The sequence below is a fragment of the Microcaecilia unicolor genome, chromosome 5 (genome assembly GCF_901765095.1).
Source record: "Microcaecilia unicolor chromosome 5, aMicUni1.1, whole genome shotgun sequence".
NCBI lineage: Eukaryota > Metazoa > Chordata > Amphibia > Gymnophiona > Siphonopidae > Microcaecilia > Microcaecilia unicolor.
This window is the reverse complement of record NC_044035.1, coordinates 296548858-296653104: the sequence shown is the minus strand read 5'-3', so window position 1 is coordinate 296653104 and position 104247 is coordinate 296548858. Positions and strand designations below refer to the sequence as shown.

Below are 104247 nucleotides of genomic sequence, written 5' to 3'. Positions count from 1 at the left end.
TAGGTAGCAATTTATGCCATAACCAGTGCTGCACTGCTGATCCTTCAGGTCCCTATTGATCAAATTGTGATGCCCTAGATTTTATAAAGTGACCTATGTGATATAGACCAAAGATTAGAATCCCCTGTATCTCCATACCTAACCTCCTTCCTGCTTCAGCAATGACTGTTTTCAGTTTCCAGCGTGGTAAACACACGAATTATCAGTACATAAATGCCTGGCACACGGCAGCAGAGACAAAGCATGACACAGAGAGAAAGCTCTTTCTTGGTCAGTTTTCAAGAAGAATTTCAGTGGAAGTAAGAGCAATATCTCCTTACTGATTAGCCAGCAAACCAGCTTTAGTTGAAAGCACTTGGTATGACCAATGTCAGCAGGAGAAACCACTCCTTATTTGTCAGTCTGCAATTATTGTAGCCCATAATGGCACAGGTTTGTGAGCAGGTAAAGAAATCATGGGATTAAGTATAACGGGGTTCCCAAACATTTCATCAAAGAGCCACATAGGGCTTTTCAAATCACAGAGGACCATATAGAGGAAGGTCACCCTTGGAGAAGAGTTTGCAAGGCTGGGGGAGGGGGGGAAGAGGGACCTTATCTGACTAAGAGGAGTAGCCTAGTGGTTAGTGCAGGGGACCTTGATCCTAGGAAATTGGTTTGATTCCCACTGCAACTCCTTGTGACTCTGGGTAAGTCACTTAACCCTCCATTGCCCTAGGTACAAAATAAACACCTGTATATTATATGTAAACCACTTTCATGTAGTTGCAAAAAAACACAGAAAGTCAGTACATCAAGTCCTATTTCCTTTCTCCCTTTTCAATTTCAAATATTGGAGAGGAAGGGAGGCAGGGGGCATGGCTCTTACGGAAGGGCAGATAACCTTACCCCCTGCTTCACCTCTTTCCCCAGCATCTGTTCTTAAGGGAAACAAGAGATGGGTAGATGGGAGGGGAGGTGAAGTAAGTATGGCACAGTCTCTTCCTCTCACCCTCCTCCAATATACTCTCCTTTCCTGTTTCTCCCCCTCTCCTCTCACTCTCATTTTACCCCTCTCCTTTGCTCTTATTCCCCTCTTATCGTCTTGTCCTCTCATTCCACTCTTGGCCCTTCTCCTTCCCTTCATCTGTCTCCTCTCATTCCTCTTCCATGTGTCACCTCACCCCTAAGCAATACATCACAGAAAGAAGGGAGCAACCTGCACACACTTCTGGTGCGGCAACTCTGGAGCAGGAAAAGAAACACAGAACCCCTGTCCTGCATCACCAACAGTAGGGACTTTGCTGCTACATCCCATTTAGCATCTTTTATTCAAAAGCACATGGCACATTAGATGCTCAAGGGTCAGTGAGCTCCATCCCTTGGAGAAGAGACGGCTGAGGGGAGATATGATAGACGTCTATAAAATAATGAGTGGAATGGAACGGGTAGAAGTGAATCGATTGTTTACTCTTTCCAAAAATACTAGGACTAGGGGGCACACAATGAAGCAAGTGGTAAATTCAAAACGAATCGGAGAAAATATTTTTTCACTCAATGTGTAATTAAACTCTGGAATTTGTTGCCAGAAAATGTAGTAAAAGCAGCTTAGCAGTGTTTAAAAAATTATTGGATAGCTTCCTAAAAGAAAAGTCCATAAGCCATTGTTAAAATGGACTTGAGGAAAATCCATTGCTATTTTCTAGGATAAGCAGCATAAAATGTATTTATATTTCCTGCTGTTAGTTCCCCATTTCGCAGACAGCCTGCTCTTGCTGCTTTTCTTTGTTTAGGGTTACCATATTTGCAGACACAAAAAATAAAACTGGTTGCTACCTTTGCTAAAGAAATGTTTAATCATGGCAAATGTGTAAATGGTTTTTAGTTAATGAACACACATCAAGCAGTGTACAGCAGAAGACAATCTACTTTTCAAAAATTTCTGGATTTGAGTTTGTACTGTTTTAGGATCTTGCCAGGTACTTGTGACCTGGATTGGCCACTGTTGGAAACAGGATGCTGGGCTTGATGGACCTTCGGTCTGTCCCAGTGTGGCAATACTTATATACTTATAAGAGCATAAGTATTGCCACACTGGGACTTATATACTTATAAGAGCAAGCACAAGGGTTTTAATTGCTTATAAGTCATTGCCACTGCAGAAGAAAAGAAGGATTTGTGCTCATATTAGTGGACTTAGCTGCTACATCCTTTGTACCTGTTATGAAAGTTGGTGAATTTCAACTCTAAAGCCATCACTAGCAAGGTCTTTAAATTATTTCTTTATTTATTAGGATTTATTAACCACTTTATGAATAGATTCATTCAAGGCGGTGCACAGTAGGTACGTTTAACATCAAACTTACAATTTTGTTGACAGCATAACAATAGTAAAATGAACAAGTATAAACATAAATACAATGAAAGAGGAAAACTCAAAAACAGCAAATTGAAACCTAATAGGACTACCTTGAAACACGATCAAAAACATACACATTTGACAACACTGAAATTCAAATAATAGAGATATAATACGGTCAACATAATACTAATGAAATATCTAATAAGCACACATTAGAACATTCAAATGATTTGAAAGATATAATATCAATGCTTTTCTACAATACAGCTTACTGTATAGCTAAGATGCCAAATGAAGATATATATAGATGGGGACAAGATGCGGGGTACAGAGTCAGTTGGGATAAATAAATGGGTGACTAAACTACAGGTAAGTTCTTTGTACAGTTAATTGAGATATAAGGAACTAGTCTAAGTCCAGGCACAGAATGGGTGTAAAGCCAGTCATCCTATGTATTAAAGGCTTGGGAGATGAGCCGATCTTTTACCTCCTTCCTGAAGCAAAGGTAGTCTCAAGTTAAACATAGCCCCTCTGGGACTAAATTCCAGAGAGTGGGTGCTACTCCTGAAAAGGCTCGCTGGCGGGTATCACATTGTACAATTTCTTTTGATGAGGGGACAGATAGTGATGATCCTTGAGAGGATCATAGAGGTATCAAAAGTGTGTAAAAAGCGAACTTAAAGTACTCTAGCCCATTTTGTCTGAGGGCCTTGAAAATCAAACATAGAGTTTTAAATTTAGCTCTGTAAGGTACTGGTAGCTAGTGTAGTTTTTGCAGGAAGGGTGTGATGTGGTCACGCCACTTGCAGCCTTCTATCAATTGGTGCTGCAGCACTCTGAATTAGTTGGAGCTGATACAAACTCTTTTGGGTTTGACCAGTGTACAGGGCATTACAATAGTCTAGGCGTGATGTTATCATGGCATGGACCACTGTGATCAGACTCGTTTTTCCAACATATGGAGAAAGGTTTCATAGCTGCCATAGGTGATAAAGATAATTTTTAAGAGGTTGTTTGAATTTGTGGGATCAGAGTGAGTAATGAGTCTAGCAATATCCCAAGGTGTCACGCTTCACACGAAACACTGGATAGTGAGCCCTTGGGCTACTGTCGAGGACGGCAGAGGCAGGAGGAACACCCACCGGAACAGAAGCCACAGCAGAGAACAGGAAGATAGTCCACAAACCCAGCAGAACCGGGGCCAGGCAAATAAAGTCAAGGTCCAGCTCCAGGCACAGGTTCCAAGGCAGGCGGCAAACAAAGTCCGAGTCCAGGTCCAGGCAAAGGTTCAAAGGCAAGCGGCAAGTAAAGTCCGAGTCCAGGTCCAGGCAAAGGTTCAAAGGCAGGCGGCAAGCAAAGTCAAAGTCCAGGTCCAGGCAAAGGTTCAAAGGTAGAAACTGAAAGTAGCAAAAGCACAGCAACAAACAACCACAGAAGACACACCTCTGAGGACCTCTGTTGCAAGGTAAACTAGAAACACTTTCATGTGGTTAATAAAGGCCAACAGCCAGGGAGTTCACCAGGTATGGAAAACAACTTAGTTCCAAAAAGTCTCGAGACCAACTGGCAGGCTAGAAAATCCGGACCGGACCGGCATGACTTCTGGAACCGGGAAAACCATCAACAGACAGTCCATTGCGACCACCAGGTCTGACCACCAGGGGGCGAGATGAATGAGAGCATGATACCGGGGCAGAGTCATAACACAAGGTTCCTGACCTGGGATTTTAGGGGGAGTTCATACTTCCCAAAAGGAAACTTGAAGTGAAGTATTTGTCCACTTGTATTAGGTACCCAAAGAATCTCTGTTTTGCTTGGGTTCAGGGAGAGTTTGTTGTTGTTTGCCCATTCCTGAGTTGCGGTTAGGCAGGCAGTCAGTTTACTCAGAGCTGTGGGTAGATCTTGTTCAATGGGTATGAGTAGTTGTACATCATCATCAGTATAGATGTAGAATTTTGTGTCCAGAGCTTTGAAGTAGATATTAAATAAAATGTGAGACTGCATGGATCCCTGTGGCACTCCACAGTTTAGTACCCATGGTAATGATGTGCTGTTGCTGAAATGAACTGATTGTTGTCTGTCTGACAAATAGGACTTGAACCATGTAAGTACTGTGTCACTGTTACCTGTTTCTGGCAGTCTTGTAAGCATGATATTATAATCCACAGTGTCAAAGGCAGCTGAGAAATCCAGTAACACTAGTATCAAGGCAGATCCCCTGTCACGATTTCTGTCCATATCATCAAGAAGGGACACATGAACTGTCTCTGTTCTGTACTCTGGTCTGAAGCCAGATTGACATGGGTCTAGCCAAGTACTTTAAATTAGTCAGTCATTGAGTTGAATGCAGACTGTCGTTTCTATAAGTTTTGCTAGGAAAAGAATGTTAGAGCCTTGTCGATAGTTTCGAACATGCCCTGGTCGAGTAAGCTCTAAGTCATTGCTTCTGCAGTGTTGCTTTGTGTGGTGCAAATTTGGTTGGAATTTGGGAGGCAGTCTTTTTTTGGTATTTAGAAAATGTTGTTAAGTCAGGGCTGCTGGTAGGAGATTGTTGTTTTATTATTCTGCCATGTTGTTTTCATTAGCGTTGGTTATTGGACATTTTGGGCTAGATTCTATATATCACGCCTAAAAAATTGGCACTGAAACAAAATACATCTAGGAATAAGCTTAAATTCCCACACAGTTTATAAAAAATATGCCAAGTGCCCATCCACACACATGCCAAGTAAATGCCAATGCCTAAATTAGGTGCAGACCAGTTGCATTCTATAACAAAAAAACAAAGACATCCCTGACGACCACTTGGACGTTTTCACCCGGACGTGTTTTTATTTTGAATAAGGCACAAAAAGGTGCCCAAAATGACCATATGACCACCGGGTGAATCGGGGATGATCTCCCATTACTCCCCCAGTGGTCACTAACCCCCTCCCACCATCAAAAAACATCTTTAAAAATATGTCGTGCCAGTCTCAGATGTCATACTCAGGTCCATGACAGCGCATGCAGGTCCCTGGAGCAGTTTTAGTGGGTGCAGTGCACTTCAGACAGGTGGACCCAGCCCCAGCCCCATCCCCCTCTACCTGTTATGTTTGTGGAGGAAACAGCGAGCCCTCCAAAACCCACCACAAATCCACTGTACCCACATGGAGGTGCCCCCCTTCATCCGTAAGGGCTATGGTAGTGGTGTACAGGATTGGGGGGGCTCAGCACACAAGGTAAGGGAGCTAAGTACCTGGGAGCAATTTATAAAGTCCACTGCAATGCCCCCTAGGGTGCCTGGTTGGTGTCCTGGCATGTCAGGGGAACCAGTGCACTACAAATGCTGGCTCCTCCCACGACCACGACATGGACGTCTTTGGTTTTGAAAATCGCTGAAAGTCAGAAACGTCCATGTCTAGGGACGTCCATTTCTAGAGACATCCAAATTTAAGGATTTGGACATCTCTGATGGTATTTTCGAAATGAAAGGTGAACGTTCATCTTGTTTCGAAAATACGTGTTTCCCCGCCCCTGGATTTTGCCGTTTTGTAAGAACATCCAAATTGCAACTTGGACGTCCCTTTCAAAAATGCCCCTCCATGTGACTTAGAATTTATGCAATCACATTATAGAAAACACTTAGACAGTGCCGGGTGTAAAATCTAATTAATACCAATTAGTGTCAATAATTGTTAAGTGGCAATTATCAGCACTGATTGGCTTGTTAAGTAATTAAGTTGTGTGCACAAATCCAGAATATGGCGTTTTAAGAATTTAGGAAGTCAATAGTGATATTTGAATAGATATGGGTCAGTATGAATGGAGAACGGAGTGGAATAATTCACATTTTTGAGGGCGGGGTCAATGGAGGGAAGACAAAATAGGAACACCATGATATTTGCTTATGATCACCATGATGTCTGCACACCAAACTATAAACTTGCATCCTAATTCATTACATGTGGGACTTCTCAACGGTATGAAAATAATTTGCAAAACCATTTTGGTGAGAGATGGCATCCCCATTTTAGAGCGGTCATAGAAGTAGGAACTGAGATGTGCAGGTCAGTGTTTCTCAAGTTTCACCAGTATTTTAGAACAGAATCTGCCAGCATATAGCCTGTTCTAAGACAAAAAAAATGGATGTTAATGCATGTAGCATTAATCCATGTAGCATAAACATCGCTTTTAGACAAATAAAGGTATATAATATTGACGAGTTCAAAGCCAGCACATAACCAGTTATATGCTGGAAAATAGCAAACAAAAAAGCACAAGGAGCCTTCAAGAGTGGGGGTGTTGAATTAGTACTTTATTAATCAGATATGACACAGTCCGTGTTTCAGCGAAACTGCCTGTGTCAGGGGTCTGGATATAAAAATATTCAAATTATAAATGATTAAAAACATACAGTTAAAACATAAAAACAGTAGCACCTTTTAAAACTAGGATAACAAAGATATGGATAAGTGTATGAAAATATAAATAATTAAATTATAAAAAAGTGAAATGATAAATGAAGGTGGATTTAAAAAAAAAAAAACATAAAATTAAATCCAAGTGATAATGATGTAAGAATGCAAGTGGAAGCTGTATATAATTCATACCTTGTTAAAGATATCCTCAAATCCTATATAATAATTTGCACCTCCAACGTTCCATCGCTGTCTGGCTGCCTGGGTTCATAACATCTCATGTCGTCAGCCAGCCTCCAGCGTTCCATTCCCCCTCACTGCCCCGCCCTCGCGTCATAACGTAATGACATCAGAGGGCGGAACAGTGAGAGGGAAGGGAAGGGAACGCTGGAGGCGAGCTAACGTCAGGATGTTACCAACGGAAGGGAAGCCAGCCAGGCCAGCCAGAAAACGATGAGGTACAAAGGAAGAGAGAATTGCAGCACATCGAGGGCAGGGCAAGGCAGGGCAGAGCAGGATTGATGGACATGGATGGGATGAGAGGAGAGGACAGGAGAGAAGAGAATCGTGGGGCAGGCAAGAGGAGAATCGCTGGACATGGAGGGGAGGGCAGGGCAGGGCAGGGGAGAGACAAAAAATCGCTTACAAGAGAGCCTTTCTAGGGCCCATTTCATTGTTGAAGAAACGGGCTGGGTTCCACTAGTGTATTACTAAAAGAGTCAGAAAAAAAACCACACAATCTGGGGATAAAAAATAACAACAAATCCGTTTGGAAAATAAGGGTAGGAGAAACCACCACAAACGGGAGGACCCCACAACTGCCATAAATAATCTGAATATGTTCAACTTATCAAAACATTCTTTATCGCCACATGAGATATCAGTGCTGCAGTGTGGTATGTCTTTTGTTCCTTATTCTAAATATGATGCATTTGATACACGAATAAGTCTCTATAAGTTTATTCAAAAGTGCAAATTGGCACTTATTTCAAGGATAATTGTGGACATACATATTGACCTGTTCAAGAAAAAATCTTCCTGGACTCCACCTGCCCAGTGGACGCTCATATTCAAGTGTTTGAAAATCTGTGATTAATATGATACAGCAATTGGAGGGTTTGTCCTTTAAGTGGAAGGATAATTTATCTCTTGCAGAAGGACAAGCACTTTGCTCGTTAAGCACTGAATCCACTACAGTTATCCACCAGACTGATAAGGGTGGTGCTATAGTGGTTTTAGGAAAAGGAAGCTTATATACAGGAAGCTTTTTGCCAACTGTTGAATGAGCAATATTATAGGGAATTGAATCAAGATCCGACTGCAGCATTGAAAGAGTATATATAACACATTTTATTGGAAGCACTTGAATCACAGATCATCACTGAAAATGAATTTAAATTTCTGTTTCAAATGCATCCAGTTATACCATGATCTATTTTGTGCCAAAAATTCATAGAACAGTCTCCTCTCAAGAGTCTCCTCTCGTCTCAAGATTAGGTTCCATTTTGGAACCATTATCAGACTTTGTGGCCTCCAGTTTTGAAGTCAGAAGTTTCAAAAAGTAGATCATATGTGAAAGACACCACTGGGATTTTTTAAAGTTTTACAATCTAGTCCCCCTGTGCCACGGGGGCTCTTTTGGTCACTCTTGATATCACAGCTTTATATACTAACATCCCTCAAGAAGATGCTATAGAAGTGATATGATATTATTTATAATCCTTATCGCTACCAAGGTCCAAAATTGAGGTTTTGATTACTATAACCCAAATAGCTTTGAAGAAAAAGTATTTTCAATTTGGGGATAAACTTTTTCTGTGTATGACTGGTAGCGCTATAGAAATGATTTATGGTAGTAAGTAGTAGTATGCAGACAAAAGGTATAGCGATGGGTGCCATGATGGTCCTTACTTTGGCTTGTCTTTATATTACTTGATTTGAAGACGTACATCTGTATAACTCCAGCTTTTTTCAATTTGGACGGACATGGAAGTTAGTTTCCAATCATTTTTACATTGGTTATAAGAAATGCAATATGCATCTTCCCTTTACAGCTACTGCAAATCTTTGTTATTTTTAGACATTTTGATTTATTTAAAAGATGATCAGTTCGTCACTACATTATACAGAAAGAGCACAGCAGGAACATTCTTCTGCATTATTCTAGTCATCATCGAACCATTTATGAGATAACTTTCCTGTTGGACAGTTTCTTAGATCACAACATTTATACACAGATGCTTTAGAATTTAAATGGAAGGCAGAAGAAATGATAATATGCTTTAAGGAGCAGAGTTATCCTTCTAAAGTGATCTGAAAAGCCTATAAAAGAGCTTTATATGTTATTAGGGCTCTATTGATGGAACCTTCTTGTAAAAAAAAGGGATCAGAGACTGGTGTGTGTCCTCTCATACTCAGATCTAGCATTTAAAATTAAATGCATTATTAAAGATCATTGGTATGTATTACAACAGCACCAAGGGTTTTGCAACAGTCCTCAGTTCACATTTTCAAAAGGCAAGAACTTGAGAGAACATCTGACAAGATATCAGTTTACTGAGAGGACTTCAAGTGAGATTGCAGACAGGACCATACCCAGATCTGCCATTTCAGGTGGGCCCAGAGTTACCCTGGGTGGGTTCTTACCACCTCCGTACATACATACAGGGTTTTTTTTACCTTTTACTACACCCCCTGCATCCATCTCACCCTCTTTCTTCCCATCTATCCTCTACATAATCTTTCTCCCCTTCTGCCCACAGCCCAGTATCTGCCCCTCTCTCTCCCCCCCCCCCAACCCAGCATCTTCCTGTCTCTCTCTGAAAACCCTCCTCCCCATTCTACCTTCAAGCTGTCACTGGCAACAATTCTTGTTAGCAACCTGCGCCGGCCCTACAGGCTTCTTTCTACTGTATCTCCATCAGTGAAGAAACAGGAAGTGATGTCAATGAGGGCGAGATTGCTGCCGGCAACAGCTTGGAGGTAGATCGGGGAGGGGGGGGGGTTCAGAGAGAAACTGGAAGATTCCAGGCCACCAGTGGAGAAGAGAGAGAGAGGAGTGGGGGCCACTAGACTGAGTGGGCCTGAGTCAAGAATGGGTGAGCCTGTGTCCACCGAGACTCACCATAGCTACACTACTGGTTGAAGAGGGTGGCCATATTAGTTGTGGCCACTGTAATGTTTGTCCAAGTGTGTTGAATATTTCTGTGGTAACACATAAAATTCAATATAAAACGCGTTATCTTAAAGTACAGGCCAACTGTTCTACAGCAAGGGTGGTATATATGATCATCTGCCCATGTCCCAGAATATATATTGGTCAAACTTTAAGAGCTATCAGGGTTCGTATTACTGACCATCTAAGTTGGATACAAACTGGAGTTACAGATGCACCTTTAGTAAAGCAATGGACAGCACTAAAGCATGACTTGACTGACCTTAAATTTGTGGTGTTAGAAATTTTCGGCAAAATATCTTTGGATTTACAATGGAACCAGAAGGGCTCAACCAGGAAGTAGCGTGGTGGGCATTCTTATAATGAGATATCATAAGAACATAAGGACATAAGAACATAAGCATTGCTATACTGGGTCAGAGAAGGTCCATCAAGCCCAGCATCCTGTTTCCAACAGTGGCCAATCCAGGTTACAAGAACCTGAAAAGATCCCAAAACATTACAATACAATACATTTTATGCTGCTTATCCTAGAAATAAACCGTGGATTTTCTCCAAGTCCATTTTAATAATGGCTTATCAACTTTTCTTTTAGGAAGTTATCCAAACCTTTTTTAAAACAGTCGTAATTGTTTCAGTGATTTTCATTCCTACAGAATCTAAAATTTAGGTACATAGGTTCTTTAAATGTTTCTCTGAGGTGGGCAAGTGACCCCGCAGTTTTTTTAAAAGTGGGGACTTTCCCACTTCCGGGTTGCTCTGGTATCTCTTTCACATTGAAAAGTACATTATGAGGTACTGTTTTGTTCCTACCATTTCTAACTAATAGATTTTATAACTATATATTGTAGGACATTTTATAAAGATGTATATACTATTTGAATTTTCATATGTTTTCAGGGACTCTTAACAGCCAGTTTGAAGTACCGAGTTGGGCTCCTTGAAACAGCATGATCCCGAAATATGGTCCATGTCAGGACCCAAGAGTTGTACTTTAAAATTAAGTGTAAAGTCATATATGTTTATTTAGCATGTTATGGCACAAAAAAAATATTTATGAAAAAAATGTGTGATGATTATATTTTTATGGACATAGAAACATAGATTCATCGAATCATGACAGCAGATAACGGCCAAATGGTCCATCCTGTCTGCCTTTCCTCAATAACCACTAGCTCCTCCTTTTCCTAAGGGATCCCACACACCTGTCTCACGTTTTCTTAAATTCCGACAAAGTCCTCGTCTCCACAACCTCCATCGGGAGACCATTCCATGCATCCACCACCCTTTCCGTGACATAGTATTTTCTTAGATTCTTACTAAGCCTATTTCCTCTTAACTTAATCCTATGCCTTCTTATTCCAGAGTTTTCCTTCATTTGGAAAAGACACACCTCCTGTGTATTAACGCTGTGTATTAACGCCACAGAGGTATTTAAACGTCTCTATCATAGTCCCTCTCTCTCAGAGTATACATGTTGAGGTCTATGAGCCTGTCCCCATATGTTTTATGATAGAGACCATTTACCAATTTGGTAGCCGGCCTCTGGACTGACTCCATCTTGTTTATATTTTCTGTAGATGCGGTCTCCAGAATTGCACGCAGTACTCCAAATGGTGCCTCACCAGAGACTTATACAAGGGCTCTATCACCTCTTTTTTCCTACTAGTCATCCCTCTCCTTATGCACCCAAGCATTCTTCTAGCTTTGACCGTTGCTTTTTCTACCTGTTTGGCCACCTTAAGGTCTTCGGACACAATCACCCCCAAGTCCCGCTATTCTTCCATACACAGAAGTACTTCACCCTCTATACTGTACCATTCCCTTGGATTATTGTAACCCAAGTGCATGACCCTACATTTCTTAGCATTACATTTTAGTTGCCAATTTTCAGACCAGTCTTCAAGCTTCACTGGATCCTTCCTCATGCCATCCACACCCTCCAGGGGTCTGCCCTACTACAGAGTTTGATATCATCTGCAAAGAGACAAAACTTACCAGACAGCCCTTCCGCAATATCACTCACACAGATGTTAAAAATGGCCGGCCCAAGTCCCGATCTCTGCAGCACACCACTGATAACATCCCTTTCCTCAGTGCAAGCTCCATTTACCACTACCCTCTGTCTCCTCCTATTTAACCAGTGTTTAACCCAGTCAGTCACTTTAGGCCCCGTACCAAGGGCACTCAGTTTATTTATCAGTCGCCTGTGTGGAACTGTGTCAAATGTTTCGACCAGTCAGTCTGTGAAAGTCCGCTTAAAAAACGAATGAGTATATTATAACAACATTTCTAATTGAGTGGTATTTAAATTAATTGACAAGTAGTTTATGTGAATTTTCAATAGAACATTGGAAAATAAGGGTGGCAGTGATTGGGAAAATCACAATAAAAGCTATAGGAAGAGGATACTGTATACAATTTAAAAATGGAAAAGCAAAAAAAAAAAACCCCCATTTAAAAGGTACTGAAGCATGAATGTGCATTGTAGCATGTGCTGTGAAAACACATGCAGAAAGGTATTCAAGTAGTGCAATGAACTAGTGACAAAATGGGATAAAGCTAATGATATCAGGAAGATCCATTTTAAAAGCAAGTGTAAACATGAAAATGTTAGGGAAACTAGTTGGTCATAACATTGTGTTTGTTTTTCATAGGTTTGTGCCAGTTGTTTGTATCATTGGCACTGGAGGTATGCTGCCGCCATCTTTTCCTGTCTCTATGATCCCGTACACAATTTTTCTTAAAATTTTTAACCACAAATGGCATTTCAATCACTTTATATCTCAAAATTTTTCACAAACATCTTGCATTTTTAGCGTGAGTGCTTTTCAGCTTGGAGAAGAGACGGCTGAGGGGAGACATGATAGAGGTATATAAAATAATGAGTGCAGTGGAACAGGTGGATGTGAAGCGTCTGTTCACGCTTTCCAAAAATACTAGGACTAGGGGGCATGCGATGAAACTACAGTGTAGAAATTTTAAAACAAATCGGAGAAAAGTTTTCTTCACCCAACGCATAATTAAACTCTGGAATTCGTTGCCAGAGAATGTGGTGAAGGCGGTTAGCTTGACAGAGTTTTAAAAGGGGTTAGACGGTTTCCTAAAGGACAAGTCCATAAACCACTACTAAATGGACTTGGGAAAAATCCACAATTCCAGGAATAACATGTATAGAATGTTTGTACGTTTGGGAAGGTTGCCAGGTGCCCTTGGCCTGGATTGGCCGCTGTCGTGGACAGGATGCTGGGCTTGATGGACCCTTGGTCTTTTCCCAGTGTGGCATTGCTTATGTACTTATATGTACTTATGTCATTAGGAAGGATTTCCTTGAACTCACCTAATTTGAACTAGTGTGTTCATATTGATTGATTCTCCTGCCCCTGAATATTGTTTGTAGTTAAGTGTATAACTGTACAAACCCATTTGGAGATGCTGCCCCTAAAGTAGCTACTCTGAACATTTCAAAACCCTTGAAGAACTAGATAGAACAATGATTTCCAAAGCTCTCCTATTGACACCACAGGCAGTCAAGGTTTCAGGATATCTACAATGCATATGCATCGGATAAATTTGTACACACCAAGTTTTGCGTGTATGGAAATCAGACATGGAGACTTTTGGTGGATGTCTTGAAAACCTGACTGGTTGCATAGTCAGAAAGACAGGTTTGGAAACCACTGACAAAGAAATGTGAAAGGAGATTGAGAATTCTAATGAATTTCGTTTGTAACTATGCTGACAGAATTACAGCAAACTGTAGGTGGTACTGCTGCTTTAAGAGAGGGGAGGAGGGGAGCTGATAAGAGGCAAGTCTGCCTCTGAGGCAAGCTGTGAGAGCAGAGCTCAGTCACAGCAACTAAAGCGACCCTGATTGAACAAAATCCTTGACTGAATACCAGTTGAATGCAGATAGGAAAGCACAGCCAAGCACACTGTACCTGAAGCAATTCATGGATCACCATCAAACCAATGTTTTTGATTTCACCTGCAACTGTTGATCTATTAGTTTGCTTCCTGTCTATCCTACACAGCAAGTCCTGTATAGCTTTTGTCTTGCAAGATTAGGGAAAGCTGCACAATCACCAATGGATGAGGAGGATAACGATTATTTTAATAAAAATGAGACATACTGTGGAAATGTGAACAATAGTTGCTTCCAGTCAGGAAAGGATGGGGGCCCAGAGGTGGTGATTGTCCCTGTTCTCTTTGGAGTGATATTTCTCCTTGGCATCACTGGAAATACCTTGGTTATGATAGTCATTGGGAGAATCAAGTCCAGAAGATCCCGTAGCACTACCAATACCTTCATCTTGAACCTCAGCATAGCTGATCTTTCTTTTCTCTTCTTCTGTGTTCCATTTCAAGCTACTATCTATTCCTTGTCAGAGTGGGTCTTTGGAGCTTTCCTCTGCAAATTTGTGCATTACTTTGTGATGGTGAGCATGCTGGTCAGTATCTTCACCTTGGTGGCTATGTCTGTGGACAGGTACATTGCAGTTGTCCATGCCAAGAGGTCTACATGCATCAGGAGCAAGAAGAATGCCTCCATTGGTGTGACTGTGATCTGGATCCTATCTTGTGTCATTGCTATCCCCGTGGCTCAGCATCAGTCCCTGACAGGGCACAAACAGGCTCCAAATAGCACTTTCTGCTGGGAACAGTGGCCAGAGGATATAGCAGCCAAACAGACCTACAAAGTTTCCATTATCATCATTGGCTACCTGCTGCCTCTGGTACTTATAACTTGCTGCTATGCTAAGGTGAGACAAGTCCTAGAAAAATAAATTGAGCATTAACAGATGTAACGTTTCCTAGATTGGTAGGAAAACTGTGTTTTAGTTCTTAATCAATTCTAATGACTTTTGATCTGCCAACATAGTAGAAGTGCACTTGCAAGTATTAATTTAGGAATACATTCTTAAATATATATATGCATGTATTCAAAAGAAGGACTTTTTATGAGAATGAACGTAAATATTTTTAAATAGCTATGTTTAGCTAAAAATCATTCAATTATGTATTAAAACAAACACCAAGATCCAGGTACATGAAAGTGTAACTTCTAAGGCGTGACAAATGTTCATTACTTGCTTCTCAAGGTTCTGAACAAATTACACTAACTCTATGGGGAAGAAAGCACTGATAATCATGCACCTGAAAAATTCAATGCCACCATGAATAAAGCTGTAAGAAGAGATTATAACTTGTGTTTGTTTTCTTACTAAGAGATCTCTAATTATTCTTATATCTGCCAAAACAAATCTAGCACATTAGTTTTGTACCTTTATAATGTGGTGAACATGTACATGTAGGTTAATGTTTTCAGGATGAAGATTTACTTCTAGTTCACTGAATAAACTGCCATTACATGGCATGAGGAATGCATTTAATAGATGGATTTCCTTGTAATTAATTGGTTTAGATTGTTTGGTTTCCTAGCTGTTATGCTCAGGTTAGCCTAATTGCTTAGTTACAAAATTGTCGTAATGTAAAAATGTATGCTCAGAGCACCAGATACAAAATCAGCTCTTAATTATATTTCCCAGGCTTCCATCTGGTTGCAACAGTTTGGTTTCAGAAATTTCATTTTTCTTTAAAAAAAAAAAAAAAATATATATATATATATATATATATATAGAAATAGATAATTTAGAGGCCGATTCGCAATGATACATTAAGTTTTTAATGTGGAAAACATGTTATTTACAATAGGGGTTATTTAATAATAATGCACATTTTCTGCTTTAAGACTTTACCACTCCTTAGTGAATCAGCATCTGAGAGTTAACAGGCAATAGATTAGCATACAGCAGATGTCTGATATAACTTCTTTTTGTAAATGGTATTATGCAAAACTGGAATGATTGTACTGTTGCACATCAGTGCAGTTATATTAAATCTGTACTGGAAAATAATCATTCCAACTCCAAACCTTCAATCTGTAGAGAATGCATAATCCTAAGCAATAGAATAATAATAATAATACCATGCCCACACAACACACTTGAAATCCAAGTCTCAAGCTTTTTGAGTAGCACTGAAGGAAAATCAAGCATCCTAACATTCCCAGTGGGTCTCTCCACCCTTGACTCCAGAAAACCTGTGGAAGTACTTTTAGCCCTGTTTAACGGACAACATTTCATAAAATACCTTGTTGTTGACCAGTGCCTTCAGGACCAAGGTTCTGCTCCCTTGACCTGGGAATATTCACTCTCCTTCAACACTTCTCCAAAAGAATCCTCATCAGGACTCTTCCAACTAGCAAGAAAGCCTACCCACTCTCTCCATAGGAAGGAAGACCTACTGCTGGCCCCTTCCTTGGAACTCTGGACAGTGCAGCCTCCTGCTGCTTTCTACCTGTTCCCTGGTTGATGACACTGCTCGGGGCTCTGAGAGCTTCCTTTATACTACTACCCACCCTTAGAGATAGGCTACACCTCCCTCTATCTTGCATCACCATATAGGGATCCTCCTCTGGAAAGTTCCTCTTTCCAAACACATAGTACAGAAATCACCCTCACAGTGCCCTGTGGTTCTCCGTAGTCTCTGCTGGCAGAAATAAAGGTAAACAGCACAGCAAACACATGTTTTAAATAACAGCATACAAAACAATATTACAACAATAAGGTGGCTATCTTAGGACCATAATTACTAAGGAGGGTATTTATTAAGGTGTGGTAAAAGTTGGGCTTTTACCGCACCCTACTTTCCTGCTGTAGTTACTAACCTGTTGTAGCTCAGTACCGCAAGTTAGTCACTCCTGTGGTATATGAATACTACTACTTGTAATCAGCCTCACAAGCTGTGCTATTCTTATTGCCCAGGAGCATCAGGCACTAAGCCATGGCCTGATGCCCCAGGTACTTCTTAAAGGGGCCAGTGCTAATTCAGCAGCTGCCCCCTCTCTTTTCCCCTAATAGCCCCCCCATGGACCCTTGGACATCCCTCTCCCCATGCCCCTACCCCAAAGACCCCTTCAATCACCAAAAGCATCCCCCTTCCCTCCTGTAGCTGCCCCTCCCCCTGGCCTACATTTAATAATCCCTAGTGTCTAGTGGGTTAAAGGCAGGAGCAATGCCCATTGCCAACATCAGGTTCAAAATGGTAGCAGTATTTTGCTGATGCTATTTTTTCTAGGAATAATGAAATTTGCAGTGTTCATCACTAGATGCATTATTCAATTTACTTAGTAATACGCTGTTTTGCATGCATTTGAATGCTTTGCATCTCATTACTGTGTATCCTATGGTACCTAATATTAACATGCATTATGATAATATAACAGGTGTTACTGCCCTTTAGCATGCATAAAGCAGCAAACAACACATGTTAGGGCTGTTGAATTTGCCCTCCAAGTAAGTGGCCTTGAGGAGCATCCCATGTTAGTGTGCCCAATGCCACATTTAGTTGACCTCCTGACACATAGGGTGTGATCCAATGCCAACCTGCTTGTTTGTGTAATACATGGCAACCTGATTATTTGAATGAGTACAATTTGGTTGTTCAGCCAATCCCTGAAAGCTTTTAGAGTGTTCCAGATCACCTAGAGCTCCAGATGGTTGATTTAGAGATCTGTTTCCTGGGCTGACCAAGCACCTTGAGTGTGAAACCCATCTAAGTGAGCTCCCCATTCTAGATGGAATGCATCTGTCGTCAGCACCTTCATGGGCTGTGGAATTTGGAATGGGAGTCCCAGAGTCAAACTGGATCAAATTGTCCATGAGAGTAGGGACTGAACCAGCTCTGGCGGAACTCAGATGACATCCTGTAGGTTCCCCGTGGGCTGACATCACTGGGAAGCTAGGGTCCACTGGCCAGTTTGTCATGTGAAGATGTGCCATGGGTGTCACATGAACAGTAGAAGCTAGAGGTTGGTAAGGGGTGAGAGGTAGAGAAGATAAGCTGGGGAGGTAATGAATACAGAAAGTAGAAATGGGCAACTTGAAAGTGGGTGAAATACTGGAAATAGGAAACATGGAAGAATATGACACAGGTAGGAATGGGAGAATTAGGGAGGTAAGTACAAGAAGTAAAAAGCTGATAAATAGGGGAATGACAGAGACTTTAGATGGGGGGAGGAGAAATAAAATTTAAGTACCTGTTGGTTTAAAAAAAAAAAAGCAGATGAGAGAAATAGAGAAAAAATGAGACAGAAGGATCTGAGTCAGAGGTAGATATAAGATTAGAGAAGAAGATGGACAGTGAAAAGCAGAAAGTGGAAATTAAATCCTGAAAAAGGACTCGGGAGAACACCAACAAGAGGATGTTGTAAGGACAGACCGGGACCAACCCAAGTAGAAAAAAATGGTCAGGCAACCAAGGTAGAAAAAAAATTGATTCTCACTATTTAGAGAAATGTGATGTCAGCTTTGAAAATGTGGATTTCTTTTACTTTATTTTGTTCAGAAGGAAATGCATTTCTGTTTCTCTTTTCTCAGTTTTCCACTGCTCATAATCTGGTTTCTTGGGTTTTAAATTTCATTTTTGCCTAGGTATTTGTTTCTAATCCGTAGTCTCTCTCTCTCTCTCTCTCTCTCTTTTTTTTTGTTTTTACTAAGTTAACAATGTGTGTTTTCCTTTTGTAGTCACAAAGAAGGATTATTTTAACATGTAGATTCTGTGTTCGGGTGTTCTTTTTCCAATTAGAGGTACTCTGTTGTTCTAGAATATTTGCAGTGCTGACTTTCATAGGAAGGGTTAGTACAGTTTGAGTGTCTATTTGCAACATTTTATGTTAGTTCTCAATGTCTGGTAATGAAGGCATTTGAGTTTCTTTCATGTGACACCAGAGTTTGAACAGAATGTTTTTTGTAATTGTACTTCTGCTCTGTGCCTGTTGCTGCAAATTTTATTGGTTGATTTGGGAATGTTCCATTTAAATTAATAATTATACTCTATGGGGGCAATTCTATAGCTGGACACCACAATTTGGGTGTAATAATGCTTCACGTTAAGCATCAATTCTATAAAGGAATCAGTGCACCAAGATGCCGTTAGAGAATACTAGCCTAAGTTGGATTTGATGCAGCTAAATATAAGTGTGAACAGTTACGCCAGGTCTCTAGCAAGCATATCTGTTCACGGCTAAATGTGGCACTTTAGCATATAATTTATTACATGCATGCTCCTTGCACTTATGTGCTAAGTGACTTGTGTGTGTAAATTATAGAATAGTGTTTTAGTACTTATGCACATAAGTGTGCATTGTATACATGCAAATGTTAGTATTTTATAACATATGTGCACAAATGGTGCCTAGAATTAGGGTGTATGTGATTTACAAAAAATTGAATAAATGTAAACTGGTGTGGGAACTTGGAAACTGAATGTGAAACTGGGGCAGAACTTGGTTCCCCCCAAAGAAAAATACATTCTGCTGTCCCTGGGAGGGAAGAAGAGAAAGAAAGTGCTAGGGTGGGAGGTGTTGGTTGGGAGGAAAAGAGAGAGGAGATTCTAGATGGGTAGGGGGCACCAACTAATAAGCAGCAGGGGGGCACCAGAAACCCTAGCACTGGCTCTGGACGGAGGAGACTCACAGTTCTTCACTTGAGCGTCCCATAAAATCTCATGAAGTGGGACCATCACAGTCTCTCCAGGAGGAGAACTGTAGTCCAAGACCTCAAACATCTTAGCCCTGGGCTCGTCTTCCACTTCCAAAGGAATTGGGAAGGCAGCTGCCATCTCCTTCACAAAAGAGGGGAAGGAAAGGCTCTCAGGTGGAGACACCCTCCTTTTCTATGGAGGGGAGGGATCAGATGGGATGCCATGAGTGCTCCTCAGATGTCAGCCAAGATCTCCTCATGGGAAAACTGAGACTGAGCCTGCCTCAACAAAGAGGTCCCATAACCCTAAGAAAGACATTGAGGTATTCGCTCCAGCCTCAACTCCGGCAAAGCTTCCACCACCGACTGCAGGTGTCATCGGCATCAGAGACCTCACTGCAGGCTGGCAGCCATTCAGGACTGAAGCAAGAAGCATGGCTGACACAAGCACCCCAGACGCCGATGCACTCTGCAAGAAGCCTACCAAAAGTTCAAGGAGCAAGGCCCGTAGGTGCTCATCAAAGGCCGACATTGAGAAAGGATGCTGGTTTAGAAGCAGGCTGCAGAATCTGCAGGATCGAAGTGGGTGCTTGGTCCTGGCAGTGTGGAGACCCATGCACTGGCACCTCCTGTATGGAAGGGGAGTGGTCCTCCCGGCACTGATGCTTCTCAGAGATCAGTGAAACCCTCAGTGCCCCAGTGCTTCCGGTATCATGTGTCGAGGGGAATCAATGCCAATGCTTCTTCCAGTGCCTGGCATTGATGCTCCCCGGTGCTGAAGAGGATGACTTTGAGTCACCTCATCGCCTCGGGGTCTGGTCTGACACTGATTTGTCCTGGGAGGCCTGCATAGCAGCCAGCTTCAAGGCAGGTAGCGACACACTTGATGCATGGTCAATCCCAGTGTGTAAGGGACTTGCAGTCATATAGACCAACGTGCCCGATGCCGATGTCAGCGCCGAAGATACTGATGCTGACACAGATGTCTATTTCATATCTGGATCCAAACATCTTTTCTCTCTGAACCTCTGGCCAGCTGTGTTCTCTTCTTCATACACAGACAGACAACACAATTTGCAGGGGTATGATCAGGCCCCAAACACTGCAGACACCAAGAATGGGTGTTTTTGCCAGAGATGGTCCTGTTGCACCGAGTGCAGCACTTGAAGCCACTAGGAACCTTCTATGACATGAAAGGAAAAACAGCCGTGGCCAAATCAAATGACTCAATGGTGCTAAAAAGGGGAAAGCACCAGAGAAAAAAAGAGGGCCTAAACACGGCAAAGCAAGCGCAATAAAATCAAGGAAACTTTTAAAAGAGGCAAAAAAACACAGGGAAGGAATAAAATTAAGATAAATCCCAAGGGACGTATAAAAAACAAAAGGGAAGGCACAAAAACACCGAAGGCCGAACCAGTTGTGAGGCTTGGAAATGAACGCATCTTCTCCTTGTTGCGGGAAAAAAGAGAACTGCTGGTGGGTGGGAAGACACTCGCTCATGCACGATGGAGCACATCTCACGCTCAAAGACCTATTTTAAGCTTGTTACAACCTGCGTACCAGCAACGCAGACCCACGTTACCCACATGTGAGAATTATAGGCCTGCTTGTCCTCAGAGAATCTTTTGTGTTTCATGTATAATGAATAAAGGTTGAATACACTTCATAATTCATATACATATTATGATCCACAACTTCATCTACATTCAAAGAAGAATAACATCAAATTTTCAAATAACAGGCCTTGAGATCTACAGACTCTCACGGGCTAGTGGAGTTTTTCCGAAATCCAGATGGATACATAACATCCTTTTGACTTAGAACCCAGGATAACTGTCTTGTATCCATAGTCAACACACATTGGTACTCCAAAACATTATCAGCCCAATACTCAAAAGCACATATCCAAGTAGCTGAAACTACTACCCAGACAAATGCTACTGACCAGGGCCAGCCTTCAATTTCAGTGGCATTGTTCAGGTAATGCCACTGAAAATCATTGTAGATTGCTCCTGTCAGGGTGGTCCATGGACAGAGCTAGGGTGATCCCAGGAGCTATCTGATTTATGTGATAGTCTATTTAATCGTATAAATATTCAGATAGATAGAATAGCAAAAAGGTCATTCTGGTTGCCTATCTGGATAACGGACTGAGTACTGCTGGCATAATCCTTACAAAAACATCAAAATACGTTATACCAGTGCTTCCCACATTTTTCTTGGGGACGCCACAGGATATACACAATGAATCTGCATGAAATCAGCTTGCATATACTGTCACTCCAAGGCATACAAATTGATCTCATGCATATTCACTGGGATATCCTGAAAGAGAAGAGGTTGTGAGGTCCCCAGGACAGGTTTGGAAAACTTTGCATTAAACACACATGAACTGTGTCTTAAATGCATACAACATTTAGGAGAAATACTCACTTAAAAATCCCCTTTCAGGTATCCAGGATGCAGGCTAAAAAAACAACATACATTTTGGCTCACTGAGTTTGACACCCTTAAACCCTCCTTCCTTATGGTAAAGCATTTGTGGGGGCGAAACCCCCTTTGAAATTGATCCTTTGTAGATATCCTGCTGTGAGTGATTGCTAGCTAGGATCTAGTTTAGGATCTGCCCTATCTCCTTTTTAATTGTTAGTCTTAGCAGCTGGGTTCCATTCGGGTAAAGTAGACCTAGTCCGGCTGGAATAAGATCTCCATTTCCCCCCCAAAAAATCTCCTCAGTTTCTAATAAACCCAAAGGCCTCCTCCATGCACTCTTGTCTCATGTGTGCATTGAGACTGCAGAATCTGACCACTGGGGGTCTTGTGCATGGAACTGGGGCATTTCCAGCAGTGCTACCAAGGATATTTTGACTGTTTTCTATCTACTAGCATCCTCCTGAACTTTCTAATATAGTTGGTGCTCATATGGATGACAATAACTGCTTATTATTAGCACTTTCTAAAATCCAACCTAGGCAGAGTATGAAATCTGGGCCCATGGTACTTAGCCAGGCATTACAAAGTCATTCTCATGGCTGCCAGCCAACCAACTATCTATGTTCTGATTTTATACTGATGTTTTAAACTGCTTAGATTTTTGGTAGATTTTGCAGTACATCAAAGTTAAACAATGAACTGTGACCTATATTCCTTATGACAAGTCACCAATAACAATGGTAGTCCTATCACTACCCTCCTAGAATCACGGACCTAATGTTGTATCCTTGGTACAAAGAATAATATCTCAGGTAAGCAGGTCCTAGCTGCAGGATCACTTCTTACCACTGAAAGGTGATGCTCTATTTCCTGATGACCTTGCTTATTAGAGTTGTATAGAGGCTGTCAGAATAAAGGTGAGACTGCTCTACTATGTCTCAGCTCCTCTAAATCAGTCATTCTAGCACCCAGGGACCATACACAATTTCTGAATGTTGGGAGTTTTTTTGCAGTAGGTGAATACATGTAATTTCTGTTCAGAAGGAAGAAAGTCATGTATATGGCACTCAGGAACCTGTTTACTAAACCACATTAAGCAGTGAACGAGGTGTAAGTGCCTCTCTGCTAACCAGGCAATTATGAGTGTACACTAATTGCAATATTAGGCTACAACCAAATAGCCAACATGCTGGGAATGGCCCTATATACTGGCATACTAATTTTGCTGTTACTGCATGCTACTTTTGAGTACTAAGTCACACTACCATCAATTTTTAGTGCCTTTTAGTTAATGAACCCCTTAGCGCAGTGGTTTCCTAACCTAGTCCTGGAGGTTTTCAGGATATCCACAATGGATATCCATGAGAAATATTTGCATGCAGTGAAGGCAGATTTGTCCCCCAAATATTCATTGTGGATATCCAGAAAACCTAACTGGCTGGGGTGCCTCCAGGACCCTGTTTGGGAACAACTGCCTCAGTGCAAAAGACTTTATAGCCTGCATTCTGCTGCAAGACATATACTTCTTTCTAGCTCATGAAGGATTGAAGTTTTCCAAGTGATTAGAATTCTAATAAGTATGTGAGTAGTCTGAAATCATTAGTTTAATTACATAATGATACAATTTAGTGCATTTGTACTTCCCTCTATTGTTGAGGTTTTATTGTTGTAATCCACTTAGAACTTTGAATGAAACGAATATAAGACTACAGATAGTATAGTAAAGTGTAGTACAGTAATTCATTAGACACAAGATTTCTATTAATACTAATGCTGCAAAATGATGATTATGCGAAGGCCATTTCCTAACAGTGTAGGAAAACTCAATCACCACACAGTTAAGGGAATTTATAAGATGATGGGTGAGAACTGGGGTGGGATGGGCAGGAATAAAAAAAATGCTTAAAAGTGCTTAAATTCTGGTAGCAGATAATCTCTAGACATAAAGAATAAACCACAAAAATAAAAAGGGGGGAAGGAGTAAAATACATTTAAGCTGGGAAGATACTCTAGAACTAACACTTGTTTAAACACATGAGAGCAGGTAAATACCTGCAAGCAAAATTCAAAAGTCAACCTGACTTACCTACAGCCGTGAATAAACTGATCACTTGTCTAACATCAATTCAAGAATGGGCTAAACACAACAAACTTTGCCTGAACCCGAGTAAAACCGAGCTTCTCTGGGTCCCTAACACAAGTGGATATAAGTGCAAAGCGGAGATAAGGAGGGCAAAAAAGGACTTTGAGAAGAAATTAGCGTTGGAAGCAAAAATACATAGTAAAAATTTTTTTAGATACATTAAAAGCAGGAAACCGGCCAAAGAGTCGGTTGGGCCGCTGGACGAAAATGGTGTTAAAGGGGCGATCAAGGAGGACAAAGCCGTAGCGGAGAAATTAAATGAATTCTTTGCTTCGGTCTTCACCGAGGAGGATTTGGGGGGGACACCGGTGCCGGAAAGAATATTTGAAGCGGGGGAGTCGGAGAAACTAAACAAATTCTCTGTAACCTTGGAGGATGTAATGGGTCAGTTCAGCAAGCTGAAGAGTAGTAAATCACCGGGACCTGATGGTATTCATCCCAGAGTATTAATAGAACTAAAAAATGAACTTGCGGAGCTACTGTTAGAAATATGCAATCTGTCCCTAAAATCGAGTGTAGTACCGGAAGACTGGAGGGTAGCCAATGTTACTCCGATTTTTAAGAAGGGTTCCAGAGGAGATCCGGGAAATTATAGACCGGTGAGTCTGACGTCGGTGCCGGGCAAGATGGTGGAGGCTATTATTAAGAATAAAATTGCAGAGCACATACAAAAACATGGACTGATGAGACAAAGTCAGCACGGATTTAGTGAAGGGAAGTCTTGCCTCACCAATCTAATGCATTTTTTTGAGGGGGTAAGCAAACATGTGGACAATGGGGAGCCGGTTGATATTGTATATCTGGATTTTCAGAAGGCGTTTGACAAAGTGCCGCACGAAAGACTCCTGAAGAAATTGCAGAGTCATGGAATCGGAGGTAGGGTATTATTATGGATTAAGAACTGGTTGAAAGATAGGAAGCAGAGAGTAGGATTGCGTGGCCAGTATTCTCAGTGGAGGAGGGTAGTTAGTGGGGTCCCGCAGGGGTCTGTGCTGGGTCCGTTGCTTTTTAATGTATTTATAAATGACCTAGAGATGGGAATAACTAGTGAGGTAATTAAATTCGCCGATGACACAAAATTATTCAGGGTCGTCAAGTCGCAGGAGGAATGTGAACGATTACAGGAGGACCTTGCGAGACTGGGAGAATGGGCGTGCAAGTGGCAGATGAAGTTCAATGTTGACAAGTGCAAAGTGATGCATGTGGGTAAGAGGAACCCGAATTATAGCTACGTCTTGCAAGGTTCCGCGTTAGGAGTTACGGATCAAGAAAGGGATCTGGGTGTCGTCGTCGATGATACGCTGAAACCTTCTGCTCAGTGTGCTGCTGCGGCCAGGAAAGCGAATAGAATGTTGGGTGTTATTAGGAAGGGTATGGAGTCCAGGTGTGCGGATGTTATAATGCCGTTGTATCGCTCCATGGTGCGACCGCACCTGGAGTATTGTGTTCAGTACTGGTCTCCGTATCTCAAAAAAGATATAGTAGAATTGGAAAAGGTACAGCGAAGGGCGACGAAAATGATAGTGGGGATGGGACGACTTTCCTATGAAGAGAGGCTGAGAAGGCTAGGGCTTTTCAGCTTGGAGAAGAGACGGCTGAGGGGAGATATGATAGAAGTGTATAAAATAATGAGTGGAATGGATCGGGTGGATGTGAAGCGACTGTTCACGCTATCCAAAAATACTAGGACTAGAGGGCATGAGTTGAAGCTACAGTGTGGTAAATTTAAAACGAATCGGAGAAAAGTTTTCTTCACCCAACGTGTAATTAGACTCTGGAATTCGTTGCTGGAGAACGTGGTACGGGCGGTTAGCTTGACGGAGTTTAAAAAGGGGTTAGATAGATTCCTAAAGGACAAGTCCATAGACCGCTATTAAATGGACTTGGAAAAATTCCGCATTTTTAGGTATAACTTGTCTGGAATGTTTTTACGTTTGGGGAGCGTGCCAGGTGCCCTTGACCTGGATTGGCCACTGTCGGTGACAGGATGCTGGGCTAGATGGACCTTTGGTCTTTCCCAGTATGGCACTACTTATGTACTTATGTACTTATGGATACATACCTGACATCAAAATCCCTTTTGGGAAGTATGAACTCCCCCTCAAATCACAAGTCAGGAACCTTGGAATACAGTTAGATTCAACACTTACTCTGATTCCCCAAATCCAAGCAACCTTCAAGAGCTGCTTCTACTATTTGCGACAGCTACGCTGCCTCTCTCCTTACATCGAGAAGGTAAATCTTATCCCTGTTGTGCATGCCATGGTAACATCAAGACTGGATTACTGCAATGAATTATACAATGGTCTGACTACAAAGTGCCTGCATCAGCTCCAGTTGATTCAGAATGCAGCAGCAGGACTCATAGAAGGTTGGAAGTGACGTGACCACATCACACCATTTTTGCAAAAACTTCATTGGCTACCAGTACAATACAGGGCTAAATTTAAAACTCTATGTCTGATCTTCAAGGCCCTGAAAGGAAATGGCCCCCGAGTATCTGAAGAATAGGATGATCCTCCACACACCGCCAAGGACACTAAGGTCCTCCCAGGAACTTTCACTAACTACACCCTCTCCAAAAGATATTACACGATGTGATACCCGCAAGCAAGCCTTCTCCGGAGTAGCCCCCACACTCTGGAATGCATTGCTGAAAGGTTCCGCTTAACACAAGACTACCTCTGCTTCAGGAAGCAGGTGAAAGCTTGGCTCTTCAACCAAGCCTTTAACGGAAGAAGTAACTAACTTGCTAGTCTCACTCACACACACAAGGATTGACTCGGGCTGCACATACTGCAGCGAGATGTGTGTATCCACTCCTACCCTAGCTGAGATAATATTTAACCATCTCTCTGACGTCACGTGCAACTTTCTTCAAATCAATCACCTTACTTTCTAATTCTTCCTACTATCTTACTCATCTATATGTTACAACTTTGCCTTACCCTTCACTACCAATTATAATGTTCTAGTACATATTGTGTTGTCATTGCAAGTAGTACACCATGGCATACTTTGTACTGTTGTTTGAATATTTTTACTGCTCTAATTGCCTCCTGCTCATGTTTGATCTATTCTTACTGTACACCGCCTTGAGTGAAATCCTTCAAAAAGGCGGTAAATAAATCCTAATAAATAAAATAAATAAATAAAAATAAAATCAGAACACCTAGACTGCAGAGTTTGCTCACATTCCTCTCCAAGATACAGAAAAAGGAGACCACTGTCAGACTTGGTGCTTTACACAAAAGCTGTTCTGAGCACAATGGCTTATGATCCCCTATGAATCTCCCACTTACAGTGAGCAGATTAAAATCCCAAAACTACTTTTTAAATTCCAGTAGCACATACTACCTAATCACAACAGAATAAACTCCACGAAAAGAAAAGAAGATTCTGGAGTACTACTACTACTACTACTACTATTTGGTATTTCTATAGCGCTACAAGGCGTACGCAGCGCTGCACAAACATAGAAGAAAGACAGTCCCTGTTCAAAGAGCTTACAATCTAATAGACAAAAAATAAAGTAAGCAAATCAAATCAATTAATGTGTACAGGAAGGAGGAGAGGAGGGTAGGTGGAAACGAGTGGTTACAAGTGGTTACAAGTCAAAAGCAATGTTAAAGAGGTGGGTTTTCAGTCTAGATTTAAAGGTGGCCAAGGATGGGGCAAGACGTAGGGGCTCAGGAAGTTTATTCCAGGCGTAGGGTGCAGCGAGACAGAAGGCGCGAAGTCTGGAGTTGGCAGTAGTGGAGAAGGGAACAGATAAGAAGGATTTATCCATGGAGCGGAGTGCACGGGAAGGGGTGTAGGGAAGGACGAGTGTGGAGAGATACTGGGGAGCAGCAGAGTGAGTGCATTTATAGGTTAGTAGAAGAAGTTTGAACAGGATGCGAAAACGGATAGGGAGCCAGTGAAGCGACTTGAGGAGAGGGGTAGTATGAGTAAAGCGACCTAGCGGAAGACGAGACGGGCAGCAGAGTTTTGAACCGATTGGAGAGGGGAGAGGTGACTAAGTGGGAGGCCAGCAAGAAGCAGATTGCAGTAGTCTAAACGAAAGGTGACAAGGGTGAAGAAAATTTGAAGCTCCTAATGTTCCAACTGGATATTATCTTCCTTGACCCCAGGAAAACCGCAAAAGTCCTCCTCTCCTTTAACAGACAAAATGTTCAACAAATACAATGCTCTCAGGATTAAGTTTCTCTTCCCTTGAGCTGCAAATATTAATTTTACTTCAACACTACTGGAAAAGAATCCATCCTTAGACTCTTCCAACTGATAGAAGAGCAATCTGCTAACCTCCAGAGAAGGAAAAACCACTGTAGTTCCCTCCTCTAGATCACTGGAAAGTGCAGCGTCCTGCTACTTCATACCTATTCGTTTGTCAAAATAGGTCTCTACCAGTTCTGTTTATACTAATGTACTATCTTGGGGGATGGGCTATATCGCCTGCTCTTTTACATCACTTAGGGGCCCTTTTACTAAGGTGCGCTGAAAAATGGCTTGCGGTAGTGTAGGCGCAGACTTTGGGTACACGCCAATCCATTTTTTAGCATGCCTGTAAAAAAGGTCTTTTTTTCATTTTTGCCAAAAATGGATGTGGGGCAAAATCAAAATTGCCGCACATCCATTATGGGTCTGTGACCTTACTGCCAGCCATTGAACTAGCGGTAAAGTCTCACGTGGTAACCGGGCGGTAATGACTTAAGTGCACCAAATGCCACATGGCGTGCGTCCGATATGCACGTCTGAAAATTATTTTGGCTACGCGTATCGGACGCGCAGCAAAAATGAAATTACTGCAAGAGCTGTGGTAGCTGTACGATAACTCCATTTTGGCGCACACTGGGAGCACATAGATGCTTGCATGGCTTAGTAAAAGGGCCTCTAAATAGGATCCTCTTCACTTTGAAAAATCACCTAAGGGATCTTCACAATATATATTTTGGGCAAAATTAAATAATGATGACTTTCCAAGTTATACCTACCATTTGAACTTCTTCTTCTTCTCCTCCTCCTCCTCCTCTCTGTTCTTTTTATCATTTCCAAAAATATTGAGAAAACATATCAGAAATTTTCCCAAATATAGTTAATTTGGCCTATGGAACCTCACACTCTAGAGTCAAAAGTAATCTGTTTTTCATTTGCTGGAGTAACTTACAAGTGAAGAATAAGGTACTGTAGCCATTATTCTCTGGGTTATGATTATTGAAGCATACAATAATGTAATTGCATATCTAACTCATCCAGTATATATATATATATATATATATATATATATATATATATATATATATATATATATATATTTATTTATTTATTTATTTATTTATTTATTTTTTTTTTTTATTTTTTTTTAAATAAACTCCTACATTCTTGTGACAAAAGAATATTGGCTTCTTTCTCCTTTTAGGTGCTTCATCATCTTCACAAAAAAGTTAAGAATATGTCAAAGAAATCAGAGCAATCTAAGAGAAAGGTGAGGATATGGCAGAACTCTGTGTATCCTAACAATAAGAAAGGTTACTTCTAATGATTGCATTTCAGCAAGGTAAATGGTTTATTCTACCTGGGGCAATGATTTGTAATGCCTGAGTCATATCTGGTCTTTATTAAAGACTTTTAGCTGAGAGTGATCACTTTGGATTAGAGTACTTTTTAGAACTTGGTGATGGATCGTCTCTTAAGTTCTTCCTTCCATGGAAACCCCTAAAGTAAAGAAAATATAGACTCTCATATGCCTGGTCTGTATAAGCCAAGCTTGCAGTCCTCACTGTCATTTGAAAGTCTGCATTTTTCTAAGATTATGCCTTTATAATCAGCATATTGCAATACAGTATCTACAACTGATAATGCTACAATAAGGGCCCTGTTTACTAAGGTGCGCTAGCATTTTTAGAACATGCTAAAAATTAGCATGCACTAACCGTGTAGACACCCATTATGAGCATCTACACAGTTAGCGTGCACTATTGCTTAGTGTGTGCTAAAAAGGCTAGCGTGCCTCTAGCACAGCTTATTAAACAGAGCCCTAAATCTAAAAATGTTCACTTCAGAACAATGACGTTCAGTAGAGCTTGTGAGAGGAAAGTTTATCCAGATAGCTTTAACTGGAGAACTTCAGAGGAACTTATCCAGATACTCCCAGATTATATAAGCAGTGACTAAAGTTCTGCATGCAAATCAGCACGTGTAGCCAATTTCCACATGGAACTTAAATGGTTAACAAGCCAGTCAGTGCCAATAATTGGATGTTAGCAAGCAATTTTCGGTACAAATTGTGACTAATTAGGATTTATACGCATAACTCACTAAACGTATTCTATAAAGTGATGCGAGTAAATTGGACCATGCGGATCTCAAAAGGGGGTGTGGCCATGGGAGGGGCATGGGTGTGTCATGGGTATTCTGAAAATGTACACGCACTGTTACAGAATATGCCTGATCTGTGCCAAAATAATATGTGGGCATTTACACAAGGTTTTAGTTGGCATAAATGTCTGTGCCTAAATTTCTGTCACTGGACGGCTGCTATGCGTATTCTATAAACTTCACCAAACGTTAGGCAAGGCTTATAGATTAGTGCTAAGCATGTTTTTTTTAATGCTGATTTTGTGGGTGCCATATATAGAATCTAGTCCATAAAGTGTTCTCTGAATATACCTGAAGAAAATGATCTGGATAACTTTAGGACAGGTAATCCACTCATCCAGATTTGTCAGACTCCATCCAACTGGAACTAAGGATGCATGCAGCTTTCACAGTATGACGAGGATGAAGAAGTTAAAGAAGACCGCGGCTGGGGTTGGGGTCCCCCGTCAGCTGAAGCAATATTTTTAAAAGCCGGCAGGAGAAAGCGGACCTCGGGGGTAGGTGATGGCGGTAGGCGGGGGAGGGAGGAAGGGTTAACGGCGGTAGGGGAGTCCGGGGCAAAATCTGCGGGGGCCCAGGCCCCTGTGGCCCCATGCAGATACGCCCCTGGTTGAAGGTATGGGTGGAATTCAAAACGAGAGTGGGCACCTGTTTGGTTGGGGGTAAAAGGATGCTGTAAGAATTTGTAGCAAGGAGGTGTGTGATATATGTAGGTGGATATGCAAAGGGTGTTTGATAGATATGTGGGAGTGATATTGAGGAGGTTAATTGTGTGTCTATGAGAGTGCAGATATGGGAATAAGGTGGAATGTGGGGTAGGGTGGTAGGTGTGAGTATAGGAAGAAGCACACTCTTGATCCCTCCCCCCCCCCCCCCCCATACAAGTACACTCCACTGTCCTCTCCCCATGAGGGTTCCTCTTTGTACATTTTCATTTTGCCTGCCTGTTCACTACTGTCACAGATGAATAGAAAAACTGACAACAATGAAAACACAGAGACCTTATTAACTAATGTATGATAGCCCACGTTACTAAGGATAACATATGCATAATTTAATGAATGGGCTTCAGTGGACAGAATGGGGCCTGCATTAAAGAATAGTCATATAAACCTATGATAAGGTTGCCACATGCCAATTTATTTTTTTATTTGGAAAACTTATTATCTATAAGGCACCCAAGGCAAGCTCCAATATTCATAAAATCACAAATAAGGTAAATCAATCTTAATATTAAATATAGCATGAATAAAATAATTTTCCCTGATAATAAATAAAAGTAAAACCTATATTAATAAAAGTAAACACCTATAAATAATTTTTTTTACTACATTCACTACCATATTTGTAAAAAACAAAAAAAGCCAAAGATAATACATATGATCAGAGAATGCCTCAGAAGAGAAAAATGTAAAGCAGCATTGATGGAGCTGAAAGCAACATTTAACAGTAAGGGCTTCCACTTAATTTTTTTCCAGGTACCATGCACTAAAGCTAATGCAAATATTAGCATGCAACCTGAAAATTAAAAAATAGAAAATAACCTAAAAATATGCCACATTAAAGTCCCATGTTATGCTAAACCCAGATTTTAGCACACTTTAATAGAAGAGACCCTAGGTGGTCACCAAAGACAGCAGCTTCTGGGGGGACAACAAGAGTAGCTGCAGACAACACAAAATAATACATCCCGATAACCACACAAACTCAAATCTTCAACCTGTATTTTTACCCACTAGGAGGATGAGCAATTTTCAAATAGCCTATTTGCCTGAGTAAATAGATTTTGGAAATTACCTTCACTGTGCATGAACTAAGTTCATGATAGTGTTGAGCAGGGCTTTTTTGAGGGGGTACTTGGGGGTACTAAGTACCGGCATCTTTTCCATTGTCTACTAAAATTGACCCTTGGTCCCTAAGTTTTAATGAAAGAACTCAGGCTCTACACACCAGTTCTGCCTTCTCATAGATTCTGTGACTGGTTGCAGGGAGCCTGGCTATTGTGGGGTGGGTCCCTCAGTGATCACCCCCATCCCTGAAGGATGGTCTGGCATTTGAGTACCGGCACCTTTTTTGCTAGAAATAATGTACTGGTGTTGAGCGATGTAGTCCTTGAAAGTCCTAAACTGACAGGATGTGCTCTCATATTGGAGATGGGTACTCTGGAAGATGTAGTGAGAAAGCAACTGGGCTTCAGAATACAGTTGAAGATCTAATTGGAAGCTGATAAAAAGCCAAGCAGGGAGGGGCAGTAGAGCACAGAGAAGTGGAATGCTTGGGCTTAGTTCTTAGTTCTTCGAGTGAGATAGGAGCTTGAGAGAATGCTGCTATAGATTTTATTAAAGAATTAAGGAATCTTCAGTGTTTGGGGAAGTTAAGAGAAAGCCAATATATTTCTGCAAAAGATTCTGAGCAGAAGCCATAGGGAAGCATTCATCCAGTCAGGGTTGGCCCAAGAATATCTAACACCCTAAGCAAACTGTACCTCTTGGTCCAGCATCCCCTCTTTCCTATCACCCCAGATGTCTGGTATCTTCCTTCTCTACCACCCAGAGCCCAGAATCTCTCCTCCTCTCCCCTCTCCATCCAACTCCCCCAAGACCCTGTCTAATATTTCACCCTTCTCTCCTCCCTGCCACTTTCACTGTCACTGTTGCCACCAACAGCAATAACCACATACATCTGCAATGGACCTGAGCAGGAAATGCAGTGCAGGGCCTTTGAGTTCCCATGCATGTTCTGGGCCTGGAGCATTCTTCTCCCTCTGACACCAAACTTCCTGATGAAGGGGGTGGGATACAGCCAGCTTTTTGTGCTTGGGTATTCAAAAATCTGCTGCTGTGCTGCTGCTCTCCTGCTGGTCCTGCCAGTGATATGATGTTGCCCCCTCCCCTGAATGTTGCTGTCCTAGGTGAACACCTAGTCCACATAGTAGCAGGGCCATCCTGGCAACTAGCAGTTTAAAATGCCCGGGCAAGTAGTCTGGGGTGGGGGAAAGGGAGACAGGTTTGAATAGACAACCTCATTACCATTATTGATCAGGGACACAGAAAAGATTCTCTTGATAAATTATGTTAAGAGGGTAAGTAATGTCTGTGTTCAGTAGAGGCAGACAAGCTAAGTGGTGCAATCAGCCACTGAGAAGTTAGTTGACATGTTAAAACTCATAGGCTGAAGTCTGTACCATGAATCCTCAGAACAGCTGTGATTAACATAAGAATATACGAATGGACATATTGGGTCACATCAAAGGTCTACTAAGCCCAATATCCTATTTCTAACAGTGGCCAATGCAGGTCACTAATACCTAGCAGGATGCCAAAAATTAGCAAGAGTCCATGCTGCCAATCACCAGGTATAAGCAAGGGCTTTCCCCCCAAGTTTACCTTAATAATAGTTAGGGAACTTTATTGCCTGCTTTTGCATTGTACTCTGGATTAAGTTGTGCAGTGGGGCTGGATAATAACGGTGTTCATGATGAAGCATCCGCTTAAAGGTGTAAATAAACATGTAAATAATGGATCAATATCCTGCCTTATCTCTGAACAAGCAAAGATATATCTGGGTTCCTAACATAAGAGACCCTATCCTAAGCTTCACTGACTTCCAATAGAGGCGAGGGTTAATTTTAAACTATTTATTATACTATATAAGATCTTGTATAGTTAAGTTCTGAAGTATTTAATGTTGTTAATTAAAGTTCCCTGCAAGTAGACAATCTTATTTGTTATAGAATCAAATACAGCTTAGTTTTCCATCTTTGAAAGCAATTAAGATTCATGGGCATTTAATATCAGCAATTTCTTATCAAGCTCCTTCTAACTGGAACTCATTACCAATATCTATATGATTTGAGTCTAATTAGTTTTCATTTAGGAAAAATTTGAAGACATTTTTATTTCAACAATTTATTATTGCAAAAGGACTTTCCGGATAACGTATGTTGTCTGATTTGTGGCTGTGTTGACAGTAAATCAGGGTTAACTACCAGATTCTATATATTGTGCCATGATTTCCATGCAGAAATTAAAGCATATTCCATAACAATGTGTATAAATTAATTAGTTAAGCTAATTAGCACTGATAATTTAATGTTAACAACCAATTATCAGCACTAATTGGCATTAATTACAATTTGCGCACTGTACCCGCTAAGTGTATTCTGCAAAGTGGTGCTTGTAAATTCTAATGCACATTGCTGAAAAGGGGGCATGGCTATGGGTGTGGAATGGGTGGGTTGTGGGTGTTCCGGAAAGCTACGTGCAGGGTTATAGAATACACCTGCTCTGTACCTAATGTAGGGACCCTTTTACTAAGCTGCATAGGCGCCTACGCATGCCCACTGCGTGCCAATTTGGACTTACTACCTGGCTACCACGTGGCCCTTGTGATAATTTCATTTTTGATGCGCGTCCGCTACACACGTCCGAAAAATAATTTTTATTTTCTGACACGCGTCAGCTACAGGAGTCAAGTAGCATTCTACACGTGTAGGTCATTACCGTGGTCAATGGCTGGCAGTAAGGTCTCAGACCCAAAATGGACTCATGGCAATTTTTATTTTGCCGCACGTCCATCTTTGGCAAAAATTTTAAAATGGCATTTTTTTACAGGTGCGCTGAAAAATGGATCTGCATGTGCCAAAAAACCGCAGGCCAATTATCAGCACACCTTAGTAAAAGGTTTACTTGGCGTAAATAGCTACACCTAGAGTTAGGCAATGACATGGCCACTCACCATATTCTATATACCGCGTACTTCATAGAATGTGCATAGGGAAATTTCATTTTGGTGCCTATTTAGGGGTGATATATAGAATCTAGTCCTATAGGTTTATCTAGGTAATGTACAAGATGACTGGAAAATTATTGTAATCCACATAGAACATGAAAGGTAAATACAGGCTAAAAATCTCAAATGTAAAAGTGTACAGAAATGAAGACCTGCTATTTCTAGATGGCTTTTGGAATTGTTTCTAAAAGTGCTGATCCTGCGAGTATGCATTGAAGCACCGCACTTTACATTATCCCTCCCTTTCCTCCCTCCCTTCTCTTCTTTTCCTTGTTTCCTATCAGTAAATATGGTTGTATTCTTTCCTATTTTCGACAGGAGTTCTTACAATTTTTATATGGAATTTTATGCATTGCTCACCGCTTTGATCTTCTTTTTAGAAAAGGCGGTATATATCAAGTTTTAAAATAAACTTATACTACCCTTGCACATTTTCTGTCAAAACCCATTCCACAGTTTTGGAATGTAGTAATTGGAAGACCTTAACATTAGCATGTTAATAAATAGATAGTAATGAAATAATGGGTGAACAAAAGGCTGCTATTTGATCTATTTGATCTATTTTAATACAAAATTGTATTTATAGACATTAATAAAGAATATTACATCTACACATCTAAATAAACAAAGTAGTCAAGGAAACAAAAATCCTCCAGTATTCTAGTGAGCTTTAAGTAAAATTCAGTTTTATTCTAAGACAAATGTTTCTGGGTATGTTGAGGAATTGGTGTAACAAGAATGAATACTGCATAGACCTCACGGATTTAATTTATTTTAAAATATGAAGTTGTTTGTTTTGTTTTGATTTTTTTACTGGTGCCGGGGAGGGGCAGGATTTGGCTTAAGATATGCAGTACATGTACTGTCATCAGAATGTTTTTATCAAATAATACTGATATAAAAGCATTCATCTGTCAGCTTTGTAGATGTAGTTTTGCTAACACTGTCCCTTTAAATTTTGAATATTTTCTTGACTCACCAGTTTCCTTCCCTTGTCTAAAGCTCTGAGAAATCAAACATGTTCAGAAATAATGTACTCATAAGATCGGCCTGACCTTTGATTATGGTGTTCTGGATTCAGTGAAATTTCTGCTTCAGTATCTTCAAATGTCAGTGTGGAAGTAACTATAAGATTTTTCTCATAAATCATTTTACTGCCAGCTAACAAAATATGGTGCATTTCATTCTTTCACTGAAATACTTTAAACCTGCTAGATGAGTTTTCTATTTGCAACCACAATTCGGGGACACTATATACAAATTTACATCATCTGTTTTTTTTTAGATTTTAAAATGATAACATTTCTCACTATGGAAATATAGCCATTGCTGTTTCAATATTACAGCAATAAATAGTGCATAGCATTCAAAAAAACTTCTTTAATGTAAAGAAAAATATTCAGAACATATATTTTCCTGTTTAGCTTTACTGGTACAATATAATCCATTAAGATGGACTTTCAGTACTAGTATTGCATTTTATCCTTTAGAAAACAGTAAATAAAACAACAGCAGTTTTATACACACAGACACACTTTCTGTGAACGATAATTACTTTTTTTATATATACAAAAGAATTCCTGGAGAGTTTAATTATTACATCAAGATTACTGTGCAGGGATTGTGCTACCAATTATCTAAGCAAATTAAATTCAGAGCTTGTACAGACAGTTCCTTGCTTGTAGTTAACTACCCCCCTCTGGTAAAATATAAGAATAACATATGCCCACACATCCAATGTATATTTACCAAGCTGTGGTAAAAGGGACGCTGCACTTGCAGCAGTTTGTGTTTTTGCTGCTCGCTGAGGCCCCTTTTACTGCAGAGGGTAAAGAGGCCGAAAAAAGAAATGTCCGTGCGGTAAGTTTGCACTTGCCACATGGCCATTTCAGGGGAGAGCACTTACCATCACCCATTGAGGTGGCGGTAAGGGCTCCCGCTCTAATCTGGCAGTAACCCCGGTAGTAAAAATACAGAAATAAATTCCATAGCGCCATAAATGGCTGCTGAGGTAGCCCGGGTGGTAGTTCCAGATTGGCATACAACAAGCCTATTGCCGCGGGCCAACCCTTTAGTAAAAGGGCCCCATAGGGAGCAGAATGGGGTGGGCTCTGACCTGACCAATATTTTGCCCAACACAGCATCAGCAACTAGCGAGCTCAGGGGCAGTGCCAGAAATTGGTTGGTTTGGCCTCTCCTATTAAAAAGGTGTTCTGCTATTCTTGAACAATGACAGGTGGCTTTTTTTTACATTAAACATGAATATAATTTACAAAAATATTCCAAACCGTATTTAATCTGAGGGTTTGGGAAAATACAAGAGTCGAATACTTGAATCTTTAAGCATTTCCCCATACACACAAAACCCCTCTTTCTATAATCTTAGTTCTTAAATGTAAGCACCATTTGTGCACTAACTGGCCGATATTCAAAGCAAGTTAACCATCTGGAAAAAGCAGCCAACTGGTTAACTTGCTTGTTCATGGCTATCCGGTCATTTTCAGCTGTACTTAAACTAGTTAGTGATGTTAAAAATGACTGGTTAGTGCCAAACATCATGCTGGCTATGTCAGTGACGTTCTAGGGACAGAGTCAGTATGTCCCAATATTGAGACGTAATGACCAGGTTTAGCAGATAAATAAGACCACATAAATAGCTGTCCTATCATTATCTACTAACCCGTGGCCGGTTAAGTCTGAACATTAAGTGGTCATGCGCTATCTGGAATTTTTAAAAAATGGATATTTAATGGCGAAACCCGGACAGGGCCCAAGATTGAATTTCCAGTTTTAGTGTCGGCGGCAGAGAAAAAAAAACGCTGTCCACCACTGACTGAATATCGGGGGGGGGGGGGGGGGGGGGGTGAGATTACAGAATACCAGCACTTACGCATGGGAATGTAATATTTACGCACATATGGCATGCTAAATGCTATTCTACTAACTTAGCTCAAAATGTGCATAGCTCACATTTGCAAGGGGGTACATATGTGGGCAGGGTGTGGGCGGGGTATAGAAAATGCTAAAATGTGGCTTTCCCCAACACCACTTAGCCCCTCCCCCATCTTGTCCTAACTCTGCTCCTTTTCTCACCTTTTGTACTGCTATTTTATATTTTAATTGTTAACCGCTTAGGGGGAGATTCTATATATGGCACCTAAAAAATCGTATTCTGCAATCAATGCCTAGATTTAGGCACTGTTTATAGAATACACTTAGTTGATATTTCAGCGCCTAAATCTATGCACATCCATTTACACCAATGAAAACATGACATAAATCCCAGAGCGAAGATTTAGGCACACTGGATCATATTCTATAACTAAATGCGTAAATTTTGGAACACCCACAAAATGCCCATTTCCCCTCCCATAACCATGTCCCATTTTGTCTGTATGTGTTAGAAGTTTGGCGCACAATGTTACAGAATACGCTTAGCGACTCGTGCGCCTACATTCTAATCAGTGTCATTATTGCTTGTTAAAGGGCCCTTTACTAAGGCGCTCCAAAAAAACGCCCTGCACTGGTGTAGGTGCGTGTTTTGGATGCATGCATGGCCATTTTTAAGCGTGCCTGGAAAAAAGGCCTTTTCTTTGTGGGTGAAAATGGACATGCGGCAAAATTAAAACCAGCGTGCATCCATTTCCGGCCTGAGACCTTACCACCACACATTGACTTGGCGGTAAGGTCTCATGCACTAATTGGGTGGTAGGCGTCAGCGTGTGTAAACTGACGATTACTGCTGAGTAAGCGCCACGCAGTAGAAAATACAAAATATTTTCTACCGTGTGTTTTGGACACGCGTCAAAAATGGAATTACTGCCCAGGACACACGGTAGCCGAGCACTAGTTCCAATTTGGCATGCGTTGGACGCACATAGGCACCTATGCACCTTAGTAAAAGGACCCCTAAGTGCTGTTATCAGCGCTCATTAGCTGTTTAGCTTGTTAACTTACGCAGGCGTGCTGTATAGAATCTTGGGGTTCATGCCTATGTGTAGGCCTAGCAGTGTATCAAATGCGCAGAAATAAAAATGCACCATTTAAGCACAATCATTTAAGCCCTGCTCGCACCGAAATGATGATGTGTAAATGCTGACTAATTCTGTTCTAGAATGGCATTTGAGCACTCAGCATTTTGTCCACATTTTGGCACCTATCTTTTGGCCTATTATACTGAATTGCCAAACAGGGTAATTCTATAAAGTGTGAGCTAACATTTATGCACTCATTACGCATGTAAATGTTTAGCATAATGGCATATAATCACATACATGTGGAAATGCCAACTTTCTGTCTGAGTGTTATTCTGTAAGTAGAAGCATAATGTACATAGTGCAATGCATAATTTACATAACGCCAAATATTCAAAAGTATTTAACCCACCAGGAACGGCACCTGACCGGTTAAATACCCTCAAGCTGGCTATCCGCTGATAGTCAGTGGGAGATAACCGGCAATCTCCCGCTGAATATCCTGGTCAGCGGCTAGCCCAGTCAGCAGCTATGTCACATGGCATAGCCGGTTACCGCCGATTTTCAGCGGCTGACCGGTTAAGTTTAGTGGCCAGATAGACCCACATAAATAGCAGGTCTATCTTTAACCGCTAGAACCTAGCCAGTCAGACGATGAATATCAACTTAACCGGCTATGTTTGTGGCACCAAAAAAACCTAGATACAGCCCCGGCATTGACTTTCCAGGTTCGCCGGCAACAGGGGGAGTTAGCTGGTCTAACTCCTGCTGTGTCAATATCGGAACCATAGTGTGCATTTTACAGGTTGGTGTACACATAGGCAGAGTCTGGACAGAGCATGGGTGAGATTCATAAATACATGCGTAACATACAGAATACTAAAAGATTCACTGGCCTTTAAAATACACAGCCTATTAGATAATCTATCTAGTTAGTTTACCAACTATTCAAAATAGAATTACATATTAAAACAAGTCACAGACTTATAAAATGATAATAAAAGAAGGAAACACAAAATTACAATTATCAACAGGAAAGAAGAGAACTGAAAGACATGCTGCTGCAGGCCCCAAGCTCCAAAACAATAGCCATGCTCACCTCACCCCAACAGCTGGCCTCAGGATTCAAAGGCCTTAGTGAAAAAGTAGGTTTTGAGACTAGTTTTGAATTTACAGTAGGAAGATTCTAACCTTAAATGCAAAGGAAGAGGGTAAATGCAGTAATGCTAAAGATGGACTGATGTTAGCGTCTAACCCTGAAAGATGGCATAGCCAATAACTTTTGTACAGCAGATCTTAAAAGATATGAGGAAGAATAAGGAACCAAATTTTGGAATAAGAAAAGAGGTTGACCAGAATGTAGTACCTGTATATAGTATGTGAACTGCTTTGATTGTAACAAGAAAGGTAATATATCAAATCCCTTCTTCCCTCTATTTTATGGACCGAAGTTGGTATCCTGTAAGATATTGGGCACCGATGCTCAGCTCTTAAAAGAGGGGTTAAATGATTTGAACTTTTGAGCACTTAGCATTAACTTAATCAAACAATTTAGGACCAACTGCAATCATCTTAGTTCAATGGACCAGAGACCTTGAAGCATGGCATTAGTTTAGCTTAGTTTATTACATTACAGTGCTCCAAACTTGCTCAGAATTAAAGCATGGACAAGGGGCTGCAGGGCCTGCCTTGTTCAATAGGAGTACACACTTATTCACACTTAGGCGCTTGTACCTAAATTATAGGCATGAATTTCAGCTGTTACAGTAATATTCTATAAAGGAAAGTAGTCACTTACTGTTATAGGAATCACCCCAAAATGAAAGAAAACCTACAGGGGCCTGTTCCTTAAAGTGGGTTATGGTGTTGCAGTTACCATGTGGTAATTACCAGAATTTACATGTGGTAACTGCAAAACCTTTGTGTTAACTGCTGAATCAGTGGATCAGTAGCATAGCCAGACCTTTACATTACCTTACATTCCTCTCTTATGTTCCGCATATATCCACACGGGGCTCAAGGCGGATTACAAAAACAAAGCTAGGGTCTAAAACCTAGGAGTGCACGATAGAACATTTATGTGTAATGCCACAGAGTAGAGAATTCCAGTAAATTAACAAAATGTAGTGTTAATTTTAGCACTAATCCCCCAGATATTCAGCCAGCAATGCGTGGTGACTGCCTGACGCCAGTGCTCAGGCTGGATATTCAATGCCTGCCCATATCTGACAACCAGCATCGATTATCCGGTTTCATTTTTGCCTGTGTCAACTTAACCAGTTAAGATGATATTCAGCACTAATTGGTTAAGTGCTTACCCTGGGGTTCTATATACAGTGGTGGAAATAAGTATTTGATCCCTTGCTGATTTTGTAAGTTTGCCCACTGACAAAGACATGAGCAGCCCATAATTGAAGGGTAGGTTATTGGTAACAGTGAGAGATAGCACATCACAAATTAAATCCGGAAAATCACATTGTGGAAAGTATATGAATTTATTTGCATTCTGCAGAGGGAAATAAGTATTTAATCCCTCTGGCAAACAAGACCTAATACTTGGTGGCAAAACCCTTGTTGGCAAGCACAGTGGTCAGACGTCTTCTGTAGTTGATGATGAGGTTTGCACACATGTCAGGAGGAATTTTGGTCCACTCCTCTTTGCAGATCATCTCTAAATCATTAAGAGTTCTGGGCTGTCGCTTGGCAACTCGCAGCTTCAGCTCCCTCCATAAGTTTTCAATGGGATTAAGGTCTGGTGACTGGCTAGGCCACTCCATGACCCTAATGTGCTTCTTCCTGAGCCACTCCTTTGTTGCCTTGGCTGTATGTTTTGGGTCATTGTCGTGCTGGAAGACCCAGCCACGACCCATTTTTAAGGCACTGGCGGAGGGAAGGAGGTTGTCACTCAGAATTGTACGGTACATGGCCCCATCCATTCTCCCATTGATGCGGTGAAGTAGTCCTGTGCCCTTAGCAGAGAAACACCCCCAAAACATAACATTTCCACCTCCATGCTTGACAGTGGGGACGGTGTTCTTTGGGTCATAGGCAGCATTTCTCTTCCTCCAAACACGGCGAGTTGAGTTCATGCCAAAGAGCTCAATTTTTGTCTCATCTGACCACAGCACCTTCTCCCAATCACTCTCGGCATCATCCAGGTGTTCACTGGCAAACTTCAGACGGGCCGTCACATGTGCCTTCCGGAGCAGGGGGACCTTGCGGGCACTGCAGGATTGCAATCCGTTATGTCGTAATGTGTTACCAATGGTTTTCGTGGTGACAGTGGTCCCAGCTGCCTTGAGATCATTGACAAGTTCCCCCCTTGTAGTTGTAGGCTGATTTCTAACCTTCCTCATGATCAAGGATACCCCACGAGGTGAGATTTTGTGTGGAGCCCCAGATCTTTGTCGATTGACAGTCATTTTGTACTTCTTCCATTTTCTTACTATGGCACCAACAGTTGTCTCCTTCTCGCCCAGCGTCTTACTGATGGTTTTGTAGCCCATTCCAGCCTTGTGCAGGTGTATGATCTTGTCCCTGACATCCTTAGACAGCTCCTTGCTCTTGGCCATTTTGTAGAGGTTAGAGTCTGACTGATTCACTGAGTCTGTGGACAGGTGTCTTTCATACAGGTGACCATTGCCGACAGCTGTCTGTCATGCAGGTAACGAGTTGATTTGGAGCATCTACCTGGTCTGTAGGGGCCAGATCTCTTACTGGTTGGTGGGGGATCAAATACTTATTTCCCTCTGCAGAATGCAAATAAATTCATATACTTTCCACAATGTGATTTTCCGGATTTAATTTGTGATGTGCTATCTCTCACTGTTACCAATAACCTACCCTTCAATTATGGGCTGCTCATGTCTTTGTCAGTGGGCAAACTTACAAAATCAGCAAGGGATCAAATACTTATTTCCACCACTGTATCACACTTTAATTTCCATGTGGAAATCGAAGTGTATCCTGTAACGGTGCGCATAATTTAATTGGTTAACTAGCTAATCAGCGCTGTCAATTGGATGTTAACATGCAATTATCAGCACTAATTGGCATTAAGATTTACACGCATAACCCGCTAAGTGTATTCTGTAGCGTGGTGCACTTAAATTCTAAGTCGTATAGTTGAAAGGGGGTGTGGCCATGGGTGGGGCATGGACATTTCTAAAATCTAAGCACTTTGTTATAGAATACACCTGTGTAAATGGCCATGACTAAATTTGGTCACATGGAGAGGCACTCAGGGGACCTTTTACTAAGCTGTGATAAAAAGTGGCCTGCGGTAGTGTATGCGCGTGCATTGGGTGCGCGCAAGGCCAGTTTTTACTGCACCTACAAAAAATGAGGACTTTTTTAATGGGAAGGGAAAAGGGCCTGCAGTAAAAATGAAACCAGCATGCGCCCAAAACTGGCCTGAGCCCTTAACTCCACCCATTGATCTAGCAGTGAAGGCTCACGCGCTACACGCGCAGTGACCAGTTGGCATGTGTCAAGTGCCAATTACTGCCAGAACTGGCGCATGTAGGAGGAAATGAATAAAATATTCATCCAGGCATTATGGGCGCACACCAAATCTGAAATTGCTGCTAGAAGGGCACGCTGGCCTGGCAGTATTCTCATTTTCGTGTGCGCTGCACAGGCGTAGAGCCTACCACAGCTTAGTAAAAGGTTCCCTCAGTGTATTCTATACACCATATGGAAATTTAAGTCTATTCTATAAAATATAGGTGTGCTTTAGAGAATACGCCTAGGCATACTTGTTTTCTGTGCGGAATTTTCAGGAGCCATATATAGAATCTAGTGCTTAATGGTTAAAGATAGCATATTTATGTGGCCTGTTTTAACCATTACAGAAGAAAAACTCCACTGAGGGAAAGCACCGAGAATCAAACAGTAGAGAAGAAAGCGGTGTCCAGGAGAAATCTTTATTAAACAACAATCTTCAATAAACAATCAAAGGGTTATCTCTCACTAAATATCTGCAGTTAGCCGCTAAAACGCTATTTAACCAGTCTGGAGCTGTCCCTATTCGGTCAGAATATGGTTTCGGAACAAAATAATTTTTATGGCCCTTTTAAAAAGAGCATAATTGGTCTCACTATGTGTCTGAAATAGCAGCAGATTCTTTGATTTCACTGCTTGATTTAAAAAAATGCTGCATTGAAGTGTTTAGTACAATTAAACCTCTCGGGTTCGGAAAACACAGCTTAAATTGATTTTGAATCAGGTGTTTTGAAGATGAACAAGCAGAGGAAATTAAAGCATGCATGTAGGATGTGGGTGGGCAAGAAATGATGCTCTTCCCTAATACCCCCCCCCCCAACCCCACTGCAAACCCCAAATGAAACTTTAAATACCTAAGCTAGCAGGGATTCCCAAGCCTCAGAAGCTCAAGAAGTTGTCCTCCAAAGACCAGAAACTCCCCAAAGCTAGCAGTTAGCAAACCTTACTATGGACTGCCTCTGCACTGCCTCCCACCCCACCCCATGAATGCGCAGTTTGTGCACATGCATGAAAACCAAGCAAGCAAGCCTGGGGGAGAGGCCAGTGCAGCAATGGCCCATGGAAAGTGCTCTGACATCGAGTGCTGGGGAATTTCACAACAAGGTTCAAAAGATAAACCTTGCTTTCTCTACCTCACCACCTCTCCCTCCACTAGTCCGTTCCCCTCTCTCTCCTTCCCCTCATTCCCTTTCCTCCTTTCCTGAAGTTACTATTGAGGAAACAACACTTCTCCTTTCTTCCTCAAAATGTACCACCTGTTCCTCTGATCCCATTCCCACCCACCTTCTTAATGCCATCTCTCCTGCTCTTATTCCTTTTATCTGTCACATTCTCAACCTCTCACTTTCCACTGCGACTGTCCCTGCTGCCTTTAAACATGCTGTGGTCACACCTCTCCTTAAGAAGCCTTCACTCGACCCTACTTGTCCCTCTAATTACCGACCCATCTCCCTCCTTCCTTTTCTCTCCAAATTACTTGAGCGTGCTGTTCACCACCGCTGCCTTGAGTTTCTCTCCTCACATGCTATTCTTGACCCACTACAATCTGGTTTTCGCCCTCTCCACTCAACCGAAACTGTGCTTACTAAAGTCTCCAATGACCTATTACTGGCTAAATCCAGAGGTCAATATTCCATCCTCATTCTTCTTGATCTTTCCGCTGCTTTTGACACTGTCAATCACAGCATACTTCTCGATACCCTGTCCTCACTTGGATTCCAGGGCTCTGTCCTTTCCTGGTTCTCTTCCTACCTCTCCCTCCGCACCTTTAGTGTTCACTCTGGTGGATCCTCTTCTACTTCTATCCCTCTGCCTGACGGCGTACCTCAGGGTTCTGTTCTTGGTCCCCTCCTCTTTTCTATCTACACTTCTTCCCTTGGTTCATTAATCTCATCCCATGGCTTTTCCTACCATCTCTATGCTGATGACTCCCAAATCTACCTTTCTACCCCTGATATCTCACCTTGCATCCAAACCAAAGTTTCAGCGTGCTTGTCTGACATTGCTGTCTGGATGTCTCAACGCCACCTGAAATTAAATATGACCAAAACCGAGCTTCTCATTTTCCCCCCCAAACCCACCTCCCCGCTCCCCCCGTTTTCTATTTCTGTTGATGGCTCTCTCATTCTCCCTGTCTCCTCAGCTCGAAACCTTGGGGTCATCTTTGACTCTTCTCTCTCCTTCTCTGCTCATATCCAGCAGATTGCCAAGACCTGTCGTTTCTTTCTTTACAACATCCGTAAAATCCGCCCCTTTCTTTCCGAGCACTCTACCAAAACCCTCATCCACACCCTTGTCACCTCTCGTTTAGACTACTGCAATCTGCTTCTTGCTGGCCTCCCACTTAGTCACCTCTCCCCCCTCCAGTCGGTTCAAAACTCTGCTGCCCGTCTCGTCTTCCGCCAGGGTCGCTTTACTCATACTACCCCTCTCCTCAAGACCCTTCACTGGCTCCCTATCCGTTTTCGCATCCTGTTCAAACTTCTTCTACTAACCTATAAATGTACTCACTTTGCTGCTCCCCAATATCTCTCCACACTCGTCCTTCCCTACACCCCTTCCCGTGCACTCCGCTCCATGGATAAATCCTTCTTATCTGTTCCCTTCTCCACTACTGCCAACTCCAGACTTCGCGCCTTCTGTCTCGCTGCACCCTACGCCTGGAATAAACTTCCTGAGCCCCTACATCTTGCCCCATCCTTGGCCACCTTTAAATCTAGACTGAAAGCCCACCTCTTTAACATTGCTTTTGACTCGTAACCACTTGTAACCACTCGCCTCCACCTACCCTCCTCTCTTCCTTCCCGTTCACATTAATTGATTTGATTTGCTTACTTTATTTATTTTTTTGTCTATTAGATTGTAAGCTCTTTGAGCAGGGACTGTCTTTCTTCTATGTTTGTGCAGCGCTGCGTACGCCTTGTAGCGCTATAGAAATGCTAAATAGTAGTAGTAGTAGTAGTAGTGCTGCAGGTGAATCTTTTCTGACTGGGCTTGGGGATCACCACCAGCCATAGCACTGGTACTGCAATTGGGGGGGGGGGGGGGGGGGACTGAGCTCAAAATGGGGGAAAGAAGGATCCCTTGGGCCCCCCTAGGGTTACCATATGGCTCCAGAAAAAGGAGGATGGATTGAGCCAGCCGGGTTTTACTTCCATTGCTTTCAATGGAAAGCAATGGAAGTAAAACCCAGCTGGCTCAATCCGTCCTCCTTTTTCTGGAGCCATATGGTAACCCTAGGCCCCCCCCCCCCCCATGGCAACACCACTACAGTGAATGCAGAGAAAATTTCTTTACCCCATTGCACACCAGATTTAGCAATGTAATTAACCACAATTGCATAATTAACCTTAATTCTATGAACCCTACTACCCATCACATATCCAGGAGGCAACGACAATGACCACGACTATCTTTCCCACCAAAATTCCCTATGCTCATCTTGTAACCCATCCCCCTCCCACCTCCTCTACCCTTGCTCACACCTCTCCACCCATATCCTTCTCTACCTACCTATCACTTTTGTTATTCCGCTATACTTAACTTTTATTCTCTTTATCAATCTCCAGTAATCCCTATTACTATGTAAGCTGCATTGAACCTGCTTTGAGTGGGAAAGCGCGGGTTACAAATGTAATAATAAATAAATAAATAAAACATCTCATGACATGGTTTTAACTATTCCATGTTATCTGCCACATTAACAGTTAAAAGGCAGTAATTACTTCTCCATTAACTGTAAGGTGCACTCCTTCCCCATTTCATACTCACTTTTGACTTAGCTGTTTAATGTAGGAATTGCTGGCAAGGTACAGCTAATCCTGAATTAAACAACTGATGCAGTATTAAATAGGTCCATTTGATGGGCATGTTAGAGTAGCCTAGTGGTTAGTGCAGCGGACTTTGACTCTGGGCAAGTCACTTAACCCTCCATTGCCCTAGGTACTATGTAAACATCTTTGAATGCAGACACTGAGGCATCCTTCAGTAGTTTCCCACTCAGCGCGTGCTAATCCCACACTAGAAAGTATTTTTTTCTAGCATGGGAGGTATGCCCATGGGCGGAGAGTAGGCATGCCTGCGCTAATCAGGTATCAAAAAATAGAACCAGAGACTCAGAGTGGAAACAAGGTGTAGATAGGAGGTTGACCCCACATTTGAAAAAACTAACACACTTTTTGAATGAATTTGGAGAGTTCTCAGAGTATTGACTCACCCAAATGAGACTACACACAAGTGATTTAAATCTCTAAGGGTGGTTGAGCATCTCAATCATAGAACTTCTCCGTGGTTTTTATTTTTTATCTTTTACAAATCATTTACAAAACCACACTGTAGTGCTCTAATCACATAATAGTGAATAACTAAATCAAAAATTTTTTTCAAAATAACAGAAAAAATGTGAGAATCAATCACTTCTACCTCTTGTTCCACTCGCCTTCAATCTCAAATATTTCAAAAACATATATGACCTGATAAAGGTCTAATAATCTTCTAATTCACAAATGAGGCACTTATCATGTTATGTTGAATGACTCTCCTTTAAGCTGTTCAATGGGTTGCTCTCATATTTTCATCCATCTTGCTTCCCACAAGAACATCGGGTCATTATTACTTTGTTCTCAATTGTTCCACGGTGTATCCTAATCCTGGTAAGGGCTATCTGTCAACCTCACAAGGACGTGCTTGTATTCTCTCCTTAGATCATAAAGAGTCCAGCTCTGCAGGGTTTCGTGAAAAACTTCCTCAGGAACTCCAGTATGATTTCTAATAACAAAAGTGAAGCAAAGAAAGGTGCCTCTGCCAGCTGTGTGTTTTTCTCAGTTCAATCTCAATTTTTGTTTAGCTGGTCTGCGCTAATCAGGTGGCACGGGAACATTATCTCGTGCTACCTAATTAGCATGGGAGTAGTATGGGAGCCCTTACCACCCCCTAATGGAGAAATTAGCACTTGACCATTACAAAAAAGTATGGGATGGTGGCCATTTTAGCGCCACGCTAAAAGTGGCCGCAGTGCACAGAAAACCCCTCACACTGACACTAGCGCCGGCCACTATTTAGCACGGCTTGGTAAAAGGGTCCCTAAGTAATTTAAGAAAATAGCCAAAATTTCTTTTTTTTTTCTATACATACAAAATAACTGGTTTCTAACTGTAACTACAGAGGAAGACCTATTCCACTATTTCTGGGATAAGCAGCATAAAATGTTGTGTACTTTTTTGGGATCTTGCCAGGTATTTGTGACTTGAATTGGCCACTGTTGGAAACAGGATGCTGGGCTTGATGGACCTTTGGTCTTTCCCAGTATGGCAATACTTACAGTATGTAAGTTACTGTACCAGAGAAAGGTCTCACCCACGCATATGGCATATCTCCTTAACTGTCAAATAAGCTAAACAGTCCTGACTTGACCTCAGTACAAGAGAGAAAATATTGCAAAACCTGCTGAGCTAAATGTGAGGGAGCCGAGCCCTTCTAAATTCTGAAAACCAGGAAAGTGCCATTTACAATCAAAGATCAGGTTAAACTTGAAAGCAAAAGTCAGTAGAAAAGTCAAGTCTGAAAAAGAACAAAAGCTTTTCATGTGTAGACCAAAGACTGCCCTCCTGCTGTGTGTTCCCTCTGCTAATTTGTACATAGTCAGGCTTTTGCAGTTCTTCAGGAAACAAAGGTATGATTTCAATAACCTCAGACTTGCTTTGTTTTATTTTAAGTACTTGCCCTAGAGTTAGAGAATCACTTCAATTCAGATACAGTCTCAAATGAATCAGATTTCATCCTATGTAGACTGACTAAAGGCAGAATTTAAAATCACTTCGAAGTTGCTTCTCCCATAGTGTCAGTCTCATATACAGGAAAGTTTTTGATTTGCTTTCAATTTACCTCATGCCTTTCTCAGTAGTTTGAGGTGAGTTACATTCAGATATCCTATCCTATATAATAAAACGCTCCTCCAACATTCTGAAGCTGACTGCATGGCTGAGGCATTCCTGCTCTCTGTATCCATCTCCTGAATTGACATCACGTACTTCCGGGTTCGTCACAAGCAGAAGTGACCAACCACACAAGGTTTCTCGGCTTCAGAATGTTGGAGGTGCATTCTATTAAATAGGATTGGTCAGTTCCTTGAAGCACAACCAGAGCACAGCGCCCTGCACAGTAACGCTCAGACACCAGAGAGAGGGGGGGGCCTGACACCAGAGGGGGGGAGGTATCTCTGTCACACACACACTCTCTCTCTCACAGTCAATGTTTTTCTTTCTCTCTCTCACTCTCACACACTCTATGTCTCACACTGTATCACATTCACTCTATGTGTCACACAGTTACTCACACACTCTCATGGTCTCATACACTCAGTCTCACAGAGAATCTGTGTCTCACACACACTCTCTCTCTCTCTCGCACACACTGTATCTGTGTGAAACACTCTCTCTCTCTCTCTCTCTCTCTCACACACACTGTCTCACATATGTACTTGCACACACTCTCATTCTCACACACACTCTCTCTTTCACAGACACACTCGCACCCTGACTCACTCTCTCTCTCACACACACACTCGCACATTCACTCTCTCTCTCACACACATCTTTCGTTTCAATAATACGGTCGGGGCCCGCCAAATCTCAACATTTGGGCCGGCGTTAGAGATGGCCGGCGTTAGAGATCGCCGCCATTGGTTTCCCGCCGATAATGGAAACTAATGGTGGCCATCTCAAACCCGGCCAAATCCAAGCCATTTGGTCATGGGAGGAGCCAGCATTTAGAAAGGGGGATACAGAAGTGAGGCATGTCATCTCATTCATCTCAGAGGAGGTTAGTTGGAAGTTACAGCCACACTCATGGAAGGGTAGCTGCAACCTCAGGCCTTGATCTGGGACAGAGGTGTTATGACTTACTAGTTGCCTATTAGCCACATGGAAACTGTTATTGTACAGGACATTTGCATTATTAAATAAATACATTTACAAATGAGTACAGGTGCCCTGTTTATAATACTTACGTTGAGCCCTGAGGCACCGTCTCAATACCCTAATCATGTCAGGGCTCTCCCTCTTCATTCTGCGGAACCTCCGCCGAAGGGACTCGAGGTCCCTCCGAATGCCAAATCTTCCGCAAGATATGTTTGTACATCAGGAGTCAGGGGATGGCCCTTCTTGCCTTCACACACAGATTCATTTGGAAATCAAATAGGAGAGACTCACAACACTGATTGGGGGGGGGGGGGAACGTTACATTGGTACAGATGATGTCATTGAGGTGGACATGAGGACAGAGAGTACCGTTTGTATGCAGTATTGTAGGGATGTGGGAATGTTTTTCCTTTCTAGTACATAGATTCTATTAATGAATGTGCATATGCACATATCACTGATTACCCTTGAATGCAGACTACAGTTTGTGCTTACACTGCTGAGGGAGCTCTTATATGTGTAGCTACAGGAGGGAGCCCTGATAGCCTAGGAGGTGGGGGGGAGCAAACACCTCTCCAACCTGTCCCTTATCTCATGCCAGGCTTCGATGCAGACAGTCCTGGGGGGCAGGTGGTTGGTGGCGAAAAAGAATTCTTCTGTGCTTTAAGCACAGGTGCACTAGGCACAGAGTCTCCTGCTTGCTAAAATTTGGCTCCCGTCTGAGAGCCATGTTTCTCAGTGAATAACCGTTGGAAAGCATGCATCGCTTTATATGGACTCCCATGCGTGATGGACATCCTTACATGCACAGTTCCATATATGGACAGGTCAGTACATGCACGTCCTGGCATCCATAATGGCTCCACACATGGATGGCCGTCATGCATGGACGTCCATGGTCCTTCATCACGCGTGCGGGGCCTTATCTGGATGAGTACGTATTGACACGTGCGGAGCCTTTCTTATATGGATCATTATCAAGTGTGTGAATTTCATATATACACAATAAAATATGTGTGTTCCTTATATTTTCCATAGCTGCATGTTCCGGAAGTCCCTGATTTGGGCATTTTCAACTGCGATAATGGAATGTCTAAGGACGTCCATACTATTTTTCCATTGTACCTACCTGACTTTGGCAGACTTCGTGAGGGTGTCCTCATTCAGACTTGGACGACCTTATGAAAATGCCCCTCCATATGTGTCTGGGGGCTTTTTACCTACTGCAGTAAAAAGGGCCCTAGTGCACAGGAAAAATGGCCCCCACCACTAGTGCAGGGGCCTTTTTCCTGCAGTTTGGTTAAAAGAACCCCTATGCGAGCCATTTCAGAAATATGAATGTCCATTTTTCCTATAGCTGTACGAAAGCCTGATATCCCATGCCAGTTTCACTTTCAAGAGTTGACATCAACTACTGGGGGATTAAGAGGGGACCTTCCTTAATCCTTCCAGTGGAGTACTGCCCATTCAGAGCATTTTTCTAACACCTAGACATCCAAGGTAGCAAGTCTTAACCCAGACATCCGTATTTTTGGACATAGATATCCATTCCCCTTCTGAAATGGAGAATACACAGCTATATTTTAGGCACAACCTAGTCTTGCCCAAACCATGTTCCTATGCCATATGGACATTCTTCAGCTTCGGACATTCATGTCCTGGCTTTGTAAAATTGGGATTTAGATGTCCATTCAACATAAGAACATAAGTGTTGCCATACTGGGACAGACTGAAGGTCCATCAAGCCCAGTATCCTGTTACCAGGAGTGGCCAATTCAGGTTACAAGCACCTGGCAAGATCCCAAAACAGTAAAATAGATTTTATGCTGCTTATCCTAGAAATAAGAAGTGGATTTTCCCCAAGTCAATCTTAATAATCGTATGAGCTTTTTTTTTTTAGGAAGTTATATAGACCTTTTTAAAACCCTGCTAAGCTAGTAGCTTTACCACATTCTCTGGCAATGAATTCCAGAGTTTAATTACATAGTAACATAGTAGATGACAGCAGAAAAAGACCTTCACGGTCCATCCAGTCTGCCCAACAAGATAAACTCATATGTGCTACTTTTGTGTATACCTTACCTTGATTTATATCTGTCTTTTTCAGACCGTAGAAGTCTGCCCAGCACTAGCCCCACCTCCCAACCACCAGCCCCGCCTCCCACCACCGGCTCTGCCACCCAATCTCGGCTAAGCTCCTGAGGATCCATTCCTTCTGAACAGGATTCCTTCATGTTTATCCCACGCATGTTTGAATTCCGTTACCGTTTTCATCTCCACCACCTCCTGTGGGAGGGCATTCCAAGTATCCACTACTCTCTCTGTGAAAAAATACTTCCTGACATTTTTCTTGAGTCTGCCCCCCTTCAATCTCATTTCATGTCCTCTAGTTCTACCGCCTTCCCATCTCTGGAAAAGGTTCGCTTGCAGATTAATAAATATTTCAACGTCTGTATCATATCACCCCTGTTTCTCCTTTTCTCCAGGATATACATGTTCAGGTTAGCAAGTCTCTCCTCATACGTCTTGTAAAGCAAATCCCATACCATTCTCTTAGCTTTTCTTTACATGATGACTGAAGAAATATTTCTCCAATTTGTTTTAAATTTACTACTTGCTTCATTGCATGCCCCCTAGTCCTAGCTTTTATGGAAAAAGTAAACATACGAGTCACATCCATCCATTCCATTCTACTCATTATTTTATAGACCTCTATCATATCTCTCCTCAGCCATCTCTCCTCCAAGCTGAAGAGCCCTAGCCACTTTAGCCTTTCCTCATAGTGAAGTCATCCCATCTCCTTTATCATTTTTGTTGCCCTTCTCTGTACCTTTTCTAATTCCACTATATCTGTTATGAGATGCGGTAACCAGAATTGCATATAGTATTTGAGGTGCAGTCGCACCGTGGAGCGATACATAGGCATTATAACATTCTCATTTTTGCTTTCCATTCATTTCTTAATAATACCTAACATTCTATTTGCTTTCTTAGCTGCCGCTGCACACTGAGCAGAGGGTTTCAATGTACCATCAACAACAGTAGTGAATGACGACAGATAAAGCCCTGAATGGTCCATCCACGATAACTAGATCCTTTTCCTGATTCCTAATGTGGAACCTTGCATCACATAGCTATAGTTTGGTTTCCTCTTTCCCACATGGATCACTTTTCAACATGTCATTATGTAAGGAAAGTAGATAAAAGCAAGAGGAAAAGGAAGTTAATATGTTTCTCCAAACAAGTGGCGATATCTCTGAAAGAAAGAATAGTGAACCTTCTGGAATCTAATGAGCTGCAAAATGCAAGGCAACATGATTTCCTCAAATGAAGATTGGTCAAACAATTCTGATTGAATTCTTTGATTGGGAGACCTGAAAACTAAATTGAGGAGATATGCTGGATATCTATTTGGATTTCAGTACAACCTTTGATACAGATCCTCATAGTAGGCTCATGAATACACTGTGCAATATATAACATAACAACATATTATATATTGTTTTGTTTTGTTCTGCATTGATTACAATAAAGAAAAAAATCGGAACATAATGAACACAGTGAACAGCCTGGGAATGGGTCTCAAGGTAATGAAATGGATTAGAAACTGGGTTAACTGACAGACAACAGAGGGTGATGGCAAATGGAAGTCACACTGAAGAAAAGAAAGGTAATACAGTGAGGTTGTGTAAAAAAGTGGATCAGTTTTTAAAGTTCTTATGAGCTATCCTTGATCTTGAAAGCTGTTTTTAGGGGACAAAACAAATGTACTCTGGATCCAAGATGGCGATTTGAAAGGACACGAAGATCGCTGCTCCTGATTTCCTGGACGGCCGTGCGTCAGTTCTCCTATTAAACAACATGGGAAAGCGAAAGGGGAAAGCAAAAGCTCCTACCTCCCCGAGCCAAGCTATGGGTCCTGCTGCTCGACAGACCGTCTTGGAATCGTTCGGAGTGACGATCCTCGGAGAGAAACAACCCGTTTCTACAGGGTCCGCTGTTGTTGAAGCGGACCATAGCATTGAGGAGGCTTCGCTTAGTCCTCCTCTGAAAACAGCCCCCCCCCCCCCCCCCCCCCGCGACCAGGAGCAGGTTTTGGTATGGCGGAGATACAGGAGGCTGGTGCGATTAGTTGTATACCGCCACTGCCAACTGTTTTGGGAGGGCCCGTTGTATCCTCGACGCCAACCAAACCAACAATGGAGGAAGTTGTTCCCTCGTCTTTGGATGGCGTCTCTGCTCCTGAAGAAAACCAAGGATTTGCAAGACCAGCTGTGGTAACGCTCGAAGCGCTCTGGGACTCAGTTCAAGGTATACACACTTCTTTACAACTTATTTCTTCCTCTTTTAAAGGGAAAATAACTGACTTGAAAGAAAAACATAAAGATTTGGCTGAAAAAGTCCAAGGGAATACTGATAAGGTAATGACTTTGGGAATAGAGATTTCTAAGTCTCAGAATGTAGTAGCCACTTTAATCAAGGAGAGAGAATTTCAAGCTCGTAAAATATTATATCTGGAAAATCAGAGTCGCAGGAACAACTTGAGGTTTATAAATTTCCCCAAATCTCCTTTGATCTCCCCTTTGGATATGCTGAGGAAGTATTTTACGGATGTATTGGGGTTACCAGCAGCAAGTTTTCCACCTGTTGCTAGGGCCCAGTACATAACTGGAAGGTATAAAGATGGACAACCTCAAGCTGCGCCGGACCTGGATTTGACCCATTTCCTAGAAAGCTCCTTGGAGATAGTGACTGAAAGGACAACTTTATTAGTTACCTTTGCACTAGAGATGGACAGAAATAATATATTTCGGACTTATTTTTGCCATATTAATACAGAATTTATGGGTTCAAAAGTTCAGATTTTTCCAGACTTGGCGAGAGATACCCAGAAGAAAAGAAGAGAATTATTGTCATATAAAACAAGAACTCTCAAACTTGGTGCTAGTTTTTCTTTGAAATTTCCATGCAAATGTTTGGTATCTCTCAATGAAAACAATTATATATTCTTTGAACCCTTAAAGTTATTACAATTTATTGAGGCACAAGAATGTGTGGAAAAGCCTTTAACTGTCTCCCACTGAGGAAAATGCTATTATGTAGGCTTGCAGGATTTTGTTTAATCTCCGAATTTCATTTGTATTAATTTTCCTTTACTTTTTTTCCTAGTGCTTGGATCATAGATTTGATTTGTGGACAAAATTATGGAGAAAGAAATTTCCTTTATTATTGTTAAAATTATTATATTTCTTGTACATTTCCATTACATTTATGTGGATATGTAAATGTTAAAAGATATAAATAAAGTATAAAAAAAAAATGTGTGTGTGAGTGTTGACTATGACAAATAGGAATAAAATTCTAAATGTTACAAGGTGAGTGAAACATTTTACAAAGAGTTTTGAGCAGTCAAGGGAAATTTTTCTGCTTTAGTGAAGGGCTACAAGTGATAGAAAACGTGGAAACGTCATATAATTATTTCAATGACTCAAAGAAAGACCATTTTTCTTAAAAGTGGTAGAAAACCTATCACATCAGCAAAAATGCACACCTATACTTTTTTTTAAAGATACATTTTATTAGTTTTATAACAAAAATATGAACAACATCAACATTTCCAACAAACAGGTAAGAATAATTGAGCAGTTAGATATTCGTTACACACGTAGAAGAGAGAACTAGGTAAGAGTCCAGAGTATCCCACTTGCATATACTTTTGGCTGGAGCTGGCATAAGTGTATGTGCCTAATACTAACTCTACATTGGCAATAGCCTGTGATACTCAAAACAGTTGTGATATTTTCAAATATTAAAGTGGAACAAACCCTCAGAAACCAAAGTAAAATACTTTGGTCAAAAATACTACAAAAAACAGTTTTGTAAATTTTGTTAGTGTTTGATTTCTATCATGGGGTTTATTTGTTCCACTATTTTTTTTTGTGACTTTATATCAAAATTAATAACTGACATTTAAATTCGTGTCATTTTAATTTCAAAGATTTGTGCCAAAACTCAAAGCTGCACTGAGTTGCAGATACTTAGCTTTGAGATTCAAAAGGGCTCAGCAAAAAGAGATTCAAACAGCACCCAGCTTTTAAAGCTCAACGGGGCCCATTTGTTTCGCCCCTTGTCCAGGCTTCATCAGGAACATTGTGCTGTGGTGGCGAAACGCACTAGCTAGCTCATTCGCTTAGAAAGGTTCAAAATGGCGCTGTGTATGTGTATGTGCCTTAGTTCTGGTGATCCACATGTAACTTACTTAACCCCCCCCCCCCCCCCCCCCCAAGGAAGGGAGTTTTTGAAAACAGAAGGGAAATTAAATGTTCGGTTAAAAAGATTTTGAAAAGCAAGACAGCCCTCTTTGGAGCCCTTTTACAAAGGTGCGCCAAAAAGTGGTCTGCAGTAGTGTGGGCGCACGTATTGGACGCATGCCACCGCGTCTGAAAAAAAGGGGGGTTTGGGGACCGGGAAATGGACGTGCAGCAGAATTAAAACCCTGACTGAGGTAAACTGTCTGATAGACAAAGAGAGTATTCTGACATATTCTGCTCTGGCAACAGCCCTGTGATTGAAATGTAACCATTTGAAAATTGTTGTATCACTGAGCTGAGAGGGGAGGTGAACAGCAAGGTGGGCTGGATATGTAAATTGCTCACTGGGAGTAAAGACAGATGAATGATCAACATTTACACACTTTGTGGATGATTAACCTTTAAAGTTGATAAATAAAATTGGGGTTAATAATGCACACATACGACATAAAGGTAACTGAAACTGGTTAGGGGGTCAGGAAAAACTTCTCACCAGAAGATATGTGAGGCAGTCTAGCTCAGACCTCCCTGGTATTCTGACCCATTCATCATTCAATGATATGGAGATTCTGTGCATAATCGCTGTCTCTTGGCCTTAATAAGTGACTTGGACAGCCATCTAGTACACAAGATGCTGAAGAATACTTCCTGAAACATTATTTAACTTCTTCAAGGAATGGACTCTTGAAGGATGACCAGCATCTGTCAGTTATCACTCCGTCCTCTCCTATAGATGATTCTATTAAGAAATTCTCTATCTTCTCTATCTTCAAATTCATAGAAGGCAAACATTTCCTTGTTTTCACTATTTTATCCCTTAAGTAAACTGCCAGTTCATCTGCTACAAGCTGACTTTCTCTCATAGATAACAAATCCTGTCTATGTGTCATTAAAAATTCAACAATTTAAAAAGCTTTCTAGCATCCAAAAGATCCCCCTTTATAAAAGAAACATAATACTCATGTTTAGCCAGTTGAATCTTACTTTTATATTCATTTACTACCATCCTCTCATTCTCTGCAGATTGAACTTTGTGCCACCTTCTTTCTAATCTTCTACATCTTCTTTTCAAATCTAAGAATTAAACCAAGAGAACTTGGCCTTCAGAGGGCAGCAATCCTTCCAATACTTCCCTACTCAGATTGTCCCAAAATACCAAAAAATGAATGTTATTCACATCCAGGGGAGTCAATTTGGCCAACATCCTAGACCAAAAAAGTTGAATATCAATCTTACCTCTTGACTCAAAAATTTGAACTTGAGAAACAGTCTTATTGCAAACCCTTTCTTTCCAGTGCAACCTAAACATTAGCTTACTATGATCAGACCAGGGGACTTGTTTCTAATAACAATCTTTCAAAGGATATGCTCCCTTCCTAAAATCTATAGTCCAACACTCCAATTTTAGATGTTTTTTCTCCACAGTTCATCCAAATTTCAAGGGGGTGTGTTGGGGGCATATTTTGGATGGGACATGGGGTGGCACCATAAGATAGATGTTTTTCTACAATAATGAAACAAAACAAAAATGTTTAGGGCCAGAATTAAGATGTTTTTTGCTAGACCTGTTTCAATCACAAATAAGTGACCAAAAGGTGCCCTAAATGACCACTGGAGGGATTACTCCCCCTGTGGTCACAGACCTCCTCCCACCTCCCCTAAGATGTCACAGTGACAGTACATACCGGGCTCTATGAGAGCTTCAGATATGATAGCCATTCTTGTAAGAGAAGCGGGCAGGTCCCAGAAGTAGCCTAGTGGTCAGTACAGTGGACTATAGAGGAGGTGACCCAGGCCCATACCCTACTCTAACTGGTACACTTCTGGTAGAACTTATGAGTCCTCCAAAAATCACTAAATACCTACTGTACCTACATATAGATGACACCTGCAATCTTGAGGGCTAGTTTTGTGGTGTACAGTGAGGTACAATAGGTTTTTCTCTGTTCCTGGAGGGCTCACCATACAATATGGTGAGATGTGTACCTGGGACCTTTTATGTGAAGTCCACTGCAGTACCCCCTAGACTGCCCCTCTGTTATGCTGGGATGTCTGTTTGGCCAGTCTATTAAGAAAGATGGCTCCCAGACATTTCAATGTCTGTTTTTTGGGGCATTTTTCTCTTAGACTTTTTTTTCCCCAAAATGGTCCCAAAAGACAAAATGCACTGAGCACAGAAGATCTAGAAAAATGTGATTTTCAAACCAAAAAGATAGGCATTTTTCAGCTTCAAAAATGGCTATGTTCGCCATTCGATTTTTGGACGTTTTTACCAGAACATCCAAAATCGGACTTAGATGTTTTATTGATAATCAATAGAAATCAAACAAAATAAAACATGGAAAAGAAAATAAGGTGATACCTTTTTTTATTGGACATAATACATTTCTTGATTAGCTTTATTGAAAATGCCCCTCTTTATTTTCATATTTTGAAGTGGACTCACTTGGCAACTGCAAGACATAAATATTCAATATTTTCTTCTCTGCTGATAGTCCCCCCCTGAGGAATATTAAATGCAACTACAGTCATTCAGACTAAATACATATTTTAATTAGAATAAGTGAAGTTCATACAGATAATTAAACCTCTACTTAGCATGCTTGAATTAAAAAGAAAATCTTGCTGAAAATAATTTTCTCCTGTCAGCGAAATAATTAGTGTTATTTCTGTTCATGTAGTAGTCTAAGAGCTTTGCAGATATATTCAACTGAATAGAAGAGATGTAATGTGTATGTCAACACCCTCTATTGTATCATTCTATCTGTGGCTGACTGTCCCTCCTAGGCACAGCAGGTCTATTTTCAAAAGATTTCAGACTCTCACATTACAAAGTATCTTCTGATATTACGTTTGTTAACAATTTCATTATATATTATTATCTACTGGTCTCTCATTTTTGCTAGTATTTATTTTGGCCTCAAAATATCATTTGTATACTATTTTGGGGACCAAATTGGCTATAACCATCCCTTTCTATAACAAATTCTTTACCTCGTATTGTATATGCTATAAAAAGAAATCACTATAATTTGTTCTCTTGTAGCATAGCAACCCTAGCCATACCACCCCCCATGTCTATTGGAAACTATGCATGATCAGTCCAGACACTGCAGACAGGAGCAGCTAGTTGAAAATACAGAATCAACCGAATACTAGACAGGGATTATTACAAGATTGTCCAAGAAAAAGTGCCGAATCAGAGTTATGCCCGGTACTCCGTAGAAAATGTCTATTACTCAGACAAGGCAGAGAGACAAGGAAAAGTAGGATTTTAGAGAACTGTTTCTGCTGAAACCAAAGTTTAGAAGGGATAGTTACTAAGCAGTGGTACAATAATGCATTTTACTGCAGTGATATTTACTGTAAGAGTCACTAACCTCTGGTACCTCAGTACCGTAGGTTAGTAACTCCTATGGTAAATTTCTTTGTGCATTGCTGAAACCAGAAACATCACATGCTCCTGACTGCAGTAATACAAGGCCCTAAATTGGGCCCACTTTAAAGGGACTGGTGGTGGAATAAATCCCGCCACCCCACACCCTCAACAGCTCTCCTGACTGTCCAATCTCACCCCACCACCCCCAGTGCCTTCCCCCAATACTTGTCTTCCCCTTTATTTGGCAGCTTGACTACTAGTGATAGTACTGCAAAACTACCACTAGAGGCTGAGCAGCCCTATTTTAAAGCTGCCAGCAGATCGTTCTTGCCACCCCCCCCCCCCCCCAAATAGCTACCAAGGAACTCCAGGTAAGTGCTGGGGGTGGGGGTGGAGGGGATAGTGTGAGCAACAGCAAGGCATAGAGTCCTCATAAAATACAGAATGAGACCAGTGCAATGTCAAAAGGAAAGGCTTTATTCTGTACAAAAAAGGGACATAAACATGCCTGTTTCCTCACAGGCTTTTCACTCTCAAGGAAGCCTGTTAAACATAATCCTGGAACCTTGACCCTGATACAGGCTTCACAGGGTAAATATATAGTCCCTTCTTTACGTTGAAGTTCAAGGAAAATTCTCCTAACTCATTGAGGCTTGACCTGCTGACAATTACAGGATTCTGCAGAGTCCTCTGCACTCAGGTTCCTGCTCACTCTCTCTTGTAAACCTCTGTATCGGGGGGGGGGGGGGGGGGGGGGGGGGCTCACTGATCTATTCAGCCTCAGGGTTTTTAGCTCCAGCCTGATCTGAGCCCCGTCCCACTGACTCAGCATCAGCCTCCGCCTCAGCAGATTAGTGCCACCTGCCAAAAGGTGGCTGAACTGCACCAGTGAGGAAATGGTTCTAAGGAAAACCTGCCTTGTACCACCTACTCCCCCACAGATAGGATTTCACTAGTGGGGTGATTGAGAGTGAGAGAATAGGATTTCACTATCAGTGGATGCTGGGAGAGTGGGATTTCACTGACAGGAGCTGTGAGCGAAGTGGGGGGATAGGATTTTATTTTTGGGGGTGTCAGAGGAGTGCAAGTGTAGGCCTTGGCCCCTTTAAGAGGTTCCTCAGCAGCATTCAACCATGCAATGTTCCTGGGGAAGAAAGACAATACCAGCTTAAAAGCTAGCATTATCTTTCCATGAATAATGCAGCTTGTGAGGTTTAAAAAGCTCTAATCATAGTATATGATCACATAAGAATCAAGACAAAGGAAGAATAATGGTACCCTGGGCCGTCCCCATGCATGTTTATTGAATTATGCAAAGTACCCTCAACATAGTTAAGGCCAAGATATTACCCTGGATCCTGTAGCAGAAATGAATATTGCTTTTGAAGTCCTGTAGATGCAATTAGTGCTTGCTTAGGGAAATATTTAGCTCCTGCCCCAAGTTTGGATTATAGGCTGGTAAAAGAAGACCATGCCAAGTTCTGAAGATATAGAGGGGCATAATCGAACACAAACGCCCATCTCCATGGGCGACTATCTCCGAGGATGGGTACGCGAAAGGGCGGGACAGACCATATTTTCGAAAAAGATGGGCGTCCATCTTTTGTTTCAATAATACGGTTGGTGCCGGGCAAATGCATCGGATTTGGGCGGATTTGAGCTGGGCAGTATCGGTTTTCAGCGACAATGGAAACTGAAGGCGCCCAGCTCAAATACGAACACATCCAAGGCATTTGGTCGTGGGAGGGGCCAGGATTCATAGTGCACTGGTCCCCCTCACACGCCAGGACACCAACCCGGCACCCTAGGAGGCACTTGTAAAAAGTAAAATTAAAAATTAAAATACCTCCCAAGTCCATAGCTCCCTTACCTTGAGTGCTGAGCCCCCCCCCCCAAATCCCCCAAAACCCACTCCCCACAACTCTACACCATTACCATAGCACTTATGGGTGAAGGGGGGCACCTAGATGTGGGTACAGTGGGTTTGGGGGGGTTGGAGGGCTCCCATTTACCAGCACAAGTGTAACAGGTAGGGGGGGATGGGCCTGGGTCCACCTGCCTGAAGTCCACTGCACCCACTAACAACTGCTCCAGGGACCTGCATTCTGCTGTGATTGAGCTGGGTATGACATTTGAGGCTGGCATAGAGGCTGGGAAAAAAAGGTTTTAAAGTTCTTTTTTTTGGTGGGAGGGAGTTAGTGACCACTGGGGGAGTCAGGGGAGATCATCCCCGATTCCCTCCATTGGTCATCTGGGCAGTTGGGGCACTTTTTATGGACTTGTTCATGAAAAAAAAGGGTCCAAAAAAAGTGGCTCAAATTCTCGCTTCTGCCGCCCTTCTTTTTTCCATTATCGGCCAAGTGTGCCCATCTCTCCTCGGCCGATAAACAAGCCCCAGTCCCGCCTTCACCACGCCTCCAACACGCCCCCATCAACTTTGTTTGTTCCCGTGACAGACTGCAGTTGGAGGCGCCCAAAATCGGCTTTCGATTATACCGATTTGGGCGCCCATGAGAGAAAGGCGCCCATCTCCCGATTTGGGTCGAAATATGGGCATCTTTCTCTTTCGAAAATAAGCTGGATAGTATGATTTATTGGCAGTATAAATATGGTAAACAAAGCATGTTTGACAATATAGGACTCATTTTCAAAGCACTTAGACTTACAAAGTTCCATAGGTTACTCACATCTCTGCAGAAATTTCATTACAAAATATAACTGTTAGCAGCGAACAATTAATAATTCTTTCACTAATAAACCAAGCACCAACTTGATCTGAATTGCATCAATGCTATCTCCCTAACTCCTGAATTTTAGGATAATGACAGCTGCTCCAAACCTTATGGTGGGATCTAGGCAGACTCTAATGCAACCGTCCTTAGTTCCACAAAAGGATGATTGTTTCCTCCTCTTCTGAGCTCCAACTGATGTCATTCAGGCAGTGAGCTGCAAGTCAGCTGCTGGGGCTGAAAGTGCAGTCTTCCAATGACCAGGGGCAGACTGACAGTGGTCTGAGCCCCCGGGCAATAAAGGCCATGGGCCTCTAACCACCTATCAAAAAGAGATTAAACTAAATGGAGGCAAGGGGAGAGTGGGCCCCCTACTGCTGTGGGCTCTCAGGCACTGCACCATTGCCCCAATGGTTAGTCCTCCCCTGCCAATGGTAATGCCCAAAGTTCCACAAAGTATATCAGTCTTTCAGGTGCCTGAGTGCGACCCAGCAACAGTATGCCCACAGGGGGTTTGGGCAAGTGGGTGACCACAGCTGACACAAAAACAAAGTTCCTTAGCTTGTTAGCTCTCAGTTTATTCTCCTGGTTACTTCTCTGTCTTCTGAGCATTATCAGTGCCATATGCTAAAACTATATGACCATAGGAAACAGCTTCACTGATTGGATAACCTAGTGCACACTAATGTTGGCAAAGCCAATCAGACACTTGCCATCATGTGGCAGATGAATGGACCACATCCTCGGGGATGAGAGCCAAAGACTAGACAAGGCATGCAATGATACCAAGCTGGCTAAAGCTAGCAGGAAACAATTTTGCATCTCAAGGTCTTTCAGGGATACATTTAAGTGAGAAAGTCACTAGCCCCATGTTCACAGCACAAAACAAAGAACAAAGAGGTATTTTTGCTAAGCTGCATCAAGCAGCCATTGTGAGTTTTACCACACAATAGACATTAGCATGGACTCACGCTAACTTCTACAGTACTAGTAAAGCAGGCAGCACCAGCATGGTTAAAAAAAAACCCACACTACCTGCCTAACATGGAAGTGGGCAGGAGCTTGGCATGTCATGGGTGAGTCAGAGGAAGGGCTGACTGTGACAGCTAGGGCATAAGTCGGTACCATGTACAATCTCTCACAATTACGGATAGCATGGCTACACTTAGAGCCACCTCAAGAGGTGGTAAATGCAGATGCACTACTGGCAGTCCAGTAGCATGACTGCTGTCAAAACAAGTTCCATGATGGTGCTCCCTCTCCTTGTCTGTCCCCCCCCCCCCCCCTCATCAGGGCCAGATTAATGCTATATTAGGCCCTAGGCAAATATATCTGTGGGCCCCCCTATTGAGAATTGCCCTTCCCCCTCCCTCAGATTTACTTCTTTTCTCACCCTTGCCCCCACCTCCCAACATTTCACTTCTCCAGAAGTAGCAGGGAAAGCACAGAGTCAATCTGTGGGCGAGGTGGCAGTAATACTTTGTGAGTGAGTAGGAGGACCCTGCAAGCACATGCCTCAAATAATGGTTAGAGCTGGAAAGCTGACAAGTTACCCAATTCTAGGAAGGAAATTCTGAACTAGTCCTGGATTCCTGCAACCCTATTCTGGTACATTATAGGACATGAAGCACTGATTTAACTTGGTAGTATCTGGGACTACAAATAATGCACTGACTTGACATGTAAGTTCAACCACCAGATTGGCCAAAAAGTCTCCCTCCTGGAGCTGGGTAACTTGGCAGCTCTGCAGCACTGAGCCAAGAACCAAAGAAGTTGTGCAAGTCATTTCCACCCTCCATTGCCTCTAGTACAAATCAAAGGTGCCAAGGGACAATGTGTCCAAGGTATATATTTATAAAGTTTTATGCGTGAGAAAAGTTTCACAAATGGAGACAGCAAAATAAAAAAGTTTACTTTCTTTGGTTTTTATGAAAGGATATAAACAGAGAAAAGGCAGTATTAGGACAGTGTTCAAATGAATTTGCCTAGGAAACTTAATAGCTAGCTGGATAAATTCCCTAAGCTGAAAACTTCCTTTCATTTGGTATGTGTACAAGTACAACATACACAAGCTCATGCACTTTCTCAGGCAGTGTCCCCACCTCCATGCCATCATGCAAAGTTCTTGTATTTGCTTCCAGTTCTTTTTCTCAGCCTGCAGCAGACCCTTCACACTTTCTCCCATTCTTCTTAAATTCCTACTCCCATTCAATAATCTCATTCCCCCACAATTCTCACTGGCTCCACCACAGCTCTCTCTAAATCCCCATGCGGAGCTCAACCTCCACCTACTCTAGTCCTTCCTGTGACTGGATGCCTCCCAATTGGCTGGTTCTTACCACAATTTCTGCACTGGAATTAGAGAGCTATAGAGGGCTAAACTGTAACAAAACAACAACAAACAACTATATATATATATATATATATATATATACTAGTCGTTAAGCCCGTTAAAACGGGCGAGATTTCTAGCTACCCTCCTCGCCGCCACTCCCTCCCCTCTCCGTGCCGGGCCCCCTACACTGGCCTGACAGCGCCTCTCACCTCCGTGTGAAAGCGCTGCAGGCAGCAGCAGATCGCTCTGCTGCTACCTGCAGCGCTTCCACACGGAGGTGAGAGGCGCTGTCAGGCCAGTGTAGGGGGTTGGTGCACGCGATGTTCGTTTCCAGGCTCCAGCGGCAGCGTCCGACAGTCCGACTCCATTTCCCTCTCTGTTCCGCCCTCTGACGTTATCACATCTTGACGCGAGGGCGGGACAGAGAGGGGAAGTCTGTACTGCGCATTTGCAGGTGAGTCGGTCACTTGTCATTTATATGTTTGATATATATATATATATATATATATATATATATATATATATATATATACACAAACACTTTAGCCATCATACTGACTTTGATTCCAGAATCCTAAAAAAAAAAAAAAAAAATCCAAACAGTTGGCAATCCACAGCTCCTGAGTCCTCGGCACATCTGATAACCTCCTCCCCTAAACATTTGGGCCTGAGGCACGTGATTAGTTTGATTCTGCCTTAATCCAGCTCTACTTCCTATAGATCTGATCCTCACTCCAGGCACACCCCAAACCCCCAGTAAGAATCCCCATTCCCCAATACTCCCAATCCAATTCCCTACCAGTCAGAACCCCCAAACCCAATACCCCTGATCTGATCCACTGCTGAATTCCCAAATCTCGCCCCCAGTCAAAAAGCCTTCCCCTGGCCATAAGCATCTTTCCCCCTAACATGAACCTCTCCTACCTCCTTGATGTCCCAAGATTTACCTGGCAGTTGCTGTCGATGGTTTCAGTTGACCTGAGTGGGAGCTGTCCCCTCCATTCCCACCCAGGACTGCTCCAGGATCCAAAATGGTGCTGATGATACCTAGAGGTGGTCTTGCAGAATTACTGCTAGGAGGCACCCCTGTTTTACCACAGACCAATTTGCTTCATTTTTTGAAGGCATGAATAAACATGTGGATAAAGGTGAGCTGGTTGATGTAGTGTATCCAGAGTTTCAGAAAGCTTTTGACAAAGTTCCTCATGAGAGACTCCTGAGAAAATTACATAGTCATGGGATAGTTGGTAATGTTCTGTTGTGGATTAGGAATTGGTTATTGAACAGAAAACAAAGGGTAGGGTTAAATGGTCATTTTTCTCAATTGAAGAGTGTGAATAGTAGAATGTCGCAGGGATCTGTACAGGGACCACTGCTATTAAGCAAATTTATAAATTGATCTGGAAATCAGAATAAGTGAGGTGATTACTTTTGCAGTTGACACAAAACTATTCAAAGCTGTTAAAACACATATGGACTGTGAAAAATTGCAGGAAGACCTTAGGAAATTTAATGCAGACAAATGCAAAGTGATGCACATTGGGAAAAATAATCTGAATCATAATTACCTGATGCTAGGGTCCATCTTAGGAGTCAGCACTCAAGAAAAGGATCTAGGTGTCATTGTAGACAGTACACTGAAATCTTCTGTTCAGTGTGTGTGGTGGTGGTCAAAAAAGCAAACAGGATGCTAGGAATTATTAGGAAAGGGATGGAAAATAAGAACAAGAATATTATAATGCCTCTGTACCGCTCCATGGTGTGACCTTACCTTGAATATTGCGTTCAATTCTGGTTTCTGTATCTCAGAAAAGATATAGCAGAATTAGAAAAAGTTCAAAGAAGGGCGACCAAAATGATAAAGGGGATGGAACTCCTCTCATATGAGAAATGGCTAAAGAGGTTAGGGCTCTTCAGCATGGAAAAGAGACAGCTGATGGGGGATATGATTGAGGTCTATAAAATCCTGAGTGGAGTAGAACGGTTAAAAATGAATCGATTTTTCACTCTTTCAAAAAGTGCAAAGACCAGGGAACACTCAACAAAATTACATGGAAATACATTTAAAACAAATAGGAGGAAATAGTTTGTTCACTCAATAATTAAGCAATGGAACTTGTTGTGGTTGGCATATCTGGTGTTAAAAAGGTTTGAACAAATTCCTGGAGGAAAAGCCCATAGTCTGCTATTGAGACAGACATGGGGAAGACACTGCTTGCCCTGAAATTGGTAGCATGGAATGTTGCTATTATTTGGGTTTCTGCCAGGTACTTGTGACCTGGATTGGCCACTTTTGGAAGCAGCATACTAGGCTATATGGACCATTGGTCTGATTCTGTATGGCTATTTTTATGTTCTTATGTAAGTTATTGAACGTGCAGTAAGTGCAAAATATTTCTGCACTTTAATAAAAAAGGCACATAGTCTCCATAAATTCTTCTCAATCTGGCAGCATAGTCTTGGTTGATCTCAGGTCCAGAGTACAATGCAGCAAGGAATTCATGACAGTTTAGTTCATAAACGCCTATGTTTACTAAGGTTCACTATGGGCACGTTGGCGTTTTTAACACACATAAATGGTTTACATGTGTTAAACGCTAATGCACCCATAGAAATGTATACGCGCATTAGCGTTTAACATGCCTTAAATTTAAAGGTGTGTTAGAAATGCTAATGCACCTCAGTAAACATACCCCTATGGTTCATGCCTCAGATGCACACTAAAAGAATGTAACTCTACAGTCCTTTATTTAAAAAAAAAAAAAAGGATACATATTTCTTTCAAGAACATGAAGTGAGTCACAATAATCAAAATTGTCTACTGGCCCCAAAAACAAAGCCAGTATTCTAAGCTTGAATTTTAGGATATAATTGTGCATTCCCCAGATGTAAGAATAATGCATTTCTGTAATCTTCAGGATAGGTATGAAATAATGAGGGTCTTGCCTAATATGATGGTGGGTAATATGGTATTTGCCAAAGGGTAGAGGCAGCCAAAAACCATGTATATGATCCATCAAGAAGGACTGTTACACTGTTGAGAAAATATGAAAAGGTTTCCATTGAAGATACTTGTGTGCATTAAATAAAAACTTTGGGGGCCCGTTTAGAATGCTGTGGTAAGCACTAACACGTGTTTACTGTACTTGAAATGGTGAAGTGCAGGGCATAAGAACATAACAACATAAGACCAGCCATCCTGGGTCAGACCAAAAGTCCATCTAGTCCATATCCTACTTCCAACAGTGGCCAGTCAAGTCACAAGTACCTGACAGAATCCTGTGGTAATTTTTGAATGTGCATGCGCAAAACGCGTACTAAAATATTTTAAACATTTTTTCACAGGGGGTGTGTCTGGGGGGTGGAGAGTGAGCATGTCTATGCAAATCAGTTAGCAGATTAACATTGCTGTGCACTACCCAATTAGCACAGGTTTAGCAAATAAGTCTCTACTGCCTACAAAATAAGTTGAGTTAGGGGTTCACGCACTAATGGGAAAATTAACACATGGCCATTAATATAAAAATAGGACATTTGGCCATTTAATCCCTGTAGTAAAAATGGCCTTAATGCATAGGAAAGACCCATGTTGTTATGATCGTGGTCAGAACCCCTCTCAAACTTACCTTTTTCCTGGGGGTCAGCTTCTTAGCTGGCTTCTGTTTCTTTTGTCTGTCCTTTCTGAGCTAGCTCTCTCTCTCTATGCTGGCAGCTTCCAGCAGCATGACTCTAATTGTTTCACTTTACTACAGCTGTGTGTGTGGACTGAGTTAGCTCTACCTCTCTTTGGGTGTACTGGCTTCAAGAGCTTCACGGTGCTGCATCGGTGTGGATTGGGCCTCTCGGGGTTTCAGTGTGCTGTATGCCTGGGTCTAGGGAGTGTGACATCATCTGGGAGGGCCTTGATAAGGAAGTGGTGTTCTTTCCTTCAGGGCCTTTGCAATGTTTGCTTCAGGTAGGGTGGTGCAGTGTGCACTTCTGACTTTGTGTCTAGTTTCCCTGCTTGCTTTTTCTAAAGGTCCAGGTTAGTGTTAGTGCAGTGTGCACTGGTCACTGTGTGTTTAGCTTTCCTGCTTTTCCCTCTTGGTTTTGGAAGCATTGCTGTGTGTAGGGCTTTGGAAGCTCTGTTGCTGATAGAAGTACTTCAGGGTTTGGTGTTGTTAGGAACACTGCAGATTTGCCTGTTAGAAGTACTTCTGGTGTTTGTGCTGTTGGGAGCATTGCAGTCTTTGCTGTTTGTGTTTGGTGCTTTAGAAGCACGGTTGGGTCTGGTGCTTTGGAAGCACTTTTGGCTTATGTGTCTAGCTTCCCTGCCTTTCCCTTGTAGCTCCCCTGCTTTTCCCTCTTGGTGCTTTAGAAGCATTTCTGTGTCTAGGGCTTTGGAAGCTCTGCCGTGTTTGGTGCTTTAGAAGCACGGTTGGGTCTGGTGCTTTGGTAGCACTTTTTGGCTTATGTGTTTAGCTTCCCTGCTTTTCCCTTGTGGCTCCCCTGCTTTCCCATTTGGTGCTGTGAGGGGCACTCCTGTTAGTTTAGTGCCTAGGGGCACTCTTGTTAGCTTAGTGCCTAGGGGCACTCTTGTTAGTTTAGTAGTGCCTAGGGGCACTCTTGTTAGTTCAGTGCCTAGGGGCACTCCTGTTAGTTCAGTGCCTAGGGGCACTCCTGTTAGTATAGGGCTTAGGAAGTCCTTTTGTTAGTTTACTGTTAGGAACACTTCTGCTGGTTTAGGGCTTGGGAGCACTTAGGTCAGTTTAGGATTTAGGAGTACTTCTGTTTCCAGTCCTGGTCCCTGTGTCATCCAGTAAGTCCTGCTGGCCACTCGAACCCAAGGGCTCAACCCTTGGGGGGCAGTGGCTAAATGCAGGTGAAGCTGTACGGACCAGTCCAGTGTGCTCCAGTCCAGTGTGTTCTGGTCCGGGGTGTGTTCCAGTCCGGTGTGCTCCAGTCCAGTGTGTTCCGGTCCGGTGTGTGTTCCAGTCCTGTGTCCTCCAGTCCAGGGGGATTCCAGTCTGTGTGTTCCGGCTCGCTGGGCGGTGCCTGCAGTCCCCACCGGTGCCGGTGTGCTTGCCCAGCTTTGGTTGGTGGGTTTTGCCTGCTGCTGTCACTCCTCGTCAGCAGCCCAAGAGCTCACGTTTGCTCCACAGCCCGGCCCCGCGGGCTCTGAACCTGAGAACCTGACACATGTAAGGGCATGCTAAGGTCAGTTTATACCACAGTTTGGTAAAAGGGCCTCTCAGTTTCTATGCTGTTGGGGTTTTTTGTTTGTTTGTTTTGTTTTTTTGTTTGTTTGTTTTTACCTTTCAGAAATATTAAATTCATTAGGAAAATGTAAAATATATATGTCTCTATGTGTGTGTGTATTTTTATGCAAAAATAGAAGAGATTTATTTCACTCATATCCAAGCTTCTCATACTGAGAATTCACCCAACCATTCTAAAGTATCTGTGCACTCAAGCTTTTCTGGGACTAATCTGTTCACATCTCTGACTTGAAAAACATCTGAGTTTAAACTAATGCTATAAACAAATAGGTACATAAGTAATGCCACACTGGGAAAAGACCAAGGGTCCATTGAGCCCAGCATCCTGTCCACGACAGTGGCCAATCCAGGTCAAGGGCACCTGGCGAGCTTCCCAAACATACAATCATTCTATACATGTTATTCCTGGAATTGTGGATTTTTCCCAAGTCCATTTAGTAGTGGTTTATGGACTTGTTCTTTAGGAAACCGTCCAACCCCTTTTTAAACTATGCCAAGCTAATCGCCTTCACCACGTTCTCCGGCAATGAATTCCAGAGTTTAATTATGCGTTGGGTGAAGAAATATTTTCTCCGATTTGTTTTAAATTTACTACATTGTAGTTTCATCGCATGCCCCCTAGTCCTAGTATTTTTGGAAAGCGTGAACAGACGCTTCACATCCACCTGTTCCACTCCACTCATTATTTTATATACCTCTATCATGTCTCCCCTCAGCCGTCTCTTCTCCAAGCTGAAAAGCCCTAGCCTCCGTAGTCTTTCTTCATAGGGAAGTCGTCCCATCCCCGCTATCATTTTAGTCGCCCTTCACTGCACCTTTTCCAATTCTACTATATCTTTCTTGAGATGAGGCGACCAGAATTGAACACAATACTCAAGGTGCAGTCGTACCATGGAGCGATACAACAGCATTATAACATCCTCACCCCTGTTTTCCATACCTTTCCTAATAATACCCAACATTCTATTCGCTTTCCTAGCCGCAGCAGCACACTGAGCAAAAGGTTTCAGTGTATTATCGATGACGATACCCAGATCCCTTTCTAGGTCCTTAACTCCTAACGTGGAACCTTGCATGACGTAGCTATAATTCGGGTTCATTTTCCCACATGCATCACCTTGGACTTGCTCACATTAAATGTCATCTGCCATTTAGCCGCCCAGTCTCCCAGTCTTGTAAGGTCCTTCTGTAATTTTTCACAATCCTGTTGCGAGTTAACGACTTTGAATAACTTTGTGTCATCAGCAAGTTTAATTACCTCACTAGTTACTCCCATCTCTAAATCATTTATAAATATATTAAAAAGCAGCGATCCTAACACAGACCCCTGAGGAACCCTACTAACTACCCTTCTCCATTGTGAATACTGCCCATTTAACCCCACTCTCTGTTTCCTATCCTTCAACCAGTTTTTAATCCACAATAGGACATTTCCTCCTATCCCATGACCCTCCGATTTCCTCTGTAGCCTTTCATGAGGTACCTTGTCAAACGCCTTTTGAAAATCCAGATACACAATATCAACCGGCTCCCCTTTGTCCACATGTTTGTTTACTCCTTCAAAGAATTGAAATAAATTGGTCAGGCAAGATTTCCCCACACAAAAGCTGTGTTGACTTGGTCTCAGTAATCCATGTCCTTGGATGTGCTCTGTAATTTTGTTTTTGATAATAGCCTCTACCATTTTCTCCGGCACTGACGTCAGACTCACTGGTTAAAATTTCCCGGATCTCCCCTGGAACCTTTTTTAAAAATCGGCGTTACATTGGCCACCCTCCAATCTTCCGGTACCACGTTCGATTTTAAGGGTAAATTGCATATTACTAACAGTAGCTCCGCAAGCTCATTTTTCAGTTCTATCAGTACACTAGGATGAATACCATCCGGTCCAGAATACTTGCTACTCTTCAGTTTGCTGAACTACCCCATTACGTCCTCCAGGTTTACCGTGAAGTCGGTAAGTTTCTCCAACTCGTCCGCTTGAAATACCATTTCCGACACCGGTATCCCACCCAAATCTTCCTCGGTGAAGACCGAAGCAAAGAATTCATTCAATCTCTCCGCTACGTCTTTATCTTCCTTGATCGCCCCTTTTACCCCTCTGTCATCCAGCGGCCCAACCGATTCTTTTGCTGGCTTCCTGCTTTTAATATACCGAAAAAAAAATTTTACTATGTTTTTTTGCCGCTAATGCTATCTTTTTTTCGTAATCCCTCTTGGCCTTCTTTATCTGCGCCTTGCATTTGCTTTGACACTGCTTATGCTGCTTCTTGTTATTTTCAGATGGTTCCTTCTTCCATTTTCTGAAGGCGTTTCTTTTAGCCCTAATAGCTTCCATCACCTCACTTTTCAACCAGGCCGGCTGTCTTTTGGACTTCCGTCTTTCATTTCTAATTTGCGGAATATGTTTGGCCTGGGCCTCCAGAATGGTATTTTTGAACAGCGTCCACAACTGTTGTACAGTTTTTACCCTCTCACTTGCCCCCTTAAGTGTTTTTTTAACCGTTCTTCTCATTTTATCATAGTCTCCTTTTTTAAAGTTAAAGTTAAATGCTAACGTATTTGACTTCCTGTGTATAGTTACTTCAAGGTTGATATCAAAACTGATCATATTATGATCACTGCTATCAAGCGGCCCCAGTACCATAACGTCCCTCACCAGATCATGTGCTCCACTAATGACCAAGTCTAGAATTTTTCCTTCTCTCGTCGGCTCTTGCACCAGCTGCTCCATAAAGCTGTCCTTGATTTCATCAAGGAATTGTACCTCTCTAGCGGGTCCCGATGTTACATTTACCCAGTCTATATTTGGATAATTGAAGTCACCCATTATTTAAAAAAAAAAGGCATTCCTTGAGGGTAGGAAAATGACCTGTAACATACCCTGTTACAGTACTCAAAACGTGTACGTTTTTTTTTTTTCATTTGACCACAAATCCTTGGTTAAATTAATAATTCTGATAATTGTTTTGAAAGCTCACTAGTTTGGAGCATGTTACAATTTCTATGCTACAGTTTCTAGCCCTTTGTTCTGTAAATTATGGTTTTTAGTCTTACTTAATGTAGAAAGGCATGCTTTCCCTTTAATCAAAAGAATTATCAGTCTTTCTTGGAAGAAATTAGACCCCATTAGTAAAACAAGCAGGATACAAAGCTTTTTGTCACCCTTAGAAAAAATAGATGCCCTGCATTAATGTTTGAATACCATAAGACAAGTATAGTGTTACCCTGTTAAAGGAGAAACAATATGAGCTTCTGCTGTTACAGGAAGAAGCTTGTAATAAAATAAATATCCATATTCAAGATTTTGGGCCCTGTTTACTAAGGTGCACTAGCGTTTTTTGATTGTGCTAAAAGTTAGCACACACTAAGAATATTATGGGCATCTACATGGTTAGCGTGCGCTAATGTTTAACGCATGTTAAAACCACAACGCGCCTCTAGCGCAGCTTAGTAAACAGGGCCCTTTATATGTAAAAGTAAAAATCAACAAAAAATTGTTGATTGCAGGCCCTTATCTCCATAAGATATGACTCAGGGGTCCTTTTATTAAAATGGCCTTAGCACACCCTTATGTGGGTTTTTCCCATGCGCAAAAGCCATTTTTACCGTACTAGTAAAAAGGCTGATTTTCCATTTTCTGTATTAATGGCCATGCGTTAATGTTCAACTACAAGCTGAAGAAATATATGTTCTTACAACTTAGAACTCCTACATACAGGAGATCAAAACATTATTCGAGTAAAAATCAAAAAAGGAAGGAAAAAGACTTCAAATGCCCAGACCGTGGCAGCAAGTAGAAAATCTTAGTGCCTATATGCGTCAGACACCATTTTTCTCATCGGTCTCAAAAAACCTCCTTTTAATTTTTTATTCTACCTTAACTTTTTATTTTGTGCACTTAATCTTCACATTTGTAAGTCCAAATCATTCTCATTCATGTGGTTTTTCACCTTCTTGTCAGTCATACATTCATACACTGTGGAAAATGAATGAAAAGGCACTAAGGGCCCCTGTAACCAAGCTGCGGCATAAGGGGGACTCTGCTGGCGTCAGCACATGTTTTTGACATGCGCCAAGGCCCTCTTTTACTGCAGTGGGTAAAAAGTAGGCCTTTTTTTTTTTTGAGGAAATGGCTGTGTGGCAAGTGAAGCACTTGCCACGCAGCCATTTTGGGGGGGGGGGGGAGCCCTTACCACCAACCATTGAGGTAGCTGTAAAGGCTCCTATGTTAGCCTGGCGGTGTGTACCCAACGCGCGGCTCTGCCTGATTACCGCTGGGTACACACTGCCACTAAATATAAATATATTTTTGTAGCGCCGGATATGACAGCGTGCTGGGGGTGGCCGGCAGCACTTCCTTTTTTAGTGAGCGGCAAGCCCGCGTTGGACTTACCACCACTTTGTAAAAGGGGCCCTAAGCTTTTAAAACTTATTCCCATACATTCATACACTGTGGAGAATGACTGAAAAAAACACTTAGCTTTTAAATCTTATTTCCAACGGGGCTCTCCGTTTCACTTTCTGGTAAGCTTCTTGTTATGTTGTTCTATAGTGATGACTGACTTCTAACATGGTGCTCTATTGCTTCACTACACCAACATTCTCCCACCATTAGCGCCATGTTGCCATTAGCGCACAGCCATTTTTAAAAATTACCACATGACTGCTTATCAACATCTATTTTAGAGACCATAAGGGCTCACGCGGCAATCCTGTGTTAATCAGCATGCGGAAATGTAGCTCCATTAACTGATTAGGCAGAGATATGCCCACTCGCTGCCCCCCAGAGATGTCCCATCTGTACAAAAATTTAAAATATTTTTTGAGCAAAGTTAGTGCACTCCAATTTCAAACTTACCACAGGATGCCTGAGCACGACCCACAGTAAGCCATTTTAAGTTGCGGCAAGCATGCGACAGCACTTACCACCGCCTAGTAAAAGGACCCCTGGAATAGGTGCTTTTGGAAATACAGAACAAAAACAAAATCCATCAGTCTTGTCTGGACCTGATTTCCCCTCACAAATTTAGGCGTGGGATCCGCGCCCAAAATTTATGTGCAGCCCAAAAAAGGGGGTGTGGAAATGGGAGGGTCATGGACATTTTGGGGGCAGATCGGGGCATGGTTTTGAGTTACATGCATAATTACCCAAACTGTAAGGGTGTCAAGTACAAGAGGATCTTCGCCTCATCTTTCCGCTTTTGGAGTCCTAAGCACTGGAATTCTCTCCCACAACACCTTAAAACTCAAGCGGACCACGCCCTCTTCAAGAAGTTGTTGAAGACCTACTTCTTTGCCAAGACCTACTCCTCACTTTATACCGCTGCTTGATGCACCCTCCCTGGCTCCTACCCTGCTAGTTCACCCTGTTAGATGCTTCTCCCCCTGCATACTCCTTGTATATTCTTCTAAGTTTTCCTATTCTGTATTTTATTTAATGTTTGTAAGCCACATTGTGCCTGCATGAGTGGGAAAATGTGGGATATAAGTGAACAATAAATAAATAAAAATAAAATTATAGAATATTGAGTCTCTGCATGAAAATCTAGACATGGGCATTTGCACGTTTTCATTGGTACAAATGGCGGCACCTAAATTTACGCACAATCTCTTTGCTTAAGCATTATTCTATAAACCACGTTGAACTTTAGGCAAGACTTATTGGCTTATAGAATACCACTTAAGCAAGGGGTTTTCGACACCGATTATTTTTAGGCACGATTTATAGAATTCACCCCAATATGTACTGTTGTTTTAATATTTTTTTTTTTTTTGCTGAAATTGTCCATTGCCTGTGTTCAGATTATTCTTGCCATATACCATCTTGGGTGAATTTCTTCAAAAAGGTGGTGAATAAATTCTAATAAATCCTATACAGTTTATAACTGAGCAGCATTTAACCATTCTTAGTAAAATACAGTGACTAAAGAAGAACGGTATCTAGTGTGTCTGAGGAATTATAATAACCTAACTAGGCAGAGATATTCATATGTGGTAGTAGTTGCTGTAGAAACCAGAGATCTTTACTTGACTGATGAAAAACGGAGCTCAAGTGCATGATTTACTGAGCACTCCAATTTAATGGCTTATAGACCACTAGAATTTATTAGCACAAAAAGAATCAAGATAGGGATCATAGACAGGATAATTTTCAAAGCCATTTCCATCAGTAAAACAGTGCCTTGCCCCAAAGAAATGGGGTTTTACAAAATTGTTCAGCTGTAGGTCATTCTATAAACTAGGGTGTTACAATTTACACGTTAGTTATGCATGTAAATGTTCAGAATGCTAGCATATTCAGGCATATTTATTCACATAGGTACATATGTGCTGGATATGCATCTATGCTGTCACTATGCGGGCTGAAAATCAGCCCCTATGTTTTCAACCAATTTGCTGATGTTACATTTGAATGACTCATTTTTTCCCATTTGGTTTTGATTGATAATTGGAATTCAAACCTCTGAAACTGTGCTTGATTTCATCAAACTAGTAATTCCAAAAAAATTCATGAAAGAAATGTTTTCCAACTTTGATAAATAAGATATTTAAGAAGGTAGTTACTAATATTTAAGGGGGGGGTGACACAATATTGCATTTTCCAGCGCTGAAATTTACCACATAAGTCACTACCCTGCAGTAACTCAGTACCAAAGGTTAGCAGCTAGTGAATTAAATTTCATTTTGCATTGCTGATTCCTGGCCACAGCAATGCAAACACAGCAGACCTTAAGTCAGACCCCCCCCCCCCCCCCCCACATCCAATATACAACCAATACAACCCCACCTCCCCTAGCATCCAATGCACACCCTTACTGCAATCCCCCTAGTATATAATATGGGATACAAATGCAACAAATAAATAAATAATACACACTTCTCCCCCTCCCTTACTGTGGCACCTACCAAGGGTGTCCTGGGGGGGGGGGGGGGGACAGGAGAGATTTGTAACCCACTTCGATTTTATGACTAATCCAGGATATAAATATGATAAATAAATAGGGTGCAGACTGCCAAATAAGGATTACACCATTTAGTCCCTCCGTCTCTCTCTCTCTCTCTCTCTCTCTCTGGGTCCCTTTTACCAAGCTGCAAGAAAAGGGGGTACACACCGGTGCTACAAAAATAAACATTTTTTATAGCGTTAGATATGATGGCGCACTGGGGGATGGGAACTACCCCCAGGCTGCTGGGGTAGCCCAACGGTACTTCCTTGTTAGCGAGTGCCGCTTTGTAAAAGGCTTCCTGTGTGTCTTTGAGTCAATTTCCAAGCAACAAAAAGGGCGTTGCCTCCTATCCCTTGAACTCAGAAGTCTCTCATGAGGGATGTTATCACTGTATCAAACAGCTCACCTATATCCACGTTTGTTTACACCTTCAAAAAAAAATCTAAGAAATTGGTAAGGCAAGACTTGCTTGTGCTAAACCCATGTTGATTTACTCCCATTATGCTGTATCTCTCTGCATGATCAGTAAAAATGCACAGATTTCCTTAGACTGAGCAGAGGGACACGACTAGGGATGAGTATAATTGTATGCATAAACTAACTTGATAAATTTGTACATGCCAAAGAGCAGGTATAAATATGCGTGCATAAATTCCATGAGGTTATTTTCAAAACAGAGGTATAGATGTACTTTTCATCTTGAAAATTCAGCAATGCACATACAGAGAAAAGTGTGCATATGTATGTATGTATGTATGTGTCTGATTTTATAACAGGACACCTAAATGAGAAGTATTTTATAAAGGCTTATGAAAAATTGCAGGAAGACCTTAGGAAACTGGAAGACTGTGTGTCCAAATAGCAGATGAAAATTAATGTATACAAATGCAAAGTGATGCACATTGGGAACAATAATCCAAATCATAGTTATTTGATGCTAGGGTCCACTTTAGGAGTCAGCACTCTAGAAAAAGACCTAGGTGTCATTGTAGATAATACACTGAAATCTTCTGTCCAGTGTGCGGTGGTGGCCAAAAAAGCAAGCAGGATGCTAGGAATTATTAGGAAAGGGATGGTGAATAAGACCAAAAATACTTTAATGCCTCTGTATCACTCCATGGTGCGACCTCACCTTGAGTACTGTGATCAATTCTGGTCACCATGTCTCAAAAAATATATAGCAGAATTATAAAAGGTTTAATGAAGAGTGACAAAATGATAGAGGGGATGGAACTGCTCCCAAACGAGAAAAGGCTAAAGAGGTTAGGGCACTTCAGCTTGGAAAAGTGATGGCCGAGGGGAGATATGATTGAGGTCTACAAAATCCTGAGTGATGTGGAGTGGGTGGAGGTGAATCGATTTTTCACTCATTCAAAAAGTACAAAGACCAGGGGACACTCAATGAAATTGCATGGAAATAGGAGAAAATATTTTTTCACTCAAAAAATAGTTAAGCTCTGGAACTCGTTACCAGAGAATGTGATAACGGTGGTTAGCATATCTGGGCTTAAAAAAGATTTAGACAAGTTCCTAGAGGAAAAAGTTCATAGTCTGTTATTGAGATGGGAATGGGGGACCACGGAATGGGGCTACTAACTGGGTTTCTGCCAGGTACTTGTGACCTGGATTGGCCACTGCTGGAAGCAGAATACTGGGCTAGATGGATCATTGTTCTGACCCAGTATGACTATTATTATGTTCTTATGGTTGCTTCATACTAGAAGGGCACTATATCAAATTGTGTAAATAAATATGCCTTCACAACTTTGGCTCCCAGGTAGAACCATAATAGTGCACAAATGCTGATGCACAAACTTGCACCTGCTCTGAAGAGGGTGGAAATGTGTGCATGTGTTCTGTGTGGACACTTGTATTTGATAAAGTACATGCATACATAGTAAAATGAAATGACGGAAGATAAAGACCTGAACGGTCCATCCAGTCTGCCCAACAAGATAAATTCATTTTACATGGTATGTGATACTTTATATGTATACCCGAGTTTTATTTGTCCTTACCATTCTCAGGGCACAGCAGTGGCGTTCTTAGGGTGGCTGACACGCGGGGTGGATCGCCCCCCCGGGGTGCAGCGCCCCTCCACCCCCGGTGAAAGGCCACACCCCCCCACCCCCGGCGAAATGCCACCTCCCCCCTACGAAAGGACACACCTCCCCCCCAGGTGCATTTTTACCTGCTGGGGGGTGCCGCGTGCCTGTCTGCTTCGCTCGTTCCATGCTCCCTCTGCCCCGGAACAGGAAGTAACCTGTTCCGGGGCAGAGGGAGCACGGAACGAGCGGAGCAGACAGGTGCGCGGCACCCCCCCAGCGGCGTGCAACCGGGGCGGACCACACCCACCGCCCCCCTCCCCTAGGAACGCCACTGGGGCACAGACCATAGAAGTCTGCCCAGTACTGTTCTTGTACTAAGTTCTGAAGCTAACATGGAAGTCCCTGAAAATTTACACTCCAGCCCATCCCTATCTATTCAGTCAAGATCAGGGTGTAGACCATAGAAGTCTGCCCAGCACTGTTCTTGTACTAAAAGTTCTGAAGCTAACTTCAAAGCCCCTGAAATTTACACTCCAGCCCATCTATATCTATTCATACATTCCAGTCCTGCCTCTGCTCTGCCCAAACTACAGCCCTAGGAACACCTACATGCAGAGCGTGTAAAAGCAGGCACACTCTTTCCGTGCATTTACTTTTTATAAGCACATGCAGCTTTGCAATTTTCTAAAAGCCTTATTCTGAATATAAATAGCTTAACACACACAAATTCATAATAACATTGCCCCTAGCATGAAGATCAGAGCCAATGTGAATAATTGTTGTGATATGTGCTTCCTTATTACAAATCACTGAAAGGACACCCAGACACAGAGATGATATTTAATGAAAAGTTCTTAACAACATTATAATTGGAGCAAAATGGTGCTTAAAAGCCAGTCAAAGGAAAGATGAGGAGCGTTTTGAATACTTAAAGCAAGGACTTTGAAGGACAAAGACATGAAAACTGTGCCCTTGCTATGCAATTACAAGTAACATAAAGGTAAAATGCACAACAGCTTTCAAGATAAATGTGATGAGTGGTAATTGAGTTACCTGAGGGTAGCCTAAATCATAAAACTGTCACTTACTAAGCTAATTAAGTCTCTAGGAAAGCAAGCTTGTTGAGAAGTGGAGGTATGATGGGTGAGGAGGGTGGGTGAAGGAATGTCCTATGATATACTGATTACTGAAGTAGCAACTAGAGGGACAATGTGGATTACTAAGGGGCCCTTTAACTAAGGCACATAGGCACCTACTCACATCCAAATCTAGATCATTTATAAATATGTTAAAAAGCAGAAGTCCCAACACAGACCCCTGAGGAACCCCACTATCTACCCTTCTCCATTGAGAATACTGACCATTTAACCCTACTCTCTGTTTTCTATCCTTTAACTAGTTTCCATGAATCTCTAATTTCTCTGAAGTCTTTCATGAGGTACTTTATCAAATACCTTTTGAAAATCCAGATACGCAATATCAATCAGCTCACTTTTATCCACATATTTGTTCACCCCTTTCATGCGGAATGCAGGGCCTCTTCCACTTGCCCGAGGTGTTTTCCAAGAGCACATGCTTGGGACACACATTCTGGATCTTTTTGCCAGTTCATCAGTTTTGAATCAAAGTTTGCCACTTTTTGCCCACCACTATTGGGGTGCAGTGACAGCTTGCCTTAAGAGAAAGAACCGTGCTTTTTGATGAGGTGGTGAGATTAGCATTTCCAGAACTGGGAATTAAAAGATGGGTTAGGCAAGCCTGGTTGGTGGGGAAAGAAAGTTTTGGTTTCCAAGTGGATGTCCTGGAGGCTCCCTCCGTTTGGCAGCAGAGAAACATGCATAATAATTATATACAAAAGGAGTGGGAGTGGCAATGGGGAGACCACAATGAAGGCAGATCTTCTTCATGGTGTGGGGGATTATCCTGATACTCTACCTCCACAGGCTCAGAGTAATATTTTGAATAGTTGTTAAATTGATGAGATATGTATGAATGGGCTGAACTCTCAATAGGGAGGGGAAAGGAAGAGAAGGGGAAAAGACTGTAGGTTTTTTTGGGGGGAGGGGGGGAGTTGTGAGTAGTATTGCCATAAGTGGCACTAAGAGTAGGAGAGTGAGTGGCTGGACGATTAATGGTGTCTGTTTTTCTTGGGGATTGGGGCCTAAGAGCAAAAGGCTCATCTGTGGTGGGTGTGGGGTGTGTGGTGTGAAAGAGTATGTGTGTGGGGCAGGGGGTTGGAAGGGTGGGTTCACTGTTACAAGATTGCTTGATATGCTTTTGTTATTGTTCAGTTAGTGTCTGTAGGGATGCTTTTCTTGTAATTAGAAGGCATTGAATCGAGAATGGTATGACTTGGTTAAATATTTGTTGCATATACAGGATAGGTGGGAGAGGAGTTTAGGGGTTGTATGGAGCAGGGAGTGGAATGGGGTTTAGGGTCTTTTCAAGTAACTGTGGTTCAGTATTATGTGCTCATTATTTGTTGGTTTGTTATATTTTCAAGAAAAGATTTCTGAACTAAATTAGCATTATGTGGTAAGAAATCATTATGTTTCACCTGTGAACTGGGTAGCAACAAAGAAAAAAAATATATCTTCAAGTAATCCATTATTAATTTGCATTTTCATTAAAATATTTTTGAATTAATGATGAAATTATGGAACAATTGAATAGTGATTAATTCTTTACAGAATCACAGCTAAATTAAATGTAGTTAGAGATTGGAAAGTGATAAATTAATGGAAAATAATAATAATTTACATCTATATGGTAACACATCCATCTCTTTCATTACCATATGTCACAGTTAAAAGACTGAACCCAAAAAATATTAAGGTGGCAAAACATTGACCACACCTTTATTGAAAAAACAGTTTCATAGCAACATATATAAAATGACAAACTCTGCCAGATGCCAAAAATGCACAAATCAAAATATCAAACTAATAACTCTTTAGTTTCCCATTCAGTTAGATGGTATCGAACTAGCTATGAAAAGTTCCCAATACCCCCAGGGGCCCATGGTGATGCCAAGCCACAAAAACTCCTCTCCCTCAAGACGGTGATGCCCTTAAGGATCCAAAATTCAATTTCATGAATAATAAAAAAAAAAAACCCAGTGATACCATATCCCATCCCCTCCATTCCCATAATGTTGCAGCCTATCCTCAACAATCTTCCCACCCTTCACACCATATCCCTACACACCAGGAGGGCCCACAATGATGCCAAGCCCCAAATACTCCTCTCCCTCAAGGCAGTCACACCCTCAAGGATCCAAAATTCAATTTCATGAATAACTGAAAAACCCCAATGATTCCATTTCCCCTCCCCTCCATTCCCACTAAGCTGCAACCTATCCTCAACAGTCTTCCCACCCTTCACGCCATAGCCCTATCCATCGGGATGGTGGGGGAGACAACAGCCCAAAGCCCTCCACACCCTTCCCTCCCAGATTATCCCAAATCAAAACCCACCAAAACCCCAACACCACACAAACTGATGAAGCCCCTCCCCCTCTCATAAATTCACCTATCCCAAGTTCCAACTCCTCTCTGGACAAACCCAACTAGCTGATACTACCCTCCAATCCCTTCCACCTTTCCCTTCCAGCAACAAGCTAAAAGCAAAAAAAATTAACCCAAAAGGTGCCTGCATGTTACCTTCATGGTCCAGACCATGAGCATCCCTTATAATTACAGTACTTCAAAGCTATGAAAATCACTTTGTTAGAAGGAATATCTGCTTGCCAAGCTTAGTGTCTGGTATAGTACCATTTTCTAAAGGTCAAGCAAGGGAAAGGATTATATTACAGTTGAAAAACTAAATATACTCAAGAAACATCCTGAACTTTTTATTGGTCATCTTTATTGATTATAGAGGTAAAAAATGGGCAATAAAGCTCAAAGCCCTGTAGGGTTAGTCTGAGGCCCTACCAAGGCCATTAGAAGAGGGGGGTGAGGCAGACAAGAACCTGGGCTCCATGCTTAGGAGCAACAATGTACCTTGTCAGGGTATGAGGTACAGCATTTTATGAACATGTATACTTTAGATGAACATGTATACCTTAGAGGAAAGGAGAAACAGGGGTGATATGATACAGACATTCAAATATTTGAAAGATATTAATCCGCAAATGAACCTTTTTCGGAGACGGGAAGGCGATAGAACTAGAGGACATGATTTGAGGTTGAAGGGGGGCAGACTCAGGACTAATGTCAGGAAGTATTTTTTCACAGAGAGGGTGGTGGATATGTGGAATGCCTTCCCGCGGGAGGTGGTGGAGATGAAAACGGTAATGGAATTCAAACATTCGTGGGATAAATACAAAGGAATCCTGTTTAGAAGGAATGGTTCCATGGAATCTTAGCAGAGATTGGGTGGCGACGCTGGTAATTGGGAAACAAAATGGGAGCTGGGCAGACTTCTACGGTCTATGACCTGATTGTGACTGAATAGATAGAGATGGGCTGGAGTGTAAAATTTAAGGAGCTTCAACATTAGCTCCAGAACTTAGTGCAAAAACAGTGCTGGGTAGACTTCTATGGTCTGTGCCCTCAGAAAAGCAAGGACAAATCAAACTCAGGTATACATATAAAGTATCATATACCATGTAAATGAGTTTATCTTGTTGGGCAGACTGGATGGACCGTACAGGTCTTTATCTGCCATCATTTACTATGTTACTATGTTATGCCACTGCAGCAGCAGCACCAGGAGTGCTCCTGATCCTTCTCATGGCCAGCAGTAGGGCAACTTTGTTAGGACAGCAGCATCAAGGCTCACTCTGCAGCCGGTTGGATCACTTAACCTCCAAGTATTCAAAGTAGTCTATAAGCTTCATGGGACAGAGATACTGTAATCGTTATAATTGTTTGTTTTTACAGCATTGGTTAGAACCCCCATAGAAAACTGTAAATATCAGTTTATAAACATAATAAAATTTGGAACATGAAATTTCACAATGGTATAGCAGAGTTAAAAAGATGAGGCTTAATCATTGTCAAACAGCATACTAGAAAATGCAGCTTGCATTCTAATTAAGGAATTATCTTTTCTACACACTACACCCATATGTACACCAGAATTAAGCTTGATCTGTTTCATTAGTTTAGGCTGATAAGCATCAAGCGCTGCTCAGCTCTCATTCCCATAAGTGAGTTCTCGAAAAGTAATTATATTCCTGATTTCACCATGTCATTAGCCATGCTTTTTTCTAGAAAGAAAAGTTTAAGTAATCAGACAGGGTCATCTTTTGGGGAGTGGAGGAGGGGGGGAATGGAACTGGAGAAACCATCCAGTGCCCTGAGTCCACAGTAGCTCCGTGTGCTGCGCAGAGTTCAGACACAGCATGAGCCTCTCCATAAGAACATAAGCATTGCCATACTGGGACAGATTGAAGGTTCATCAAGCCCAGTATCCTGTTTCCAACAGTGGCCAATCCAGGTCACAAGTACCTGGCAAAATCCCAAAAGAGTAAAACAGATTTTATGCTTCTTATCCTAGAAATAAGCAGTGGATTTTCCCAAGTCCATCTTTATAATGGTGTGTGGACTTTTCTTTTAGGAAAGTATCCAAAACTTTTTAAATCGTGCTAAGCTAACTGCTTTTACCACATTGTCTGGCAACAAATTTCAGAGTTTAATTACACATTGAGTGAAGAAATATTTTCTCTGGTTTCTTTTAAATGTACTACTTAGTAGCTTCATTGTGTGCCCCTTAGTCCTAATATTTTTGGGAAGAGTAAACATGAAATTCATGTCTATGCATTGCACTCCACTCAGCATTTTATAGACCTATATCATATCTCCCCTCAGCTATCTCTTTTCCAAGCTGAAGGGCCCTAGCCACTTTAGCCTTTCCTCATAGGGAAATTGTCCCATCCCCTTTATCATTTTCATCGCCTTTCTCTGTACCTTTTCTAATTCTGCTATATCTTTTTTGAGATGTGGTGACTAGAATTGCACACAGTATTCAAGGTGTGGTCGTACCTTGAAGCAATACAAAAGCATTATAGTATTCTCAGTTTGGTTTTCCATTCCTTTCCTAATAATTCCTAACATTCTATTTGCTTTCTTAGCCTCTGCTGCACATTGAATAGATGGTTTCAACGTATCATCAATGATGACATCTAGATCCTTTTCTTGGTAGGTGACTCCTAATGTGAATCCTTGCATTATGTAGTTAAACTTCCTGAGCCAGTATGTCAAGCTCCATCTCTGGCCATCTTCAAATCTAGGCTAAAAGCCCACTTTTTTTTAATGCTGCTTTTAACTCCTAACCCCTATTCACTTGTTCAGTACCCATAACTTTTATTATTCCCACCTTAGTAATTCCCTTATCCCTTATTTGTCCTGTTTGTCTTTCCTGATTAGACTGTAAGCTCTGTTGAGCAGGGACTGTTTTTTCATGTTCAAGTGTACAGCACTGCGTACGTCTAGTAGCACAATAGAAATAATAGTAGTACAGTGAAACCTCGGTTTTTGTTGACTTCGGATTTCATCGTTTTCGGTTTTCGTCGAATTTGTTAGCAAAAATTTTGTCTCGGTTTTTGTAGGTTGCTTCGGATTTCATCGGCGTACCCATGCTGCTAATTTTGCGTTCTCCTGAAGCGTTCTTCTGGGGCTTTCTCCTGCGGCGTTCTTCTGGGGCGTTGTTTCTCGTTGTGTGATCAGTGCCTGCTCTCAGACAAAAGATTGCAAATAAGAATTTCAGCTTGATGATAGAAATTTTGTTGTTTTGCCCACACTGCTGCTTTTGGTTCAGTGCCTCTTCATAAATGACTGTGGCTTGATGATAGAAATTTCGACATCATGGGACCAAAAAAAGTTTCTAGAGCCAGCAGCCCTTCAAAGAAGAAGGACAGGAACATCATCGAGTTGAAGAAGGAAACCATTGTGTAACGTTCTAAGAAATATTTAATTTGGGGAAATTGCTCCAGAGCGCTTGCTAATATTTACATTTTAAGAACAGGCGCTGTATTTATAAGTTTTAGGATATATATATATATATTTATATATATATTGAATTTCTCCATCACTTACCTATAAGGTAAGAAATTATATTTTTGTGTTTTACATTAGCCTGCACTACATAAGATTTAGGAACTTGTGCTCAAACCATGGCACTAAGCTTTTAAAGCGACCATACTACCAGAACAAAAAAAGAGAGAGACCATTTAATTAGCTCTAGAAAGATTTATTTACAATACAGGTTTCAGTAATTGCAGCGAGAGGTAAAGAATCTTAAAACAGAGGATTTGTGCTTTACAGCAAGGTAACAGGTTTAAATATGAATTATTAACTTACAAAAGTCCTTTGTTGTTGTTCAGCTGATTGATGAGCAGCATGATGTGAGATTAGCCCAGGAGTTCTACGGTCAGTGATGAAGAGAAGTACAGCTGCAGCAGAGGAGAGGAAAATCTTGCAGAGAAGTCCTTGGTTGCAGAGGAGAGAGAGAGTCTCAGTAGCAGGGCTTCAGCAGAGGAGAAGGATCTGGGCTGCATCTGAAGAGAAGAAGCGACTGCGAGCCTGCTCCTGGCTTTTTTATAATGTTAGTCTGCAGGGAAGTCCTGGATCATTTGCTTCCTGGTTTGCACTGGACCCTGGGTATTTGCACTTGGTCTCATGTTTTATGACATCATAAGACTTCCTGTTTGGGCTTTTGCTGACAAATGGTCTATTGCAGTGTTGCCAGGTGGGCGGTTTTACCGCCCAATTGGGCGGTTTTCCGCGACCCGCCGCGGGAAATTTTTGCCCGCGGCGGGTTGCGGTTTTTTGGGCTCCTTTTTGGCTTCGGGGCGGTTTTTTCGCCGGCTTTTGCGGTTTTTTCGCCGGCTTTTTTCGGCCGCGGTGGGCGGGGTTAATGACGTTTCTGGGCGGGGTTAGTGACGTGGGAGGCGGGGTTAGTGACGGGGGAGGCGGGGTTAGTGACGGGGAGGCGGGGCCGATGACGGGGGAGGCGGGGCCGATGACGGCGGGGGCGGGGTTGATGACGGCGGGGGCGGGGTGATGACGCGGGGGCGGGGGTGTCAGGGGCGGGGTTTGAGTTTGGGCGGGTTTTGGGCTGGATTTTGGGCTCCTTTAGGCTGGAAAAAAATTTTCCACCTGGCAACCCTGGTCTATTGAAGCATAAGGTTTTCTGTTTGAATCTCTGTGGCAGTGTCTGAGGTAGCCAGCAGATGGTTTATTGTATCAATCAAACAGTCTTGTTTATAGTTTCCTCTGAGTCAATAGGTGTGTGGATTCGCACCTCCAGTCTACTGGTTGGTTTTGATCCTTTGTTCACCCTTCAGGAAGGCTTTTGATCAGAGGAAGGGAGGAAGTTTAAAAAAAACTCTTTGAAGCCAGTACCTTTTGTCCTTTTAAGTGTTCCCAGAGGGGGGGGGGGTGAAAGAGGGATTTGGAGTTCAGATCAGTTTCCCTGTTGCAGTTTCAATAAGTCTTTTAAAAGCTGCATTTTTATATTGATACCTGATTCAGCACAATTAATACTACTACTACTAAACATTTCTAGTTCTGCTACATATTTCTGACAATTAAACTGATATCATAACAGTTGAAAATTACGAGAGCGGCATTAAGATTGCTGAAATCAGCCGCATGTACGGGAAGTCACCATCCACGATAAGTTCAATTGTGGCGAAAAAGGAAGCAATAAAGGAGGCAAAAGTAGCAAAAGGCGTGAATGTGCTAACAAAACAGAGATCACAAACAATTGAAGATGTGGAACAGTTATTATTAATTTGGATCAATCAAAAACAGTTAGATGGCGATTCTGTTTCTGAGGCCATCATATGTGAAAAGGCCAGACTGTTGTATGCCGATCTCATTAAGAACATGCCTGGGACAAGTACTAGTTTACTAAGTGATTCGGTTTTCGTCGGTTTCAGTTTTCGCCGATTATTTTCGGACGGATTATCGATGAAAACCGAGGTTTCACTGTAGTAGTAGTAGGGTTCCTCTTTCCCACATGCATCATTTTGCACTTGCTCACATTAAATGTCATCTGCCATTTGGATGCCCAGTCTCCCAGTCTCATAAGGTCCTCTTGCGATGTTTCACAATCCTCTTGTGATTTATCAACTTTGAATAACTTTGTGTCATCAGCAGATTTAATTACCTCACTAGTTATTCCCATCTTTAGATCATTTAAAATGTGTTAAAAAGCATCAGTCCCAGCGCAGACCCCTGGGGAACCCCACTATCTACCCTTCTCCATTGAGAATACTGACCATTTAACCCTACTGTCTGTTTTTTATCTTTTAACCAGCTCTTAATCCACAATAGGATATTAGCTCCTATCCCATGACTTTCTAATTTCCTTTGCAAAATGCCTTTTGAAAATCCAGATACACAATAGCGACTGGCTCACTTTATCAACATGTCTATTCACCCCTTCAAAGAAATGTAATAGATTGATGAGGCAAGATTTTCCTTGACTAAATCCATGTTGACTTTGAGGGGAATAATCGAACGGCGCTGGCGAAATACATGGCCGGCGATGTATTTTGGTGGCGCCGCAAACAGCTGGCCAGACCCGTATTTTCAAAAAAGATGGCCGGCCATCTTTTGTTTCGATAATATGGTTCCAGCTAGCCAAATGCCTTGGATTTGGCCAGGGTTTGAGATGGCCGGCTTAGTTTTTTAGCGATAATGGAAAGTTATGTCGGCCATCTCAAACCCCGGCCAAATTCAAGGCATTTGGCCAAGGGAGGAGCCAGCATTTTTAGTGCAGTGGCCCCCCTGACATGCCAGGACACCAACTGGGCTCCCTAGGGGTCACTGCGGTGGACTTCAGAAAAGCTCCCACGTGCATAGCTCCCTTACTTTGGGAGCTGAGCCCCCAACCCCCCCCCCTAAAACCCACTACCCACAAATGTACTGCACCCACTAAAACTGCTCCGGGGACCTGCGTACAGCCTCTAGGACTTATTGCTGCTGTATAACCTTGGCACACCAGTTGACACCTGAAGACTAATCTCTTTGAAAAAGTCCTTTATTTGAATAAGCACGTTTACTCACAGTTAACTGCAGATCAGAGGTTGTGCCCCACTGGCAAAGAGTCCCCTGGTACTAAGATGAGCAGCAGGTCAGAGCTGGCATAATGGTGTACAATGACCTCTTTCAGCACCATTCAAGGTAAGAACTACGTTCTCTAACGTGGGTAACACAGGAAAGGGAACTAAAACTGGCTTACAAAAATGGCCACTACCACATGGACTACAACAGGAAACAAAACAGGGCACACTCTGACCCAGTAAGCAAGCGGAAAGCACCAGGGGAGTACAACCTACCAACTACCAATACCTACACCCCCCACAATGCATTGCTGATGTGACTCTGCAGTGCAAATAACAGAAAAGGTGTCACACTCACCCCAGAGCCACATCACAAGCAGGAAAAGGCTGTCAGAGGACAGAACACATTCTGCTGTCATGGAGGTGGGTATGGCATTTGAGGCTGGCATACAGACTGGAAAAAAAGTGTTTAAAGTGGGGGTTTTTGGTGGGAGGGGGTTAGTGACCACTGGGGGAGTACGGGGAGGTCATCTCCGCTTCCTTCTGGTGGTCATGTGGTCAGTTTGGGCACCTGCTTAATGCCGGTTTTTTTCCATTATCGGCGAAAGCCAGCTATCTGGTAGCCACGCCCATACCCGCCCATGTCCCGCCTTCGCTTCACCACCGACATGCCCCTTTGAACTTTCGCCAGCGAGGCGACGGGAAAGCGGCGATGCTGTCAAAAAAAGCAGTTTTAGGTTATACTGATTTTGCCGCTTTTCCGAGATCGCTGGCCATCTCTCGATTTGTGTCGGGAAATGGCCGGAGATCACTTTCGATTATGAGCTGGTTTGTCTCATTAATCCATACTTATGTATATGCTCTATAATTTTGTTCTTTATAATAGTCCCTACCATTTTACCTGGCACCAATGTCAGGCTCACCGGTCTACAATTTCCTGGATCACCTCTGGAACTCTTTTTAAAAATTGGCCATCCTCCAATCTTCCAGTGCCATGCTTGATTTTAAAGATAAATTACATATTACTAACAATAGGTCTGCAAGTTCATTTTTCAATTCTATCGGTACTCTGGGATGTATTCTATCTGGTCCAGGCAATTTGCTGCTCTTCAGTTTGTCAGATTACCTCATTACATCTTCCAGGTTTACAGACATTTGATTCAGTTTCTCTGATTCATCAGCACTGAATACCATTTCAGGCACTGGTATCTCCCCCCACGTCTTCCTCTATGTAGACCAAAGCAAAGAAGTCAGTTAATCTCTCCACTATGGCCTTGTCTTCTCTGAGTTCCCCTTTTACCCCTCGGTCATATAATAGTCCAACTGAGTCTTTTACCAGCTTCTTGCTTCTAATATACCTAAAAAAGTTTTTACTATGTGTTCTTGCCTCCAACGCAGTCTTCTTTTCAAAGTATCTTTGCCTGCCTTATCAGCGCTTTGCATTTGACTTGCCATTACTCATGCTGTTTCCTAGTATTTTCAACAAGGAGACTGCAAGAAGAGAAGAGCGACCGGGCAGGAGAACTCCAACTTGTATCCTTCTGTAAGAATATCCAGAACCCACTGGTCTGATGTGATTTTGGCCCACTTCTGAAATTCCTGAAGACATACTCCCACTGGAGGAAGAGGATAGTGGACCAGCCTCGCATCATTGTGTAACTTGGGAGGCATTGGGTGCTTTAGCTGACTGAGAGAAGGACTTCCAATCTGCATAAAAGAAAGATTGATGTGCCTAAAAGCGGGACTTCTGACCATATTGCTGATGACCAAGCCAGTACTATCTGCTGTCTCAAAATTGAGATTGAGAGCCCACTGAAGAAAGATGACTGCTGTGGCTTAGTTTCCCCCAGTTCTTTCACCAAGTTACTGAAATCGTCACAAAATAACCACTTGCCCCAAAAGGGCAGTTTAACTAGACATGACTTTGATGCTACATCCAATACCCAATGCTGCAACCAGAATCACCTATGTGCTGTGACAGCCAAAGACATACTGCAGGCCATAACCCATACGATGTCATAAATAGCATCTGCCAAGTAGGCCGACCCCACTTCCAGTTGGGTATTATGGCACTCATCTTGTGTTGCAGACTGCTGATGCCACTTCAGGCATGCTCTTGCCACAAATGAGCTGTACAATGTCGCTTGAAGGCACAAAGAGGCCATTTCAAAGGTTTGTTTCAATGAACCTTCTATCTTCCTATCTTGTAGGTCTTTTAGGACAATGCCCCCTTCCACTGGCAAGGTGGTCTTCTTAGTCTCTGCCATAATAAGGGAGTCCACTTTGGAAAGCTGCAATTTATCTTTCTTCTCTGGAGCCAATGGGTAGAGGTGAGTCATGGCTCTTCCCACTCTCAGCTCTGAGTCTGGTGAAACCTATTCTTCTGTAATCAGGTCCTGAATGTCTGGATGCATTGGAAAGGCCTTAGAAGAACATCTAAGCCCCCTCATGATCAAAGATGGAACTCCTGACACCGAAGCAGAAGGTTCCTTGATGGAAAACACCACAGTGCCTCATAAATAAGAGTACTGAGCTCCTCTTTATGAAACAATCTCAGTACTTTTGGATCATCCCCCTCCTCAGGAGAGATCTCTCCCTCCTCTAATGGCTCCTTCAATGATGGCTCCTCTGAACAGATCAAGGCCACATCAGATAAGGAGGGAGAAGCAAAGATAGTGTCATTTGCCCACTCCTGGAGGCCTAAATGAGATCTCTTAAGAGCTGGAGGGGCAGCAAGGTGAGAAACTGAAGCACCTTGCAGCAACTCTGACTGCCCTTGCTTCAGTAAATAGGCCTGGTGTAAGAACAATATAAACTCTAGAGAAACAAAGATCCTGATGCAGCTGAATGCTCTGTCATGTCCTGGGGCTGTAAAATGACAGCTGTGCTCTGCACATGAACAGACAGAGGCTGCTTTTCACTACCAGTCCCAACCAAATGGCACTCATTCCCATGCTCTCCTGCATCATTGCACACTGGCCATGCCAGAGAACCCGAAGTCCCTGGCATATTTGGATGCCGTTCCAAATCCAAAGACATACTGCGGCAGACCATTTCCTCCATGTCCTGCGGGATTCCTGGCTTGCATGTACTGCAACACCCCAACACAGGCCGACAAGTCCCACAGTGGGAACACCATTTAACTGTCTCCACAGGAGTCGCCATTCACCCCGACTGTCACAAGCACAGCATAATGTGATCCCAAGCAGTGAATCAGAATCCCTCCCCTGTACCAAGCAAAACTTGCAGCCTTGTAAGTGATTCTGAGTCAAACTTTAGTCAGACATACCACTGCTGGCTGCTTCCCCCCAAGATCACAGTCTCCATAAGTCTTATCCCAGATGAGAAAGGATCAGGACTGATACTGTCCCACACTCTGCAGTAAACCTCTTTCCTTCTCCTTTCTTTTCTTTTTTTTTTTTTTAAGGTTGTTGTGCTGGAAAAGTGGAGCTTCACAGGAAACAGAGGAGAGGTGAAGAGAGGGGAGAAGTAAATTTGCAGGGCACCAGAGACAGGAATCTGAAGACCTCCAAATATGACTTTGCAGGTTCAAGCCATCTGCAAACCTCAACTGAGGACTAGTTGATCAACTGGACCAGGAGCAAATCACTCAGAATCAGAGGCTGAAAGTGTGTCCATTCACTTGCTGGAGATAAAAAGCACTGAGAAGGTAGACCTGATGCCAAGAGAAGTATGTCTCAGCTCAGTTTTCAGTTCTCTATCTCCACCTGCTGGTTGATGGACACAACTATCCCACAAGTTCTGGAACAGTGGGATGCTACATAATGGAACAGACATATAGTTCACAAACATGTTCCACAGTATACAAGCATTTTGAACAGCTTATATGAGATTCCTTTCAAAACCAATAACCTCCATTTACCCATTACCTTGAAAACAAAGAGGTGGGAGAATAGAAAATATGTATATTTAACAGTAACATTGTAAATGATGGCAGATGAAGACCTGAATGGTCCATCCACTCTGTCCAACAGTAACATTTATTTTAGTTACATTTGTACCCTGCACTTTCCCACGCATGGCAGGCTCAATGCGGCTTACATATACAGGTACTTATTTTTGTACCTGGGGCAATGGAGGGTTAAGTGACTTGCCCACAGTCACAAGGAGCTGTGCCTGAAGTGGGAATTGAACTCAGTTCCTCAGGACCAGAGTCCACCACCCTAACCACTAAACCACTCCATTCATTCCACTCCATCCATTCATTATCAAATCATTATTGAACCAACAATCCAATAGTGTTATTACATTTTATTTGCTAAGTTGTAATGTCTTCCCCTTCTCCACTGAGAGATATACAGGACCTGCACTCATAGCATACAATATAAATGTGGTATAAAAAAATACTCTTACTTGACCCTGTTTCCATTTTCAGGGCTCAGACCATTAAAAAGTCTGCCCTACACTGGGCCTACTTCCCAACTACTGGACTTGCCATCAAAGCCATCTAGAGCACATCCTGATCTATTTTTGCCATATTCAGAACAGAGATCATAGAAGTCCATCCGGCATTGGCTTCACTTCCCCATTGCTAGAGCTGCCATCTAAGCACTACTCCTGCCCATCATAAATGAACTTATAACTGTTGATGTGTTAGTTTTGTTTTGATACTATCCTTTTTCCCTGTAAATGCACATTGGGTTGAGAATACTATAGCCCCGATATTGAGACAGCAGGAGTTAGACCAGCTAACTCCCACTGTCGTCAGCGAAGCCAGAATTCGGCTGTATTCGGCCACCAGCATTGAATTTCCGGGGGGGGGGGGGGGGGAGTGCTGCAAACATGGCCAGTTAGCCGGTTATCTCCCACTGAATATCAGCAGATAGCCGGCTTATGGGTATTTAACCGGACAGGTGCCATTGCTGGCCAGTTAAATACTTTTGATTATCGGGCAGTATATTTCCTTCTCCCTATAGTGAAGGCCCATTTTAGATAGGTTGTGAAGAGAGGAATTGAAATGTCCATGTCAGGATGTGCACAATTCCTCCTGTATTTTATAAATACTCTGCCAAATGTGGAGCCTCTGGTAAAATACATATAAAGACATGCAGGACTGCTTGTGTATTTGCCAGTACATCCAGCAGGAGCAGCGATTTTAAAGAGCTGTACATGGGGAAAAGGCAGTGCTGGTGTTAGACATTCAGGGATCCAGGGCAGAAACTGGGGAGGTAACCCCAAAGCTGGTCTTCAGCCTATACTTCTTCACATTGAGGCAGGTTTGGGGGGCCCCTGTTGTGTGTGGGCCCAGGGCAATAACCCTACCACCCTTAACACCAGCCCTAGGAAAGGAGCATTATTTTATCCTTATTTGGCAGCTTGACTCCTAGTGGTAGTAATGCAAGGCTACCGCTATGGGTGATGAGTGCCATTTTGACCCCAGACCAAATAAAGCAGGAATGATTGGGAAAGGCTCCTGTTCCCACAACACCACCGGGTACTCCTAGTAAATGCCAGGAATGGAATTAGGGGGTAGCAAGTGCTTGCTGATGGGGTCCTTGCTGTCAGAGCAGCTTCATATCGGGGGTTTCATGTTTGGTGTTAAATTGTGAGGGAGGGTTCTTCTTGATGTTGGGGAGCTGCTGGGGGGGGGGTCTTCTTGATGTCAGGGGTGAGGGAGACGTGTTGTTGTTGGGTGGTGATGGTATTTTCCTCTTTATACTAGCACTTGTGTCTGCCTTGGGACAAGTGTAAAAGCCAACATCCTATACTTTTGCCCAACACCTGAATTCCCTTTGTAAAATGGGGAATACATATCTAGATTTTTGGCCCAAACTACACACCCTTGAATTCTGGATGTAGTGTAGATCTCTACATGTAAATATTGGCTTACTAAGGGTGTCTTTTACTAAGGCACGCTCACGTTTTTAGCGCATGCTAAAATTGTGGGCGCTAAACATTAGAGATACCCATAGGAATACATTGACATCTCTAACGTTACAATTTTAGCGCACGGCAAAAACATGAGCGCACCTTAGTAAAAGACCCCCTAAAATTGCTATTTATACATGCAGTAAATAAATCCTAATAAATAAATAAATATAGTAAATCTGTTCACATGTGGAGTTGCCTCTAACATGTATTTGTTCAGACTGTAATCGGCTAACACCGTTAACATATAACGTGGAGGGGCATAATCGAACGTCGCCGGTGAAATAGATGGCCAGCGATCTATTTTGGCAGCGGCGCAACAGCTGGCCGGAATCATATTATCGAAAAAGATGTCCAGCCATCTTTTTTTTTCGATAATACGGTTTAGCCCGGCCAAATGCCAGAGTTCGCCGGGTTTGAGATCGCCGGTTTTGTTTTTCAGCGATAATGGAAAAAACTGCCGGCCATCTCCAACCCGGCGACATCAAAGGCATTTGGTTGTGGGAGGAGCCAGCATTTGTAGTGCACTGGCCCCCCTCACATGCCAAGACACCAACTGGACAGGCCTCTAGGACTTGTTGCTGCTGTATAACATTGGCACACCAGTTTACACCTGAAGACTAATCTCTTTGAAAAAGTCCTTTATTTGAATAAGCACGTTTACTCACAGTTAGCTGCAGATCAGAGGTTGTGCCCCACTGGCAAAGAGTCTCCCTGGTACTGAGATTAGCAGTAGGTCAGAGCTGGCAGAATGGTGTACAATGCCCTCTTTCAGCCACATTCAAGGTAATAACTAAGTTCTCTAACGTGGGTAACACATGAAAGGGATCTAAAACTGGCTTACAAAAATGGCCACTTCCTCATGGACTACAGGAAACAAAACTGGACACACTCTGACCCAGTTAGCAGGGGGAAAAGCACCATGGGAGTAGAGCCCACTACCCTACACCCACCACAATGCATTGCTGATGTGACTCTGCAGTGCACCTAACAGAAAAGGTGTCACACTCACCCGAGAGCCACATCAGAACCAGGGAAAGGCTGTCAGAGGATAGAACACATTCTGCTGTCATGGAGGTGGGTACGGCATTTGAGGCTGGCATACAGGCTGGCAAAAAAGGTTTTTAGTTTTATTTTTTTAGTGTGGGAGGGGATTGGTGACCACTGGGGGAGTACGGGGAGGTCATCCCCGATTCCTTCGGGTGGTCATCTGGTGAGTTGGGGCACCTTTGTGAGGCTTGGTCGTGAAAATTAAAGGACCAAGTAAATCCGGCAAAATACTGCTGAACGCCGCTTTTTTTTGTTCCATTATCGGCGAAAGCTGGCCATCTAGTAGCCACGCCCATCCCCGCCCATGTCCCGCCTTCGCTAAGACGCCGACATTCCCCCTTGAACTTTCGCCAGTGAGGCGACGGGAAAGCGGCGATGCTGTCAAAAAAGCCGCTTTCGATTATACCAATTTCGTCACTTTTAAGAAATCTCCAGCCATCTCCCGATTTATGTCGGGAAATGGCCGGCGATCACCTTCAAAAATAAGCTGGATAGTAACATAGTAGATGACGGCAGAAAAAGACCTGCATGGTCCATCTAGTCTGCCCAACAAGATAAACTCATATGTGCTACTTCTTGTGTATACCTTACCTTGATTTGTATCTGCCATTTTCAGGACACAGACCGTAGAAGTCTTGCCCAGAACTAGCCCCACCTCCCATACACCAGCCCCGCCTCCTAATCTTGGCTAAGCTTCTGAGGATCCATTCCTTCTGCACAGGATTCCTTTATGTTTATCCCACGCATGCTTGAATTCCGCTACCGTTTTCATCTCTACCACCTCCCGCGGGAGGGCATTCCAAGTATCTACCACTCTCTCTGTGAAAAAATACTTCCTGACATTTTTCTTGAGTCTGCCCCCCTTTAATCTCATATCATGTCCTCTCGTTCTACCGCTATAGAAATGCTAAATAGTAGTAGTAGTAGTAGTAATTAAAGATTCAGGCCCAGAAAACTATATTCCCATAACCAATTGAGTTGTATTTCTCATTGCATATGTTTTGCATAACAGTTATATGTAAGCCACATTGAGCCTGCAAAAGGTGGGAAAATGTGGGATACAAATGTAACAAATAATAATAATAAATAACACAAGGGCCATAGTGACATAAAATAATATAATGTCGTACAGCATCCACTGAATTGAGGAAGAATATCCAAACAAGGAAGCTGAAGCTTGGGACCTAACGAATTGTACTCCATGTCTGTACCTTTACTATGCATAGGTCTTCTTCAACTTATCAAAAATTAAAGTCATGGCTTGATGAGAACTAGCAAAGAAAAAGAAAGCAACATAAATGCATATAATTTCATTTTTAACAGTGCTACTAATCTGTCATATGTATATTTGTGTTTCTTTCCAGACAGCACAGACAGTACTTCTCGTGGTTGCCGTATTCTTGATCTCTTGGATGCCTCACCATATCATCACTCTCTGGGTTGTGTTCGGGACATTCCCCTTGAATGATGCTTCTTTTGCTTTTCGTATCATCTCCCATTGCTTGTCCTATGGAAACTCCTGCATTAATCCCATCATTTATGCTTTTCTCTCAGAGAACTTCCGCAAAGCTTGCCGGCAAGTGTTCACATGTAAACTGTTCCTGCAGCCGCCCCCAGAGGAAAAAGTGGTAAGAATCCGCATGGAGAATTTCTCAACAACACACTCAACAACAAATGTGTGAAGGATACGATGGTCTTTTATGCTCTATAACAGAGGCAATGACTATATGAATGTAACTGTGGCAGAAGGTGCTTCAAGGACCACTCATGTTTGATGCTTGATGGAGATCATCTTATTCGAGGCCATGAGTTATTCCTCAATAGAACAGGATGAACTTTCTGCACGTTAGTTTAGCTTTGGTATGCAGTCACTGGATTTTTGCAACCCAGCTCTCATAGGTTACACTTTACTGGAAGAAGTTTCAATGGTTTTTTTGTTGTTGTTGCTGTTTTTATTTGATAAATGCAACAACCAGGAGACATTTTAAGGATTTATGGGGTAATTTTATAATGATCCCCATGGGTGAAAAGTACACAGCCAGATTTTTCAGAAGTACCTGCACAGATTTATGCCTATAAACTTGTTTGAATCTCCCATAAGCGGTATATCAAGTATTAATAAACTTGTAAACTTGAATATATTTTCAAAGAGAAAACACGTATATACTTTTAAAAATGCAAAAGTATGGTATGCACATGGATTCAAAACTTGTCCCCAGCTAAGCCTCCCACCACCACAGTATGTCAAGAAACAGCACCACATATCTACTTTTACCCATGATCATGGCAGTCAATTGTATAAAAGGCCACAGAAATTGCTTTTAAAATTGCCCTCTTGTGGGGGTAATTTTATAAAATGGAATGACCCTCAAGTTATCTATTTTATGCCTATTTTATAAAAGCAACATAGGTGCCTCTGTGCCTTTAAAAAATAGGAACCCAGAAACAGCCTCAACAGTGTGCAAAGCACATATTTATTCCTGCTCCAAAATTTTTGTGTGCATATTGGGGAAATTCTACATATGGTACCTTAAAAATCAGCGCCATAAAACCACACGGTTAGCTTGATTCTGTAAACTACACCTAAAGTTAGGTATAGTTTATAGAATATGCTCAAGCACCATTCTTGTGACTAAAATATAGGTGCACCCATTTAGGCCACCTAAAACCAGGCCTAAATATCTGTGCCTAAGTTAGGCGCAGATCGGGTGTATTCTATAATAGTGTGCCTAGTTTTTTGAAACGTTCACAACCCGTCCATTCCACGCACATGGCCATGCCCCCTTTTCTACTGTGTGCATTAGAATTTACATACACCACGTTATAGAATACGCCTAGAAAGTTCTGCACATAAGTTCTAATTAAAGCCAATTATTGCTGCTAATTGTTAAGTACCAATTACCGGCACTGATTGGTTTGTAACTCTATTAAATTGTGCACACAATTTGGCCATGCAGCCAAATTAGCATGCACAACTTAAGGCACCATGTACATAATTTGGGGGATAATCTATATATATATATATATATATATATATATATATATATATATATATATATATATATATATATATATATACTTTTGCATTTTATAAAATGAGTGCACACTCACAACTCTGCCTCCACTGCACCCAAATTATACCCTGGGAACGCTTGCATATGATGGGGTAAATTCTTTAAATGGAACTGAAAAATCGGCACTGGAAAATCAATGCACAGTGCTATTCGATAAATAGAGCTCTGAGCTGAGTACCATTTTTAGAATAGTGCTTAGAGACGATTCCCGCACCCAAAGATGGGGACCGGTATTTATGCCAGCTGAAAACTGGTGTAAATGCCAGCACCCAACTCTTGGCATTTGAGTGCAGGAATGGCATTATTCTATAATTTTATTTATTTATTTGGATTTTGCTCACACCTTTTTCAGTAGTAGCTCAAGGTGAGTTACATTCAGATACACTGGGTATTTCCCTGTCCCTAGAGGGCTCACAATCTAAGTTTGTGCCTGAGGCAATGGAGGGTTAAGTGACTTGCCCAAGATCACAAGAAGCAGCAGTAGGATTTCAACCAGGCACCTCTGGATGTCAAGAGCAGTGCTCCACTACGCCACTCCTCCACGTGTACATTTTTTTGGAATGTCCCTGCCTCGCTTCCTGGCCATACCCCTTTTTGAGTTGCACACTAGTGGATTTGAGCATGTTCAAATTTCAATTAATGCCAATTATTTGCAATAATTATTAACATCAACTTATTGCAAGTTCAATCCACTCACACATTTCACCGCACATTTTTCAGCACCTTATATAGAATCCAAGGAGATGTGCATATAAGTGCATGCCATCTTGTTATATACACATTTTCAGCTGCTTTACATGCTTCACATATAGAAAATGCTTTTATACAATTATCCTCATAATATTTTTTATAACATAATCCCCCCTATTTACTAAGCTGTGTCGGCATTAGCTCACGGCTGCTGCTAGCACACCTTAGTAAACAGTGAGGAATGTGTTCATATTTTATGTGCTGCTAAGGTAATTATTTTTTTTTAAAACATGCTTTATGGTGGGTATAGCAGCCTTCAAGTTTCTAAACAGTGATTTCATACCCATCATTACTGCCCTATACATTGTTGTTGTTTACATACAAGAATATATTCTGAAAGGTAAATAAAAACAATCAATATACCCTACTTAAAGCAGCACATACATTATTATTGTAATTTTAAAATCTTTCATTAGAATAATAAGCTTGTGTCATGACTGTTTGCTTTCTAGTCAACCTTGGTTTCATAATTGTCTTTATTTAATTGCCCCCTTTTCCATGGAATTGGGCAAAGTAGATTACAAAACAATGTAGAACATTTCAGACAAGGGAGACTATAATCAATAAGCCACTAAGCCGATGAGATAACCAACTAATTTTATCTTATTGTTCAACCTTTTTGGATTAATGTCTAGAAGATAATTTGCTCATTTTCAAAGCACATAGACTTACAAAGTTACGTGAGTAGCCTATGGAACTTTGTAAGTCTAAGGTCCCGCTGCTCGGAAGGAAATGCGGGAGCTAGAGGCTAATAGTGCTGGACTAGTGCCTGCATTTACAAGCACACAATGCTCAGAGCCTATACCGCCGGAAACAGTGAGCTTGCCCACCATCAGCACAAGTTGCATGCTAATGAATTCAAAAGCATGCAAATGGGGTCATTTCTATTCCCTCCAAAGCTCGGAGAACAGCACAGTTCACAAGGGCTCCCTTACCTCTGGAAACCCTATACCAGACTAGAGCTGGCGTTAGGGTGTCTCCACAGGCTCTGTGACTTAGGTCCTCCTGTTCTTCAATCGAGCAGGGACTCGGGAAGTGTCTCGGAGCTTGGGAAGAGGCAGCAACATGAGTGCCATGCAACATCTTGGAAAGAGGAGCCTGCTCACCTCAGCAGTGCCTGAGCACTTTGGCATGGCTGGATTTCTCAGGGCTCAGGAAGAGGCAGTGACATGAGTGCCATGTGACATCTTTGGAAAAAGGAATTCACTCGCATCACCTGCGCCTGAGCACTTATGCATGGCTGGACTTCTCAGGGCTCAGTAAGAGGTTCCAGGGGCTCAGGAAGAGGCAGCGACATGAATGCCATGCAACGTCTTGGGAAAGAGAAGCCCGCTCACCTCACCAGTGTCTAAGCTAGACTTCTCGGGGCTCGAGAAGAGGCAGCAACATGAATGCCATGCAACATCTTGGAAAGAGGAACCTGCTCACCTCAGCAGTGCCTGAGCACTTTGGCATAGCTGGATTTCTCGGGGCTCGAGAAGAGGCAGCGATATGAATGCCATGCAACATCTTTGGAAAGAGAAGCCCACTCACCTCACTAGCATCTGAGCACTTCTGCACGGCTGGACTTCTCGGGGTTCGAGAAGAGGCAGCAACATGAATGCCATGCAACATCTTGGAAAGAGGAGCCTGCTCACCTCAGCAGTGCCTGAGCACTTTGGCATGGCTGGACTTCTCGAGGCTCAAGAAGAGGCAGTGACATGAATGCCATGCAACATAGTAACATAGTAGATGATGGCAGAAAAAGACCTGCACGGTCCATCCAGTCTGCCCACCAAGATAAACTCATATGTGTATACCTTACCTTGATTTGTACCTGTCTTTTTCAGGGCACAGACCATATAAGTCTGCCCAGCACTAACCCCTCCTCCCAACCACCAGCCCCGCCTCCCACCACTGGCTCTGCCACAGACCCTATAAGTCTACCCACCACTATCCTCGCCTCCCAACCACCAACCCCTCTTCCCCCCACCGACTCCGCCACCCAATTTCAGCTAAGCTCCTAAGGATCCATTCCTTCTGCACAGGATTCCTTTATGTATATCCCATGCATGTTTGAATTCCGTTACCGTTTTCATCTCCACCACCTCCCGCAGGAGGGCCTGCTCACCTCAGCAGCACCTAAGCACTTTGGCATGGCTGGATTTCTCGGTGCTCAAGAAGAGGCAGCGACATGAATGCCATGCAACATCTTGGAAAGAGGAGCCTGCTCACCTCAGCAGCGCCTGAGCACTTTGGCATGGCTGGACTTCTCGAGGCTCAAGAAGAGGCAGTGACATGAATGTCATGCAACATCTTGGAAAGAAGAGCCTACTCACCTCAGCAGCACCTGAGCACTTTGACATGGCTGGATTTCTCGGGGCTCAAGAAGAGGCAGCGACATGAATGCCATGCAACATCTTGGAAACAGGAGCCCGCTCGCCTCACCAGCACCTGAGTACTTCCCCACTTCTGCACAACTTCAGCAGATCCTTCAGCCGCTCCTTCTCTTCCTGTCCCTGCCTGATCTATGTATCTTTCTCCTCTTGTGCACATGCCCAGCCACAATCCCCCCTCCCCCCTTAACTTCCTTATGCTCAACGCTAACAATGCACCTATATTTGCATACCATTAGTGTTGAGCATTAGGAAGTTGTTTTGCCTCAGTGCTCCGGCGCTATTTCTCTGGTGCTGTTCCTCCACCCCCATCCCCTTATCTGTTGGTGTTCCCCAGGGATCGGTCCTTGGACCCCTTCTCTTCTCAATCTACACCTCTTCCCTGGGCTCCCTGATCTCATCTCATGGTTTCCAGTATCATCTCTATGCTGATGACACCCAACTGTATCTCTCCACACCAGACATCACCGCGGAGACCCAGGCAAAGGTATCGGCCTGCTTATCCGACATTGCTGCCTGGATGTCCAACCGCCACCTGAAACTGAACATGTCCAAGACCGAGCTTATCGTCTTTCCACCAAAACCCACTTCTCCTCTTCCTCCACTTTCTATCTCAGTTGATAACACCCTCATCCTCCCCGTCTCATCTGCCCGCAACCTCGGAGTCATCTTTGACTCCTCTCTCTCCTTCTCTGCGCATATCCAGCAGATAGCCAAGACCTGTTGCTTCTTCCTCTTTAACATCAGCAAAATTCGCCCTTTCCTCTCTGAACACACCACCCGAACTCTCGTCCACGCTCTCATTACCTCTCGCCTGGACTACTGCAACTTACTCCTCACCGGCCTCCCACTTAGCCATCTATCCCCCCTTCAGTCTGTTCAGAACTCTGCTGCATGTCTCATATTCCGCCAGAACCGATATACTCATATCACCCCTCTCCTCAGGTCACTTCACTGGCTTCCGATCAGATACCGCATTCAATTCAAGCTTCTCCTTCTTACCTACAAATGCACTCAGTCTGCTGCCCCTCACTACCTCTCTACCCTCATCTCCCCTTACGTTCCCGCCCGTAACCTCCGTTCACAGGATAAATCCCTCCTCTCAGTACCCTTCTCCACCACCGCCAACTCCAGGCTCCGCTCATTCTGCCTCGCCTCACCCTATGCTTGGAACAACCTTCCTGAACCCTTACGCCAAGCCCCCTCCCTGCCCGTCTTCAAGTCTTTGCTTAAAGCCCACCTCTTCAATGCTGCGTTCGGCACCTAACCCTTACCGTTCAGTGAATCCAGACTGCCCCAATTTGACTGCCCCTATCGGACCGACCGTTCACTTGTCTATTAGATTGTAAGCTCTTTGAGCAGGGACTGTCTCTCTTTGTTAAATTGTACAGCGCTGCGTAACCCTAGTAGCGCTCTAGAAATGTTAAGTAGTAGTAGTAGTAGTTTTGAGCATTGGGGCCTAAGTGCCTTGAAAATGAGCC

At 42.4% G+C, this 104247-nt stretch overlaps 1 protein-coding gene across 1 annotated transcript; it reads left to right on the top strand.

Moving 5' to 3' along the window:
* Positions 1 to 14004: 14004 nt before the first annotated feature.
* On the top strand, positions 14005 to 98249 carry LOC115471352 (galanin receptor type 1-like). The gene is made up of 3 exons (XM_030205051.1): positions 14005 to 14679; positions 29457 to 29522; positions 97932 to 98249. Exons 1-3 carry the CDS (start codon positions 14005 to 14007, stop codon positions 98247 to 98249), a joined length of 1059 nt encoding a protein of 352 aa, XP_030060911.1.
* Positions 98250 to 104247: the final 5998 nt, after the last annotated feature.

Bases quoted from the DNA above. Each gene is read 5' to 3' on its own strand.
- LOC115471352 (XM_030205051.1), top strand. From the start codon at position 14,005: ATGGATGAGGAGGATAACGATTATTTTAATAAAAATGAGACATACTGT. The intron at 14,680-29,456 runs GTGAGACAAGTC...TTCTCCTTTTAG, and splicing joins TAACTTGCTGCTATGCTAAG to GTGCTTCATCATCTTCACAA. The intron at 29,523-97,931 runs GTGAGGATATGG...GTTTCTTTCCAG, and splicing joins CAGAGCAATCTAAGAGAAAG to ACAGCACAGACAGTACTTCT.